Source organism: Calypte anna, chromosome 28 (genome assembly GCF_003957555.1).
Source record: "Calypte anna isolate BGI_N300 chromosome 28, bCalAnn1_v1.p, whole genome shotgun sequence".
NCBI lineage: Eukaryota > Metazoa > Chordata > Aves > Apodiformes > Trochilidae > Calypte > Calypte anna.
This window is the reverse complement of record NC_044273.1, coordinates 1,530,498-1,671,217: the sequence shown is the minus strand read 5'-3', so window position 1 is coordinate 1,671,217 and position 140,720 is coordinate 1,530,498. Positions and strand designations below refer to the sequence as shown.

General features: G+C 50.4%; 3 protein-coding genes across 11 annotated transcripts; 1 reads left to right on the top strand and 2 right to left on the bottom strand.

The window, feature by feature from the left end:
* Positions 1-23,308: 23,308 nt before the first annotated feature.
* On the top strand, positions 23,309-32,145 carry DUS3L (dihydrouridine synthase 3 like). Of its 3 annotated transcripts, none has more exons than XM_030466577.1 (13): positions 23,309-23,381; positions 23,779-24,130; positions 25,418-26,002; positions 26,597-26,638; positions 26,732-26,884; positions 26,964-27,080; positions 27,455-27,520; positions 27,598-27,708; positions 28,307-28,403; positions 28,917-28,992; positions 29,299-29,487; positions 29,575-29,703; positions 31,318-32,145. In XM_030466577.1, exons 1-13 carry the CDS (start codon positions 23,335-23,337, stop codon positions 31,388-31,390), a joined length of 2,037 nt encoding a protein of 678 aa, XP_030322437.1. In that variant the 5' UTR covers positions 23,309-23,334; the 3' UTR covers positions 31,391-32,145. The 3 variants fall into 3 exon arrangements, with proteins under 3 accessions (XP_030322437.1, XP_030322439.1, XP_030322438.1); XM_030466579.1 differs by having other exon boundaries at positions 23,374-23,451; XM_030466578.1 differs by lacking the exon at positions 23,309-23,381 and adding an exon at positions 23,390-23,481.
* Positions 32,146-35,095: 2,950 nt separating this feature from the next.
* On the bottom strand, positions 35,096-37,526 carry LOC103528277 (la-related protein 6). Its single transcript, XM_030466582.1, has 3 exons — positions 37,360-37,526; positions 36,918-37,128; positions 35,096-36,386 (listed from the first exon to the last, which is right to left on the bottom strand). The coding sequence occupies exons 1-3, from the start codon at positions 37,524-37,526 to the stop codon at positions 35,418-35,420; spliced, it is 1,347 nt and encodes a 448-aa protein (XP_030322442.1). The 3' UTR covers positions 35,096-35,417.
* Positions 37,527-39,190: 1,664 nt separating this feature from the next.
* On the bottom strand, positions 39,191-106,529 carry RFX2 (regulatory factor X2). Of its 7 annotated transcripts, none has more exons than XM_030466576.1 (18): positions 106,426-106,505; positions 70,834-70,946; positions 68,104-68,193; positions 66,716-66,795; positions 65,050-65,314; positions 60,853-60,927; positions 55,818-55,999; positions 51,166-51,285; positions 50,052-50,167; positions 48,973-49,091; positions 48,560-48,672; positions 46,181-46,332; positions 45,154-45,251; positions 43,956-44,105; positions 43,365-43,573; positions 42,912-43,065; positions 41,384-41,426; positions 39,191-41,226 (listed from the first exon to the last, which is right to left on the bottom strand). In XM_030466576.1, the coding sequence occupies exons 2-18, from the start codon at positions 70,936-70,938 to the stop codon at positions 41,117-41,119; spliced, it is 2,181 nt and encodes a 726-aa protein (XP_030322436.1). In that variant the 5' UTR covers positions 70,939-70,946; positions 106,426-106,505; the 3' UTR covers positions 39,191-41,116. The 7 variants fall into 7 exon arrangements, with proteins under 7 accessions (XP_030322436.1, XP_030322433.1, XP_030322430.1 ...); XM_030466573.1 differs by having other exon boundaries at positions 65,224-65,314; positions 106,426-106,497; XM_030466570.1 differs by lacking the exon at positions 106,426-106,505 and adding an exon at positions 75,744-75,754.
* Between the last annotated feature and the right edge of the window lie 34,191 nt (positions 106,530-140,720).

The window sequence follows — 140,720 nt, the reverse complement described above, 5'->3', positions numbered from 1 at the left end:
CCCATTAGTGATAGATTTCTCTTGGGTTTTATTTCCTTTACAAAAAGCCTGTTTGGACAATGCATGGCAACATCCTTGCTTCATGCAGACAGGGATTAGAGGGAGCAGATGCCTGTTTGCTCACACTAACAGGGGAATCAGTCAGACCTAAAACATTCCACATAGTGAGTTTGTCTTTTCCCAGCTGGAGACTTCCCTTTATGTGTTTTGAAGCTGGGCTCTGTGTTATCCATAGCCCAGGTCCCCAGCACAAAGAATCACAGAATTGTTCTGGTTAGGAAAGCCCTTTCAGTCCAGTCCAACCACAAACCCAACTCTGCCAAGTCCAGCACTAACCCATGTCCCTCAGCACCACTCCCAGGAACCCACCCAGACTGTGCTGGCTGGCACCCACCTGCTCTTGTTTCCTGAAGCCAGAGAAGGGAGGGAAACCTGCCTGGGAGATTTCCCTCCCTCTAATCTTGTGGTGTTAACAGGACAGCCCAGGATGGCTGCAGAAATCTGTTAAAGAAGATAAAGCAGAAATAAGTAATGAAAAGAAACTGTAACGGATGGACTCTAATTGAGGTTCTCAGAGGAGCCTTTCTTGTTTCTGGGATTATTCCCCCTCCTCTGCTAAAAGGAGACAACCAGAGGAGCTGAACACCTCAGCACTGCTCTCAAGGTGACAGCAGATTATCCGGCTTTCCTGCTCATCACAAGCTCTCACTCAAAGGATTGACAGAGCTGTTGCTCTCTCAGACCAGCACTAAAAGACACAGCCTTGCAGGATGCCTGCCAGCAAGCACACAGAAACCAGCCTCTTCCCTGGGACTTTTAATGCAGATCTTGGGTGCAGAGCAAAGCCCCCCAGACCTCCAGAACTGCCCCAAGTCTTTCTTGGCCAAAGGCTGGGAACACTCTTAGCTGCAGACCCTGCTCACACCTACACTTCCCAGCCAGGGCAGTGTAAATAAACCTTGGCATGCCTGGGAATCAAGGAAGAGGGAAAAATATTAATGCCTCAATGGGGAAAACCAACATCCATCACCAAGCAGAGCCCAGCAGAGCATGTGAAGGTCTGCTGGAGGCTGCAAGGGGTTTGGACTCCCCTCCCCATCCCAGCTCCCTGACACTGATGAGCTGAACGAGCCCTTAGAGGACCCCTGAGAGCCTCACAAATCCCTGCAGGTGATGGGGACCCTATTGCAGCCCTACAGACCTCCCCCATCCCACTCACTGGTTTCCAGTAGCTGAGACTCCTCTCCTGCATGGGGCCAAGGTGGGAAGAGGGACAGGCACAGCCTGTGACACACCAGGTGACAGAATCACAGAACTGTCTCATTTGGGGTAGGACCTCTAAGATCAGCGTGTCCAGCTGGACACTGTCACCCGTTTCCCAAAGACAAGGCAGGGATTTGGCATTCCCACCCAAAGCACAGCTGGCTCCAGGACAGAGCAGAGGGACTTGTGGCCATCCTGGTGCCAGGCCAGCCCTGACACTGCAGCTTTGAGGAGCTGTGCTGGTTGTGCCTGACCCGTGTGGTCCAGTGTCCTCCGGCTGAGCCTCCCTTGCAGGAAGCTCTGAGGGACTGAGGGTTGTGTCTGAACGTATTAACCAAATTACTTGCTGTGCTTTGTGTTTTCCTAGAGCCCCAGCCAGACCCCAAGACTATTTATCTTGGCTTTGAACCCTCTACCCCTCACTGCTCAGCAGGAGCCACAACCACAGAGATTTGTTAATAGAAACCACAGCAGAAAGCAGAAAGCAGAAAGCAGAAAGCATCGCCGAGGCTGCAGGCAAGGAGCCTGCCCAGCTACACCAGCTCAGAGCTTTGCTCATCAGTGTCACAAATGCCACATGCCAGGGTTTTTGGACCTGCTGCTGCTCAGAGGAATCAGGCAAGGGTGGCAGGCTCCCAGACCTCTGTCACCTCCAGACCTGTGGCCACTTGTCTGCTCCTGCCTTGCAGCCAGGGACCTCCTCACCAGTGCCCAGTGCTGCCCCACACTCTCTCATTTCACAGCAGGATGGTTCCCACTGAGCTCAAAGCCACAGTGGGTGCTACACACCCAGCCAGTGAAAGGCATGTCCACCTTCTCATCTTCTCAGGAAAGATAAGGATGGAGAGGGCACAAACCCACTGGTGGGTTTGTCAAAGTCAGGAGTGAGCATCAGCTCTCCTGGACCTTCCTGGGGAGTGACTGCAGAGCAGACAGCAAACCCCAGAGCCACAGTAGCAGGGTTTGGCTCTGCAAGTTCCCCAAAAGCTGGTCCAGTCTCATTTTGAGCCGCTCAAGCACTGATGTTCCCTGGCTCCCTTTAAGGGACTGTAAGGTCATGCCTACAGGATGGATTGTAGACTGCTTTTCCTCAGCCTCTTGGACTTCAACCCAGCTGAGAGCATCTGGTGTCAGTGGCTGTGCAGAGGTTTCTGTTTCAGTTGAAACAAGATCTGAGGCTTGCTCAGCCACCACCACACATCGAGGCTGCAGCAGTTTCAACAGCAAACCAAGGTCAGGATTAGGTTTGCACACTGAGCCCTGAGTCCAAGCCCTTATCCACGACAACCATTTCACATCGGTCATGTAGACCCTGAGGACAGGAAGGGACTTGGTGGTGGTTCCCCCTGTTGAGAGCTAGACCATCACCTTGCCAAAATCAGAGGCTACTTGCACAAGGGACAAACCTCTCCTTACCATCAGTCTTTTGTGCTTCTCTATTGACTCCAATGTCAACATCTCAGCAGGTTTCTGGAGCACTCAGCCACCCAGCCAAGGGACAGAGCTGTTATCTGAGCAGCCCAAGAGCAGCCAGGTGACCTGGGTCAGGGCCTCTGTGCAGATCTGTTCAGCCAGGGCTTATTTCCTAGCTGGGAAGCAGGGATCTAACATTCATTTCCCCACCAGTGAATGAAATCTGCCTTGAATTTAAATGCAATAATCTCAGCCCAGGCCTACAAACCACAACTGAAACTTCACAGTGAAAGCCAGAGGGTTTTGAATAACCCATCACTAAAGGTTTCCCAGTCCACAACAGCCCCAAGCCAGTGCAAAATGCAGAGATCTGTGAAAGGCAGGGGAAGTGGGAGTGCTGGGGAGGCTGTTTCTTATTTACAGCCAGACTGCAATCACTGCAGAGCAGGGCTGGAAGGGTCTGCATCACTTCTGTCACCTCCCAGGACACCAGCAGAGATCCTCTGCAGGTGTAAATTACCAGAGCTTAGTTCTGGGGGTGATTTACCCTGCCCTGAGAATCCAGTTTTGTTGGAAGGACAGAAATGTCAGCTTGAGAGCTACCTGGACAGCTACAAATGCCCATCCCAAGCAGGCAACACAGTGCAGTGGTGACCTGGGTGTTACTGCAGGACTAACACCACCTCCAGAGGGGTCCCTCTAGGTTCCAGTCATTCCTACCTATTCCCAGATCAGGATCATGGGACTGGCACTTGAGGGGAAAGGGTTTTTGCCCAGTACACGACACAATCTCCAGCAGCTTGGTGATGGTGCTGTGCCTCTCAGCCAGGCTCTGAAGTGCTGGGGAAATCTGGGACTGGGAAACTTCCTCCCACTTGCAAAGCAGCGAGGATAAATCTTCCCTCAAACCTCTTTCCATCCTGAAAGGTTGTGCCTAGGCAGAACCAAAGGAAGAATGTTACATTTTAAGCAACAAGCAAGGAGAATGCAGGAGAGGGAAGCAGCCAGCTCTGCAAACAGGCAAGAGTTGCACAGCTCATGAGAATCTGCAGTGCCCATAAACAGCCCAGGACCTGGGCAAATGCCTCTGAGCTGGCTGGAAACACAAGAGATCTCTTCCTCTGTCAGCTGCTTTATGGTTCAGATGACTCCAGCCATCAAAAAGCTCTCACTGCTGCACTGAGCCTTGGGTAGGAGATGCTTTTCTCCCCAAAACTGAACCACCAAGCCCAAGGTCAAAGTCTCCCAGGGCACTGGAGGTGTCTGCACAGCCCCGTGCTGGTCAGTACCTGGTCCAGGGCATCCCTCTGCTTTCCACCATGGAGAGTTCAGGAGCTTTGGAGCTACCTCTTCCTGGCAAAGCCAACCAAACCTTCTTCTCCATCAGAAATGCCATCTTCTTCCACATATTCCTCCCTAGCCAGCAGGGATGGAAGCTGGTTTCCTTCACCCTGCAACTCTCACAAATGAGGTCATTTTATTTCCTAAGACAATGCTCAAAGCCCCCCCAGCAGCTCACAAACACCAATTTAATTAAATTCTTTATTCAAAATATAAGTCATAGCTAATATCTGGCATGAAATACTCAAAGGAGAATGTGCAGATCCCAGCCCTGTGCAACAGAATAGGAGCTGATTTCCTTTTAGTCTATACCCACACATGCACATATATATAAAATAGAAATCTATACATATGTATATACATACATACACATACAGAGAGCAAGAGAGGGTCCCTAGATGTCCAAAAGTCACAAAGCAGCAGGTCTTCATTGTAAAATATCACTTCAGGTATTTTCAGAACCCAAGGGCTGCATGGAGGTTAAAAAATTAAAAGAAAAAAAGGGGAAGACCCCAGCACTTGCTGGCAGCACCAGCAAGGACAGGCAGGGACATCAATCTTGATTCCCATCAGTGCTGGAAGGAATGTCTGACTGCATTTATGATGGAGAGCAGCATCTCACAAGTTATGGGCTGTTTCCTTGCTAATAAATCTAACATCACACCCTAAGCTCTCCTGGAGGTTTTGCTTTGCTGAGCCCACACTTAACTGGTGTTTTCCTAAGCCCAGGTTTGGTTAATCCAGAGGAGCCTCCACTGGAAGCAGATTGCAGGACCATAAACCAGGGAGAAACGAGTAAAACAACCCAGGGTGGGTAAGAGGGTGCAAAGGAGAGGAGGATGAGCTCTGTAACAGGGATGGACTCAGACAAAGGAAGAGCAATCACTCACTCTCAGGGTGCTGAACTGCTCTTTCTTCAGTGAAATTACTTCTGAGGGGGTGATAAAGCAAAATATGCTGGAGCCAGGTCCTGGTAGCAGCTCCTGGGGACACAGCAGTGCCACTGTCACTCTGCACTCCAGGTCCTGGCTCTGCAGCTCCTCTCCCACACCAGCCTGGGGCTGCTTCACACATTGCAGGGAGCTGTGCTGGGGCAGCTTTGCTTCCAGCTGCTTGCATGCTGTGCCCCTCAGCTCATTAAACATAGGAAATTTCTGGCTTTAAAAATAAAGAAATAAAAACTAGCAGTAGTCAGGCTTGTTTCTAACCTTGGGTGGCTTCGCTTTCTGCTTTTGCCATTCTCTCTCTAATGACTCCCTTGGCTGAGATGCCAAGAGAAGGATTGATATTCAGACTTCATTCAGGGATATTGGGCTGATTTTTTTTTTAATTTTTTTTTATTGGAGTCAAGAGTAGAGTATGCTGTTTTTTCCAAGCCCAGGGAAAGCATGTTCAGGCTGATAAATACCTGCCAGCAAAACCCATTAGCTGATTAAGTGAACTACAAGGAGAAAATAAAAGACAAAAAAAGCCCTGTCACTCCCAGGGGAACTGTTCAATGGCCTTTTCCTCCTTGCAGGATTTCTAATAGATTTCTTGGAGCATTTTCTGCAGGTCTGCACATGTGCTGGATCATTAGAACTTGTCTAGAATAAATCTAATTCTCAAAAATTACAATTAATTAGCTGCCCAGCATCAGCTTTTGGCTCTTCCTAGCACAGGTACAAGCTCACCTTTGTTACAAACCCATCAGAAACCATGAGTATCCTCTCCAGGATCCACACTGGTCAGGGTAGAAAGACCCTATGGGCCAAACAGCACATGAAGCCCCAGGAATCCTTGCTTCTAGCAGAAAGGAGTATAGAATGATTGAATGCTTTGGGTTGGAAGGGACCTTAAGGATCATCAAGATCCAAACCCCCTGCATGGGCAGGGACACCTCCCATAGATGAGGCTGCACAAGGTTTCATCCAACCTGGCCCTAAACACTAAGAAATCTATTAGAAATCCTGCAAGGAAGAAAAGATCACTGAACATCACTCTTCTGTGCCCCAGTTTCTCCCTGTGTAAAATCAAAATAATGGCAACTTTGTCTGAAGTAATCATTCAAGCCCCAGAATGGAGGGGTCCCCTCTAGCTTGTCCCTGCTGGGGATGGAAGCCCTCACAAACTTTCTGGAGGTCTCCTGGATTTTAGTGCCAGTCCCAGAGCCTCAGCTCCTCAGGGATCTGCTCCCAGAGATCACTCAGCTGCCAGAGTCAGCACACACCTCCTGGGGAAGCTTTTACACTCTTGGGGTCACGGAGAAAAACCCCAAAACATCACCCCAGAACTGAAAACCAAAAGAATGTTCATTATTTTCTCTTTAATCTGCTTGGTTTTCAGCACCATGTAGTAGTTTATGATAGGCCAGGGACAGGTGGAGGGTTTTATCACTTGGAAATAATTGGGGTCAGCACCGCTGTCAGGGGAACCCCTGCTCTGCACTGTCTCTCCTCTCTGCATTGTTGGCAGTGCTTTGAAACCATGATTTACTGCAGCAGCAAAGGTTTATAACTAATCCTCTCTGTAATCTCTTACACCAGGGAACTTCAGGCTCCTGCTGGCAGGAGGGAAGTGTGCTCAGCCTTCAGCTCAGGATTTGCACGACAGCAACAGGGCAGAGCAGGACCCCTCCTGCATCTCCAGCAGAGCTTGGGTGGGATTGTGCCTGGAGCTGCACTCTGCAGGCACAGGGCAGCAATGGGCACCAGGAAAGAGAAGGATGGATGCAAAGCTTGACTCAGCATCTCCTGCCCTCCCTCCCTTCTTCCCAGATGTGGCCAGAGAGCCAGCATAGCCCCCACCGTGCCACGTGCAATGAGAAAAGCCAGGCACATCATAAACCAGGGAACTGATTGTCCCCAGATGTCTCATTAAGGCCACAAGAAAACCCGACAGGGTCAGGAAAGCACTTGTGGAAAGCACCAGGAGGTCACACTGCCAAACCTTCCCTGGGGCTGCAAACAAGTCAACAGCTTGGTGACACCTGAGCACAGCCCCTGGTTCACACAGGAGGAGCCTGGAAAACAGGATCAACCCCCCCATCAAGCTAAGCAGCAGCTCTGCCTGCTTCCTAGCAGGAATGTACTTATTTTTGCAGAGAAGGAATCAAAGAATGGCTATGGTTGGGAGACACCTGGGAGATCATCCAATATTCCAACCCCCTGCCATGGTCAGGGACACCTCCCACCAACCCAGGCTGCTCCAAGCCCCATCCAACCTGGGGCCTTCAACACTGCCAGGGATGGGGCAGCCACAGCTTCTCTGGGCAGCCTGGGCCAGGGGCTCAGCACCCTCACACCAAAGAATTTTTTCAGGAGGATCATAGCCCTTAGGGCTGCTGGGACTGCCCCAGAGAGCAGGAGAGGTACAAGGCCACCCTCTGACTGCTGGCACCTTTGGAACAGCTCACCCAGTCTGAACACTGCCCCTGTACTCAGTCCTGGTGAGGCCACAGCTTGAGTCTTGTGTCCAGTTCTGGGCCCCTCAGCTCAGGAAGGAGATTGAGGTGCTGGAGCAGGTCCAGAGAAGAGCAAGGAGGCTGTGAAGGGATCCAGCAGAATTCTTGTGAGGAAGGGCTGAGGGAGCTGGGGGTGTTGAGGCTGGAGAAGAGGAGGCTCAGGGGAGACCTCATCACTCTCTGCAACTCCCTGAAAGGAGGTTGGAGCCAGGGGGGGTTGGGCTCTTTTCCCAGGCAACTCTCAGCAAGACAAGAGGGCAGGGTCTCAAGTTGTGCCAGGGGAGGTTTAGGTTGGAGATTAGAAAGAATTTCTTTCTGGAGAGGGTGATCAGGCATTGGAATGGGCTGCCCAGGGAAGTAGTGGATTCTCCGTGTCTGGAGATCTTTCCAAAGAGCCTGGATGTGGCACTGAGTGCCATGGGCTGGGAACTGCAGCAGCAGTGGACCAAGGGTTGGAGTTGCTGATCTCAGAGGTCCTTTCCAACCCAGCCAATTCTATGATTCTATGAACACCCAACCTCTGCCAAAAGCTGCTCCCACCACAACCAGGCTTCCCCATATCCCCCATCCCAGGTTTCTCTTGCACACAGTCAGTCCTGCAAAGCCAGAGGCCACTGTGCACCCTGCAGCAGACATTACCCTACAGGACAATGGCCTCGTGTCCCTCCCGGGCAGCAGGAAGCCCCGGGGTGACCGAGGTAAAGCTGCTGCTGGAGGCTGCTCCATCTGCAACTCCTCCTGTGCCAGAACAGCAGCAGGGAGATAAGGAGTCTCCAAGGTCTCATGGAAAACTCTGACAAGCAGGCTATTTTCAGCTGGCCTGGCTCACTTTTCCTGCTGCTGCTGTCCCCACTCCTCGTGTGCAGGCATGGGACAAGCCAGACCTTGTCTCTGGAGGACAGGACAAGGGACCAAGCTGTCCCCTCTGATGGGAGGTGAGCAGAGGCAGCAGCACTGGGCTCTGATGTGCATGAGAACATTTCCACCATGGAAAAGCACCCAGAGTGGCCGTGGCCTTCACTGCACTGCACTTTGAGTGACCCAAGACGTGGCTCTGTGTCCCTGGCACCAGGCTCCTTGATTTGCTCTGACAGCCTCAGACCCACATCCTTGTCCCACTTGTCCTCTGCTCTCTGTACACTCACTCTCCAATCTCTTCAGTCCCCACTGGCACACAAATACTGGCTTCACTTTCCTTGCTTGGATAGAATATCTGTCTTGAAGATCCAGTTAGCTAAAAAAAGAAAAAAAAACCAACCAAATAATGCCCAGTCCAGGTTCTGGAGGACACCAGAGCTGGGATGTGGCCACCTCACCCTGGCAAAGATGGGAACCAGGCATTTGTGCTCTAGAGCAGAGAGGAATATTTGGGGAAGAAACAAAGGGAAACCATGACAAAAGCTGACAGAAAAAAAAGGGGGCATAAGCCACTTTTCATCCATCCAAATGTCACCTGCAAGCTGATGACATTTACTTGGTGCCAGGGGGACAAGCCCAGTGCCAGCACATACCAGGAGCTTCCAAAGCAAGTGGGGGATGCTCAGATGAGCATCAAGTGGAGGGGGGAGGAAGGACACAAATTTACTCTGTTCATCCAGTCCTGGGCATTGTGCAGATGACAAAGATCTTGCTCAGAACTACACCTGAGAGATGCAAAGACACCTGGGTGCTGCCTCCAGAGAAAGAAAATTTGAAGGGATGAGAAAGAGGGAGGAGGACTTTGTGAGTGAACTGTGGCAGTGTCTGGGAACTGAGTTCCTGGGATCTGGGAACTATGCAGCAGACAGCTGGGGACAGGGACTGTAATTCATCCTGGATGCTCTGAAAGGGCACAGGGAGCCAAGGCAGCTAAGTAGGAGAATAAGCAATGGTCCCAAGGCTTTGCAAACTATAAACACTGTGATGGAGGAGCTTTGTATTCAAAATAAGCAAAGGCAAATTAAAGAAGGGACAGCAGGGAGGAGAAAGAGACTGAGCAAAGTCTGTGACCAATGCCAGGTGAAGAGAAAGCTCCTCTCAGGTCCTTGCTGGAGACACGTGGGAAGCAGAAGCCTGAAGGAATGAGTGAGGGACAGCAGAGCTGGCATCAGAAAGGGTTCCCTGGAGGGTCCTGGGATACTTTTCATAGCATCCAAGCTGTGAATGAAATGAAAGAAGAAATGAAAGAGTTGGTTTAAAGGAAGACAGTGACAAGGGCTGTGCCCCAGGAGCCAGTGGGAGAAGCTGGATCTCAGCTCTTGGTTTGGTTTGTGTCAAAGCTCAGCTAGAACACAGAAACACCACAGGAAATTACTGTGTCCACATCCACCACAAGGTCCCCATCACCCTGATCCCAGCAGGCATGGAGGAAAGACACAACTCTCCCCATTCCTACAGGCTAGGAGCCTCAGGAACCCAGGCAAAGAAAGCCAGAGAGCAGCCCTGTAAGGAAGGACCCTACAGCCCTCTCCTGCCTGGAGAAGACAACCTTGGTTTTGTGCCAGGGCCATGCTAGAACCAGGCTGCTGAAGTAAAATTCTCCAGACCATAAGATGTGCTGGACAGGCAGACTTGCTCCCTGCTTCCAGAAAAACAACACCAAGGCTACCTGGAACCTTCCCACACTGCCCTTCAGCCTATGAGAATAAGAAAAAAAGAAGGATGCATAAGGAGACACCAAGCTGTCCAGCCTTCAGGAGAAAGGTCACTCTCATGCCATGACTCTAGACACAGAGAAACCTCCTCCCACAAAACCTCTTTTCCACTCCTTCAGCAACCACAGTTGTGTTAGATGGCTTGGAGAAGTTTCCAGGCTTTGCATCCTCATTCCCATCCCAAAGAGCAGTAGTTTGTTTGCCTCTTTCCTCAGCTCCACCCAGAGCTCTCTGCAGTGACTGCCACACTCCACACATCCCTGTTCAGCTCTGGGGGAATCACAAGTGGCTTCTTTAAATGCAGGAGGCACCAGCAACCCTCTGCAGTGCTGTGAAGCCTGGAAAGTTTCCTTCAGCCAAGCTGCTCATCAGTGCTCCATCAAACTGCAGAGTCAGAGAGAGAGGAGCACAGGATTGATCTGCAGGAAGCCAAGTGCCAGATGCCTTCACATGTGCTCCACTTTCACCCAGCCCAACAGGTTTCATGATGGCTCTGACACATTCCTCCTGAGTCCCTGAGCCCACCACCATCCCATGGCAGCTGGGGGGCCATTAGTCAGCCCTGCAAGCTCTCCACAAGGCTTCATGATGGGCCAGGACTGATCTGCCCCAGCTCCCAGGTTTCTATCTCCATTTATCAGGCCTTTGCCTTCGGTTAATCCCATCGAAGTCCTCCCCAAAGTAATGAGATAAGAGGCAGGCTGGAAAAGCTGATAAAAGGGAACTGAACAAATCCATTAATGCTGTTTCTGTGCCAGGAATTACAAACCCCAGCCCTTGTTCCTTATGCTTGCCAGCCAGAGTCCCAGACAGCAAAGCCAAAGAAGAAAGTCAGGCTCACTAATATGTTGTCCTGAGAATAAAAAAAAAAAGACAACCCAACACCTGGAGGACCAGGACCCCTTGGTCCTGAAGCCATGCATGGCACAGGCTCCTTTGGGTCAAATCAGGTTGCTCCAAGCAGCTACATCCCTTCCATGGAAGCTTGAAGCAGGGGAGCTGCTGGCTGTCCCAGCCCTGCTCTCTTGGCTGGGCACCCATCACACCCTCTGCCAACCCATTTGAGCAAGCTAAGCTGGCCAAAAACAATTCAATTCAGCTTCCATGCTGAAAAATTATTCCAAAAAGGGTGGATTGAACACAGCCTGCAGGGACCTGCTCAATGGTAGCAGGGTTTGTGTGTTAGGGTAAGAGTCTTCGTTGAGAGGTGATGAACAAGAACTGAAAAACATGAGATCTGAGGCACACGTGGAGAATGTGCAGAGACCCCAACAGTCCTGAGCTGCCAACTCCTGAAGTGACAGAATCATCACCCTGCAAAATGTTTCAACATCTCTAACAAACAAAGCCAAACCAGCTCCCCAAACCTCAAATCACAAGAAAAGTCAAATTCAGGACACTTTTGCCTAAGTACTAAATCAGAGAGTGAAGGACAACTTACCAGGTCAACTGGAACATGCTGTAATTGCAATCTTTGGGAAAAAAAAAAAAAAAGTCCTTGTATAAATGGACATTTCAAATGACAGAGCTGCTTTAGTCTAACCCCTCCCCAGCTTCCTTGGTATGTGGCCTAATGGATGCATCAACAATGTGAAAACCAACAAAAACTAATAAAATAAATGAAACAAAAGATTCATCCAACCAACACCCTCTCCAGAACAGTTTCAGATTCAGTTTTAACTGATATCTTCTAAAAACCAAATCCTTTCTCAGGAAAAACAAACCATAGACACTTCAGGGAAAAACATTTAAGATTTGCCTGGGATGTCCCAGTTTGTAGGGGCCATGGATCCAGTCACTTGTCAGGACCACACTGGTACAGAAGAGCACAAAGCCTCAGTGAGTACCTGGTTTCATCTTGAACCCCTTAAAGTTTTCATCACTTGGGGCTTTTCTCCTTTTTGAGCAGAAATCTGTGCTCCTGGTGTTTGTGCATCCAGGAACTGAGATCCCACCCTGGGGCCAGCCCCAGCTTGCTGCAAGTTCATGGCTCATGGTTCTTCTCTTTCTTGGAAGGCTCCAGGGTGCTCCATCTTCCTCTCAGCTCCCACTTGAGCAGTCGAAGGGCTCGTTAGGAAATGGACCTAATTATGTTTGATGGATGGGGACTGGGGACTGTTATTCATGTCTCTGCAGCAGACAGGCCACAGAGGAGCCTTCACAGAATTCAACTGCAAATGCTGCAATGGCACAGCATGGACCCAGCCTGACTGCACAGCCCCAGAGCCTCTCCCCTTCCCAAAGATTCAAATCCTGAGGAAAATGCCACGAGTGGGGAGGGTAAATGTCACATTAGTGACATCCCAGATGAGACCAGGACCCTGCTGCAGCAAGAACTGCAGGGCCAGGGACATTGTTGGGTGGCAACCTGGGTTCTGGAGCATGAGGAAACCAAATTAACACAGGAGCCAAAAGAACACAGAGGCTGCAGCACAGAGAAGGGGCAAACCAGAGCTTTGACTAAAACTAGAATTGGGAGACTAAATGGGAACATTTGGAGAATGAGAGGCTCGTGGGCTAGGCTGGCTTTTGATCCCACTGAAGCCCAAACCCAGGTGGTTTGGTGGCTGAAAAGATCTTTGGGCTCACAAAGGCAGAGAGAAGGCATTATGTATACCAAAGGAAACTGCAAAAGGGAGTCCAAAATCTGAAGTCCACAAATTAAGGAAAATTAAGTTAAAGAAAGTTAAAGAAAGTTAAAGAAAGTTAAAGAAAGTTAAAGAAAGAAGAGGGTTCTTCTTCTCTCAAAGAAAGAAGAGGGTTTCCTAATGAGTGTCCTTTTCTCTGTTCTTTATCTCACCTCAACAGGAAGATATTCAAACACCCAAGCCCTGGCTCAAGCCTTCAAGTCTTTGCATGTGGGAATGAAGGCTGCAGAATAGTGGGGAAAAAGCAACAGAGAAAACACATAAAACAGGAAAAAAAAACCAAACAACAACCCAAGCTTCTCAATTCCCACTCTGTACTGGAGCTGAAACCAAACAACTTCTCTCCACTCTTTGAACATGTATCCACTTCAATGACTTGGAGCTCACCTGGCAGAAGAAATTAGGGTTTAACAGCAGAGAAAGGTACAAGAGAATTCACTAGGAGAATTTAGTTTCAGTTCTACTGACTGCAGGTACATGAGCTCAGCCTCCAGAACACAGCATGCTTGAGCAATGCCTGCAAAGGGAATATTCCTGCCGTGGGAAAGTGAAGGGAAAAAAAAAAATCAATATTATCAGGCAGATCAGTTCCTCAAACTGATGTGATGCAACAGAAACAGTTGCATCAGTGCAAAGGATGGTACAGGGCAGTGGAGGCAGCTCCTGGGAAAATATATTAGGAGGAAAGTGAAGCTTGACCAGCCCAGAGGAGGAGGGAGGGTATGTGAAGCATTTCTTACCAGATTGCAGTCAGGAAAACCACCTTCTGCTTCAGCTCTCCCACATCTGGGAGCAAAACCTTGTGGGCAAACAAAGACTGAGCTCCTCTCTGCCAAACCTGCTTCTGTCTCACCCTTTGCCTTGCAGCAGGTGCCCCAACCCCTGCTAAACACCTTCCCATTTCCCCACCCATCAGCAGCACTTCCCAGGCCTTATCACATCTTAATCCCTCCTTCACAGAAAAATGGGATGAAGCTGCAGCAAAGTCTGCAGAGGGAGATAAAGGCACCTTCTGCAGCCCAGTCCCAGGGCAAAGCTGCAGGCAGGGTGAGCCCAGCAAGCACCCAAAGCTGCTGCTGGGTGCAGCTGGTGACCATCCCAACCAGGACCAGTCAGGGCACCCAGCACCCCCCACAGCACCCACTCCTCCAGGGCTCTCGCAGGCTCATAACCCCCTCTCGTGGCAAACACAAAGCCCGCTGCTCCCTCACCCCAAACAGGAAAGATTTTCCAGCTTTGGATCCCGCTCCGGATTTCCAGAGCCCTTCAGAGGCTCTGCCGATGAAGCACATGAATATTGATGACTTGCAGAGATGCAGCAGAAAAAGCAGCTGCAGAGTCTCCAGGAAATGCTGCCTGGTGCAGAACACCTCGAGGAGCTGGAGAATGGAGGGGGAAAACCCAGAGCTTTGTGGGGAGAAACAGATGGAAGGAGCTTTTCAGTCCTGCTTGTAGGACTATGATCCTACCTTAAGGAGGAAAGGGAATCCCATGCCTTAAACTATGGAAAAGGCTTCACCTGCTCTTAAATTGGAATGGATGGATGGAAGAACAACTTCATGGCTGGGCAGACTTGCACTGCTGGAGGGCTGGCATCAGCAATCCTGGGTCAGAGACAGCAGGAATGGGCTCTGGTGACCCAGTCCTGACTCACTTTAGGGGAATTGTTTAAAGTCAGGTTATATCCCTGCATGTTTTAACACTGAGCCTGCCCTCTGCTGCTTTGTTGTGCAGGGGCTGGTTTGAGATGTCCAGGGTCATTTTCAGTGACCAAAAGCAGATACCATGAGATAAATGTATGTGGGGATTTTTTAGTTTTTACATTTTTCTCCTTTTATGTTTAAATTTTTTGCTCTGAGGCTGGCCCAGGTTGCCCAGAGAAGCTGTGGCTGCCCCATCCCTGGCAGTGTCTCAGCCCAGGTTGGATGGGGTTTGGAGCAGCCTGGGCTGGTGGGAGGTGTTCCCTGATGTGCACTGGATGAGCTTTAAGGTCCCTTGCCACTCAAACCAGTCAGGGATTAGAAGACTCTGCTGTGCTGGGGGTAGAAAAAGCCCTTATCATAGAATCATCTGGGTTGGAAGGGACCTCTGAGATCAGCAACTCCAACCCTTGGTCCACTACTCCTGCAGTTCCCAGCCCATGGCACTCAGTGCCACATCCAGGCTCTTTGGAAAGATCTCCAGACACGGAGAATCCACTACTTCCCTGGGCAGCCCATTCCAATGCCTGATCACCCTCTCCAGAAAGAAATTCTTTCTCATCTCCAACCTAAACCTCCCCTGGCACAACTTGAGACCCTGCCCTCTTGTCTTGCTGAGAGTTGCCTGGGAAAAGAGCCCAACCCCCCCCTGGCTCCAACCTCCTTTCAGGGAGTTGCAGAGAGTGATGAGGTCTCCCCTGAGCCTCCTCTTCTCCAGCCTCAACACCCCCAGCTCCCTCAGCCCTTCCTCACAGGAATTCTGCTGGATCCCTTCACAGCCTCCTTGCTCTTCTCTGGACCTGCTCCAGCACCTCAAGCTCCTTCCTGAGCTGAGGGGCCCAGAACTGGACACAGGACTCAAGCTGTGGCCTCACCAGGGCTGAGCACAGGGGCAGAATCCCTTCCCTGGACCTGCTGGCCACGCTGTTCCTGAGCCAGCCCAGGATGCCATTGGCCTTCTTGGCCACCTGGGCACACTGCTGGCTCCTGTTCAGCTTCCTGGCAATCCAGAACCAACATCCTACAGGTCCCCTCACACACCAATAATCCCAGCTCTGTCCCTTACCCAGCACAGCCCCAGTGCTGCAGTAATTCCAGATCTCACACGTCCACACAGCTCCCCAACACAAATACTCCCCACAGGTACCTCCTGCATCTCCCCCCTCACCCTATATCTGCCTCTCACCTTGCCCCACAGATCCTGGGGGATGCTTCAGGTGGTTTTGGAGCTGTATGTGCCCACTGAGCTCCCACTCTTCAGTCAGCAGCCACCCCCAAACCTCCCTTAGAGGGGACACAAATTTGGGTGCTAAACCAAACCACCCCCCTCTATGAAACTGGCAAGGATTCAGTGCCCTGGAGATATTCCTCTCTGCCAAAAGCTGCTGAAATTAGCAAGAGGATTCAGCTGTGGTTAGCAGAGGGGGGAACACACATGCAGATGTATGCAGATGCAATCCCATGTCATAGAAAGCAAATGTCCCTGCTGAGAAAGGAGGTGGGGGCAGAGGAGGGGGACAAACAAATGGGCAGGAAGTTTTCCAGTTCAGGAAGAGGAGTGTCAGCTCTCATTGCAAACATTTCAGCCACCTCACTTCCCTCCCAGTACACTGAGTTCTGGTGGTGCAGCTCACGTTCAGGCTCCAAGACCCCAGCCAAAGCCCATTTGCTCTCTTCTGGACTTTTCACACCACAAGGATTGCCAAGGTCTACTTGGAAAAAAAAATAAAAATCAAAATCTAATGGCTGCTCTCACTCCTGCTATTCCTTCACCCTCCAACACCAAGAGCAGAGCTGCCAGCAGCTGCTCAAGTGCAGCAAAAGGCCAGAAGGGATGGTTTGTCCTGTGTAAGCACCCTAAAGCTCACATGTGATATTTATTAGGGCTGCTAAACCAAAGCTGGGCCATGCTCTCTCCTTTGTGCTGGGGGAAGGAAAAGTGAAGTGATGCTTTCCATCTCAGAAGCCATAAAACTTTCTGGGGACAACACTGCCTGTTCCTTTGTCACTTTTCCCACCCATTTGCACGGGACAGCTGTTGCTTTTTCACAAAAAGCTTGAGCTGGCCTTGAAGTTCCAGTGGTATCAGCCAAGCACGTGCTCTGCAGCTGAGCTGTGAGAGACCAACATGGGGACACTGCAGTCCTTGGGTCACTGTCACCTTTCCAAGACACTTCTGAGCAGCCTGGAGCAGCACAGGTACATTGGGCACAGAAATGAAACCATCTGGCTACAAATCCCTCAAAGAGGACTCCCAGCAGCTGGGCCAGGCCCTGGACACACTCAGGAGTATTTTTCACTCGAGGCAGGCAAGGCCAACTGCCTCCAATTCTTGTTTTTTAAAGGCATATAATGAGTTTTACAGAACAAAGAGAGGATGAAAAACTGGCACCACCATCACTGAGAGGCAGGGGAAAACTGGGGATGGTCCTAACTTTGCAAAACTTCCCTAACTGCTCCAAGTTTAGATGGTATTGCATCAAGTCCTCACTCCCTTTTAGTCAGGAAGAAAAAGAAGAAAAAAAAAAATACCTCTACCCTAATTTGCAAAAAATCAGTTTGTTTTTTTTTTCAAAGCCTTTCCTTGTGTCTGAGATTTTATTTTTCAAAAAATAAATGAAATTGCAGGTGGTTTTTTTCTGTAAATCCATATTTCAAGTAGGATGCTGATGAGGACTTAGTGCGTGAAGGAAATCAGTGCCCCTCCCTGCTCACATTTAGCAGTACCTGCATGTCCTGAAGTTACAGCTCAACAACCAACTCATGGGTAGAAGGATCAGGAGAGAGGCAATTCAAAGCAGCTCCTTCCTTCAGGTTCCTTAGGGAGAAAAAAAGGTGTGCAAAAGGACACAAAAAGGATGCTAAGAAACAACTGGCCCCAAAATGTACCACAAGGGAGCTCTGAAAAGCTGCAGAGCCTTCCTCCTGAGGAGCAGGGCTCTAACACCTCTTCACAAGCCCTGGAGCCACTGAACAGAGAGAACCATGGCTGAGGGGGTCCAAAACTGACCAAGAGAAGCCCCTGCTTTAGTCTCTTCCTCCTGAGCCTCAGTACCCATCAGAGAATGCAGCCCTGTGTCACTCACAGGCCATGCTATCACAATTACCAAGCTAAACAAAGCCATCTGTGACCCTAAAAATCAACAGATGCTGTTCCTCTGAGTCATGCAGGCAGAGCAGGCGTGAGGACAAACAGAGGCAGCAGTGAAGATTGTAGAGAGTGATGAGGTCTCCCCTGAGCCTCCTCTTCTCCAGCCTCAACACCCCCAGCTCCCTCAGCCCTTCCTCACAGGAATTCTGCTGGATCCCTTCACAGCCTCCTTGCTCTTCTCTGGACCTGCTCCAGCACCTCAATCTCCTTCCTGAGCTGAGGGGCCCAGAACTGGACACAGGACTCAAGCTGTGGCCTCACCAGGGCTGAGCACAGGGGCAGAATCCCTTCCCTGGACCTGCTGGCCACGCTGTTCCTGAGCCAGCCCAGGATGCCATTGGCCTTCTTGGCCACCTGGGCACACTGCTGGCTCCTGTTCAGCTTCCTGGCAATCCATAGGAGCCAGATCCTGGCTCCTTTGCTGTTCCTTGGGTTGCAAGCTCCCCAGCATCCCTCCAGAGCCAACCTGCTGGGAGCAGCCAGGTTTTGGGGGAGAAAAACAATTGCTCACCTGGAATCCAACAAACATGGTGTGTGTGTGCCAGCAACTGGGAGGAACTGGGCATGGAAGATCAGGCCAGGTATGACACTGGGAGCAAAGATTAGCACGGGATCAGCCTTCCCAAAAATCTCCTGTGGGGCACCAAGGCTCCATCTGTAGGGAAAAGAGATGCAGGTGAGCAAGAGGCTCGTGGCCTGAGCACATCACAAAGTCCAACACGTGCATTTGGACATAAACCCAGCATGGGAAAGGGGAGAGGCAGCCCCAGCCTGGGTTTTGGGGTGCCAGAACAGGTCCCAGCAGCAAAACTGAGGAAAGCATCCAGAGGGCCATGGGAAGAGGCCCCACGCTGGCCAGCAGGGCAGAGATCGAACTGTTCTTCATCAATGACAGGAAAAGTCACCAAAATAGAAGTTTTGGAAGGTTCCAAAACTATTTGTGAAGCGAGGCCAAAATTTGACTTAATAGCTCAGCCAAAGTGGAGAAAATAATTAGAAAAACATTGAAACACGTAGGGTTTTTGGTTGTTCTTGTATTTTATTTTTTTTTCTAACCGCAACACTTCGCTTCGGAAATGATGAAACATTTGAGTTGCTGCAGGATCTTGGAGCCTTTGTCTCAGCTGAACAGGAATGTTTATTCGTTTTGTCACTTACTGACTGACTTAAATGTCAGGAGGAAAACTTGGTGTTGCTTTTTCATGTTAAAAAAAAAAAAAATAAAATAAAAAAAGCATACAAAAGACTTTACCCAGTGGCACAGGGCATCAGAGGATGCTGAAGAACCTTTCCTGCCCAGATCCTCAGCTTCCCTGAGGTCCCTACAGAGGATAAACCCAGGGGGTGTCAGGCAGCCTGTGTGGAAAAGTGACCTCAGGTGACAGGGGAAGGGTCCCTCTCAGGAAAATGTCCCCTCCCCAGCCAAGGAGCTGCTCCAGAATGGCTCAGGTAAGAGCAGGATTAGGGGTGATGGAGGCTGGAGAGCCATGGGTTGATGGCTGATGTGAAAAGTCCCCAGGAACTCCCAAAATGGGAGAACTGGGACCTTCCACCATCCCCGTGCCCAGGGGTGCTGGGGAAAGCCACATCCTTCCTCTTCTTTCATGTAGAGAAACCTCTGCCAAGAAATCAGCCTCTCCCATGACTGGTGCTTTGGCTTCATCTTAATTTAGGGTCTGATGAAAAGACCTGGGGTCTCCTCCAAGCTCTCCTAACAAAAGGCTGAGTGGCTCAGCCAAGAGACTCAGGATCCTGCAGTGTTCCCACCACTCCCAGACATCCTGCACGTTGCCTTCCCTCGCTCCCACCCTCCTTGGAAGTCCCTGCCCACCCCCCAGGTTGGCTCTGCAGATCCCAGGGATGGCCACCACGGGTTGGTATGGCAGTTTCAGGAACACTCACCCCTCCCATAAGTGCTACAACACCCAAAACAGACCCTAAACTTCCAGTTTGTCCCAAAACCACACAAGCCTTGCCCAGATAATGACCTTAAACTACTCCATCCACAGGCCAAACACTAAGTCAGAGCTCAGAGCAGCTCAAACTAACCAGAGATATGGCAAGAGCTATTTTTTTTCTAAACACCATTACCCAGCTGCCTGCCCAAAGCCTGGCTCAGCCTTTTACAAGCTCTTGAGGAGCAAATCTCATTTCCAAAGTGTTCCAGCCCAGCTCTTCTCGGGGCAGATGTGGCACAGTGGCTTGCAGAGTCTTGGTGTGGGGTATGGAGATCCCATTGTGTCTCCACATGAAGAGTCAGCTGCTGGGAGGAGGCTGAGATGTGGTGATTATGGCAGGGAGGGAATTGGGAGCTGGGGCATGAAACCAGAGAGGGGAAACATTTAAGCTTTCATCTTGGAAACAGCTTCCTGATAGGAGATTTATGAGCAGTGGGAATAGTCTCCTTTGCAGAAGGTTGGAAGCACGTTTGCATGGGGCTTGAAAAACAAGACTGGAGAAAAAAAAAAAAGCAGAAAATGGCCATGAGGAATGGATTTTGCTTTACCCAGAAGATGGATAGGACCTGATGGTTCACTTCCAGTTCCAGCTACCCTGCCCGCACAGCAGTGGCAAATCTCACACCTGCCTTCTCACCTTTGCCCATGAAGGCAATTAACCAGCAAAGGTTGTCAGAACATTCCTGCACTGCTCTGAAATGCATCCAAGCAGATGTGACCAGCCCAAATTTCTATCCCCACTCTCACCCCACTGCAGCTGTGGATGTGACCTCTCAGGGCTGCTACAGAGCCTCATTTCTCAGCTAATGCCTGGGTGCAGTAGCCAGAACCAGGGGCTTGACACATCCAACTTTTGTGTAGGAGCCCATGGAAGGGTTGGTTTCATGAACACACACATCTTGTTTAACTTGGATGTGGAAGGAGCTGAACTTTTTCTGACTTCATATATACATATCACTCTTTCCTGTAATCAACCTTTCCTTCTTTCCTGACTTGGCCTTTTCCAGGGAGTTCTGGGGTACTGATTTTCTCCAAAGCTCCTTTAGTGCTGCTGAGGGATGTTGAAGTGACAGCTCTGGCCCTCCAAGCACTGTCCTCACCCCCAAAACCCCATCCAGCTCAGGGAGCTGCAACGTGGGGTTCACCACTCCTCTGGCCCCACTTCCAACCTTAGTCTGACCCAATAACAGCAAGAAGTGAAAAGCTAAGGCAGCTCAGAAGAGCAGCACCTCCCCATACCTACCAGACATTCCCTTGACTGCTCTCAACCTCCAGCAACCAGGAGTGGACATGGAGCTGCTCAGCTGAGCCCTCATCCCTCCTCCTCCTCCTCATCCCCTTGGGCAGGAGGAGCTGATGCACCACACACACTGCAGCTCCTCCCAGTTGGTGCCCACCAGGCTGGGGCAGAGCTGGCAGCCCCAGGGGTTTCATCAAGCTTCTCTCTCAGCCCCTTTGCCAGGGTCTGTTGGGAAGTTTGCCTGAGGCTCAGGCTCATAAAACTGCCAAGCCAATGGCCTGAGAAAGGATTAGATGCAAAAGTCTGTGACCTCAGCTGAATACAGAGTCAAAAGCACTCTGACTTCAGGCTTACTGCCCCATAAAAGCATCAGTGAAATCATTTCATTAATCCCCAGGGCCTCATTTCCTTCCTTCCTTCCCTCAAGCCAAGCCGAAGCTTAAAAATAGTTATTTTGCATTCCTCGTATTTCTCTCCAGAACTAATTAATACCCAATCAGCCAAAAGTTCTTCTGACATCAGTCTGGCTTCATCATCCAACCTGCCCACCCTTGGCAGCAGCACCAGCACCCTACCAGGCTCCCAGCTCCCCCAGAAGGACGTTCCTGATGGAGCATCTGGAGAGAACTGCTCTGAGGCAGGAAAACACCAAAATTAAAGCCCCACGTGCAAGCTTACCTCTGTCCCATGTGTACACACAGCTCTTGTGTGTCTGCAAACAATCTCAGTGCTGGGGTAATTCCCCAGCCCCTAAAGGCAAAAAAAAACCTCACAAGTTACCCTCTGACTCCTCTTGTTGGTACCTGTGCTACAAGGCAGGGCTGAACCTGCACTCCAGCCTGCTCCCCTGGGCTCCTGGAAACAAAGAAGTGGGGTTTTTATTTGCATCAAAGGGCCTGGAAAATCCCTTGGATTCAGCACAGGAAGGAGGGCAGGAAAGATGGAGCACAGGGCTGTCTTTCTTTGGACTTCACAGCCAGTTCTCACCCTCTTGATAGCCCAGGCGAAGCATGAGTCAAACAAGAGGGCTGTGCAAAGCCCCACTGCACAGGAAGGATTGTGAGCCCATCCAGGAGGGCTCCAAACACATCACCCCATGAGACATGAAGCCCCTCACCCAAAGACCTCTCTTTCTTGAGGCCCACACCCACCAGGCACAGACTCAGAGGATCACAGATGAGGTGCTCACCATTTCTGGTGTGCAGGGAGGGGGCTGTAAGGGATGTCCCAAACACACGAGGAAGATGTGAGGGTCAGTGTGTGCCAGCTCACACTCAACATCCATCAGTTGACATCTCAGTTTGTTTTTCAGCCTGAACTCCCACCCACAGACCAAATGCCAAGGCCAGGTTTGTGCTCCAGCCCCCACCCTCTGCATTACCCAGGCAGCCAACAGGAATGTGTGGCAGCCCCTCAGATCTGGAGTTGGCTACAGCCCATGTTGGTTGGAGTTGGTTTTGAGCCATGTTGGCTGGAGCTTTTGACTCCAGCCCTCAGAGTTGGAGTTGGTTTTGTGTTGGCTACAGCCCATGTCAGGACAACCCCAGGGACAAGGTGGCCTTGCCTGCCAGCCCCCCCCTCCATCCTGCAGCCTGCCCAGGAGGCACAGCCTGACACGAGGAGTCTGGACCAGTTCTTCCCCTGGGTCAGAGGCTGTGGAAAGACAAAGCCCTCCCACACCTAAGCTGGGTTGAGCTTGAAAATATTTCTAAAGGGTAAGATGGAAAATCCTACTGCTGGAGCAGCAACAAAATCCTGCCCGTGGGACAGGTCCAAGGCAGATTTACAGCAACTGGAGCTGGTTCATCCCTCAGTTCAGGCTGAGCACCTGGCAACTGGGCTTCCAGTTACTGCTTCAAAAAAAAAAAAAAAAAAACAAAACCACAACAAACTCATTCAAAAAACACATCCCAACTGCTCTCCATCTCTGCATCTTCTCCACCTGACAAAGAGGCAAAACGGCCAAACCTTCTCCCCAAAACCCCAGAACCCCTCTGAAGTCATGAGATGAAGGCCCAGAGGTTTTTTTTTTCCTCTCAAGCCATGACCCCCCCTGCTCCTGCTGGAGAGCCTGGCACAGCAGCTGGGGTTAATCCATAACCATCCAGATCCCCTCACAGGACACCAACCTGGAGGTGTCCCAGAACAGCCCTCAGTCCTGAGGAGCCTCTCCCAGGTGCAGGAAAGCCACAGAGCAGCCTCTGCTCCCCACTCAGGCAGCCCCAACACGGGGGGGGCTGCCCACAGACCCTCACCCAGCCCTGAGCTCGGGCACCTTCTGGGGGAGGGGGACTGCCTGCTGCCACGGTCAGAACCCTCCTGGGGGTACCCCCCAGCAAACAGACTCGAGATGCAGGGACCTCCTGCAGCCGGCCGGGCACATGGATAAAGCCCCAGCAGCACGAAGTCCCCCGTCCCGCACCCGACCCTCCCGCCGCACTGAGGCGCTCAGCCCTCACCCGGGCTTTTTATACCCGCCCTGCCAGGCTCGTGCTGCGCGTCACGTGGCCCCGCCCCGCCTTGCGTCATCACCGCGTGCGGCAGCATGGCGGCGGCAGCGGCAGCGGCGGGGGTGGCACCGGTCAGTGCCCGGTGAGTGCGGGCCCAGGGCCGGACCTCCCGGACCCGGGACGTGCCCGGCCCTGCCACCACAGCCCATCCCGTACGTGTCCGGCCTCTCCATACCCCCCTGGTTCATGCCCAGACCCCCCATAACCCTCCCCGGTACATGCCCAGACCCCCCATAACCTCCCCGGTACGTGTCCGGACCCCTATAGTCCCCTCAGTTGTTGCCCAGACCCCCTATAGCCCCCCCCGGTCTATGCCCAGACTCCCCATAACGCCCCCGGTACGTGTCCGGACGCCTCATAGACCCCCCGGGCCCATGCCCAGACCCCTCCATTACCACCCCCACCAACCCCCGGTACATGCCCGGTGCTGTCACCCCTCGGCATCCCGGGCTGGGCTCACCCGATCCGGATCTCCGCAGGTTCCTGGTCTCCAAGGAGCAGTTCCACGCCTACCTGCGGGCCCGGAGTCAGCCCGGTGGGCAAGAGGGTGCTGGGGGCGAGCAGGAGGAGAACGGGGCCGAGGAGAAGAAGGAGGAGGAGGAGGAGAAGGAGGAGGAGAAGGAGAAGGTCGGCAGCTGCTGGGGCGAACCTCCCGCCAAACGGGTGAAGTCAGAAGCCCTCGGTGAGGACGGGGAAGGCCGAGAGGATGGCAGGGCAGAGGAGAAGGAGGAGGTGGTGGAGCAGAAACGGGCCCGGGGGCAGAACAAGAGCAGGCCCTGTATGAAACCCAACCACTACGAGCAGATCAGGCTGTGCCCCTCGGTGACACAGGTACAGTGTGGGGGGTCCTGCTCTGGGGTGGGGGCTTTGGGACCCCTCTGGGCTGCTCTCATTCAGGGGCTGCAGTTATAGAATTTTATAGAATTACTGATTTTTCACAGTTGGAAGGAGTTTTTAAGATCACCCAGTTCCAACCCCCCTGCCATGTGCAGGGACACCTCCCACAGATCAGGTGTCTCAGAGCCCCATCCAGCTTGGCCTTAAAAACTTCCAGGGATGGGGCTCCCACCCCCTCTCTAGGCAACCTGTGCCAGTGTCTCACCACCCTCATGGGGAAGAACTTCTTCTAACATCTAATCTAAATCTCCCTTCCTCTAGTTTGAATCCATTTTCCTTGTCCTGTCACTGCCTGGCATCCTAAAAAGTCCCTTCCCAGCTTTCCTGTCATTTTAAGTCTGGGAAAAGCTCGTTGAAGCTGGACTCATGCTGGGACAAACCCTCTGTGAGGTGGGCATAGAGGGGGTGTGCAGGCCCACCCAGCTCTGTTGGGTGGCTGGGAGAGGGTGGACATGGGCTGAGCTGAGCAGGATGTGTGCAGTGTGTGTGGTGTTCCTGAGACAGCCCTAAAATGTCCCCTCACGTGGGAACCTCACTGCCCTTATCATAGAATCATAGAATTGGCTGGGTTGGAAGGGACCTCAGAGATCATCAAGTCCAACCCTTGATCCACTCCCCCCGTGGTTCCCAGCCCATGGCACTCAGTGCCACATCCAGGCTCTTTGGAAAGATCTCCAGACACGGAGAATCCACTACTTCCCTGGGCAGCCCATTCCAATGCCTGATCACCCTCTCCAGAAAGAAATTCTTTCTCATCTCCAACCTAAACCTCCCCTGGCACAACTTGAGACCCTGCCCTCTTGTCTTGCTGAGAGTTGCCTGGGAAAAGAGCCCAACCCCCCCCGGCTCCAACCTCCTTTCAGGGAGTTGGAGAGAGTGATGAGGTCTCCCCTGAGCCTCCTCTTCTCCAGCCTCAACACCCCCAGCTCCCTCAGCCTCTCCTCACAGGAATTCTGCTGGATCCCTTCACAGCCTCCTTGCTCTTCTCTGGACCTGCTCCAGCACCTCAATCTCCTTCCTGAGCTGAGGGGCCCAGAACTGGACACAGGACTCAAGCTGTGGCCTCACCAGGGCTGAGTACAGGGGCACATCCCAGCAGCCACCTTCCTGGGGCACCCAGTGACACCCAAGGAGTTTCAGGTGCTCAGAGCAGCCCTGTGCTCTCTGGGCCACCTTCACCCAGGCAGGCAGAGGTTTTAATTTTCTCTTTCTTGTTGCAAGGGCTGTGCAGAGAAATGCTACTTCGGCTCACGGTGCCGTTTCCTTCACGACATCAGGGAGTACATGGCCACCAAGCCAGCTGACCTGGGCCACAGCTGTGTGCTCTTTGAGACCTTTGGCAAGTGCATCTATGGTGTCACTTGCCGCTTTGCCCAGGCCCACCTTGGGGATGGCTACCAGAACATTGTCAACGTGGAGCTGGCCAAACAGTGGGAAGGGAAGGCCCTGGTGAGGAACAACCTCCCCAAGGACCTCCAGCACCAGCTGCGCAAGAGGAAATTCAGCTTCAGGAAGGCTGATGAGTACCTGAGGGCTCTGACCAAGCCCCGTGGTGATGGTGGGAAGGGAGGCAAAGCCACGGGGTGCTCTGTGGAGAAGGAGGAGATGTCCAACTGCACAACTCCCCGGGAGGGCCTCGGAGACAGCCCCGAATGTCCTGTGCTACCAGAGCAGGGAGAGGATCCCAAAGCAGACACCTTGCTGAGTCCTGGCCCCACAAGTGGTGAGGAGGCTTCCTCCATCCAAACAGTGGGGCCAGTGACAGATGAAGATGTGATAAAGCTGCGGTCATGTGAGAAGAAGAAGGTGAGAGTTTGGTCAGAGGGTCTCTTGTGTACCTTGTCAAGTGGTTGAGATTGTGCTTGGGAAGACAGAGGAGTCCTCTTAGCTGGGGGAGGGAGAGGCAGGCAGAGGACAGAGCTGCCTGGGCACTGTCATGAGGGGAAGGATGCAGGAAGGTGAGCTCCTGGGGCCATGGTGGTGTCCCTGGAGGGGTGAGAACCAAGAGAAGCTGCAGCCCCTTGCATGTGAAGGAGGGAAGGGGCTGGGAATGATCTGCAAGGACAGACCAGGCTGGGGCTGGTTGGTTTGTGTGTGCTGCTGCCCTGGTGTGAGGGCATCACCCCCCATCCTTGCACCCCTCAGCCAGGCTTGCATCCCTCTGTATCTGTAACTGCTTTGAGTTTTCTCCAAGCTGAGCAGTGAGAACAAAGAGAGCAGTTCAAGTTTCTGGTTCTCTTACCCAAAACAGTACCTTCTCTTAGAGGATTGGAGGTTCTCAGACAAACCCAGTGATGAGTTTAAGTTATAAGTGATAAAATTGTTAACTGGAATATCCTCCTGTTCAACCACTGCTGGCTCAGCTCACTGACACACTCCTCTGTCCTTGTTGTTTTCCAGCTGGAAATCCAAGGCAAGCTGTACTTGGCTCCTCTGACCACGGTAAGGGAGATAGTTCTTTCCTTTTGTCAAAAGTTGCTGTTGCCACCTTTGGAACAGAGCAACTCTCTTGACAAACCATCTCTCTGCTGACAGTGTGGAAACCTCCCCTTCAGAAGGGTCTGCAAACGCTTTGGGGCAGATGTCACCTGTGGGGAGATGGCTGTGTGCACAAACCTGCTCCAGGGACAGTCCTCTGAGTGGGCTCTCCTCAAACGGCACCATACTGAGGATATTTTTGGGGTGCAGGTGAGTTCTGTCATCTTGGTGTCCAAACTCACTTCTCAGCAGTGATGCTGAACTGCTGCAACCTGTCCTTCTTTGGTAGCTGGAGGGAGCATTTCCAGACACCATGACCAAATGTGCAGAGCTCCTCAACCAGACAATTGAAGTGGATTTTGTGGACATCAATGTTGGGTGTCCCATTGACTTGGTCTACAAGAAGGTGAGAAGATGTTCTGCAGTGGGTTTTGTTTTCTCCAAAAGATGCTTGTTCATTACCTCATCTCCTGTTACCTGATCTGCTCCCGGTCTGAACCAAAGCTCCCAATTTATTTATGGACACTAAACTTCAGTGAGAAGGCAAATAAGCTGCTCAGAGAGCTGGGGCGGGGGGAGGTTTGGCTGTCTCTGCCTGGCAGCAAGCAGAACCTGGGAGGGAAAAGGGTTGGGTTTTTATTTTGTTGGAGTCTCCTCTCTCCAAATCTTGAGGTGCCCCAAGTCTTATCTGGATCCTCTGAGGAGAGTGCTGCAGTTGAGCAGCTCCAGGGAGACTCTTCAAGGCAGAAAATCTTCACTGTGCCACTTCTTGTCCCCCAGGGAGGAGGTTGTGCTCTGATGACCCGGTCCAACAAGTTCGAACAAATCGTCCGAGGGATGAATTCAGTGAGTCCAAGTGGAGTGGAATGAGCTGATGGAGCCAACTCCTGCCTCAGCCTGGCCTCACTCCCCCATTTTTGCAGGTCCTGGATATCCCACTGACTGTGAAGATACGGACAGGGGTGCAAGAAAAGCTCAACGTGGCTCACAAAATCATCCCCAAGATCCGGGAGTGGGGAGCAGCCATGGTCACGGTACAGGGATACTTGCTGTGCTGTGGGATTGTTGGTTGGTGTCTGGGAACTCCACTTGACCAAGTCTGATGGTCACCTCACACTTCCCTGCAGCTGAGCAGCTCTTTCAGACACCTTTGACCAATTGCATGCTACCTTTTAGTGTTTTCTGCTAGTAACAGAGAGAAAGTCAGGTGCAGAGAGCATTTTTCTCAGTGCTTCTGAGCTTCGTGTCTGTTACAAAGAGATGCTGGAGTGCTCTGGAACAGAGAGTTCAGCCAAATCAGTGTTGTTAAAGGATGTCTGGGGAGGTGATGGAACCACCTCATTTGCTTGAGGATGAGCAGTTCCTGCCCACAGTAAATATTCCCTCTCAGTGTGAACAGTCACTTCTTGCTCTGGTTTCCAAATCACTGAAACATTCCTCAGGAGTCACCCAGCCCTTCCTCACCTCTGCTAAACACTTCCACAGCACCAGTCTCTTATCAACCAGCTGGGCTGTAGATCCAGAGAGATCCTTTACCCCTGGCCTGGTGTCAGTGCCTTTGCTGCAGCACATTCCTCCAGCATTCCTGTTCTGCCTTTTCCAGAACATTCTCACTGTGATTTTCTCCCCCAGCTTCACGGCCGATCCAGGGAGCAGAGGTACACGAGGGGTGCTGACTGGGACTACATAGCAGAATGTGCTAAAATAGCAAGCCCCATGCCTCTTTTTGGTAGGTGTTTTGATTGGTTTTGTCATGTGGACTGAGTGAGCCTCATGTTTGGTTTAAAATAGGTTTAAAAAAACGGGATCCCAAAGACATTAAGCCTAGGGGAAAAGTTGGAGTCTCCCTGCTGCTGCTGCTGTTATCAACAGCTCTTGTGCAGCCCAAGTCTAGCCCTGTGCTTGGGGCCAGGCTTGAGAAGCACTGAGCAGAGTAGGAAAAGGGACAGGACAGAAAACATTTGGGTATTTTTCCCTTCAGCACCGTGGCACAAACAGTCTGAGTTAAACCTTCAGGGTAGGGGTTGGGAATGGAAAAGGAGAGATGAGAAGGTTGTCCTTGTAAGGGAAACATCAATCAGAAATATCCCTGGGAGTCTCCAAACAGGAGCCCCAGAGCCTCTTTGGACAATCTGGTTCTTGGAGCCTGTGTCCATTTTGAATTTTATCCCATGCCTGGATTATCTCATTTTGACTTGCCCTCATGTATCACTTTGACCTCTGGCTTCTCCCTTCCTGACAGGAAATGGGGATATTTTGTCTTATGAAGATGCTAATCGAGCCATGCAGATGGGAGTTTCAGGAGTTATGATTGCAAGGCAAGTGCCTGGATATCCCCTTTTCTTCTGAGCTCTATTGGTGCAAGAGTGAAAAAGGAATTAAAAAAAAAACCCAACCAAAACAAACTCACAAGATGAGAAGTTTCCTCTTGACGAAACTCCTCTTTGAAAAGTGGTAAGATCAGTTTGCATCTGCAGGAACTTAGAGCAGCTTCCTGTTGAAATTGAAAAAAAAAATTAATTTAAAGGAGCAAGTAAGTGCTGGAAAGTCTCTTCAATTGGTTGACTGCTTCAGAAGCATCAGTCATGGGACTAACAATGCACGGGGGGTTTTTTTGGCTGCAGGGGGGCACTCATCAAACCATGGCTTTTCACTGAGATTAAGGAACAGAGACACTGGGATATCTCCTCCAGTGAGAGGTTTGATATCCTCAAAGACTTCAGCAACTATGGCCTTGAGCACTGGGGCTCAGACACTCAGGGAGTGGAGAAGACCAGAAAGTTCCTGCTGGAATGGCTCTCGTTCCTGTGCAGGTAATTCTCCCTAGGAGAGAGGAGCTGGAACACAGCAAGCCTGTCCCCTTTGAACAGCAGCACACATTTCCATTCATTTCCTTGCAGGTATATTCCAGTTGGTTTATTAGAACACCTACCTCAGAAAATAAACGAGCGGCCACCTTACTACATGGGGAGAGATTACCTGGAGACACTGATGGCAAGCCAAAACGTGGATGATTGGATTAAAATCAGGTAATAAAGCACTGAATTCATTGAAGTTGCTAAAAAGGGACATTTCAGAGCCCCCCCAAAGTCACCGTGCCTGTGTGCAGCCTCTGTAGAGGGGGTGAGGACTCCTTCCCATCAGTTTAAGAGTTTGTAGGAAAGCAGCAAGGGTTAACCAGCACTTCAAGGTCTTAACTGAGCTTGGAGTTGTTTGAAGAGCTCTCTCAGTCCCTGTAGCTGTTTCAGCAGGTCAGCCAGTACCCACTGCAGATGGGGAATAGCTGACCTCTCTCATGACATGTTCTCCATCCCAGGACAGTTGTAGGATCCAACAGAGGAGAGCACAACAGTACTCAGTACTGTTCTGAGGCAGTAAGCAAGGCAGCAAGTTCTCAGGCAGTAAGCATTGGATTCCTCTGTGCTCTGCCTGGACATTTCCCATCCCCAAAACTGAGAGAGCTGAGCCATTTCCCCCATTTTTCATTATCTAATTTCTGACTTCATGCAGAAAGGTGCAAGAAACTTGTTCCCCCACATCTACAAGTCCTCAGACACTGGCTTGAATTGACTTTGCAAGCTCAAAGCCACTGGCAGTGAGAGCTGGAGCAGCCAGCTGCTATTCCCCACCTCATGGAAACAGAGATTAGCAAAACCAGCACAGCTACAACCTTCTCTGGTTTGGTTAATCCTCATCCATTTTGTCAGAAGTGGGAACAGCTGCCTAAAACCACATTACAAGTACTTCAAGTTGTGATCAGGATTTTAGAATGCCATTTTTCAAGCAGAACCTGCCCACATTAGACTGCACAAAGACCTCTGGTCTTTGCAGTGCTGTGTAACAGACATTTCCAGCCATAAGAACTCAAATTTTAAAACCAATTTAGGATCATTTATTAAAGCTCATTTTAAGAAGCAGCTGACCAGAAGCAGGGATCTCTTGAGCACACTCAATTTCTGGTTTTGTGCTGTAGATTCAGACTCCTGCTATGCAGTTCTGTGCCCTGCTGGGATACTCACATGCTGACATGTCTTAGGAAAGTTTTAGTGATATTGTATTGAACCAGCATCCAGGAAACAAGTTAAGCCTCCTTGATTATAAAGAAAATTGCTCTGCACTGAAAATACAATGTGTGTTCCAAAGTGTGAAATAGTTGAAGCCTTAAGCTGGGATAAATCTGATTGCAGTCAAACTTACATCATTTTAGGATCAGACTTTAATACTTTTTGGCACTAAGAGGGTTTTGGCTCTGCACAAGCTCAGCAAGAGGCAGGGAGGAGCTTTGCAGAGGCTCATGTTGATTTTAGGTGTCACTGCCAGTGGTGAGGCTGGTGTTCAGGTCACCAAACTTGGGAAACCATTTTGCCCTGGACTCTCAGTGACTGCCCAGCAAGGAGGGCATTGCCCTTACCTGAGAGCTGGGTCCCTCCAGTGCTTAGTGTGGGGTTAAAGCTCAGCACCAGAGGTGATTCTGTGCAGCAGCCCTGAATCTTCAGGAGGGTAAGGGCTTGGTTTGTTTCATCTGACTGCAGGCACCAGCAGTGCAGAGCCACATGGCCACACAGCAGCTGGGTACTGGTGGTTCTGTTGTACTGAGCACAAACCTCTCCTGGGTTGTGATTTTATCATTTTCTTTCTTCCAGTGAGCTGCTTCTGGGACCTGTGCCTGCCAACTTCACCTTCCTGCCTAAACACAAGGCAAATTCCTACAGATAGGGCTGAAGAGGCCCTTTCCTACAGCAGAGTCAAGAGGAGGCATTAGGTATGTGCCTGGTGAGGATCTCAAGTGTGCTCCAAACTGAAATAAAGTTTTATGTTTTTAGAAATGTGGTTGCCTTTACACCCCCAGCATTGGTCCCTGTCACAAGTTCTGCAGCAGATGGTCTTGCACAATCCTGCAGCCAGAGGTGCCTTGCTAACCAAGAGCAATCTGTTTAATTAACAGGATAAAGGCCAGGAGATATCTTTGGCCTCCAGTTCCCAGCAGTTGTCCTGACTCCCCCACAGCACACCCTGCTCACATAGCAAGAGGCCTCAGTTCCTACCATGATGTCCTTGGTGGTGCCAAATCCTCCACACATACAAGGAGGGGATGAACTAACCCAGTCCCTGGGGTCCTGTAGAGCACAAACAGCCCCAGCATCTCCTCATCAGATGTTGAGCAGAATCCAGTCCTTTTTTGGGAGCACACAGCAGTGGGTACCATCTCCTGGGTGTCATACAGGCAGGGAAAGTGCAGCCCCCTCCGAGGGGATCCAGAGCAGCTTGTTTCTCCCATCAGGGAACTAAAAGTCCTGACAGCATTACTTGTCACAGCACACATCACCAAGTGACAATGCATGTTCTTCCATCGTGTTCTTCAGTTCCTTTTATTCCAATCTGTCACTCCAGAAAAAAAAAAAAAGAAAGGCAACAGTTGCAAAAGCATTTGCTGTGTGGCACTCACAGCACAGCTGAATCAACTTGTTTTTTCTCCCCCTGAAAAACACTTCTTAAAGAAAAAAAATACTTGCACTCACAGCCCCCAAAAGCAACCTGCAGGGCCTGAGGCTTAGATTTTTCTTTTTTGTTGGCTTGGGTTTTTTTTGTTTGTTTTTGTTTGATTTTTGTTTGGTTTTTTTTGTTTGTTTGGGGTTTTTTTTTGTTTTTTGTTTGTTTTTGTTTTTGTTTTTGTTTTTTTGGGTGGGGTTTTTGGTGTTTTTGTTCAATAAAAGCTGCTTCTTCAGAAAGGCTCTGTGCCTGTCCTCCAGCCCAGGACTCAAGGCCTGGGGCTCCTTCCACCCATTCCCACTGCCCCCCCAAGGATGTCCCAGCTCTGGGAAGGGACCAAGGCCCCCAGCCAAAGGCCCTGGCACCATCAGACCCTGAGAGCTGCCCATAGGGGCTGGGGGTACCCCAGAACCCCCATCACCCTTTCCCTCCGCAGCAGGGGCTGGGGAGGGGATGGAACACTGGCAGCCCCCACATTCTCCTGGGAGCCACCAGAGAGTCCTTAGCAGCCAACAAACAGAAGGAGCCCTGGTGCAGGCACCACTGCAGCACCCCAGCACCCCAGATCCTTCAGCCCTTTGGGCTCCCAGAACCCTTCTACCCCCATGGCAGGAACTGACCCTGACCCCCACACCCCAGGGACAGACCTGGGACAGGAGTGGAGGTGACCACTGGCTCCTGTCACTCGTTCAGGCTCAGCCAACATCCATCCCCAGCCCTTCCCTGCAGCCTGAGCACCCCCAGTGTGGGGGGTACCCCAGGGCCCCCCCAGCAGGTATGGACCCCTCTCTGCTCTGCTACCTCTGGCACCTTCCCCAGCCCCCGGGTGCTCCCACATCCCCACCACATCCAGACACTGCCAGGGGGCTCAGCAAGCCTGGGCTGGGGTCCCTGCCCTCCCCTGGGTGCTGTATGCCCAGAAAATCCCATTTCCAGAGCATTTCCCACAGCCTTGGGGCCATCTCTGCCCTCTCACCCCCTGTAAGCCACTCTGCTCCCCGAGCTGCTCCCCCATCCCTCTGGCACAGCATTTCACCCCTGGGACCACCCTGGCCCCCACCTCCCCCCTGCCTGGCACAGACCCAGAGGACATTTGGCCATCGGGGCCACCTGGGTGGGTGCCCCTGGAGGGTCCCCCCAGCCCAGCACGGCTCCACCTCACCCACCCAGGGCTGCAGAGGGCTCCGTGTGGCTCCTTCCACCCCCCTGGGTCTCCTGTGAGGTGAGGGGCACCAATTCACCTCCAGCAGACACCACGGCCCCGCTGCTCTGCCAGGGGCTGCCCTGGGGGCTGGGGGACCCTCCTGGCCGGGGCAGCCCCCAGACCCCCCAGGGCCCACCCCAGCAGTTCCACTGCCATCAGGGCAGAGCGCTGGCCCCAGCCCCCCTGCTGCTGCTCAGCACCAGCACTGAGCACACCGGGGAGCAGGATGAAGAGGTCACCTCAGACAGCTCCCGGGGACACTGCCACCTCAGACACCACCTCCTCAGGGCCAAGCTCGGGCAGTGTCATCTTCCTGGGCAGAGATGTCCCCCCGACCATCGACCTCACCTGGGACAGTGATGAGGACCCCCCCAACCAGCAACCTCCTCCCCAGCCCCTGAGCACCTGGCACTGCCCCTCGAAGACCCCCTCTGGGTCTCTGAGTGCTCCCTGGTGGCAGTGGGGGGGACACCACGAGGGGCCCAGCAGCAGCCCCGGGTCCGGGGACCCCAATGACAACGGCGCAGCCCCCCCTCTCCTCCCCGCCACTTCACCTTCCTCTGTGTGCCCGAGGAGCTCCTCATGGCCGGTCACCGCGTCCTGCGGCCCTAAGGCGCCATCGCAGCCTCTGAGGAGCTGTCACGGGGCTGGAGGGGCCAGAGCCGTGGGGCGATGAGGGCAGGGACTGGCACCGACCCAGCCTGTGCTGGGGAACGGGGGCAGAAGCGGGGGACAAGCCCCGGGGTGATGGAACCCAGGAAACGCAGGGCTCTGGCAGGCAGCCTGGGGGGGCAGGGAGGGATGGGACCCAGCACAGGGGTGAGGGGGGAGAGGAGGGGTCGGGGAGGGGGAGAGGAGAGTTGGGGTGTTTGGGTGCTGTAACTTCGGAGGGATGGGAGGAGAAGGGATGGGGGCTGTTAGAGTACCTTTGTTGAACTCTTTTCCCTTCTTTTGGGCCATTAAAAGCCGTTTCCCTCTAGAGCTCTGTGCCTGTGTGAGAGGGGAAGGGAGCACAGGGGCCATAGGGAAATGGCACCCAAGAGGTGCCAAAGCCCCCCCTGAGCCCCAAATCAGAGCCCTGAGGGGCACCCGGCTGTCCCCAGGGCCCAGTCCCTGCCATCAGGACAGGCAATGGCAGGGGAGGGGGACACTGCCCCAGGCAGCCAGGACAGACAGGTCCCTGCAGGACTGGGGGACACAGCCCCACGCAGGAAGCGGCACAGAGCCCCTGGGCCAAGGACAGAGCTTGAGGGGCTGTGGGGACACCAAGGACAACAAGGGCTGCATGGCCTTGGCCATCCCCAGTGTCCCATCCCGCAGGCACAGGGCTCACTGCAAAGCCCTTCAAAGCCTCCAGACAATCCTGCACTGCCTCAGGTGCCACCATGCTCAGCTCAGGAGCCCAGCTTTGCCTCACTACCTCGGCAGAAGAGCTGCCCAAATCACCCCAAAATGGTAAAGGAGGGAGCAGCAGGTGCGGAAGGGACCATCCACCCCTTGTCCATCTGCCCCCTGGGGAGCTGCAAGGCCAGCACCAGAGAAACAATAATAATAAAATAAAAATTATTGAATAAAAATCATTGCACTGGCCAGAAAGTGCCTGGAAACTTCATGTCTCTTTATTGCTAATTTCTCATCCCAGCTCCAATAGCCTGGGAGCAACACAGCCCCCAACACCCTGGGGAAGCAGCGAAAACCGTTCCAGGTCTGGCTGCCAGAAGGTGCAGGTGAGGTCCCTGTCAGGACAGTCCCCAGCACGGGGGCTCAGGGGGGCTCAGCCCCTTCCCTGGGGTGGTGGGAGCTGCTCCCCCTCCTCCCCCCCCTGCAGGCTCAGTCCCCTCTGCTCCAGGGCTCAGCATCTCCTCTTGCACACTCACCCCCAGCATCAGCCTGGCCCCAAAACTCCTCTGCCCTGGAGCAGCTTTACCACCACTTGCAGCACTCAGGGGCCACAGGGAGTTCTTCTGCTCCAGAGAAGGGGAGAAATAGCAAAACAAAACAAAAAAACCCACCAAAAAAAAACCCCTCAGAGCCAAAGGTCAAGGAGCCTCAGTACCGGAGGACGAGCTCTCCTCTCCTGAAGCTGCTGCAGAATCCCCGGGTGCCGTGGGGTAGCACCTCATCCCGTGGGCCCAGGGACTGGGGTTCTCGTGTCACCCCCGGGGCATTGCCAGGAGCGGGGTCGGCATCAGGACAGGGGCTGCTGCGCCAGGGCGCCCAGACCCCCAGCCCATTCCCCCAGCCCCCGCGGGGGCTCTCGGGGCTGCAGCAGCCACCGGAGCAGCTCCCGGGGGCCTCCAGCGGGGGGAAGATGCTGCTGGTGAGGAGCGATCTGGTGAGGGCATTGCTGAAGTCACCGGGCTTGAAGCTGCTGCGGGGCCAGGGGGTTGACGGGGGGTCCCTGTGCAGGAGGAGGGGTGGTGACCCCGGGGTACGGCCCTTTCCCAAGGAGTCCCCGAGGCTGTAGGGGAACGTCGAGGTTGTCGCTTGCACCTTCCAACTCCGCTGATCCTCCAGCTCCTCCTCTGCCACCTCCCTCTCAGCCCCGGGTTTCTTCTTGGAGCCCTTTCCGCAGAGCCGGACCACCCTGATGCTCTCTCTGCCCAGGCAGCTCTGGTGACCGAGGTCCTCAAAGGCCTTTCGGGCACTCTCCAGGCTCTCGTACTCCACCAGGGCACAGCACTTGCTGAGCAGCTCGGGGAAACGCGGGGTGTATTTCCTCACATCCGAGGGCAGCTTCCGACCCGGCCGCAGGATGCGGATGGAGGCGATGGCCCCGAAGGGACTGAACATCCTGGTGATGGTCTCCAGGAAATTCTTCTGGAGAGGCAGGAGCACATCCTGCTCCTGGGGCAGCAGCTCCCAGGCCAGCAGCAGTTTGCTGGGAGGGACGCTCAGCAGGGACTCGGGGACGGGGATTCGCCGCCTGACTTTGGTGCCCTCCTCGTTCACCTCCAGCAGCTCTGAGAACCTCAGGGCGTAGAGGGTCAGCCTCCAGTCCCGGGTCAGGTATTTCACCTGTGGGAGAGAGGGGGACACAGTGTCCCCAGGAGCCTCCCCACCCTCAACCCACCACCTTGGTGGGCAGGCTGCACACATCAACCTGAAGCTATAGCAAGGCAATAGTCTCCTTTCACGTCAGAATTTTCAGGTCTGCAGAAGGTCCCTGGTGCCCTCGGGGACTGTAGTAACAATCTAGAGCTCCCACACACATCACACCACCAGCCCTTCCCTGGAGTTTTTTAGTTAAGGGAAGATCTCTTCCCAAGGGATGATCTCTCCCAGGGCAGCCTGGGGAGCCACGGGCAGAAGAGGTGAATCCATCCCCAGGTAGATTGAGGACTGTCCACTCCTTCCCCTGGGTGGAGAATTGCTGCAGCACATCCAAAGCAGAGCAGAGCCCAAGTCTTCACCACCAGCACTTTGCCAGAACACATCTTGGACTTCCCCATACAACCCACTGGAGACAGCCAGAGCCCACCCAGACACCTTCCACCTGAAAGTACCTTCCACCTCCCTACCCTGTGCCCAGTGCCATTGCCTGCCTACCTTCTTGAAGGATGTCAGCAGCTTGATGCTGACAAAGCCCATCTTGTTCTTCTGGACATGTTTCAGGAGGAAAGCATCCTTGGCCAGGTTCTCATCAGAGAGGTAGAACTCCACCTGGGCAATGATCCTCCGGACCAGCTGAGGGTCAGGGATGGAGTAGTTGCTACCCAATAGATCAGCCTCCAAACTATCACTCACATCACAGAAGCTCCTGGAAGAGCACCAAGGAACACAGGCATGAGCTGGTGTTTTTTGGGATGTGCAGCCACCACAGTGGGAATGGCAGAGACAGCAGGAGGCCCAGGGCCATCAGCTTTGCCCAGGCTTATGGGGAGCAACACCAGCCTGGGCATTGCCAGGAGCACCAGACCACAAACCTAAACCCATCCCAGACAAGGGGCACATTCCCTTGGGGACAAACCCAAGGCTCAGCCCCACGTACCCACTGAAGCTCACCAAGAAATCCTCCTGGCTGAGCAGGGTGAGTGAGTGGCTCCGTGGTGGATGGAGGTGCAGGGCAGAGCAGGAATTCCTTTGTACCAAGAGATGGGAGCTACAGCTGGGCTGGAAACTGAGCCCCAGGGCCACCCCAGAGCTACATGAAGACATTGTCCTTCATCTAGGACATTACACAGGAGAAGGACAGTGCTGGGACCCTTCCTGGCTGCAGGCAGCCCCAGGGCAGAGCTCTTGGCTGTGTCCTTACCTGCTCCAAAGTGCTGGGGAGGGCAGAGAATCCCAACTCGACATCCCCGAGCCCTGCAGGCAGCAGACCCCAACCCTCCCCAATACCACCAAACCAAGGCTGTAATCTAAGACAAGACAAAGCAAAGACAAAAAAAAAAAAACCAAACCCCAACAAAACAAAAAATTAAAAAAAAACAAATAAAACCAAGCCCAAGTACCTAGGACACCCAAGCTGCTGCTTTATATGAGCAGCCACCCAGAAACAACCCAGGGGGGTGGAGTGGTTATGGACCTGCCCCCACCCACCCACCCAGCTCCACCCAGCTCCAGGTGAAGCCACTCTGCAGGTCAAACAGCCCCAGCTGATCCAGGGGCAGCTGGGATCCTCCTGCCAGCCCCCAGGGACAGAGGCACTGTCAGGTGAACTGCTGCCATGGGGCACCTCAACCTGTGCCTCAGTTTCTCTGTCTTGCACAAGCACCTGGAGGTGGATGGAGGGTTCAGTTCAGGCCATTCTGTGGGATTCTGTTGCTACCAGAGTGACAGGCAAAGGTTTTTCTCCCTGAAGTTCCCTCCACCCCAATGAGAAGCAGCAGAAGAGGCCCAAGATCAGGGACAGGCTGAGGGAAGGGCACAGGGGGATGGTTTAGGTCAGGAGAACTCCCAGCTGCAGTACAAGATGGGGAGAGATCCAGGGGAAAACTCATCCCATGCTCAAGCCCCACGTTGGGCAGCAGTGGGAGGGACGCAGGGAGCCAGGGACAGAGCAGAGGGGACCAGGGCAGAGCCAGGACCTGGGGGGCTGAGATCCAGATCTTCCATCCAGGGGAGGTGATTCCAGGAACCTGACCCTCAGCCCAGCTGTCCAGGCATGGGATTTGCCTGATGTTGCCCTGTCCTGTGGCCACAAGGACAAACCAAGGGCTTGTTAGGCATCCACTGAGCTCTTAAAACAGTCCCCAGACTGGCAGCATCTCCCCCAGGGGCAGGATGGGCCCAGCAGCAGCTCTGCTCTACCTTGCCCCAGCCATGCCAGGCTGTGAATCCCTGGGCTGTGCCACTGTCCAGCTCTGACTTCATCCTTCTGGGACAAGCCATGGGGAGCAGGAATGTCAAATGAGTGAAGTGAGCATGGAGGATGCAGAAGGAAAGAAGCTGAGGCTGAGGCTAAGGCTTCCCTTTCCTGAGGGCTCAGATCATTCAGCACCCCCCTGTCTCACTGCTCCCACCCTCCACAACTGCTCTGGGTGGGTAATTAGAAATCACTTGTTACATCCCTGTGCTTAGCAGCAGCCTGAGCTCGCTGCCTCTTCTTCCCTCCATGAACTCTGGTGTAACTCCCCTCCAAACCAGCTCCTGTTTGGGGTGGATCTGCCTCCCTGCAAACAGCAGAGCCCTGGCCAAAATGACATTAATCAGACTGCACCAGGCACATCCTGCATCTCCCCTCGATGCTGCAAGGCTGCAGCACCTGCCTGACATCTCCTTTTGGTGATCAAAGAAGAAATGGGACCACAAGAATTGTTGTACAGGCCTGAGCATTTGATATATGTTTATTGCTATTAGGTTTAGCTGGGGATTTTGTGCAGATGGGGTTTTGGTGGTTCTCCAGCCTCCTTGCACAGTGCTGCACAGCTCCAGAGCATCTCATTTGCAGGTCCATGGTAAGCAGAAGGTTGGGCTGGGCTGGGTTGGGTCAGTGGCAGCTGCAAAAAGGAGCCAATGCACCAGCTGAAGTTAGGATCATACTTGGTGGGAGCAGGGAAGTTTATACCCTGGTTGCTCATTTGGTTGTGGTTTTTTTTTTTAAAGCATCTCCTCAGCAGTATCTGAAGTGTGGACTCTGACTCAGGGAGTGTTCATTGTTGTTATTTACAGGGAACTCCAGCTTTCCTACTTATCTCCTGCACCTATGAGACAGTTACAGACAAACATCACCCTGACAGACAACAGCACGGGACAGTAAGAGGGAAAGAGGTGCCTCTATACACACTCTCTTGTTACTTTTCATTAGCAATGTTGTTTTTTTAAAGTGTCACAGCTCCCTAAGTACCATTTGGGATGAGTAAATAATAGATTTGTATAGAACATACTCGATGTGAATGTACAGGAGGCCCCTGGAAAAGCACACATCCAATATTGTATCATTAGAAATAATAATAATCATAATAAAAGCTATTTATGACACCACCTTTATTCACAGAAAGGTTTGCCTCAGGGGTTTGTTTTTGCAGTTTGGCTTGATGACAGATTCCAACCCCCTCCTCTGCCCTGTACTCCACATCAGCCCAGACCCCACAGGACCCAGAAAGGGAGAACAAAACCCCACTGGGGCAGGAGCTCCCCTGGCTCAGCTCCACAGCAGCCACCACAGCAATGCCACAACAAGAGAAGACAAAGCCACCCAACCAGGGGAAATGTCCCCGTGGTATGAGCACAGCTGGGGGCTGGGGCAGCCCCTGCCTGCTGCAGGGAACTGCTGCTTTCTCCCAGTTGGAGCAGGGGGACAGGGGCAGCCAGCCCACCCTAAGGCACTGCAGTCACATCCCCTCTGCCCCGTGGGCAGCTGCACCCAACCTGCAGCATTGTAATGGGACATCAAGCAAGAATTTCACAAAACCCAGGACATGGGACCAGTTCCCCTCTACCTGGGGACCACGGGGAGGATGGGGAGTGCCTGGGCAATGGGATTGCCCACAGGTATCAGAGGGCAGGGGGCAATGAACAAGCTTTGCAACCAGCTGCTGCTTCCTCAGAGTCCTTTGGTATCTTGAGTTGGCCTGACAGTGTCCCAAGGAGCATTTGTGGATCAGTGGTGAAATGGCAAGCTGCAGAGACATGGGAGGAGGTGGGAATGTGTGTCCTGTTGTCCCAGAGTGAGCACGTGTCAGTCCCAGAGCACAGGAGTCAGTTCCAGAGCACACACGTGCACCACTCCACCAGGACCAGAGGGACGTGCAGCCTGGAGCCCTCTCCCCAGGTGGGTGCAAGGCAGACACACTGTCCTGTCTTCCCAGACAAATGATTTGGCAAGTCAGAGCCAGGCCAGTTTGTCTTGAAAGGCTGGAGAAGGGTCAGGTATTTGTCCTTCTTCTTGGGCACTGATGGGTTCAAGTTTGTATCACAGTGAAGTCTGAGAAGTGGGGAAGAAACCCAAATCACCTTTCCTGAAAGGGAAAGCCTCATTTGCCCACCTTGCTGAGGCCAGAGAGGAGAGCCCCTCCCAGCCACACACATCTGAGCCACTGCTGACCACGGAGGCTTCCAGCTCTTGGTAGAAAACTTTGGACCTTCACTCCCCAGCCAGCAGCAGGCAGGAGGAGCAGGGGGACAAACCAGCCCCATCCCACTGCCCACACAGGCTCAGCCTGGAGCCCATCCTCAAACACAAGTAAACATAAAGAGAAACTACGAGGCACTAATAACACAGGGAAGGGGAGGCTCAGGCTTGCGACCCCCAAACCGGGCTCCCGATGTCTTCATCCAGCTGGAGAAAAATCCCAATCCCTGTTTCAGATCTCCTGGAGTGAGTGCCCGGGGTCGCTGCGTTCGCGTTTCACCAGCGGCTCCCCCACGCTCCGGGGGTCGGTGTCCACCTCACTGCCCAGGTCACTGATGTCATCTGCAAAGGAAAGGTCTCATCAGCATGAGAGTGAGGAACTGGAGGGGAAAGGGTTCTTCTTCCCAAGGGAAAGGGGTGGAAAGTCAGGGTGAGGTTCCCCCTCCCCCCATGATTCAAGCCTGACCCATCGGGACTTCCCTTGTGGGGGAGGAGGTACCTTTGTCCAGCAGTGTTGGAGACAGGGATGTGAGGTCACCAAACTGAAAGAAAAAGAGTTAGAAGGTAAGTAATGCTTATGGAGACCTCTCACCAGTCCTGAGAGTTGGTGTCTGTTCCCAAGCAATTCTAAGCAGCAGCTTAAGCTCTCAGGAGAACCCAAAAGGATCAGCAGTGCTGGTGGTGAGGAGCAGTGAGCAAACCCAACCACTTTTCTGAGGAAAAGTCTGAAGTTGCCATTGAAACCTCTGCAAAGACCACACACAGGACAGGGCTGAGGTCTGGAACAAAGGGAGAAATGTTCCCATCTCTCAAGTCATCACCAAGAGCTGTCCCAGCCCAAAGGATGGGGCCTTTTCTTCAGCCCTCTGCAGCTCTCATGCCAGCTCTTCACCCCTCCTGGGACTCCACCATCCCTCCACCTCTGCAACTCTCTGCAAAGTCTTTGTGCTTTACAAGTGCTTTGGCTTGCAAGGCCAGGGTGTCAGCAGGGAGCTGGGGCTATTTTGGGTTCTGGAGATGTGTTGTGTGAGAGATCTGAAACACTCAATTGCTGTAACCAGAATGCTGAAGAGAATTATTGCAAAGTTGGGCAGCAGGAGGAGATGCAGGAGTTACAAAGCCAGCAATGGAAGGACAGGATTCATCCTCTTTTGCTGGGAAGAATCAGCCTCCTCCTGGACAACAGGAATATTGCAAGGGTTTCAAGAAGGAAAAGCAAAAGCTGGAAGCCTCCCACAGGTCGGTGTGGCTGGAACCTGCTCTCTGCAGCTCATGTTCCTTTCATCCCAGTGCAGACAGAAGTTTTGCAGGGAACAGTGGGAACTCACAGAGCTGCTGACCGGGACAACACATGAGTCAAACGAGAGGGGAAGGGAAAGCAAAAGGCAAGCAAAGGATTTGTCTGACTCCCCTCCAGGAGCTCCAGGGAAGGAAGAAAACAGCTATGAGCTTTAAGGAGCAAATGAGATCAATTTGAACATAGCAGTAGTTTCTGTGTTGCTGGGACAGGTTGATTGGGGCTTTTTAAATAATTTCAGAGTGAAAAATTGGAAGTGGCTTCAGCCTGGCAGGACAGGACCTGCCTGCAAGCCTGGCATCAGATTTACTGTTGGATTTATTTAAAAAACCAAAGCCCAAACCATCCCCCCATCAGAACCAACCCATCATCTCTCTTCTTCAAGTCAAAACCAGAGAGTGGCTGACTGTGCATGTTCCTCTGGAGCTTGCAGAGGCCTTCAGGAGTTCACTGAACAGAAGTGAACTTCAAGAAAAGGAACTTTTGGACCTTTTTTTGTCTTGGTTTAGTTTTTGTGTTTGATGGGGCTTTGCCCTGCTGGGACCCCCCAAAGCCAGGGCTGCTCCAGGAGATGGTTCCTTGTACCAGGTACTCCAAAAATTCAGTAAATCCTTTGGGCAAAGCTGGTTATAAAAAAACCATTCAGGACCCAGGGCAGGTTGGGAACCACTCGTGTCTCCTGAAGTGCTGTGTGGCTTGGGTTGGTTTCTGGAGAATAAACAACTCTCACCTCTCCCATGACTGCAATTGGAGTCTCCCCCGTTGCCTGGGCAACACGATGCTCCACCAGGTAGAACATGTACTCATCATAGAGCAGGCGGATCAGGTGGAAGGACCCAAAGCTGGCAGCACTGCGTAGGGTGAGGTCCCTGATCACCATGGAGCTGGCAAATGGAGGGGAAGCAAAATATTTGGGCAGTGCTTTACACTTGTGTCATGGCTGATGTGAATTCTTGACCTTTCAGGACACGGTGCTCTCCTTCTACCTCTAACCCGAGAGTGAGAAATTAGTTGATGGAGTAATCCACCCCCATCCCAAAAGGAGACAGGTAACAGAAGACTCCCATCTGTACCAGGGAGTTACCCAGAGTTGCATGAGAGTGAAGAACTTGGTCTTGGCTTTTCAAGGAACTATGTACATGCCCTGAGCAGAAATACCTCCAAAATGAGAAGGAAAATTTACCTATAGAAAGACCACTTCAACAGGAACTGCCTGGCTGCCTTGGGGAAGCTGGGACTGCCCTCATGATGCTTCAGGACTTGGGTAACAACATTATCCAGCCAACTAGCCCACTGGTCCAGAGAGCTCTGCTGCTGCAGGGTGAGCTTGAAATCCTGCTCCAGCTTCTGGACCATTCCTTCCTCACACTGGCACACCCACGAGGCTTGTTCCTGCTCAGGAAGAAGGGTTCACAGTTACTCATGCCAAGCCTGCATGGTTGATGCATCTCAACTGAGGAATTCAAGTTCATTTCTAGCAGACAAGGACTCCAAAGCAGGTCTGAACCATGTCTCTTCTAACCCCTCCAGACCTCAGTACAATATTATTATTAAAACTAAATGACTGGAGGTAGCACTGCTTCTTTCAGCAGCTCCTTGGGACCTTCTCTGCTATTTGCAGGAAGATGGCAGCTGGAAAAGTAACACCCAAACCATGAAGTTATTCATTGAATTGCTTTTTAGTGCTGGAAATAAGACGCAGCAGAAAAAAAAAACCTCATTCCAGAGCCCCAGCTCCAGACAACACGACAGAAGAAAAGGTGCCAGAAGTTACCTGCACGTTGGCAAAGTCAACCCTGTTGAGATCACTGAGCATCTGGTTGATCTGGGAAGTGTTCTGCAGCACTGCACGGGCAGCCTGAGCCAGGTGGTTGAGGGATGTGTACCTCCTCAGGGTCTGGGCAAAGGCACTCACCACCCCCACCTGCAAGAGAGCAGGAGGCCACGGGCTGCAGGGCCAACACCTTCCACTGCCCAGCTCCAGCACATCAGCCAGAGTCCCCCCCAGCACACACCAAAGCTCCAGAATAGCATTTCTGCAGCATCTACTGCATCTTCCAACCCAGCTTCTGCATTTCTTTTCTTTAAAGGTTTTCACACTCAGAATCACAGAATCATTCAGCTTGGAAAAAACCTTTCAGATCACCCAGTCCAACCATTAACCCAACTCTACCAAGTCCAGTGGTAACCCCTGTCCCTCAGCATCACACCTACATGGCTTTGAAACCCCTCCAGGGATGGGGAGTCAACCACTGCCCTGGGCCAGTGCTTAATGACCCTTCCAGGGAAGAAGTTTCTTCTAATCTTGAACCTCCTTGTGCCTCCCCTGGCACAATTTGGGGCTGTTTCCTCTTGTCCCATCCCTTGTTCCTTGGGAGCAGAGCCCAACCCCCCCTGGCTCCAACCTCCTCTCAGGGGGTTGCAGAGAGCCACAAGGTCTCCCCTCAGCCTCCTCTGCTCCAGGATCAACACCCCCAGGGCCCTCAGCTGCTCCTGGGCAGACTTCTGCTCCAGACCCTTCCCCAGCTCCATTCCCCCCTCTGGACACTCTCCAGCCCCTCAATGTCCTTCTTGTAGAGGAGGGCCCAGCAGAGAGCAGCAAGGTGAGGAGAAGCTGCCAAAATCCATGGCTTTAGGACACAGGGAGCAGAAGCCTCAGGGTCAATCTCTGCAATGCCATTCAGCCCCTGCCATTCAGCCTTGTGCTTTCTAGCAGGACAGATTCATCCCAGTGCAGATATTTTCTTCCAGAAAGCTTTATCTGCCATTTCAGGACATGGGAATGACTCAATGGATGGAGCTCCTGGTATAGAGGAACTGCCCTCCCCTTCCTTCTGCTCCTTGCTGATTTTGGTTTATAATTATTCATTAACCTGGAGCACACTCAGCCAAAACCCTGCCACAGTTTCCAGTCCCTATGGAAAACCTGCAGCACAGACATAGACACACAGAGGGGTCATCCCCTTGCTTACCTTGGTCTGGACAATCTGGGGGGGGAATTCACTCATTGCATTCATCAGCCACCCTTCCAGACTCTTGGCAAAATTCCGGATTGCCTGGGTAAGTGTGCCTGCAAAGAAGCCAGCAGAGTTAGAAAGGTTGCTCCCTACCACCTTTGGATACCACTTCCTAGCCTGGGACTGCTGGGGAAAGCACAGCCTCTGATCTGCTGTAGCTGTCACCTCCATCTGGCAGCAAGGAAATCAGCTGGGTCTGGAGATGCACTCAAACTTTTCTTATTCTCTGATGTTAATTAATTTTTTCTTATTCTTACCCCTATTATTTTCTTTCCCCATTCTTACTTTCTTTTCTTCCCTGTAATACTTCTTATTTTTTAATTCTTTCTTACCCTTTTCTTACTCCTGGTCTTTCTGAGCATTTTCCAGCTGTTCAAATATGCTCTTTAAAGGCCCCCACGTGGCATGGCACACAGACTGACAACAGCAGCTCAGCAGGCCCAGGCTTTTCAGTCCATGGCTGAGTTGAGTGCCCGGGGACACTGACACACATGTGTCACTGAGGAGCCAGATCAGAGAGAAAATCCTCAATATCCCATCACTAATCTCCCAAATGAAAGTTGACCTCAAATTTCCAGGAGGTGCAATAAGGGCCAGGATGGTCCTGTGTAAACACACTGTCCCCAAGGAGACATCTCAGCAGGATTAAGCTGTGCATTAAGCTTAGGCTTTTACCTTCCCTCCCAGCCAAAGGCATGAGATGTGATATGCAAGAAACTCAGTTTTTCAAGGCATGGGAATTTTCAGGGGCCACAAAGTCCCCTGGACAGAGAGCAGGAGGAATATTGCTGCTGCCATAATGTTTGGACTTGTATTCAAAACAAAACCCTCTAAATCAGCTTTAACAAGGGAAATCTTTGGGGCAAGTGGTAGCCAGACTGAGTGAGTCACAGATCCCTCAGACTCATCCTGTGAGTCAGCCCAGCAAGGAGCAGGAACTGGGATCACCCCAGTCCCCCAGCCCAGGCTGTGGGATACTCACTGGGCACCGGTCTGAGCACGTCTGGGATGAGAATCTCCACCAGGGCCTGGTACAAGATGTGATCACAGCTTCTCATCCACTTGAGGACGGGTTCATACTTGCAGAGAGCAATCAGCTTGTCCTTTGGGAGGGTCCCCTCATGCTCCTCTTCACTGTGGGAGGAGGAAGAGGAGGAGGGAGGCAGAGTTAGCAGCAGGTTTGCATTCGGTGCATTCACCCTTTGTCTTGATTTCTAACCCCAGTTTGCAGCAGAAAGAAAAAAAATATTCCTATTTCTTTCAAAAGGGAATGACTGATCATTTGTACAAGCCTTGTCTGACCCTGCAAGTCCATGGGGTCCCTCAAATCCACCTCTCTGGGTGCTTGCCTACCCACCTGACTCCACTTCTGCAGCCTCAGCTGCCTTTCCCACACTCCTGCTCAGGCTGTATGTGGGAATTGTACTTCAGAACAGCCATTCCAGCAAGGAAAGGTGTAGCTGGTCCCTCCCTACAGACCTGGTTGTTTCCAAAACCTTCAAACCTCTCCTCTCTGCTCTGAACCTCCTCAGCTGTAGCAGCTGGGACAAAACATTTGCAGCACAGGTTGGTGAAGCAGATTCCCTGGTATTGATAGATCCTACAAATAGCTTGAGGTGTTTAACACCTTCAGATGCTGGATGTTTTCAGAAGGAAAAAGATTTGCTGTTTTGAGAACAGAGGACATGGTCTCTAACTGCATGAGGTCAGTTATTGCATTATTTTCATTTTATAGACACATGGAAACTTCTTCTGCATGATTAAGGCATGAGGTATTTGGTTATACAGCAATTAGAGAAACCTCAAGCCTAAAAGTAACACCAGAGCATCAAAGCAGAGCCACAAAGATGCTGCACTGGGAATTTGCAGGGGATTTTCCCAGTGCATGACACCAAAACCATTAAAGCCAAGCCTCAGTCCTGCATTAAAGGTGTTCTTGTAGCCTCTGCCTGAGCAGTTTTAGTAAAAGAACTCCACAGGCCCATTCCTAGAATAGTCACATGGAGATAACTGGCCATCAGGTACCTAAAGTTTTTGGTTTATTCTGCATTTTATCATGCTTTCAAAGAGTTTGCCACTTTGATAATACTTTGGGGTTCTATTTGCATATATAAAAAGCAGGGGGAAGGAGTGCTTCAGTTCCCTTCTGGTTTATCAGCTGTGGTTTATCAGACAGAGCTCCCCAGAAACCTTGCCTCCAGGATCCAGTGAGCCCAGTTGAACCCAGCACAGCTCTGGGAATGCTGCAATATGTGTTGGAGATAGAGTTTTAAGTAAAAGAGGTTTTGAAACGATCACACAAAACTACAGGAGTTCTTTGCAGGAAAATACCCAGTGGGTGACATCTACTGAGGACACCAGGGCCATATTCTGCAGATTACTATGGGGTATTTGCTTATTAAGCTAATTTTTACCAATTTTCCTCCAAATATAAAATGTCAGTCTCAGAAGTTGTGACCCAATCAGCAGAAGTGGACAACACAGAGTTTTATGACAAATTTTAATGAGAATCTTTCACCTTTTCAATTTCCTCTGTTTTCACTTATTTCCATTCCCCTGTCTCTTGGCAGCAGACTGCCAGTGCACAAAGGATTAAAAAAAAAATAAAATTAAAGGCAATAACAAGGAGGCAGGCAGGAGTACAGAGATCAGAGCAGCTTCATTTGCCATGATCTGCCTCAAATCATGAGGCACTTCAAGATTTGAATAGCCACAAGATTTGGTGAGCAACCCAAATGAGTCTGTCCAGATGTCACTAAAAGCTCAGAGGCTGAGATGTCACTCAGGACTGACACTTAATGACATGGAATTGTAGAGAAACAAGAGAAACCAGGTGTCTCGAGTTGCCAAAGAGTGGGTGTGAGTCCACCTGTGCCTGGTTAGGGCAGGACCCCTATTACCAGGGGGCCAATAAAGGTGGGACACACACCCACAGAGAGAAGCTCACTCTGGTGCAAGGCAATGGAGAGGTCAGCAGCTCGTTGAGCCTCAGGAGCAAGAAAGGCTCCTCCTGCTACATGGAATCATTAGGCTGCTCCTGCTGACCATCCACAAAAGCATCATTCCCTTCTCATCCATCCAAATGATCCCTGCATTCTGGATTAGCACTCATCACAAAGCACACAGATGGAGGGAATCTCAGCAGATGTTTTCCTCTGAGGTCCAAACTTTGGGTGCTCACCACGCCATTAACCACTTCTGAGACTCTCTGTAAAGGATTCTGCAGGGAAGTAAATACTTCCAAGTCCTACAAAGCCTTCAAAATGCCTAATGAAGCTGAAAACTTTGCATGCAATTTTAAAAGAGAAGATCCCACTGAAAAGCCAGAGCATTTAGGATGATTTCAAGCCCTGCACCATACCTGGATGGCAGGGCAGCTGAGCCATCACCAGGTGGGGTTTTAGGATTCCAGAAGGATTGCCAGAGTTTCTCAATATAATGAAACTGAAGATTCATTACAACATCCAAAGTTGCCTGACAACAAAGAAGACAACTCATTAGCTGCTCTGCAAGCATCTCCTCCCACAGTGTAAGCATCAAATTCATGTTAGATTAAATAATTCATGAGAAAAACAATGGAAAGGGCAGAGTTTTAATGATCAGCATAACAGAGGTCCCACAATGAAAAAACAGCACAAAGTGCAATAGTTGAGCTGTAATACTTGGCAGACCAGACATTCTAGTTTTTCCTAAAAGCAGGATAAGAGATCAGCATATGAATTACATCCCACATCAATTAATAACTCAATTAAAAAAAATCTTGAAAGCAGTCACCTCGCAGTGTCGCCTGTAGAGAAGCTGCAGAGTTTTCACATCATTCATGGTGACCCCTTCTTGTAAAAGGACATTGCCCAGATCAGGGGCTGGAAACTCAGGAAAGACGTGGGTTACATCTAGGGAAAAAAATTGAGGAAGCTGGTGAATGAGGAGCTGGTGGCTTGGTCATGTTTCAAATGGGTTGAAACAGGAGCCAAGAGAGCAGTAATCTAGAATATTCTCCATTTTTGCTCCTACACTGGGCAAAAAGTGAAAACTGCAGCCCGTTTGATTTAGTGTGGAAAAGAAAATGTTTTCTTTCTCTCTGAAATAAAAGCAACAAGAAAACACTGGCCTTGCCTACCACGTTTCCCATTAGATTTCCTCCAAAGCCTGAAAAAAGTCTCTTGGGTATTTTGAGGCTCCAGTGGAAGATATTATTGGGTAACAGAGAGCTCGGGAGCAATTGCATTTCAGAGAAGGTTCTGAGCTGGTAAAATGATGGAGATCCCCAACCAGCCAAGCCAGAGAGTCTGTCTCCCAAGGAGGAAATCAGGCAGACACATTTTCCATACTTGCCAAGGAAGACAATCTCTGCCTCTGGCTGCCTGTCTTAGCAGGAGCCCAAATCCTTCCCAACAGACCTGATGGCACAAGGAAAAAAGCTTCCTGGAGGAATGGGAGTTAGCAAATAAACTCTGAAAGTGTGATGTTACATGAGCTTATTAGAAGATATACTAATAGTATAGATAAATAAATACAGAGTATATTTAAAAATATGTATGCTATCATTTAAATACATGAATATAAACTATAGATCATGTACAAGAGCTATTAGAATATATATTACTTATAGTAACTACCATGGAATCACAGAATAATTTGGGTTGGAAGGGACTTCTAAAGCTCATCCAGTCCAAACCCCTGCAGGAAGCAGGAACCCCCTCAACTACATCAGGTTCCTCAGAGCCTCCTCACCTGGAATATCACCAGATGAGGCCCCAACCACCTCCCTGGGCACCCTGTGCCATTTTTCCACTGCCCAAGGCATCTTCTCACAGCTCAAAGATCCCAACCCCCTAGAGCAGTCTCCTCACCTATGAATTGCTGATGGTGTTGACTTTGAGCAGCAACTGATTGCTCTGGGGTGGTGTGCAGGTTGCTGTTGGACCCACTCTCTGCCATGCCATCCATCTTCTGCACTGGTCTGTACCTAAATTGGGATTTACACAGGCATAAGCAAAGCTGGAGATGTTAGGGCAGATTTTGGGGTGTGTGTCACACGTGAGGTTAGACCCCAGGTCAGTGTTTGGAGGGCTGACCATTTACATCACTTACTCATGGGGAAAGTGAAAACCTCCTCTTGAAAAGTGCTGCCCAAGAATTAAAGGGGTCAAGGAGTTTGCCCAAGGTGACACCAAAAAAAAAAAACCCAAAATGAGAAGTGGAGGTGGAGCAGGTGCCCAGGCAGACTCTGTCTTGGGAGCTGACTTTTGCTTTTATTTTGTGTGGGAGCTGAAAAATTAAGTTCTTTTACTCCTTCCAGCAAGAACCAGGAGTGTCTGCTTCCAGGAGACAGTTGTTTGATGCTCAAAATCACTCAGACACATAACTCAAGCACTATTTAACTTGTACTCTTGAACACAAACACACACACACCAAAAAACCCCCAAACAAAACCCCAAACACACCTAAGCACAACACAAACCCTCCCCCCCAGTTCTTTACACTGATTTGGCACAAACAACTCCTAAAACAGTTTGGTCCCAGGGATGCTCTGGGAAGGAGGACAGAGGGTGGCAGTCTTGGGAGCAGCATTGAGCTCTGGGCAAAGAGAAGAGCACAAACATTGCTTCATGGATTGCCTGTGTTTGAGGTGGGAAGAGACCTTTAAAGGTCACCTAATCCACCCTCTCCTCCAATGACAAGGGATATCTTGCTCAGAACCCCATCCAACCTGACCTTGAATGGTTTCAGGGATGGAGCACCTACCAGGAATGGGTTTGGACCCTTCCACTCCACTGACTCGCAGCTCCCTCCTCCCCAGCTCCAGCAGCACTTGGGTTGTCCCCAGGCATTGTCCCCACCAGCTCCCTTTGCTCCCAAGCAAAGCCAAGTCCCAAGGTGAGGTCTGGAGGGTTTTTTTGGGAAAGACCCCTCGCCCAGAGCAGCAGCAGGGACACCAGCAGCAAGCTCCAGGAACACACCTACCTCTGCTTCTGGTGGATGGGCTGCTGCCTCATGGCCATGTACTGGGTGTCCTCCTGCAGACGGTTCAGTGGAGACTCTGGCTTGAGTCGGATGCCATAATAATGATACTTGGAGTTCCCCCTGGAATTATCAGTGTTGAAATCCCTCAGTGTAAGACACTCAACGGAAGGGACATCACAGCCCTGCAATTTCCTCCTAGGCTTGGTCAGACCCTACACCCTGCTCCTCAAGGCACAGGTCCCTTTGTTGCCAAGAGCTGTTTGGCTGAACTAATGGCATCATCCCTGTGGAACTGTAAAACCATGTGTCACCAAGTTCAGTGACATCCCCATTGAAAAACCCACAAAGGTTTGGTCCAAGTAACTCATGGTAACTGGAGAAGAAGAGACAAGTGTTAGGATACAAAGTGGTTTTAAACAGAATGACAGCAAGACATCAGGGGACACTTTGCTAGCTGATTAGGGTTTAAGGATTTGGTTTTTCTACTAAAAAAAACAAACTTCCATCTTTATCCAGACTTGGATAAAACAAGCCTGGCTGAATAGGCAACTATGATAAGAAAAATGTCTTTCTGTGGCCAGCACTTTCACAGCAACAACTTTGATGTGGCTTTGTTCTTGGAGTTGCTCATTTTTGTAGTTTTTGTAAAAACTGAGAGCTTTCTGCAAGCAAAAGAGGCTGCAGTTAATTTTCCTTTACTGGTCAGTTAAGCTGCTGTGCTGCTCCTTAGAAGAATGTCTTTCCATCACGTTAGACAGATGTGTCAGCTGAAGTTTTTCCACCAAACTGGCATTTTTCAATCCCCAAGTGTCTGTTTTGGAAGTGAGAAGGACAATTCTGCAGCCATGGACACAGGAGGACAGCAGCTCCAACTTGGCATTAGCTGAGTCCTCAGTGGGAGAGGAGACAGAGCCCAGGGAGCTGCACTGGGTCTCCAGAGCTCTCCTCTTACTGGAGGTGCTTCAGGTTCATAGAATCAGAATGGTTTGGGTTGGAAGGGACCTCAAAACCCATCCAGTTCCAACCCCCTGCATGGGCAGGGACACCTCCTACCAACCCAACCAACCTGGGCTGAGACACTGCCAGGGATGGGGCAGCAATGGGCAACCTGTTCCAGTGTCACACCAGCCTCAAATTAAAGAATTTCTTCCTAATGTCCAACCTAAATCTCCCCTCTTCAAGTTCAAAATGATTTCCCCTTGTCCTCTCACTACACACCGTGCCAAAAGCCCTTCCCCAGCTTTCTTGTAGGTGACCAAATTCACTTGGTCTGAAGGCACCTGAAATCCCGTGGTGCTTCCCACAGGAAAATTACATAGAGAAATCTAAGAGAGGAATATTTGTCAAAGCATTAATCCTTTGTTCCCTGCTGGGGGAGTTTTCTCTTTGCAAGGGGATGGTGGAATCATTCCCTGTGTCCTTGTGCCACAGGGCTTCACACCCCCTGAGTGCTCATGTCTCCTTAGCCATATCCCAAGGGATTTGAAATGCCTGCAAATTAAATAATAGCTGCATCTATAATCAAAGGAATGGATATGAAAACAATGGTGGACAGCTATATCCATATTTATTGAGGTTTACTTTATCCTTCCCACATTTGGAGTTAAGTGGGGGGTTTTGGGTTTTTTTTTTCCCCCATTAGTCCTTCCTGAGATTCAAGAATTTCCCCTCTCTAAAGAAATTATTTCTGAGCTCTTGCATAGGAACCATTGTACAGAAATACAAACTCTCCTCTGCTCTTCCTGTGACTGTAGCCTTCACATTCCAGCTATGAAATACCCTGGACATATCTGGTTTTGTTCTTGTTTCAAAGTCTAAATATCTAAGCTTCAATTTTATTCAACTGTTTTGCTGCTGCATTAGCTGATTTTTCTTTTTTTTCCTTTTTTTTTTTTTTTTTTTTAATTAGAAGCTGGGATAAAATGCAAACTCAGCTGTGCAAACTGTGTGCATGCTTTGGATGCCCCCTTGAAGGATCTAATGTAATTACAGCAAGTCTACTTCCTTTTGTTGGAACATGATGAGGATTTTTGATGTTTTAAAAGAAAAAAAATTCTGTCACAAGGCTCAGCCTGCTGCTTGGGGAATGTGGAATTAAGGCATTTACATCTGTACAGCTTGTTTGCATCAGACATGGGTGCAGGTTCTGCTCTTATCTGTGCTGGAGGAATTCTACTGGACCCAAAGGGAGAAACCGTTTCACTGCCTCAGAATTTTGGACTCTGCAGCAGACAGCAGCAATTGTGAAGACAAGTTACTTCATCTCATTTTTTTTTTAGATGCTAATGGAATGAGAAGGAGCCTAAATTCAAAGAAAATATTCTTAAACTCTTTAGGAAATGGACTGAGACCAAATTTTGCCATGTAACTGGACAAGGTGCTGTCACCAGAGACCAGGAGTCTGGAACTGGCTGCACTCTCAAGCCTCTCACTCCACTGATTCATGGGGAGAACACAGTTTTGCCTGACAGCTCATGGAAATTACTCCTGTGCCTCAGAACAGCAAATTTGTTTTCCCCACCAGACCATGGTTTCTGCAGATCTCAGAAGGAAGTCTTGTACCTGCTAAGCAATGCTCAGTGGGTTCTCAGCACGTGTGAGAGAAGTTTTATCATAGAACCATAGAGTGGGGTGGGTTGGAAGGGACCCTAAAGGTCACCCCATCCAGTTTTAATCCCCTGCCATGTTCAGGGGCACCTCCTACCAGCCCAGGGTGCTCCAAGCCCCATCCAACCTGGGGCCTTCAACGCTGCCAGGGATGGGGCAGCCACAGCTTCTCTGGGCAACCTGGGCCAGGGGATCAGCACCCTCACACCAAAGAACTTCTTTCCAATATTTCATCTCAATCTCCCCTCTTCCAGTTTGAAACCATTCTCCTTCATCCCATCTCTCCAGGCCCTTATCCAAAGCCCTTCCCTGTAGTGAGACAGGACCAGGTGCCCTGAGTTATTGATGAGTGGGTGTGGGTTCACCTGTGTCTGGCCTCCCTCCTGAGCATGTGCAGGAGCAGGGGGCCAATAAGAGAGCAGCTGACACCCACGGAGAGAGCTCTCACTCTTCAGTGAGCATGGAGAAGCCCACAGCTCGAGGAGCCCCAGGAGCAGGCAAGAAGGGGTAGATCCCGAGGCCACAGGAACAGCCCTAGGACATCGTCCAGGAATGGGCTAAACCCCGAGGCCTCAGGATCAGCCCTAGGAGCAAGAAGGGCTCCTCCCGCTTCATCTGGTGGAGAATGCGGGCAGCCTGCAGAAAACCTAGCTGGCACAGAAACTGCAAGAACATTCTCCTTGTAGGGTATGATCAACAAGCTCTCTGGACAGGAAACCCCAGAGCAGAGGGGAAAATCCCATGAGGAAGGGTTAAATCCCGAGGCCCATGAGGAAAGAAACCCCGGAACAGAGGGAAACCAAGCCAGAGGAGCAGATACAGGAGGGAGAATAATAACTAGAAGAACAACTTGCAGAGACTCTGTGAAAAGTGCCTGGTGCAACTTGCAGAGACTTTGTGAAATATGCCTAGGCTAAGCCCTTGAGCAGAGGGAAATCCCATGAGGAAGGGTTAAATCCCGAGGCCCATGAGGAAAGAAACCCCGAAACAGAGGGCAAGTGCCTGGGACAATTTGCAGAGACTTTGTGAAGAGTGCTCAGACAACTTGCAGAGACTTTGCCAGAAAGGGGCTGACATCGAGCGAATATATGGGTATGCTTAATTCCCCTTAAAGAAAGAAGGTTGAAAGAAAGAAGGTTGAGAATTCTCCCCAAAATACGTGTAAGGGTTGAGAATTCTCCCTAAAAATATATGTAAAATAAGTTATATGTTATATGTAAGTTATATGTTTAAATCTTGTAAGTTATATTTTTGTGTAAAAATCCTCTAACCTCTCGGCGCCTCCTCGATGCTCTTAGTTGAGTGTCCCGCGGGGCCCGAAGAAAAATCCTGTAAAAATCCTGTATGTCTATGTCTAAATCCTGTATAAGTGTGTTTTGTACTGCCCCTCGGCGCCCCCTTGATGCTCTTAGCTGAGTGTCCTGCGGGGCCCGAAGAAAAATCCTGTAAGTGTATTCTTGTGTATAAAAATCGTGTAAATGTCTATGTAAATGTCTGTGTAAAAAAAAAAAAAAAAAAAGGGGGAAATGTAGTGAGACAGGACCAGGTGCCCTGAGTTATTGATGAGTGGGTGTGGGTTCACCTGTGTCTGGCCTCCCTCCTGAGCATGTGCAGGAGCAGGGGGCCAATAAGAGAGCAGCTGACACCCATGGAGAGAGCTCTCACTCTTCAGTGAGCATGGAGAAGCCCACAGCTCAAGGAGCCCCAGGAGCAGGCAAGAAGGGGTAGATCCCGAGGCCACAGGAACAGCCCTAGGACATCGTCCAGGAATGGGCTAAACCCCGAGGCCTCAGGATCAGCCCTAGGAGCAAGAAGGGCTCCTCCCGCAACACTTCCCCATCTTTCCTGGAGCCCCTTTAGGAATTGGAATGTTCTCTAAGGTCTCCCTGCTGCTTCCTCTTCTCTAGGCTGAACTTTCTCAACCTATCTTCACAGGAGAGCTGCTCCAGCCCTCAGATCCTCTTCATGACCTCCTCTGGACTGCAGGACACCTTCCTCTGGACTTGTAGAAGGGTTTGGTTTTAAAAAAGTAGCTTCATACCCACCTGGTTCCCAGACGACGAGTCCTCAGCCCCATGAACACCGAGCGGATCAGCTTCCCGAAGGAGGCGGCGTTCACCGGGTCCAGTTTGTGCTCCTGGCAGTGCCTCAGGTAATGGTTGTAGAGGGAGCTCCTGGGGAGGCTGACACCTTCTGCTGTCTCATAGTTGTCCAACAACCACTGGAGCTTTATGTAGGGAAAACACAAAGAAGTGAAAAACCCATGAAAGTCCAAAGAGGGCTGGAACGGGCTGCGTCAAACAATGCTGATGCTTAAATGTCAGGAGAGCTCATCTGACATGAGACTGCGAGAGAACTTAGTGCTGGGGAGTTAATTTCTTTAAGTTATTTTATATAACTTAAGGCAGTTACATTATTATAAAAAGTGAAAGAACACCCAGCCCAAAGCTAAGAACCCAACGAAAATGCTGTCAGATTTTGCAAGTATTAAATCATCATCTGAGTGCCATCTCAGTGTCCACTCTTGATTCAGATTAACTCCTGCAGAGCCAAAATTAAGCTGTAAAAACTTGTGTTTTCCAAGAATAAGTTATTAAGATACTGCTCTAAAGGAGTAAGGATGCTGCAAAATCTTGTGTTATTTGAAACTTGGCATCTCACTTAACAATAAAACTCATGGTTACCAAAGCAACCTTAAAAAGCTGAGGGGTTCCATCTACTTTTCAAAATTTCCTGCCTGAAGTTCTGACATTTCTGTTGATTAAAGTTTGTAATTAGGTATCAATTATGTATACCTGGTCAGACTGAAAGGGCAAGCCTGTCATACAGGACTTGAAATGCAAAAAGACAAAATCTCCAGCCTCCTTTAACCAGCTAAATGACTTCAGCATCAATAAAAGAAGTTCTGTTAAATGTCTTTTCATAGGAATTATAAGTACAACTGGACTAAAATCAATAGCTTTGGAAAGGCCTCTTTCATTGTCAATAGAGACATTTGGGATTCCCATTTTCAAGACTCCTCTCTCCATCCAGACCTCCATCCCTCGTGCATCAGGGGCACCATCAGCTCCACCAGAAGCAGCTGCATTCACAACAGAGCAACTCAAACCAGACTCAGGTTATGGATGTCATAATATCACCCACATCAGTTTCTTCCAACACAGAGTCCTAGCACATGTTGTCACCAAGCCCAAACTTGGTCTAGAAATCACTGAGATTTTCCCTGAAATCACTGAGATTTTGTGCACATGGATGCACAAGTTGGCCCATGCTTAAGTCCTCTCCATCCATACTCCAGGATCTGGCTCTTTCCTACTGTTTTCTCTTGAGGAATCTTTGGGCTCCCAATTTACCACTAGATCACTTGAGGTTTTATATCAAAACCAAATAAAATACAACCTGAAACATGCAGTGACATCCCTGACACCTCACTTCATTGAGGTCTGTTTAATTTTTCTTCTGGGCACTTCTGTGAAAAAGAAAATGGTTCGTGGTTCATATTTCAGGTGTTTTTACCTGGCACCAAAGGAGCAGGTTCCCTGGGGATCACCCAAGTGCCTGCTGAGCATAAAGAGTTCCCTGCTCAACCCCAAATTTCATCAAAACCTATGAATTTTCTTGAAAAGTCTCTTTTCTAGAAGTGCCTCTCAGCTCTGGTCAAAGTTAAGCCTGGAGCCATTCATACAGGTGGGCACAAGCTCCAGAATCTCCCTCCTTGCCCCAGGAGATTCACTCCTCATGAGCTCCCCTCCCCTGGTCAAAAATCCTTCTCTTTAGCAGGTTTCTTATTTCTCTGTTCAGCCTCATTTTAGGTGTTTCCACCTCAACACAAGCTGGGGGAAGAGCTTTTCCTCACAGCAAAAACTCCTTCAGCACCTACCTAAGAGCCACTCACCCACAGTGGGTTTTGGGGGGATTATATTGGGGTTTTTTTGTTTGTTTGGGGGTTTTCTATCTGTTTTCTTTTCTTTTCTTTTACAGGCAGTGAGGAAAAACTAAATTTTACCCTTTCTCCTATGAGAGCCATGGAGAAGCAGCAGGACTTCAGGCAAGTCCTAGCAGCCAACTCCTTCCTAACATACTTCAGGCTCTTGGGTAAAAAACTGGAGTGACTTTTCTCCCATTTCTTTGCATCATCTGCAAGCTCATAATTGGCAAAGAAGTAATCCTCTGACCCAGAGGCTCTGGAGTGCACTTGTGAGCAGCTTTCTCAGTAACAGCCAGAGATTGACATGATTTCATTAGAAACATCATGTGTCACTGGGGCATTAACATTAGCTTAGGCTCCCAGATTTGATCTTTCAAGTGCACTTAAATAACCTCTTGGAGAGTTTTTGATGCTAAATTAAGTTATCAAGCATGGCTCCATTTCACATTCACTTTGTTTAAACAGCATTAGGTAAAAACCTTTAGGGTTTTTTTTTAAAAAAAAAACAAACCAACAACCAACCAAAGACTCCTGGCATGAAACACCTGCTGACAGAACAAACCCAAACCATTATCCTGAGGATTTACAGATTTGCAAATGTGAAAGTTAAAATGAGGGACAGAACACTTAATGAAAAACTCAGCAACCATTAAAAGAAAAGCAATTAAGTCACAACTAAGAGTGCTTGCTTTAGTTTTCCCCCCAGCTTCCTTGGCTACCTGTGCTTGTATTTTACTTTCAGCCTTGAGAAATCACACCCAATATTGTGCAGAGAGGCTCAGTGCTGGCCAGGCTGCCCCACACCCTGTGGTTGGGAACAACCTCTGGAAGTCTCCTGTCCCCAGGGGGTGGATTCCCCACCTTTGGAACCATCTGAGGACAGGGCTCTGAGCACTCTGATCTCACTGAAGATGTCCCTGCCCATGTGTCCTGGTTTGGGCCAGGATAAAGGTGATTTTCTGTCTTGTACTTTTGCTTTTAGCTCAGTCTCTTGTCAGTAGTTGCACTTGCTGAAATTAACAGCAAGTTTCTCAGACAGTGTGTGCTTCTAGGATTGATAACACTTGATGTTTATAGTTACTGCTAGAGACTGGTGTGCAGAGCCAAGGACACTGCTCAGCTCTGATGAGAACATTTTACTGTCCAGGAGGATAAAGAGGTCCCACCTGCAGCCTCCTTTGGGGAGGAGCAGACAAGATAGATGCCAGAATTGACCAAACAGAGGATTCCATCCCATATACATCATACTCAGTATAAATTTGAGGGCTCTGAGCACTCTGATCTCACTGAAGATGTCCCTGCCCATGGCAGAGGGTTGGACTAGATGGCTTCTAAAGGTCCCTTCCCACCTGAACTATTCTGTGATGAAATCCAGCCCAGCCTCCTGCTCAGAGCAGGGCTCACTCCCAGGGGTGGTCAGGTCCCTCTCTGCAGTTAAACAGCTGAGAGCTGAAAACTCTGGGCAACAGCATCAACCTTCCCCCAGCTTTGGGAAGAGCTTGTCTGATCTGTTTGTGCCCCATGCTGTGCTTCCTGCTCATCCCACCACCTCCTCATTATTCCCACTTGTCCACAAACATCACTCGGTGCCCCAGGAAGGCAGAGCAAGGACATGGAAGGTCCATGAGGCAAAAAAGGCCCCAGAGGTTTCCTTGGCTGATGCTCTGCACCTTGGCAAAGGGAATTACTCCTCCAGGTGGAGCTGACAGTTTCAGCAGGGACAGGCCGAGAGCTGCTGTGTACACACATGCTCAGGAAGGAGCTTATTTGCTTTAGAATTTTTAAGAGAACTTAAACTTTTTGTCAACCATGAGCATGAGAAGAGAGACATCAAGTTCTTCATTTCTGTCCTGAGGGGAAGATCTGATCAGAGGCTGGATCAGGCCCCAGCTCCATCCTGTGCAGCTTGCTGACATCTCTCTTATCTTTTGCTTTCTTTCGTCTGCCCTTTTCCTGCCATTTTTTTTTCCCAAATGGTCCTTTAATACCACCCCATGACCACCCCATTCTGCTCTTCCCTGTCCCTCTCTGCTCTGAGACACAGAATAAAAACTCTGAAGAGCAACTTTGCCCTTGGACAAAGCCCTGCAGCACCCAGGGCTCAGCAGGGCTGTGTGACCATGGCCACAGCCTGGGGCAGGCAGAATGCTCACAACAGGAACTTCCAGCCTGAGCTTTGTGTTTCCCAAACTACAACAAAGGAACCTTCATTTTCTAGAAACTGAAATAAGGACTGAGCTTGTCCAAGAGGACTGGCTTGGAGTTTGACATCAACTTAAGGGAATCAGAGCCTTAGGTTTAAAGCTCCTCTCATTTTTTCAGGCTGTTTCTCTTGAGTGAAGAAAGCAAAGATCATTTTTGCAGGACCTAAGGATGCCAACAACAGACCTGCCCCCAAACACCAAGCAAAAGGAAATCTGTTAGAATAAAGAAATACCACTTTGTGCACTGGGATTTGGCAGTGCAGAACATGCTTCAGCCTAATCCATAACACACCCAAGTCAAGGCAAGTCCAAGAACTTCAACAAGACTTGAATCAGACCCTCCAAGCCTCACACAAGCGTGTGCTCACCTTCAAGCATCACTGCATGGGAGCCACAAACCACGATGCAGAAGGCCCAGTAGAAGAGAGGGAACGTCACACAAAGCAGGGAAATTGTTGGCACAGTGAGAAGAGAGAGGTCTAGCAAATGGATTTAGCATAGCTTGGTACCAGTTATGGTCTTCCTGAGGCCCAGAAAGAGGAATAAAGGCACTGACAGGAGCAGGGTTTTGGGATGTGCTATGGGATACCTGTCAGGATTCCTGCCCAGTGTGTGCTGGAGAATTGCAAATTATTTTCCAGTTCCAGTGAAAGGAGTGAACTCCTTCAAATGTATTTATCTATTTGCCAGCAATTTCCATTGCAGGGCAGATGAAATACATAAAACACAGGGTAGAGGCAGTTAACAGAATCCAGAGCATCTCATAAACAAACATGAACATCCTGGTGCTTTTTGCAGATTCTTGTTTCTTGGGAAATGGGTTGCTTTGGGCAGCAGAGTTGGCTCACGGGCTGCTTGGAGTGAGTGGTGCTGTGAGATCCACCAAAGGGCTACAAATAATGCTCCAGAAAAGAGGGAAAGAGGTTGTAAATTCTGATTGTAACTTACATGGCTGTTGAGCAAACTGCTTTTGTGTGATGTAATCCCTTCATTTTTTTGTAGGTTTTCAATCGCCATTTCAAGCTAAAGGAAGTGTGCACAGGGAAAAAAAAAAAAAAAAGGAAAAAGAAAGGAAATCAGATAGTTAGCAACAGCCAGGATTATTATTTCTTTATTAATATTTGAATGATTAATGCTTTATATCAACAAGCTGGTGAAAAAGAGGCAAACAGATGAGGCACAGTTCTTATGGGATGAAGCTGCAGAGGCATTACTGTATTGCATGCAAGCAACCAACACAGCCAGAATCCCTGTTGGGGTGAAAGAACAAGACCAGGGGACTTCTGATCTTCCACTAAATGCACTGTCCATTTAGAAAAGAAAAGCCATTTTCCTTCTCCTTTCTCCTTCATGCCTACACCAAAACACCCCGGACAGATACTCTGCAGCAGGTCAGAGATTTGCTCCAGAAAAGGTGCATTTTTACCCAGGTCTTTCAAGAAACACTGAAATAATGACTTTGGTTATTGGTACTTCTTACCATTTTCATAGAAACCTAAAAGCAACTAAATACAACAGGGGCACACAGTGGGCTGACAAGCAGAATGCTGAACTGGTAACAGCTCTTTGCTACCAAAGAGCATGGCAAAAGGACTCAGAAGGAAGAAGACAGGTTGTAGTTATGTCAGCTTCTTCCCATGAGACAGCCCAGCACATCTTGGTCCTTGTTACCTGTACTCGTGCCACTGAGGTCTGAGCTCCTGCAAACAAGTCCTGGTGCAGCATTCTGGCCCCTGCAGAGCCCCTGTGCTTCCCTCCAAAGAGCTACCTTGTGCCCAGACCTTCTCCTGGACCCTTCTTGTCCTCTCCTTTCTGCTGCTGGGGCTCCCTTGGCAATCTCTGGCACTGCTGGACCCAGGGCTCTGGTGCTCCTGAGCACAAACTTTTTGCAAGTGAGGAAGCAAATAAAAAAACCAAACCCCAAAACCCAAGGCACAAAAAACCCCACATTAAGGGCCTGGCAGGAGCTGAACCTGCTGGTTGTCTCCAGTAGATGTTCTCAAACCCCTGTTATCTCTGAGCTGTTAGTGCAGGCAGGACAATGCAACACACATCAGCCAGGAGAACTTGGAGCCAGCAGCTATCTCCAGAATCTGTCCTCATTTCATGTGCATGTTGTGTGCTCATCTGTAAGCACCTGCTCAAAGCATCACATCTGCAATGCCATGGCCATGGCCCCCTTCTCCCACGAGCTCCCAACTGGGCTCCAGTTGGACTTGACCCATAGCATGGTGGAGATAGAGGTTGAGATAGAAGCAACCCTTTACAAACCCAGCTCTGTCAGAAAGGTGGAAGAACAGAACAAACCCCATCTGATTTGCAAAGACCCAATCTGTGCCAGGTTCAGGGCTGATTAAGACACTCTGTCCAAGCACATCCAGCACCTCCCCTGGGTTTCCACCCAAAAAGTGCCATCTCTGCAGCACTTCTCGAGGAGTTATCACCCAATTCACAAAAGGGTCAGCCTCAGACTTTATGTCAGTGGGTTTTGAGAAAACTGCTCAGCACACCATGATGTACCATGAGGAACCAAGGACTGAGTGCTGATGCAGCCTTCAGGAAATGAGTCAGAGCTGGAGGGAGACACCATTTCCTTCCTCTGCTCAAGGAGTTCTGTGGTGCAAGTTGAGCAACTCCTCTTACACAAGCGTGGAAACACTCCCAGAGTCCTGACGTGTTGGGAAGTGTCCCACACAAATGGACACTTGACATCTGCAGAAATAAATATTACAGGGGAAAGACTAAAAGCTCTTTACCAACCCTGTGTGAAGGGCCTGAGGACCCAGTTATGGGAGGTCTCAAGGATTTCCTTTCTTGGGGGAGCTTAGTTTATATGAAAACTAATTCTGCTCTGGGTAGAGGTGTTGAGCAGGACAGTTTCATGTGCTGCTTCAGCCCATCTGATGGAGCTGCTCATTATTCCAGCAGATCCAGAGGATGGGTTTCTTTAAATATTTGAAGATTTTATTTTACTGTACATATGGGCTTTACCAAACATCCCTCAACCTCCAGTGGCAGCTTTTACACTATTACCTGAAGCTCTACTTCTTTTCCAGGCTCCTGAAGACACTCTCCTTGCTTTCCCTTCTGAGATCTCAGTCCCAGCTTAAGCACCTGACCCCTTCCAGGCCCTTTCCCTTCTCTGCTCCCTGCAGCTGCAGCTCAGTAGCCAAGCCCCCCTCATTGCTGGCCACTTTGCCATCCATCCCCCTTGCACTACCCCTCCAAAGGGTCTTCTTTGTCTCCACCTGCATGAACTGCACTTCTCTTCCTCTCCACAAAGCTCTTAATCCTGCCCCAAATACATTTTGCCAGGACTACTCCAGCCACCACCTTTGCCTCTGCTTAAGCAAGACATTGCAATGAAAAATAATGTTCCTACCATTGGTTTGACTTAGTCATTGCTCCTTGAACATTCCTCTATCTGCCCACCTATTATTCTCTGAAATTCAAAGCTGTTGTGGTTCTGCTCTGTCCCCCTCTGATTCTGTTCTGTGCTGAAAGATCTGAAAGCCACACACAGACATCCCTGTGATATCTTCAATCCATTCCTTCACCCTCTTGAGTCCCTTCAAAAGAGCCACAACATTTTGTGTTAAAATCCCTTCTGAAAGTTCATTCCTACATGAAACAGATTGAATTTACTTCACTTGCAGTTTCATAAAGGTCACTTCCTAAATTATTTTTTCTTTCCAGAACAGCTTTATCTCATGTGATAGACAGCAACAAACTCAATCTGTTCACGGGACACTTCTACTAACACATATTCTGCCCAGGCTTTTTACACTCTGTGCCTATCACCATGGAAATTTAAACACCAAAACAAACACAAGTCATGTTGGGCTTTGCAAGACACAGTCCCGTGCAGCAACTACTTTCTTCAAAATAACAAACTTGAGCAAAAATCAGAGGATGGTCCAAAGCTGTTTTTTAACTATGAGCAGTGAAAATACACATTGACACTTCTCACACAAGAAATGAACCCCAGATGCCCCTGTCATTTTCCACCCAAAGCTAAGGACATTTACCTCTACCTAAGGTAGAGCACTTTTATCATGACCAGAAGCAACCTTTCAAGGCACAAAGATTCAAAAAAGATGAAGTCTGTATTCTAAAACTCAGTAGGAAAAGAAAAGTACAACCCAACTGGCCAGATTTTCAAGAGTACTCAGTAGCAAATAGTTCCTGGTTTTCTCCCTGGGTGCTGCTGTTCACACTTGAAAATCTGACCACATACTCTGAATTACACCTACATTTTATAATTATGTTTACATCCAAATGTATAAACACAGCTAAGTCAGTCTGGAAAGGAAGGTGAACAGAGCTCCAACGCACTGCTGGCTGCAGCTGCTCCCAGGGGCTGGGAGATTCCCAGAGAAAAGCCCTGGTAGCTCCCAGCTGCAGAGTTCTGGGTTAGGAGGTGCATCCCCCAAGGTCCACACAGCTGTACAGCTGTGATTCCAGCAACCTAGCACCCGAACTGACACTTGGAAAGACATAATAAAAAAAAAATAAAAAAAATTACAGCTTTAAAACATTTCTCTTTGATCAGTATTACCCCTAAAATGCATTTTCTGTAACATATGGCATGGACAGAATACACAATGGTGTAGGAGATATGCAAAGGCTTTTCAATCACTGTGCATGGGGTACAATCAGCTTGACATCCTCTATGTGCTAATTATTCACTGTGTTAATAACGAATTTTTCAGGTCTCTTCATGGCAAAAAAAACCCTCTTTCTATATTTCTTTGTTTTGAGTAAGCAAAGCCCCATGGTCAGATGTTATACTTGTTAGAAAACATAAATATAGACAATACTTTTGAACTGAAAAGCCAAAACATTTTGCTCAGGGGAAAAAAACCAAACCAAACCAACAAAGACTTTTCTTTCCAGGCTGCAGAATTTCATTGATCTGCTCAGAAATTTTGAGAAGCCTCTGCCCCATCAGCAAGAGACACATCCCAACCCCCTGCTGAAAGATTTCTGCAGTACACCAGTGTCTATTCTCTCCCTCGCCTTGGCATGTGTTACACACACATCTACACAGTGCTAAGGCCAGGAAGTTTGATTTTTCTGAAGGCTTTTCAGTTCCCTTGGAATAATTCCTGGCCCCCGAGCTGCAACATCTGCAGGGCTACATACCGTTGCTGGAGAGGAGCGTGAAGTATGTGACAGAGAATGTCTAGTGTTTTCCATCCCCCCATGAATGAGATAGGCTCCCGAGCCGGAGAGGATCGGACTTCCCCCAATGTCCATGGTGATGCCCACCATGTTGTGAGAGGGAATGGCTGTAGGAGAAGATGTCGCTGTAGTCACCTGAGCTCCACCTCCCTGGGGTTCGAAATAGGACGCGGCGCTGCTGGGGGCGTAAATCTGAGCTTCGGTGTTGTAGGAGTAGGTGGCTCGTCTGTCAAAGGAATAAAAGGGTCAGGAGGTGGAGAGGAGCTTGGGAGATTTCCTCTCCTGGGCAATCGTTTTCTGAAATCTTGGGATCGCCTTTTGGGGAAAAAAAAACCAAAATAAAACTGGACTCCCCTGTCGGGATTCACTCCGCTGGAAGTGAGCCCTGGAAAAGTCGGTGCTGACAATGTTCATAGAATCACAAAGCATGAAATGGTTTGGGTTGGAAGGGACCTTAAAGACCACCCAGTCCCAACCCTAGCCTTAGGCAGGGACACCTCCCACCGGCCCAAGGTGCTCAATCCCCATCCAACCTGGGGCCTTCAACACTGCCAGGGATGGGGCAGCCACAGCTTCTCAAGTTGTTCATCAACCCCAAGCCTGCAGCAAAGCCTCTCAGCCCAGCACTGGCCCCACAGCTGCTGGGGGCAACCCTGGTGGGGAGGCTGACATCTCAGAGGGGAGGCAGGGAAGCACATGGAGGGCAGGGGCACAGCAGAGAGGAGGAAATCTTACAAGCCCCATGTCCTCGTCTAACCAGCTGTTCCATCACCCAGAGTCCCTTCCCCACTCGAGAAGGGGAATTGGGAAAAGGAAAGGAGATCTGTGGGTTGAAGTGGGAACAGATTTAACAAAACAAGATTAAAAACCTAATATTAATGCTAATATAAAGTTCACAAAGTTACACCCAGTCCATATAGAGGTTGTGAGCTGTGCACTCACACTGGATGCCAGATGTCAAACACTGCAAGCACCACAGTTCCAGTGAAAGCATTGGCCACCCCCAATGGGAGAGCTCTGAGGGGCAGAAGGACAAGCCAGACCCTCGAGGGATGATGACCATTGATTAAAGGGAGCCATCCCAAACAAATTGTTCAATTTATAGTGACACTTCTGGTATGGAACACTTCTAAGCTGCCCTGGCCTTCACTCCTCCCAGCTCTGGCACCTGCCTGACTCCAAAGTGCTGAAGACCTTGGTCACTATGGAATCCACATGCCATGGCTGGCCACTGACTAAAACAAAGTGTCTTATCAACTTTGTTCCCACTGACTTGGGTGTTCCAGTCCTCACAAATGCATCTTTCCTGAGTGGAAAATTGATTCTGTGATTCTACCTCAGTGAAACTGGGACAACCCCCTTCTTCCTTTAGCAGTTATGCTCTGGTGACTGAAGTGGCCCCATCTCCCAGGTGCTGGGCAGAAGAAAACACCAGACCCTTTAACCTAGAAGGATTCCCAGGAGAACAGTCCCTCCAGCTGAAGCCTGGCTGAAACTACCCACACACACACAGTGTGAAAAGGTTGTCCCTCCTCTTCCTCCTTTTAAGGGTGGCAGTGCCAACAGTGTTGCTGGGTGGAAGGAGAGAGGGGAACAGGGCTCTGTGCATCCAACAAGAGATTCTTACATGGTTCCATTGGTATAAACAGCTTCTCCTCCTTCCACATACTGGACCTGGGATGGATACACATGCTGCACAGCTTGCACCTGAAACAAGGATCATAAACTCAAGTTACAGATGTTACTGCCTAGGAACAGCGGGTTAAAGTCCATATTACAGCCTTAAACAACTTGCAACCTTACCTTGACATTTAGGCTTTCTTTTGAAAAGAAAACCAAAATAAATAGAACACTCCTCATGCCCAGGAATCCCAAAGGAGGTATTTACTTTAAAAGGTCAAATAAAAATAAATAAATAAGCAGTTGCTCCATGAGCAGCAGAAACAATGGAGCTGGGTTTCCTCTGCACACACATCTCAGGGCTGGTTCTCCTCTTATAAGGGTGAGATCATGCTACAGCCTTTCCTTCAGAGAGGAGGTTGGCAGTGGCCACCTGCACCTCAGTCCCCTTTTTCATTGGTCTGGGAGGGGCAGAGTTGCCCTCAGTGAAGTTTTTTTCCTGACACTGAGCAATGGAATAAAAAATGGCTGGAGCAAAAAGTCAAGAGAGTCAGACTCACTGTCCACATGAAGCAGCACCACTTGGCTGGTTCCTTAGGAAACAAGGACTGCAAAAAGCAAAGTTCACAGAACTGTCAGGATTGGAAGGGACCTTTAAGATCATCTAGATCCAACCCCCTGCCATGGGCAGGGACACCTCCCAGCAGATCAGGATGCTCAAAGCTCTGTCCAGCCTGGCCTTAAAAACTTCCAGGGATGGGGCTTCCACCACCTTTCTGGGCAATCTGTGCCAGTGTTGTCAGTTCTCATGGTGAAGAACTTCTTCCTAACATCCAATCTGACTTTACTCTCCTCTCATTTGAATCCATTCCCCCATGTTCCAGCACTGTTTGACTTCCTAAAAAGCTCCTCAACAGCTTTATTGTAGATACTGGAAGGTCTCCACGGAGCCTTCTCCTCTCCAGACTGAAAGTTCAGGTAAATAAAACCACTTGCATGGCTCTCTGCCACCTAACCTTTCTATGAAACCACATGCAGTCAATACATTTCTTTGGGTAATTAAAAAAAGAATCCCAAGTACTTTGTGTCTACAAAAATCTTTACAGAGGAGGATTCCTTTTAAATGGCAATTAAAAACATGTTTGAAAGAACTGCTACAGTAAAGGTTCTAAACTTCAGCTACCTTGAGAGTTTCTTGCACCATCAACCTAAGAAAGGAAGAAAGAGATGGAGAAAGCTGCTCTCAGTCATCTCCAGATCTCTAATTGCACACAACTCTTTAATTAAGAGCATGGAATTTCCTAAGCAGCTCTCTGGCTGTTTCAAAGGTTGCTTGGGCAGTGGTGTCCTGCTGACCCGGGGGTCCCTGCATGGGTCTCACCCTGGAGATATTACCTGTTGTGGAACCTGCTGAACTCTGGGAACAGAGATTTGCTGCATCTGTGCCCCTTTGGGAGTGGAGCCTGCTGCTTGGACCAGAACCCTCTGGAAGAAGAAGATACAGCAACAAACACTTACTTGCAGTCTGTAGCACAGGTGAGTTACCTATTTTCTATCAAACCTTCGTGGAGTGCTTGTTGCCTGCTCCAGGGGCAGCAGTATCCCTCACTTAGCAGCCCCCATCCTTCCAACACAACCTGCACTGGACACCAGCCTGAACTCAGTGCCCCCAGCTCAGGAAAAGCTGGATCCACATTTTCAGACACAGATCAGCCTTAAGTCTCCATGCATGGAAATAACAGCAGAGAGCTGCCAAGCAGCTCCACGGGAGACTCAGTCCCAGCTAAACAAGAACCACTCTTCCCACATTCACATTTTCCTCCTAGGGCTGCAAAGTGTCCTCTCTTACAGCTGTGACACCAAACCATGCTCCACCTCCTGCCACATGAAATCACACCCTGCAACATGCCACAGCCCTCATGGTTCTACCAGCACCAAAGCTGAGCTGGTTCTGTCTCTCCCTTCAGTGCCACCAAGGGCACAGGAAAGCTTTGTGTTGCCTTGCAGTGGTCACTCTGGGCTGTACTCCTCCCCTGTCATTTCCATCCTCTCCCAGCTCCTTGTGTTCAGCTTGGCATTCAGTCTGAGGGTGCACATGCATCTCAGCACCTGGTAGATCCAGCAAAAGAAGCATAGGGATGTGGTGGATGGAAAGAAATGTTTTAGTGAGGCCCACGGGGACAGTGTGTGGGATATTGGCAACAGAGAAAGTTCAAGCCAGGTGTGGCCTTTTAAACTGATAAAGACTTCTGCAAGGACACAGCCACCCTCTGCAGCCTGAGACTTTAAAAATATCCAACAGATTGGGGCCAATCAAACAAAAAGCTGCAAAACTGTCCCACATGAATTCTAGGAGAGCTCTTGACAATTACTGGCTACCTTAAACCTACCTGATTGTGCTTTCCAACCCTCCCAACATGCTCTTTGGAACCAGCCAACAATTCTATTGGAGCAGAGTTACAAGAATATGGTAATGGCCAAGCTACATCACCAGTCCCTTCACAGTAAGTCTGGACACACTGGAGATCCTGCAGCTGTGCTAGTGGTAAGGACAGGGACACTTGTGTCAGACAGCACTGTGTCCATTTTCACTCCAAAAGAGGCTGCAACCAGCAACACATGGGAACATTAAAAGCCCTTTTTCAAGTCAGGCTTTGACAATGCCACCTACACTGAGAACTCAGCAAGATCTATTTTCTCCTACATTTTGCCCATTTTCTGCCACCACTTTTACCAAAGGACACATTTCCTCTGGCACAGCTGCCCAGCTCAGCTCCTTGTGTAACTTGTCACCAAGGGTCTGGTTGCTCCTATTACCTTCCAAACAAAAAAATTAATCATCCCCAACCTGTAAGATGAAGCCATCCTGTTCACACAGCCTCCTCTCACACTGAAAGGTAGACCAGTGATCAACACCACCAAAGGCTTCAGCCTCACACCAGTCATGCTGCCAGTAGTTCATTCTCAGTATGGTCTTTGTCCTGCTGGTGAGAAGGGAAGGCTCTGGCTGCTCCTCCTCTTCAGCAGTCTTCCACAGTCCTCTGGGTTTTCTCCTGATCCAGAGTTCCACTCAAAGCAATGTGTAATGGCAACAGTGCTGGCAAAGGCTGGATGAGTAACTTCATAGTCCAAAGCTGATGGTTTTTCTAAACTTCGTTAACATGTTGACACAGCCAAACTCACACTAATGAGTGATGATCCCGAAGATACTTGACACTGCTGATCAGGGGTATCCACAGCAGTACAACACCCAGAGAAACTGAAGATGGGAAGACCTAAAGATGACCAGGAGCTGGCCAAACATGCACCCGCTCACACCATGTCCACGTCTCCTGGTGAATGGAATGCTCCTGCCACAATTTTTAATTGTGCCTTTTCATCAGCATCCAATGGCAGCTACTTCTGCTCACTTGGGAATCAGAGAGAAGGGTGTAGCTAAGTTACACCCACCCATCCTCTTTATCCTTCCAGCTTCCTGCGACAGAAACTCTTTTGATAGTTCCCCAAAAGGCATAAAAAGGAAATGGCTGTACTTAACCCTTCCTGTTTTACATGAAGGAGGTTTCATTCATCAGTTGAAGCTATCATTTCTCTCCTACCAGGAGACATCCCAAATGCATCCTATTCATGTACATGGACCATGAACCCCCCTCCTCAGTTTAAAATGTCAGGATCCACCTACCAAAGGAAGAGCCCAGCATGTGGCTCCTCCAGCCTCTCCCTGCACTCGTGCTCCTTCCACCTCTCCTCTGCTGAGCTCAGATACGTTATTGGCAGAGGTAATGTTAAACAGGTTCATTTTCTCCCACTTTTATTGACATGCCAATTAAGAACAGGAGGATATGGCCCTGAAGCAAACACCAAACTGGCACCAAGTGACTTCCTTGGGTAGCTGAGTTAAACCCAAAATGCCACGTTTTAAAGCTCGCGTTATCCAAAGGCTCAGACGTGAAACCTCCACGGCCTTTGCCAACACAAAGTCCAGCAACAGGTTCTCACCTCAACAAACTGATTAACAATCCTCTGCCTCATAGAAAAAAAAAACAAAACTGGATTAAAATCTATCTGCCAGCAAACCAGGTCTCTTCTCCATGGAAACAGCATTCCCAGCTGTGCATACGTTACCTGCTGAGAGGCTGGCACTGGCTGCACCACCGGAGCTTGGGCTGATGCAGAAGGGTGAAGAGCAACAGAAGCTGCTGAGTCGGATCCACCCTCTGAACTCTGCATGCTCACTGCTGGAGAGAGCAGAGGGGAGAGCAGTCAGGGAGGGAGAGCAAAAGCCCCGGGAACCCGGGTCTGACAGGAAAAAAATCCCAGTGGAGGATCCAGGGGAAGTGCTAGGTAGGAAGGTAGCTACCTTCCTACACAGAAGACTCTTTTTAGTCTTGGAGCTAATTTTAATACAGTATTATATTAAGAAAAGAAGAAAGTTGCACAATTGTTCCACAGAAAGGAGAGGGAAGGAACAGAAAATGCATTTCTAAATATAACCGAAAAGTAACGTTGGAAAATGATTGTGTCATAGTAAGGATAACTTCAGATTTGGAGGAGTAAGAGCATATTTAAAAATCACTTCTTCTCCCCCTCTGCCTTATCATTTTTAAGGAGTGCAAAAAAAAAAAAAAAAATTAACCAAATCTGAAGCCCATGCCTGGAGCTTAGCTAATGCTTTCCTTTGGAAAGTGGGGTGGTCAGTCTGGGTTCATTCTTGGCACCAATGATCAAACCTAAACAGCAGAACAGTGACTGACCATCCCTTTAAAATCTGCAAACCACCCCCCCAAAACACCACCTCCACTCTCCCATCTCTGTCCAAGCCCAGGTCCCCAAACAGGGCCATGCCATCCCCCCCTGGTCCTACTCCCACCCTCCAGGGCTGATGTCCTCAGCATCTTCAAGTCCCCCGGGTCCCTGCACTCACCCAGCATCACTCAGTCACCATGGGAAGCATCCCAAGGGCCACAGAGGAATGTCCTGAGGACAGGGAGGGGACAGGAGAGCAGGGCTGAGTGCCAGCCCTACACAGGTTCTCCATCCCTGGAGCTCCTCACTCCCCCAGGGTGCTGCCCCCACACCCATGTCCATCCCCGGGACCCAGCAAAGCCCAGCACCCAAGGGACACCCCAGGTTACTGTGATGCTGCTTCCCCAGAGCAGACAATGTCATTTGGGGTTTTTTGATGTAATAAGGGGGGTGGGGGAGCCTTTTTTTCTCAGATTCTTATGATTGTGTTTACAAGACTATTTTAAGAGAATTTCTCCTGTCACTTCCAACCCAAAAGATTCAGAAACATCCAGATTTTGAGCAGTGTCATTTCTTCTCTATCAGCCTCACTGCTGAGGGTCAAGTAGCCTCCAAATAATGGCATGAAACCTTTCCTGCTTCATTTCCCTTCTCCACCCAATACTTAAACTTTTTCCTCAACTTTGGGCCAGGTAAGAGGCAAAATGGGAATCCAAGGGAGGACACTGGGCTCTGCTCTTTGGGGTAAAAAGAAACACAAGGAAGAGGTGAAGTTACAAAAGGTTCATTCTCCTCCAGCTATTGAAAACAAACCCAAAATATTTAGATTCAATTTTTTTCTGGCCAGCACTGACCCCAGATTCCTGTGCTACCCATTACCAAATTACACCAATTACTTTCCCAACTGCCCCAAAACCCCACAGCTTATAGGAAATTTTTCTCTTTGCCCTCATCTTTCTAGCATCCAGGAGAAAGAGCAGATACAGAACCTAAGCAGTCACTGCTCCAAACACCAATACCAGGTAATTTTAACAAGCCAGAAACAAGATCAAGAAATTTATTTGCTATTTATTGCCATTTGTGCCCCTTTATAGCCCTCAGCTGCCCCTAGCAGACGTGCCCAACCCCATTCCCTCCAGTTCCCCTGTATTCAGACTTTTCCCCACCATGGGCTTTGCAGGATTTTTAGCCAAAACCCTCTGTCAGCAGATATGAAAACAATAATTCTTGCCAATGCATAAAATTAATTAATTAACATTAAATTAATGACATAACCTCCCACCTGCTCCAGCCCCAAATTATTTGCAACTAAATATTTGGCTGATGTTGCTGGCAAAGGAGGGAGGTTTATAAAGCTCAGGTGAAGATGCTCAGGGGGCATTTTTAGCAGACATATTCCCCTAATTCTTGCCAGGAAGTTTTATTGTCAATCATTTGTGCCTCAGGCTCCAGTTCACAGCTTTCTAGGGTTTTGTGAGTGGAAAAAATATAGCATGGTGAGGTTACAGGGGAGAGGTGGGTAAGTTGCCAGCTGTATTTTAATGATCTATTAGAGAATGGGTCTGGCAGGGTCAGAACTCTGCATTTCAGGTCTACAGAGAGGTCTCTTGTGTGTAGTTATAATAAGAAAAGGACACTCGGAAGCAATGCCAATGAAAAATGAACACCTACTTATCTCTGCTGACAAATTTTGTCTTCTGGTTTCCCAAAAGGGGCCAGAGAGAGGCAGGCAGGATGGAAGATGAATCATTTGCTTTCGGCGAATCACTTATTATTGCAAAATAAATCATCAACATTATTTTCAGGTTGGTTACAAAACACAGGCTCCATTAATGATGACAACCAGGCCAGAGACAAAGATCCCAATGAAACCTGCAGCTGGTACTCCTGCCAGACAAGGCAGACAGACACAGAAGTACTGGACACTAAGGCACATGTACAAGACAATTTATTATTTTGTTTATCAGTGAAACATCCTGGATAAAGAATAATTAATTTCCCATTAAAGCCATCCTGAGCTTCCTGAGAACCAGAGCGACAGATACGTGGGTGCCATCTGCTAATCTTGATTTGTGCCTGATGAAAAGCTGACCCAGGAAAGAGAATTCCTACACTGAGATACATTGTGAGGTGCCCCAAAGATCCCAGGGTGTCACCACCAAGCACAGGAGCCAAGGTCCAGAGGGTGAATAAAGCACTGGCTGCCCAGGTGGAGGGGAAAGGTGACATCTGAAGCCTTGCTCTTGCCTCTCCTCAGGATCTGTGTGTGCAAAAGGAGGAACTTGCAGCTCCCTAATGAACATCAGCTGCTGGAGCTCAGCCTCCTGCTCCTGCAGCTCCTTGGCAATTCTGCCACAGCCCTGAAGCAAATGCCCATGAAAGGACTCGCTGCTCTCCTTCAAGCTCATTTTTCACCTCCCACAGAGGAGGAAGTTTTCCAGTGTTCTTGATCATCCTCCCCTACAAGAAATTTGGTGGCTCACCAGCTCCTCTTACCCAGAGATCTAAGATTTGCTGCCTGCCTCTTCCATCAGGGCTAAGCAAGAAAAGTTCCAACCCAGTGACGCTTTGCTTCCCAACCTTGGCTGGGGAGCAGAAATTTCTTAAAAAAATAAATAAATAAAATAAATAAGCTGTAGCAGAAGTGACTGACAGAAGCTATTAAAAGGCATCTCCTGGCTTCTGGCAGCTTAGCAACCCCCCCTGGTACCAGAGAGTTTGTACAAACTGAGAATCTAATTAATAATCAACAAAGCTGCTGGTGGGTCACAGACAGGATCAGCATCCACAGTGGATTTTCCCAGCTCCAAGGCCCCTCACAGGGTTAGGAAGAGCAAAAAGATTTATTTTTGCCAGTGGAACAAGCAGGTGGGGCTTGACCACACAGAAAGAATAAAGCCATGGTGAGAAGGGCCTTACTCAGCCATTAGTGGCTTCAGGTAGAGACAAGTTTAAAATTCTGGTGGCCCAAGGTGGCCACTGATGTCTTGTGCAGCATCAGGAGCATGGAAGGCAAGGAAGAAATCTGGATTCCAGGTTGCATCATCACTGAATGAATCAGGCAGATAAGAAGGCTGCTGGGCTCTGGAAACAGTCTGTTTACACACAGCTATCTCAGTATCCAAGCAAACAGCAGTGACAGGAAAGGAAATACAGAAAAAACCTAATAACTTCTGGGTGCTATTTCTGGTTCTGCCACCAGCTTGCTCTGTGACCTTGACCAGGATGCTTCCTCTTCTCTGCAATTTAATTTTCCCACTCCTAAAAGAGCCAAAATACTCCCCTAGGTACTCCCCTCACCTAATACCTAGGTGAGGTATTTATTGAGCCCTGGTCTCAGAGGGCAGTCAGAGTGTGAATGTATGGGAGAAAGACAAGTAGTAATATTACCAGCCTTGAGGGTTGATAAAAACTCCAGGTTCATTCATAAGCCACGTTGCTCCCATGCAAATAGCCCTTGCCTTTGTTAATCTCTTCTGCCTAAAGCAGCTCCAAAAGGCTGGAAAAACAGAGATAAGAGCAGCTTTTCAAAATATTTTTTTTTTTTTTTGCATTCAAGTTTGCAGCGAGAGGGGGGAGGAAAGAGGGGGAAGCAGAGGGATATCACACAGCTTCTCCTGCCTGTGCTGAGGAGGGAAAGCAGCAGCAGCCCCTGCACTGGTTCCCAAACTTCAAAAAAAGAGCTTGGAAAAGAAGATGGATGATGCCAGAGCCCCCAGGAGTGAGCAGGGTGCCTGAGGGGGTTCAGCCCCTGCCCAGGGTCTCTTTGGTCAGAACCATGGGCTGAGCTACTCAGTGATTTTTATATTAAAAGAAAATGTCACCATTGAAGTGAATATAACTCTTCTCCCCCTTGTTTTTATTATTTTAAGGTGCTGCACCCCCTGAGTGACTCCATCCAAGAGATGAGGAGGAGCTGCAAGTACTTCTCCACAGTAGGTTTGAATATAAACCATCAACTGCTGAACACACAAACAAAACCATTTCAGAGTTAAACTCCCAGACCTCAAATGCTTACTAACTGATTAGAGCCAGAGCAGGGAATCTGCCCCCAGGAACTATTTGGTTTATTTTGCTCTGGTCCTTGCTCCACAGGAGCACAAGGTTGGGCACCAGCACCCACCTGGGGGAACTGCAGATCCCAGAGGGTTCAGCCCCTGCCCAGGGTCTCTTTGGTCAGAATTACAGGCTGAGCTACTCAGTGATTTTTATATTAAAAGAAAATGTCACCATGGAAGTGAATCTAACTCTTCTCCCCCTTGTTTTTATTATTTTAAGAGCAGCCTTACATAAACCAGGGGTGGGGCTGGCGCAGCCTGGGCTCTCACGGGGTGTTCAGGTCTTGTATTTTCATTGCTTTAATTTCTGAAGGTGAAAACATAAAAAGACATTAGGAACCCTACACCATCAACCAGTGAAAGCCTTTGTTTAATCCAGACTAATCGTGCAATCATAGGAGTGTTGCTTTCAAAATACTTAAATTGTTACTGAGTGAATGACTTGCTCATTCGAAGACAAATCATTTTATTTAATTTGCTTTTCAAAGCTGACTTGCTTTGATCCTTTGATCTTATTTAAACTTTTGGTAATTCCTTTATTACATCCTCTTGTTTTCTGGCAGAATTTTTTGGAACAGAATATAATATTGAGACATAAATGAAGGAATGGAAAATGTCTTCAGTGTGGGTTTTGGTGTTGTTCTTAAGAAGAACAGACAATTATTCTACCTCTGGGACAAAGTTTCTCACAGCTACTTATATTTAAGCTTCCCAGGAAACCATGGTGGGTGTTATCACCTCCACTGGGTAAGTAATTCCCCTGTCCCCCTCCCCCATTTTCCATTTCTAAAACAATTTCTTCTCCAAGGGGATCTAAATGTGGAAAATGTCCAGGAAAATGACTGCTTTGAAGTACAGGAATCAATGGAAAATCAGATTGTTGATGACTGAAGGATGTACTTCAAGGCTTTCATTTTGAATTTAGATATAAAGGCAGAAATAGATTATTTTTCCTGGTGAACCTGCTATAATTATGCTTGACTTTTTATTAAAGAGGTTTAGTACACCCAAGAGCTCAGTGGTACAGTTTGTGCTCCAAGTTTTCTTTCTGTTCAATGGATTTCAGGCTGACCAGGGGATAAAATAAACAGAGAATCACATGAGGTCACACTTCCATTTACAAGTTCCTGATACTGCTAAGAATTTTTTTAATAGAAATCTCCTGATATCTGTTTTTTTACTGAAAATAAAGTAATTTAATTTTGAAAAATGAATTCTTTCCTCAGCCATAACCTTGGCCTGCTAGGATCAAAATTCAAACCCCAGTTTTTGCTTTTTTTTCATTTGGTTTTGTGCAGATTTTGCATACTTGGAAAGGAAAGCTGACATAGAAATGAAGTTCTTTGGTTTCTGGAGCTTTTATTCAGGTTGAGTTAACTTGGAGCTCAGATAAATAGGAAAACCAGAAGAGTAGTAACTGCATTCAGAAGAAATAAAAATGCTATTTAACCATCACATTCTAGATGGCCCCTGAGTGGTATTTTCTCCCCTGGCTCCAGGAAAAGGAACTGTGGTTTTTACATTGAATACATTCATTACTGAGAACCCTCAGTGCTCTCAATGGTGACAGAAAATAATAAAAGGAATGCAGGGGATAGCAGATTTTTACTATCCATCAGCTTCATCCACCACACCCTGCACCACGTTTATTTACTAAAGAAAACCTTTTTTAAATAGTTTCCATATAATTTAACTTTTTTGGCTTCATTTGTATTTAATAATTTGCCCTGAAAAGGCATTAGCTGTGTTTTAACCACAGCCTAGAAAGGAAGTGGTTTGTTCTTTGGAAGAATAAACTTGTTTTATTTCATGTGAATGAAAATGAAGTTGAGTGAATTACTCAGAGCAGAACTAGGGTGAACCCTTGTATCAAACCCAGCTTGCCTCCTGCCTCCACAGGCATCCTTTATCCCTCTGCATGCCTCCAAAGCAGGAGATCTCCAAGAAACAACAGGCGTTCCCCTGAAATTCCAATCAGGAAAATATTAATATTTTTTTCCATTGCCCATAAAAGTCAGAGCAGGCACTTGCAGACAGCCAGCACGTGGCTCTGAACTGAGACCAGGATGATTCCAGCTCTGTGAAACCAAAATAAACTCTTTCCTTTCAGATGGCTGAGTCAAAGAGAACCTGTTCTACCAGCACTCATGTTTAGGAGTTATCTTTGCCTTCAGACCATGGAAGGAGATGAGGATTGGAGAACAGAGCTCCCAACAAGGGGTGCAGCTCAAAGCATCTGGAGGTCTGGCTGCTGAGCACCTGAACTTCATCCTTGTCCCAAATGTTGTACAACTGGCAACCACGCTTGGTCCAGGAGGGCTTCAGTATTTCCTGGTTTAGTAACTGCTCTAAAAGCCTGGGAAGGAGAGCCAGTTCCTCTGGCTTTCAGAGGGAGGCAGGAAATGCTGGAGTAGGTTAATGGGTTTGGCTCATCAAAACCTCAGTCTCTGCCCCAAAACCCCCATCCCACACCAAGGACAGTCTGGGATGCACAGCCACACAACACCAACCCACCCCACACAGCCTGGGATCCTGTGGGATGGAGCCTGGGATCACAGAATCACCTTGAATGGAAAAGACCTTGAAGATCATTGAGTCCAACCATGAACCTAACACTGACAAGCCCTTAACTACCCCATAGCCCTCAGTTCTATAGGACTCTTAAATCCCTCCAGGGATGGTGGTTCCACCACTGCAGCAGCCTCTTTCAATGTGTGATAACCCTTCCAGTGAAAAAATCCTTCCTAAATCCAACCTAAACTCCACTGACACAACTTAAAGCCATTACTTCTTATCCTATCACTTGTAACTTCATTGAACAGACTGATCCCCAGCTCTTTACAACCTCCTATCAGATGGAGAATAAGATCTCCCCTCAGCCTCCTCTTTTTCAGGCTAAACAACCCCAGCTCCTTCAGCCCCTCCTCATAAGACTTCTCCTCCAAGGGGATCCTGGAGGATGGATCCGCATCCCCCCAAGCAGCAACAACCTCTGGTTTACCCTTCACATCCAGCATTCATTCTCCTTTTTTGCTGCCAGCCCCCAGGAGAGGTTTGGGCATCCCTGTCCTTTCAGCACTGTGAACTGATGTGCCCTCATCCCATCCCAGCTGGAAATGAGCTCTTCCAGACCAACAGGAGCTGGCACTCAAGCTGGCACATCCAGAGTGTCCTGAACTCCACCTGGTGCCCTTCAGCTTTTTAATAAGTGGTGGTAAGGGGAGGGGATGAAAGAGAGGAGCAAGCAGGACAAGGAACATGCTAATGGAGAGGCTGCTTCTGGAGAGGCTGCTTCTTGTATTGCTTCAAAATGTTATAACCAGAGAAGGCAACAGAGCTTTCTACTGATTAGGTTAAATTAATTTAAACCAGAAGCAAATGCTGCTTGTCTGAGAGCTGCAGTTACCTGGAAACACAGATAAACCCAAAACACATGTTCCAAGGGCAGTGGGCAGTAAACCTGGTCCTCATGGAAAAAGACAAATTTGGAAGTGGATTTTATTAGCAATAGTTAATAATATACTGGAATACAAATATACCATCAGTCTTTAACTAGATTTCATGGAATCAAGTCAACTAATAGATATATACACACACCCATCACTGTGGTGTAACAGGAGGTCACTGATCTTTGCTCTTTCTTTAAAAGTAACTTTCAGAGAGGCTGAAAAGAGTGAGGAATGTATCTGTGCTGGCCACATCATTTGGAGTTTCCTTAAGAGCCAGCTGAGACTGCACAGCAGAAGCTGGGCTGGTTTAACAGTGCTGGCAGCAGCCTGGGGAGAAATCCCAAGTACACAGAGATCAGAGCTGAACATGGCCACAGTGACATTGCCCCTGTACACCATGTGTAACACAACCTAATCTCCTGATTTATCATGATAATGGTAGTGAATCTTAAACTGCTGCTACCCCAAAGACAGACAAGAGCCCTAATCACACACTGAATCTGAAACTCCTGCACCCCATCCCTTTAGACAGAAACTGTTGACCAAGTCTGGGACTAGGAGTGGATCCTGTTGCTCTTGGACTGCTGAGAAGAGTTTAGAGAGCAAGGGGGTCACCCCTGAACCTGGGACTCATAGAATCCTAGAATTGGCTGGGTTGGAAGGGACCTCAGAGATCATCAAGTCCAACCCTTGATCCACTCCCCCGTGGTTCCCAGCCCATGGCACTCAGTGCCACATCCAGGCTCTTTGGAAAGATCTCCAGACACGGAGAATCCACTACTTCCCTGGGCAGCCCATTCCAATGCCTGATCACCCTCTCCAGAAAGAAATTCTTTCTCATCTCCAACCTAAACCTCCCCTGGCACAACTTGAGACCCTGCCCTCTTGTCTTGCTGAGAGTTGCCTGGGAAAAGAGCCCAACCCCCCCCTGGCTCCAACCTCCTTTCAGGGAGTTGCAGAGAGTGATGAGGTCTCCCCTGAGCCTCCTCTTCTCCAGCCTCAACACCCCCAGCTCCCTCAGCCCTTCCTCACAGGAATTCTGCTGGATCCCTTCACAGCCTCCTTGCTCTTCTCTGGACCTGCTCCAGCACCTCAATCTCCTTCCTGAGGGGCTGAGGGGCCCAGAACTGGACACAGGACTCAAGCTGTGGCCTCCCCAGAGCTGAGCACAGGAGCAGAATCCCTTCCCTGGACCTGCTGGCCACGCTGTTCCTGAGCCAGCCCAGGATGCCCTTGGCCTTCTTGGCCACCTGGGCACACTGCTGGCTCATGTTCAGCTTCCTGGCAATCCAGACTCCCAGGTCCCTTTCTGCCTGGGTAAATCCCAACCCTGACTCAATTTCTCCTGATCTCTGTATAAATCATTCCTCCTAACCCCTGTGCAAATCATTCTAGCATGATTCCAACCTTTATATATTCCTTCCATGTAGTAAGCAACAGCGTAAGTCTTGCCATCAAACTCTGTTAAGTTGTGCTTTCACCAATTGCTACTAAAATATGGGGGTTTTTTATGTTATGATGATTCTTCAAGTGACCTGAAGTCCTTCTCTCCTCCATGACAAACTGGCATGGTCAGTGGGATGCTGTAAAATCTCAGTTTCCAACAAACTGCCTTCCAGTCTCCTCCTTGACAGGAATAGCTGGTTGAAAGCAAGCACAAGTTCTGGGCTCACATTAATAATTTCCCCACATTTTTAACATGTGAACTGTTGGGGTTTCCCAGGGCTGTGATTCAACAGGGGAAAGACAGGGTGTCGAGCAAAAATCTGGCACAAAAACATTTCAAAGGCTCCTTTCTAGGACAAGTCTTCAAGTTTCCACTGCCAACCCAAGCAGCCCATCTGGTTATTTTATTCCTGCAGTCTGTAGCTCTGCTTCTGCAGCCTCCCAGGACAATCCCAGGTACCCAGGTACAGCTAATCCTTCCCTCCCCTACTGAACTGGGCTCCTTCTGGAACACAGAACTGCAAACCTCAGCTGCATTTTTGCAAGACCTGCTTTTACAGCTTGTCATACAGCAGAAAACTATGGGCTAGGTCACTTATTTTAAATTAATTCCAGGAGATCAGCTTAATTTAAACCTCTACGTTCATCAGCCACCACTTTGTACTTGTTTAAACTTGAAGATCCTTTCAATGGTCTGTAGGCTAGGCAGCCTTTTGACAATTTTAAGGGTGAAGCAGGAGATTTGCTGCAGTATTTCATTTAGATGTGGGGTGGCAGCAGCTGTTTCCATCACGCCTGTCCAGTGAACAGCAAATACAGAAGTAACCCCTGCCAATACAGTCCAGAATTATTGTTATTTATTTATATAGCACCATTTACCAACTTTGTGGTGCTTAACAAAGTTAAACTGAACAAGCCACAAACATAAAATGTGGCTGTTCAGAGAAGAGATGTCTTCATCTCAGATTATACAGCAGCAGCTGCTCCAGAGGTCTCCAGGAGGAGTTGTAGCATGGGGTGGGTTGAAACATGGCACCAGGGGATGAAAAAGTGGTCACGGGGGTTAGTGTTGGTGTGGGTTTGTACTGGGTAGTTGGGAAAGGAGAGATGGAGCAAGGAGGGAAACAAGAAGTGGTCACTTTTCCCTCAAAAAGGCAGGGGGTGCCTGTGCAGGCAAGAAGAGGGAGAAGGAGAGGGAGAGGGAGAAGGAGGAGGAGGAGGAGGAGGAGGAGGAGGAGGAGGAGGAGGAGGAGGAGGAGGAGGAGGAGGAGGAGGAGGAGGAGGAGGAGGAGGAGGAGGAGGAGGAGGAGGAGGAGGAGGAGGAGAAGGAGAAGGAGAAGGAGAAGGAGAAGGAGAAGGAGAAGGAGAAGGAGAAGGAGAAGGAGAAGGAGAAGGAGAAGGAGAAGGAGAAGGAGAAGGAGAAGGAGAAGGAGAAGGAGAAGGAGAAGGAGAAGGAGAAGGAGAAGGAGAAGGAGAAGGAGAAGGAGAAGGAGAAGGAGAAGGAGAAGGAGAAGGAGAAGGAGAAGGAGAAGGAGAAGGAGAAGGAGAAGGAGAAGGAGAAGGAGAAGGAGAAGGAGAAGGAGAAGGAAAGGAGAAGGAGAAGGAGAAGGAGAAGGAGAAGGAGAAGGAGAAGGAGAAGGAGAAGGAGAAGGAGAAGGAGAAGGAGAAGGAGAAGGAGAAGGAGAAGGAGAAGGAGAAGGAGGGTTTGTTTGCTTTCTCCTGACACTAAGTTTTCTTTGTCTCTCTCATCTCTTCACAAGCTTTGACTCCACCATCCTTCCAGAGATGCTCTTCCAGGCTGTGCTGTCAGCAGATTCTGGGCAGCCCTGCCCCAACCATGACTGGTGTGACTGGGCAGGAACCACCACAGAGGTCTGGGCTCTGCTCCTGCACTCCACAGAAAATGGGCTCTTCCTTTTTATGGGACAGTACCACACCAAAACATCCTCATGGGGATGTGTAAACTTTTCTCTCGAGGGCTTAGGATTTGCTTGTTGATGATTCTGCTTCTTCATGTGCAGTAAAACTGCCCCCAGTTCAAACTCAACACTGCCTAAGTGCTCCTCAGAGCCCCAGGCTAGCATGGGAGTCCAAAAACCAACCTGACAGTTGTTAGACAACAAGGTATTCATCAAGGTCCATCAAGGTATTCAGCAAGTCCTAAAGGACAGAAGCAATTGATTTCCAGCCCAGTGAGCTAAGGAATAACCCATGGAAATTCCAACTATTGGTGACTGGTACTGCAGCCTCTGGGACTCAACAAGACCCCAAACAGGAGACACACACTAACTTTGAGACATGCAATTCTTCCTAGAAAGGTAATAAAACCAGAAGGCTGCTTTAGATGCCTTAGACAGACAGTTTGGGAACAAGTATTTGAATATTGTGCACTAGGAGACTGGCTCTGCTGTATTTTGGTGAGGACAGTAATAGGACAGCCTATATTCTAGATGAATGAGAGAAGATAAAGGCTTGCACCAACTAGACACCACTCTAATAGTTTGCACTCTCTCAAAGAGAGAGAATTGGCTGTTACTGAACCAGAATTAACTGAGTTGCAGCTTTTATTCAGGCAACAGATTCCTGTAGGCAGAGCTTTTGGCCCAGAGACAGGAGGGGGTGGCTTCCCCTTCCTGACAGACACCTCAGCCCACAGAACCTCCCGGCTGTCATCTGGCCAGAGAGGGGCTCAGATGACACCCAGTGCTTTCTCCATTCAAGAAATGGGCCAGGCAAAGGTGCTGGTTCAACAGCTCCTCCTCCAGCACCGTGCTGAGGGATCAGGATTGTGCTCAGGGTCTCAGAGTCTGGATTGCCAGGAAGCTGAACAGGAGCCAGCAGTGTGCCCAGGTGGCCAAGAAGGCCAATGGCATCCTGGGCTGGCTCAGGAACAGCGTGGCCAGCAGGTCCAGGGAAGGGATTCTGCCCCTGTGCTCAGCCCTGGTGAGGCCACAGCTTGAGTCCTGTGTCCAGTTCTGGGCCCCTCAGCCCCTCAGGAAGGAGATTGAGGTGCTGGAGCAGGTCCAGAGAAGAGCAAGGAGGCTGTGAAGGGATCCAGCAGAATTCCTGTGAGGAAGGGCTGAGGGAGCTGGGGGTGTTGAGGCTGGAGAAGAGGAGGCTCAGGGGAGACCTCATCACTCTCTGCAACTCCCTGAAAGGAGGCTGGAGCCAGGGGGGGGTTGGGCTCTTTTCCCAGGCAACTCTCAGCAAGACAAGAGGGCAGGGTCTCAAGTTGTGCCAGGGGAGGTTTAGGTTGGAGATGAGAAAGAATTTCTTTACGGAGAGGGTGATCAGGCATTGGAATGGGCTGCCCAGGGAAGTAGTGGATTCTCCATGTCTGGAGATCTTTCCAAAGAGCCTGGATGTGGCACTGAGTGCCATGGGCTGGGAACCACGGGGGGAGTGGATCAAGGGTTGGACTTGATGATCTCTGAGGTCCCTTCCAACCCAGCCAGTTCTATGACTCTATGGAGCCAAGCGGGAAGACTGAAATCCCTTTGACTCCTCCACTAAAAGGGGGTGGGGGTGCTATCGAGGGGTTACCCCACACACCCCATGAACCCAAAGCCAGCCCAAGAGGAGGAGGAGGAGGAGGAGGCGGCTGAGGGTGGGGAGGGGGGAGGATGCGGGGCTGTTTGGGGAGCAACAGCGGTTGCCAGGAGCGACGCGGAGCGGGGCCCAGGGCGCGTTGCGCGGCAACGCCGGGAGCGCTTCCCAAACCAAACAGCCCCATCCCAGCCCGCCCCGAACCCGCACTAAATATGTCAGAGGGTATTTTCAGAAGCCCGGGAGGACTGACAAATAATTTCTTTGCTATAGTAACCGAGGAGGGGAGGAGAAAGAGAGGGGCGGGAGAGTCGGGGGGGGGAGGGAAGAGGGGAAAGGATTGTGGTGTTTGGGGCTTTTGTTTTGGTTTTATTTTCTTTTATTGAATTGTTAGTTCAGAATAAACGGATTAAGAGGCTGGACAGTGCCCATCAAAGCAGATGGCCAGGAAAGGAATCTTTTTGTTTTGTTTTGTTTTGTTTTAAATCTGTATATTTATTTTTTTTCAAAACACAATTAAGGAGTGAGCCCCTTTTGGAGGCTTTAGGAACAAACCAGGACACAAAGCCCCATGGCCCCACATCCCGGCCCAGGGAAGCACTGCAGAGGTTCCCCCCTAAAATTCCTAGAAGTTTCCCAACAGAATTTAGATCCCTTTAAAGCAGCATTACTTAAAACAAGTTTGCTTTTGTATCTAGGAATCCAGATGAAGGTAATCTGGATGGGAAGGGAGGGTTCAGGAAAGGGCTCGTTGGGATTCTGAGTGTACCCTGAGCTGATGAAGAGGAGACCCTCCCCAGGAAGATGTTTTCCTGAAGACAGGAAACTAATTTAAATTCTTTACATTGCATTTTTTTTTTAAATGAAGATTTGAGGCAACTAATCATAGGCAAAAAATGATAAAAGCTCAGAGGATTTTAAGGCAGATCTTGCTCTCTGTGGAATTAAAGCAGTGAGATAGGGCTTTGTTGGGCTGGTGGAAAGGGATCATTGTCCTGGGCCCAGCAGTAGGATCTAAAACATAAAAGTTCTGCTGTGCTTGCTAATGATCATTAAGGCCACATGCTGCTGTCACAGGCTCCCAAATTCAATAGCAACAGAATTTGGGCAGAATTAGTCCCTGCAACTTTGAAATATAGGCTTAGGCATTGGCATCACATCAGTTCACCTTCTAAAGCTCATCCCTGAAGTTGCTGATTTCCAGAGGTGCTTTTAGGGCTTCCTTTGGCTTTTTGGTGGTTTGTTAGGTTTTTTTATTTTGGTTTGGGTTGGTTTTTTTTGGTTTCTCTACCAAACTTCCAGTCCTCCAGCACTGAAGCAAGGGATTCACTTCTCTGAGGCTGATGTCATGAGAAGCAGAAATCAACTCCTCAACTGGATAAAAAACCAAAAAGCTCCAGTACTGGGCACTTTGTAAACAAAGCCTTTCAAAAATTCTGATTTCTTTTTTTTTTCCAAGCTGTTGCTGACCTCCACCCCTAAACTACTCCTAGGTCTTCTAGCATTTAATTGCATTTATCTGACTTCCATGAGGATGGTAGGCCCAGGACCATTTTGAAGGGGGCAGCTGATCTTTTTCTTGTGATGTTCACAGCAGCATTCAACAGAAAGCAGACACTCATGCAAGACAGCCAAGAGCTCAGCATAGTTTGGCAACTTAAAAATGACAACTGAAATCAAGAAATGTCATAACTTGAAGAATCTGTCCAGCGAAGGGATAAAAGATGCACCATTGGCAGCTGTTTGAGGTGATCTGATAGCATTTGCTCTCATTACACACAAAGATAAACTCAATATAAACTTGAGAGCATCCTTCCATGTCCCACTGATTGCCTTACAGTAGACTTCAGCACTGAAATCTCCAGGCTGCATGAAATATGCTTAGAAAACTGCAACATTTGGGCAAGCAAAGGGCTTCAAACAGTAATTCCAGCTCAGAACATCTCTGCCATGACAGCAGAAGAAGCACAGATGAAGGTGATCAACCTCTTGATAGCTCTGGTTGCACCCAAATGCCAACCTGCAAAGCAAACCAAATCTCACAGCCTAGACCCTCTTGCTCCTTCCACCAAAACTACCAGAGTGGCATCTTTGCTGGCATTCACCCAGGACCTACCAACTCATTTCCCAGTGTAAAAGAGCTGGCTGCCCTGAAAGAGCCACTCTTCTTATTCCTTATTAAAATAGGCAAATTAAGTCCAAGATACTTCTCATTCCTTTCCTTTCTGCTGGGTGCCCTCATTCCTGCTTTAATATGCTAAAAAGTTACTGCTGGGGGGAGGAAAACACATTAAAATGGAGAGCTGACACCTCTCATCTCAAGTGAGGATGCTGGTGGAGAGTTTCAGGGTTTCAGTTGCTGGAGTCCTGTTACACCCACACAGCTCTGCCTGGCAAGAAGAGGGGTTTCCAGCTTTCCAGCTTCTACTGAAAAACTAAAAAGAATGTCACTATTTCACAAAGTTGCTCTTTAACCAGTCAGCTTTCCTTATTTTTATCTCCTAGTGGTTTTTAATTCAGGGAATTGCTGGCCTCACGGGAGAAGGGGCAGTTTCCTTGCAATCATACAGCAGCTGAAGCCCCACATTTTTTTCTTAAGTATCTTTCTACTTTTGTCTTCTAGAAAATGAAATTCACATCCTCTTCTTGCCATGTTTAAAGTGTTGAGTGTGATGCAGGAGCTGTTTCCAATCTACAAAGCATTCATGTCGTGTACTGAGCAGTCCTGAAGAGCCCATGAAATGCTGATGAGCTCCAGACTGCTCCAGATACAGCTCTAAAGAGAAGGAAAAAGTCACTCTGAGAGATTTTTTTTTTGCCTATTCCATCTCCAGAAACCACACAAAACTTTAACACCTCCCTTTGGCTACAGCTTTCCAAGTTACTCTTGAAAAACTGAGAAAGAAAACCAGATGGGGGTGGGGGAGCAGGCAGAGATGATCCCACAGAGCTAAAATATCCATTAGTGGTAAATTCCACCATCTCCTCCCTCCACCAAAAAAAAAAAAAAAAAAATTAAAAAACCGGGCTGCATGGGTCAGATTCCACCCGCAAACTGAGCAACCAGCTCCAACCACATTCACTCTGACAGCCCTTTTTATTCTCTTACTTGTCTTGCTGGCTGCTAGGCAACCCGAGCAGCATTGCTGCTCATATGCATTAAGTATTAACTATTATTTCATTCCTTCCCCCCTCTCTACAAAAAGGCAGCAAGCTCCATTCAGAGCAGACAGATCTTTTCCCAAAAGCTGCCTAAAGTAAACTGGGAACAAGAGCTGAAGCTGTGGAAGGGCTGAATACACCCAGTGTACCTCTAGGATGCTCTGGAAGCAGCTGCTATGGGATTTGCAGCACCCAGCATGAGGCACCAACCCCAAGCACCCTCATTAGGGGCTGAAGCCCTTAATTTTGGTGTAGAAGGAGATGAAGTTAACTCTGAGCCAAGCTCTGGAGGTAACTTTGCTCACAGAGCCTCCAAGATGAGGAAGGGAGTGGAAAATCTCCCTTAAGAGGAAAGGCTGAGAGAGCTGGGGCTCTTCAGTTTAGAGACTGAGGGACAATCTCATTTGTATCTCAGATACAAAATGGGTGAGTGCCAGGAGGATGGTGCCAGGCTCTTCCCAGTGATGTCCAGGGATAGGACAAGGGGCAACAGGTACAAGATTGAGCATAGGAGGCTCCACATAAATATGAGGAAAAACTTCAGTGTGAAGGTGACAGAGCCCTGGCCCAGACATTCAAACCCCACCTGGATGTGTTCTGTGGGACTGCTCTGGCAGGGGGTTGGACTCCAGGATCTTTCAAGGTCCCTCCCAACCCCTCACTTTTTGTGATTTCTGCACTGCCTGTACAGGGTGTCAAAAATCTGACTTGAAGTTTAGTGCCCAGAGGGAAGTAACACAAACATCCCCACTGCTCCTGCTGCATCCAGCCCTGGAACAGGGCCAGGCCACCTCCTCCCAAGGGTGTAAACATTCCTGTGACAAGAAAGCCTTGGTATTGGTCTGGACAAGTCAGAAAGGTGTAAAGCAGGGGAGCTGGACAGCAGGAAGGATGCCCCTGCCCTGCCCAAGGCCAAGCTAAGGTAGAAATTTGAGAGACTGCACAGTGTGTGAGGCTGTGTCCATCCCAGCCCCTCAAGGAACATCCTCATCTTTGCTAGAAACATCTCTTCCAGCAATTTTAGTGGATGTTTTGCCTGAAGAAATAGAAGTCAAAACTGGGACAGGAAAAGGAAAGAGGCAGCAGCTATCAGGGTTTAGAAATGGCCAGGAGACTTCAGGTCAGCACAGAAATTCAGTGACACATCCCAGTCCCCTTGAGAGTCTGGTCCCAAATGCTGGTGACACTGCTGTACCCAAACTCATTACCAAAACAACCCTGGAAAAGAGGAGGATGGTCCTGCCAAGCACAATAAGGCCTTAGGACAACAAATTTTTCCCCTCTAAGAAGACTCCAAAGGCAAGAGAAGGAAGTGGCTGCACCCACTGCCCTGGGAGGAAAGGCTGCTGCCAGGCTGAGCCCAGGCTTTTCCAGCCCAGTGACAGTTTTGAGTAATTACAAAACCTTCAGATCCATTATCATGTTAATTTGCTGGCTAGCTGTTGTGCAGAAGTGTAATTAGAGGTTGTGTAGCTAAGGTGCAGATTGGAAGGAATGTTAAGAATGCCTCCACTTGCCAGCTAAGCAAGAGCAGGGAGAGCAGGAGCTGGAGCAGAGAGGAGCAGCCACACACCTCCAGAGCCTGGGAAGGAGTCCAGCTACAGAGCAGGTCCTGGTGTCAAAAGGTCCTGGAATCAGCTCCTCTCTGCAGATGGAAAACCATAGAATTCCAGACTGGGATGGGTTGGAAGGGACCTTTAAAAATCATTCAGTTCCACCCCCTGCCATGGTCAGGGACACCTCCCACCAGCCCAGGCTGCTCCAAGCCCCATCCAACCTGGGGCCTTCAACACTGCCAGGGATGGGGCAGCCACAGCTTCTCTGGGCAACCTGGGCCAGGGGCTCAGCACCCTCACACCAAAGAATTTCTTCCTCATGTCCAACCTCCATCTTCCTCTTTCAAGTTTAAAGCCATCCCTCTTTGTCCCACCCCTTCAGGCCCTTTTCCAAAATCCCTCCCCAGCTTTCCTGAAGCCTCTTCAGGTCCTAGAAGATGGTTCAAGATCTCCTTGGAGCCTTAGAAAGACAAGAGGGCAGGGTCTCAAGTTGTGCCAGGGGAGGTTTAGGTTGGAGCTGAGAAAGAATTTCTTTCTGGAGAGGGTGATCAGGCATTGGAATGGGCTGCCCAGGGAAGTAGTGGATTCTCCGTGTCTGGAGATCTTTCCAAAGAGCCTGGATGTGGCACTGAGTGCCATGGGCTGGGAACCACGGGGGGAGTGGATCAAGGGTTGGACTTGATGATCTCTGAGGTCCCTTCCAACCCAGCCCATTCTATGATTCTATGATTTCCCTTCTCCAGGCTGAAGAACCCCAGCACTCAGCCTTTCTTCACTTTGTGGCTGCTTTGTGTCTCCTGCTCTCCCATCCCAAGCTCCCCCCATCTCATGTGCTGTGCAATTCCCCCCTTGGGCACCCTGGGCAGCCCCTGCTCTGGCTGGGGTGCAGGATTCCCAGGTTGTTATGAACTCAGGAGCTGCCAAGCAAGGGTGACATCAGGCCAGGTAGTGAGCAAGGAGAAGATGAGGGATGCTTCACTTCACTCACTTCTCCCCAGCACAGCCCCAACCCAAGGGTACTGCAGAGCATCACCTTGGCATTGCCCTGCTCCAAACAAATGAGGATTTCCCTCAACTCACAGCATCCTACTGATTTCTGCCACCATTTTAATTCAAGTTTTTCAGGCTAAATATTTTCTGTAAGACAGGCCAGCCAGAAAATATTTAGTTTCCAAATTATGAGACATTTCCTGGGTTGGGGCTGTGCTCGTAAGCAACAACAGCATGCTACAGCTGAGGATGACAAAACCTCTTAAAATTAAAATAAATCTATTTATACACAAGAACTCTGCTCATTTCAGAATTAAGAGGAAGCAATAATTGTGGGTTTGTTTGTTTTATATTTGTTTGTTTAAAATAATTTTGTTTGTTGTGGGTTTTTTTAACACTAATCTCAGAGCACATTTGGACCCAGAATCAGACATTATTTCATTTCTGAAACATACCTATTAAAAGGACTGACAGATTGGATATAAATCTTCTTCCACAAAATAAATTGATTAAATGAAAACTAAATTGGAGTCCCCAAAGCTCTGTAGCAGTAAGCTTCACACAGCAGTTCTGTAATTTGCTGGTGGAAATAAAGAATTCATTTGCAGTCTAACTCAAGTACCCAGTTACTTTGCAAAATAATATTTTTAAGCTATCAATAGCATCGAAATTATTCAGGGGTAGAAGAAACAAATCCATGTTTTCTGGAACAGAAAGCCATCAGCTGTTGAGAACAAGATAACCCTCCTGAGGCCAAATAATCAGCAAAGCAAATACTACCAGGAAAGCACAGCACCTTTAGCAAAGGGAAAAGTTTTCTAGGAATACTCTTGCAGTCAAAAAGTGCTTTGTAAGGGAACACATGGGACAGGATCCAGCATCTTACAGAGGAGCAGGGAAGGCAGAGTGAGAAGCAGTGTCCTGATTCCCATCACCAGCTGGGGACAGTGAGCCCAGGGCTCAGGGGGTGGGACACCTCCTCATCCTTTTGTCACAGATATTTTCTGCCCCTGTACTCAGCCCTGGTGAGGCCACACCTCGAGTCCTGTGTCCAGTTCTGGGCTCCCCAGTTCAGGAAGGATATCGAGGTCCTGGAGCAGGTCCAAAGGAGGGCAACCAGGATGGTGAAGGGACTCGAGCACAGACCCTATGAGGAGAGGCTGAGAGAGCTGGGGCTGTTCAGCCTGGAGAAGAGGAGGCTCAGGGGAGACCTCATCACTCTCTCCAACTCCCTGAAAGGAGGTTGTAACCGGGTGGACGTTGGTCTCTTTTGCCAGACGACTTTCAACAAGACAAGAGGGCAGGGTCTCAAGTTGTGCCAGGGGAAATTTAGGTTAGATATTAGAAAGAATTTCTTTACGGAGAGAGTGATCAAGCATTGGAATGGGCTGCCCAGGGAAGTAGTGGATTCTCCGTCCCTGGAGATATTTCAAAAGAGCCTGGATGTGGCACTCAGTGCCATAGTCCAGCAACCGTAACGGTGGTTCAAGGGTTGGACTCGATGATCTCTGAGGTCCCTTCCAACCCAGCCAATTCTATGATTCTATGATTTTAGGTGACAACAACCTGTCCCCCTCTTTGAACAGCAAGAGACAACCCAGGCTGGGTGGGGGGGGTCTCTCCTGGGCTCCTCCATCCCCAGACCAGCAGACCCCAGGCTCAGCATCCCTTCTCTGACTGAGCTGCACAGATTTCATTTCTCAGCTACCTGAATGAGACAGGGATGGGATCAGCCCTCTCCTGCCTGCTTCCCAGAGGAAGCTGGAACTCCCTTGGCCACCCAGAGGTTTGCACCTTCACACAAAGAGCCTCATTAGCAGTGGGAGGATTAACAAGGCTTGTTAGTCTTACAAGCAAGGTCAGCCTCCCCTGGGAGTCACGCCACAACCCAGGTTGTGTGAGATTCCTGTACCAAAGCTGCAAGAACCAGGAGCAAGATGCCTTCCTTCTGGAACAAATCCAGAGGTGTGAGGATGCCTGCAGCACCTCAGGACCACCAGTTGAATACTCTGGGTTTAAGAACCTTTCAGAATTGTCCAAAGCATTGACCCATTCTATTTTTTTTTTTTTTTTTTCAAAAAGCACACCACAAGAAACACTGAATTGCTCTGAACCAGCAGCAGCATCGACTTTTCCCCTGATTCCACTGCAAAGCACAACGAAGGTTTGTCATGATGTGAAGCAGAGGGAGATCACTCTGAGACATTCAGAGCCAAACCAAGCCCCTGCTCTTCTCTGTGGGCTGTGAAGCTTCCCCAGGATTTTTTTTCCTGAGAGATTGCACGGGTGGCTTGATTAAATCACCTCAGCTGATTCTCCTGCCTGAGCTGAGCAGCTTCAAAAGCATCAGAGGAATCACTCAGCATTCACATCTTCCCCTGGTATCTGGGATTCGCTGTTTATTCTGAATTATGAATTGTTTAGCTATCAACCCCATTACTGCTCTCTGTTAATTTCCCTTTCATTGACTGAGTTGCATAAATCTGTCTTTAAAGAGAAAGCCAGAACTAACACTAATCTCTCTATTCCATAGGGTAAAAATCTCCTATTCTTCCCAAAAAGAAAAAGGAAAAAAAGACAGTCATGAAGGGGAGTGAGGATGCATTAATTATGGATGGGTTTGGGCACTGTCAAGTGAAACATCAGAGTTTTTTCTGTTACTTGAAATATTGGACTGGGGTTTCTACAACATCCACACTCAACTCTTCCCTGACTCACAGGTCTCTTATGGGCCATGAGCTGTAGGTATTTGTGAGCCAAACTTGCATCACCCAACTTGAAGATTTTTAAAAAAGCTTCCAGTACCCCCAGAGATCCCCAGTCCAGCAGGCAGCCAGTAAAGACCAGTGCAGTGCCAGTGTGAAAACAGAATGATTTGTTTTCTTCAAAACCTTTGCAGCAGCACTGAGAAGAGGTTTGGGTGGGGGACAGAGGGAAGAATTTCCTCACTGCAGGCAGATGGAATTCCAAATCCAGCCAGTTTAGTCGGGGAGCTATGGGGGAGATGGCAAAAAATGCTTTGCATTAATGTAATAGTGAAACCACAACTGATTTAAAACACTGCATACAAACAACTACTGCTCTGTTAAGAGTCCCTTTGCCAATAGCAGTGTTATTATAACCATAGTTAGTTTAACCCAACAGCAACAGAGCTATAAGTCAGCAACAGCATATTTTATTCTTAAATCTTTGCCTGGGATGCTACTTGACAGCAGCCTTCAGTCAAAATAAATTTTAGCAAATGATTTCTTCAGTGATCCCATCTGCCTGTTTTGAAGACAACCAAGTAGATTTTGTTAATCCTGAATTTCCAGTTCAGGCTTCCAAAACAGAAGGGTTGGTTGCTCTTCTTGGTTAGTGTGTTGGAAATTGAAAGTGACTGCATTTAGTTCAGTGGTGTGGAGGTCTGAGGAGTCCACACAACTGAGACATCAGTGGTGGTTTCCAGAAATCAAGTACAATTTTAATATTCACAGTGGAGAAGTTCTGCTTTCTGTAGATGGAGGGGGGGAAAAAAGAAACCACAATTGTCTTCCCTGCATCTGCACTTCGGCTGCTCAGGCAAAAAGCACTCAGCAGAAATAACACACATTGTTCAGCTGAGCATTCACAGCAGATTTTTTTATTTTTTCACCCCTCCCACAAGGACTTTATGTCAAAAAAAGTCAGGTAGCTCTGGACTCACCATGATCACAAAGTTACAGAGGGATCTGCCCAAGATACAATTCCAGAAATGGACTCAAAGGAATACTACAAGAAGTTTAATTAAGTTCACAAGAGACTTGTGAGGTATATATAAAATATACTATATACTAAATATGACATATTATATAATCTATACCATATATGTAATATGTAATATGTCATATATAGTACAACATATAACATCTGTACCATGTAACATTTAACATGTAATATATAATATAAAGAGGCAGTTACAGCAATGATGCCAGAAGGCATCTGGAAAGAGAGGGCAGGGAGGGGAAAAAAACTAAAAAAATATGTGTTTGGTTCTGCAAGTGTGTGTGTGTGTGAGTGTCCAAGGGGAAAACTCTCACTGCTGTCATAAACTCATCAAATGGCATCAGTACAGTTGACTCTACCTTCCAAACTAGGTTCTCAACACACCACTGTCGTGATTCTGCCCCTGTGCTCAGCCTCTGGTGAGGCCACAGCTTGAGTCCTGTGTCCAGTTCTGGGCCCCTCAGCTCAGGAAGGAGATTGAGGTGCTGGAGCAGGTCCAAAGAAGAGCAAGGAGGCTGTGAAGGGATCCAGCAGAATTCCTGTGAGGAAGGGCTGAGGGAGCTGGGGGTGTTGAGGCTGGAGAAGAGGAGGCTCAGGGGAGACCTCATCACTCTCTCCAACTCCCTGAAAGGAGGTTGGAGCCAGGGGGGGGTTGGGCTCTTTTCCCAGGCAACTCTCAGCAAGACAAGAGGGCAGGGTCTCAAGTTGTGCCAGGGGAGGTTTAGGTTGGAGATGAGAAAGAATTTCTTTCTGGAGAGGGTGATCAGGCATTGGAATGGGCTGCCCAGGGAAGTAGTGGATTCTCCGTGTCTGGAGATCTTTCCAAAGAGCCTGGATGTGGCACTGAGTGCCATGGGCTGGGAACTGCAGCAGGAGTGGATCAAGGGTTGGACTTGATGATCTCTGAGGTCCCTTCCAACCCAGCCATGATTCTATGAAAGGAATAAGGCAGCCAAGTGGCTGTACCCAGCTGAGCAAGATCTCCTGGGGGTGGTGGGGAGGGCAGACTGCTCCAGGTAAAATCCTTTGGTATGAGATCACAGGACCACATTATTGCACACCCCCTCTAACTGATCAGCATATGCTGCTGCTAATTTGGAGGAAAAATCACACTTCCAGGGAACAGGCAGTAGAGCTCAAACCTTATCTTAGCTTTCTGATGCAAGAAAAGTCAAATTTTTATAAACCTGATAGGAAAAAATGGTTTAAAAAGTATTGCAGAGAGGGCAGAAGCTAATAGTTCTTCCCAGCTTCCAGCTCACTACTAGGGTGGTTATAAGCCCAAAGTGTAAATTAGAAATTCATCCATAGACAATATTTCTTTTCTCCAGCAGAAATACTGCCTGATGCTCTGGCTGCTCATGTAACTCAATCTGCAGAGATGAAGAAAGCAGTGAGAAACCAGAAGATCCATTCAGGATGTTTACAGTGGAACATTTTGTTGTCTGACATCGTAATAGAAATTCAACCAAGTGGCTGCCAAAATGAAAGCTATCACAATTCCTTAATGTAACACTAATAAAAGACTCATCACTAAAGTATTAAGCAATTCTTCAGGGAACATGAATAAGAATTGCAATGTATGATGTGTTAATTTAGCTATTTGTTGGCATTAAAAAAAAAAAAAAAAGCAAGCTTGAGTTTTGAGTTTTAAGGACATGAGGTTAGAATACAGCTGGAAAAATTCAATCTAGAACATAAATTAGCTCTTGAAATGTGCAAAGAAAGGGAGTGTCACTGAAATGATCCTGTGTTTTACATTGGGTACTACAAACAACCTGGGACATAAGTTTAGCTCATCTACAGTTCCTCTTACCAACTAGTTTTGTTCTGAATTTGACTAGAAGAGAGAACTCTACATGTGTTAAAACAACCTGAAGAATGATACTGGAGTCACAACAAGAATTTCCACATTCCCTCATTTCCCCAAAAGTATTTCTCCAATTAAATAATTTATCTGGGGGTTGGTTCCTTGGTTTCTCTCTCTCTGTTTTTTTTCCAGGACCAAAGCAGAGCTCTGAGCATGGCCCCAGAATCTTGGCCAAGTGGCACCCTGGGAGCTTGGCAGCTCTTTGCAGAAGGGAGAGCAAACTGGGGGAGAAAACTCCTCCTCGAGTAGGTGCTTGTCCTGGAGAGGAGCTCCTGTGTCTGCACAGGGAAAAGGCAGCAATAGCAGCAAAAAGTTTCTCTTCTGAGGACCCACAGGGTGCAGCACCAGAAGGGAAAATCCAGAAGGGAAAAGGCAAGAGCCTCTGCAAAAGTATTCTGAGAGGGCACGAATGGTGACACCATTCCAAAAATGCCAAGCATTTTGAGCAGTGAGTAAAGCAGCCATCGGGTGAGGATTTCAGATTTGAATCCTTACAAGCCTACCCAGCTCAACTTCCTGGCTCCTGGAAAGAGACAAACTTGATTTTTTTCCCAAATGGAAATAAAAGGAGAAAGCAACTGAAAGCAGGGCTTCCTGGGCTCAGAGGTACCAAGAGATGTGGCAGATCAGATTTCTGCAGATCAGAAAAGGAAGGGACCTGCCAGCTCAGAGATCAGTTTGTGCCTTAGGGCACAGGTCTAGAGGCAGAAGGTGCATCAGAAAGGTAGAATAAACATTCTTCAGCATGATGTGCTCTTGAAGCTACACTCCATCATAATGTATACAAATATGTATGCACACGGATTTTTATATATGTCTGTGTGTATATATATATATATTACATACAAAAATATACACAAGTGTCTCCACACACACAGCTACAGATACAGCCCCAGGGCCTGCATAAAAACACAGATTTTATTGTGGCTGAAACCCCCCCAGATGTACTGGTATTAGAATGTCTCCCTTCAGTCCCCATCAGGGAGAGATGAGCAGTGCTTTTCACAAATGAGAGATGGAGACAGAGCTTGCCCAGTACCTGTGGGGCTAAAGACAAAGCCCATGGCAACAGCACGGGACTTAAAAAATCCTGAGTGTGCTAAAAAGGCAGCTCATGTTTTCATAGTGATTGCATCCATGAAAGAGATGCAGAAAAATCTCTAGGCCACAGTTTGTATTTAGAAGAGACTGATCCTGCAGTCCACTGACCCAGCTCAGCTGTAATCCACCAGGACAATAGAGCAGAAGGAAGGGATCAGCACTGCCTGTTCACAGCCACAACGTGGACATTCACAAACCAACTCTATAAATTAGGAGTTTGTAGTTTATTAAGAACCAACATAGAATGCCAGACTGGGATGGGTTGGAAAGGACCTTAAAAGCCACCCCTGCCATGGTCAGGGAACCTCCCACCAGCCCAGGGTGCTCCAAGCCCCATCCAACCTTCAACCTTTCCAGGGATGGGGCAGCCACAGCTTCTCTGGGCAACCTGGGCCAGGGGCTCAGCACCCTCACACCAAAGAATTTCTTCCCAGGATCTCATCTAAATGTCCTCTCTTATCAGTTTGCAACCTGATAGCTTCCTCCATGGAGGCACAGGAGGAAGTGAAGTTGACCTCTAGAAAGATTATGGATCTCAAAGATCCTGAAGATCCTTTACTGGAAGGCACCACAGGTTCTTCCCCAGTAAGAGGAGGCTGGGACAATGGCCCTTCCCATCCCTTCCCAGGACACAGAGATGATGCAGCAGCAGCTGCTGAGGCACCACACTGGAATGTCTTGGATGGGGACAGAAAGGGAGGGTTCTGTGACAGAGTAAACCCACTGCCAGGACAACACAATGAACCCCATCTCTGTCCTAAGGCAATCTTGGCTCTGCCATGAAACCACTGTGAGCATCTCAGGGCAGAGACTGGAGCCTGCTCTGCTGCACCCACAGGAAGGGATGATCAGGGGAGTCTGGGGCTTCCAGGCACTGACACAGCTCAAACATCCATGGGTTTTAACTGATATTGGATAACGAGTCTAAAATAAGTTATTCTACCTAGTGCCTCTACCTCAGGAAAGATTAAATAATGAACTGACAGAGATCCTTAGGTAAACCTTCAGGAACACAAAGTTTATGACATTATAGAAAGGTTGACTGTGCTTTTTATCTAAAAACAAGTTGGTTTTGTGCTTGTCTTTTGTTTGGCTTGGGATTGTTTGGTTTGTTTGGGTGTTGGGTTTCTTTAGTTGGTTGGCTTGGGTTTTTTGTTTTGTTTATGAAAGATTTTCAAGTTCAGATCACCACCTAGATTGGGAAGAATGAAAACGTGTAGAACAGCAGCGCTAAGAATCTTTTGCTGCTCCAGTATTAATTTGAAACACAAATTATTTGGTTTGCAACTCCTCACCTTACACAATTATCTCTAATGGTTGCAGCATACAGGATGATACTCTGCAATTTAAATAAGTCCATTTATTAGCACAGCAAGTAGCAATTCTAACCATCTCAGTGTTTCCTGCCTGCCAGTGGCTCCTATCTGATCATGGTGTTGGGAGCAATCTTTGAGGAAACAAACAAAAGAAAAAATGGGATTCCTAAAGGAAACCACTGGCACCAACACATCTCCCCCCTGAGTCATGAGTAGGGATAACCTTGCTTTTGCAGTGCCCAGCTCAGGGCAGGGTGCTGTAGGTTGTCAGCCTCTGCAGGTAAATGTAACAGAGCTGGTGCCATGGAGGGTGAATTTTGTATTGATGGTTTGCAGTAAGATAATCAAATCCCCAAAAATCTGCATTCTGAGTTTCAAGAGCTGTGGAGGAAAGGCAGCCTGCAGGCAAGTTTCTTCAAGGGTTTAGGACCTGGGTGAGGGATATTTCACTTTCCTGGCAGGTGCAAGTCTTCTGAACTATTGTGTGCAACTGTCATATTAAGAAGAATAAATATTTGCTAGGAAGAAGAAAGTTCTGAAGATTGCTTGGTGACCAGAAGCCATTATTTCTCTGTACCTATTAAAGAAAAATTTCCTCCCATGATTGGTCATTTAAGGTCATGAATATTTGAAAAGATTTGCATTTCATCTTCCTTTGGGGAGACTGGGTTGGGATTTAAACAGCACATAAAATATTTTGTTAAAATACAAGGACTGAAGTTAAGTTAGACAGAATTATTCCGTGTGCACTTACTCAGCTCTACCCCAGTGTTTCACAGCCACAGATGGATTTCAAGTTGGTTTGTTTGATTTGTATTTTCCAAGAAAGCCTGGGGGAGGCCAAAGGAGGAGAAAGAGATCCTTGCCCAGACCAGTGAGGTGACAGCAATGATGAACAGTGTACCCACAGCACACAGAGAGCTTGCTCTTATCACAGAACCTGCTTCCTCTCAGCTCTCTGCAAGCTTTGTCTTATCAAAAGCTCCACACAGATTCTCCTTACTGACACAGGCTGGGTAAGAGAAAAAAACACCTGGCTGAAGCAAGTGGGTTATCCAGCTCTGTGCAGAATCCACCCCTCAGCATCCCCTCACTGCACAGAGTTTGTGCACCCACTCACCCATCTTGAGAGCCTCCTTTTGCTTCCCTTTTCCAGCTGTAGCTTGGGTGGCAGCAGATGGGAAAGGTCTGGCCAAAGAGTGAAGAAGAAGCTGCCTTCTCCACCTTTCTCAGCAAAGCCTGGCTCTGACTTCAGACACTGGTAAAACCCTCTGCCACCCACAAGGGGATGGGGACAGGAATGCCACTTGCCTGGTGACCATTCCCACAGCCTCCTGTGCACACTGAGCAGATGATACTCGACTTATGAAATTGTCCAACACCAGCCAGTAATCTCATCCTAGCCACAAGAAGCACTGACCCGACCCACTCATCATCTGAGTTCAGCTCAGGATCAGGTCTTGGAGAAAGCCAAGTAGGGAGAAGAAAGAAAAAGAGCTTTTCATGTTTCACAGAACTCCACTATGTCAGCACCAAGTCCTGGCAGCAACAAAACGTGGGAAATCCTCACTGCCAAAGCGATCATCAGATGCCACACGATCAGATCACCTGGGCTGCTTCTGCCTGTGAACACTGCCTTCCAAAAGGTCTCATTCTAGAAGGCATAACCACCACAAATAACTTTTCCAAATCAAGTCAAAAGAGCAATTTCAACCAGTGCTGGATTCAGGCCCTTGCTGTACTCAGTGTAGGACTGCTGGATGTCTGTACATGCTACAAATTCAATCTGGTTTTTCTAGGTAGCACAGACCTAGGAAGAGAAAAAAAATGATCTTGTAAAGTGTCCTGCTGTCTACCTGCTCAGCTACACAAAGCCAGGCCAGCCTGACCCTGAGCCTCATAAAACAGTGGATTTGCTCCTCGAGCCAGAGCAGCAGAACAGGATCTGTACAGGAGGTGCTTTGTGGTGTCACACTGGGGTCAGGCAGCTCCTCAGCCTGGTACCATTCACACCCTGGGAATAAAAAAAGTGTACAAAGTAGGTGACCCCTCTGCCAGCTGGCTACCAGTTACATGTTGCTTCAGAATTTTCTCAGCACTCCCAATTATTCTCTTAAAGATGAAGATTTAGGTTTCTCCTAAAACGTTGCCTGATCTCACACACGTTGGGGTATTCCCTGTCAGCATGTGATGCCTTTTTCCAAAGCTTGCTGAACTCCCACCAGCCCAGATATCCTCCACCAGAGATTAGAAGAAACAATTACTAATCTAATTCCCCACAGAAGGTGAATGTTTGATCAGCTGTGTGTTAAGCCAGAAATTATCCAGAACAGTTCCAGGGTTGTCATGGTGGCAATGGGATCTTCAGCTGATACTAAAGAACAATCTCACAATGACTAACCAGGCAGCAGCCAAGGAAATTGCTTATTATGCCTGGGCTGTTTGCTTATCATCATTCCACCCCCACCTCTTCCTCTCTCTCTCTTCTTCCCTTTGTGTTTCTTGTCACTTTTAGTGAGTGACATCTCCAAAAGAAGGTGCATCCTCAATTAAGGGCTCAGTTCAGTGGTCCCACTGCCTTGCTTTAGCCTGGAAGAACCACTGAGCACACAATCCTAAACTCAGCAGTCCCTGGGGTGTCACCACCTGGGTTCAGCATTGATTCCATCCTCCTGCTTCCACATGAGCTGGGCACTTACAAACCAGGGGTTCAGCTCCCAATGGGAAAGGCAGGATCCATGGGAGAAAAGTCAATCCACCCGTGAACCACTTCCCTGGAAGAGCTGGGGAAAATCTTATTCCATGAGCCAACATCTCTACCTCTGTACAACACCAGGAGCCAACTGGTGGCCAAGAGAGGAGGCAGCAGCGCTGAAGGCCCTGATCTCTTCCTGCTTCTGCCCCAAAACCTGAAGTCTGTGGCCATGTGTGCACAGTACAACCCAAATCCTCTCTATGGGAACAGCTGAGCAGGCAACGTTTTGGAAACTCTGAGCCACACTGGGAATTTCTCACAGCAGAACAGTGTCAGCTGGCAAGGACACAGAAAGGAAACCCATCCCTGCAGCACTACGGACGGCAGCAAAATTCATGGCATGGATGCAGCAAGCAACCCAAAAATGCTTATGACAGCTCAGCTTGAGCTGCCCCTGATGTGCTGATTTCCATAAAGAGAGGCTGCTCCGTGCATTTTGGACACATTGGTATCCACAGAATCCTTCTTGCCTCCTGCTTTCACTTGGTTTCAGGTCATGTTCTACATTTTCTTTGTAAGGACTGGAGCCTGTAAAACTAGAGAGGCCCTGGAGAAGTCTGAACGTGAATTCACTCTGCCATGGAAGACAGGGACATGTCTCAAACTGCTGCTCTTCATCATTCTCTACATGCAGGTACCTGCTGTTGTTTGTCCTCATCCACATTCAGACATTCCCACACAGAAAGCCAGAGCAGAACCATCTCAAACTGGAAAAACAAAACCATTTGTGGAGGCTGCACAGTCAAATATTCATCCAGGAACTGCCTGATGCAGCAGTGGAGATATTGCTGCACTCTGAAATTATTTCTTGTCCAGCTCCTTACCACAGACACTGAGGATTTCTTTCAGCAAAGGACTGATTTGTGACAAGAAAAAAAAGATTACAGTTGGGTTGGGGTTTTTTGGTTTGTTTTTTTTTTTTTTGCATGTGCTTTATAAAAAAAATATCATTCTGTGACCTCTGGTTCTTCAAAAGCAAATGCAAGGTCCAGTTGTTAATCTCTGAAATTCAGTTTCATTGCTGCAACACGTTTGGACTATGCTGAGACTTCTTTGGCCTCTATTAAACTCAGAAAAAGGCATTCTTCATTTCTTAAAAAATTATAACTTAGGGGAAAAAAGCAAGCTTATCAGTTGCCTTTAATTACTTCTCAAATGCCTTAATTTGGCATTTCTATAGCTTTTAACTCCTGTGTAATCACATATCAACTAAACAAAACAGTTTATAAAGTTGTGGTTGAGAAGCCTCCTGCTTCTCTTGCAATTTCAAATACTCCTTATAAATTTAATGATGGATAGGTACAGCTTAGGACACTTTCCAGTGTCCTAAAACAGAATATCATCAGAAGAGGAAGATTCTCACATTCACTGACATGAAATCACATGTCTGCACACCACTAAAAATTGTTTTAACAAGTCAGCTGAATTACACAAAATTAAACTTTTCTAGTCCTTCTGGTTTACCTAGATGAAATGCAAACAGAACCAGAATTCTGAAAAATATGACCCAGAGCTGAAAGTGCTGGGTTTTGTTTTTCATTTCCCTGTTGCCCTGAACTGGAAATCACTTTGTATACTGATGGGCACTGTAATAATTGCCTCTGTGTGTTAATAAAAGTGATTTTCTGTAAGAAGCAACCTGTACAAAAGGACTTCTCTTTGTTCAGTGTATTAATGGGTACATAATTTGCTCTGAAGAAATGTTTTGTTGTCTATTTATGTATTTCTGGCATAACTAGCTCATACACTACTCAGACTGGAAACATCCTAACGTGAGAAAGCCAAGCACGTTCTTAGACAATCAGGTGGATTTGTCAATCCTGGAGCCCAGGAATCAAGAGCCTTAAAGAGCAAATAACAGAAGGAAAACCTTGCACGTGTTTCAAATATCCAGAAGGATAATCCCAGAGCACCCAGCTGCACCCGGGGAGGTTGGGTGCTCCTCTCCACACTGGCACTCTCTGCTCCAGCTGGCAGAGGGCCAGGCACTCACTGTGCTGGCATTTGTTGGTCGGGAGGGAAAGGGGGGAAAACTTGGTTTAAATATAACCCAGCAGCCTCCAGCAGAAAGTTTGGCTGAGAAGCAGAGTGGGACGATCAGCCTGTTGAATCAGCACTGCCCTTCCCTCTGACTCCGCACGCCGCGGGACGCTTTTAGCTCCCGAGTGCTAAAACTGAAGTAGGAAAATCCGCCAGGATCCGTTAAAGCAGCTCTGTTTACAGGCATGTATTAAAAGGGAAAACATGTTGTGATTAAACACAACAGCTGTCAGTGCTCTGAGGTGTTACAAGCATGAGACTATTTAAAGACAATGCCTGGCGCCGTCTGTTTTACTGCCACGGAGCCAGGAAAAGCTTCGGTTCTGAAGCACTGACTGCAGCTTTATGTTCATGGCAGCCCTGGAGATGTTTTGTGACAGGGAGGGTAAGAGAGGTGACTTTTGGTGGCAATGAATACTCTCAGATGGAGAATGTGGAAACAGCCAGGATGTGCAGCATCAGCTGATGTCATTGGCTGCTCATGGCTTTAATGATCACGGCCTTAAATTAATTACCAGTTCAGGTTTAGGCAGGCAAAAGTACACAGAAAGTGCATTTCTGATGTACCTTCATGTATGGTCAGCGCTGGTGAGGCCACAGCTTGAGTCCTGTGTCCAGTTCTGGGCCCCTCAGTTTAGGAAAGATATTGAGGTCCTGGAGCAGGTCCAAAGGAGGCAACTGGGCCGGTGAAAGGACTCAAGCACAGATCCTATGAGGAGAGGCTGAGGGAGCTGGGGGTGTTGAGGCTGGAGGAGGCTCAGGGGAGACCTCATCACTCTCTCCAACTCCCTGAAAGGAGGTTGGAGCCAGGGGGGGGTTGGGCTCTTTTCCCAGGCAACTCTCAGCAAGACAAGAGGGCAGGGTCTCAAGTTGTGCCAGGGGAGGTTTAGGTTGGAGATGAGAGAATTTCTTTCTGGAGAGGGTGATCAGGCATTGGAATGGGCTGCCCAGGGAAGTAGTGGATTCTCCGTGTCTGGAGATCTTTCCAAAGAGCCTGGATGTGGCACTGAGTGCCATGGGCTGGGAACTGCAGCAGGAGTGGATCAAGGGTTGGACTTGATGACCTCTGAGGTCCCTTCCAACCCAGCCAATTCTATGATTCTATGATTCTATGTAACAGAGGATTTACAAGCCTTAAGTCTTGAGATGGGAGACCCCATCCCTCCCTCCCAGCCCTGAGCTGCGAGAGATTCAAGGGGACCCGAGGGACCAAGTCACAGAATCCTTCCTGGTGGACAAGACATCAAAGCTCATCAAGTCCAACCAGCACCACAGCCCCACCAGCCCACATCCTGCAGTGCCACATCTCCAGGTTATCTAAACACCTCCAGGGATGGGGAGTTCACCACTTCTCTGGATGTGGATGTCCCTTGTTGATGATGGGCCTCCATTTACATGCCACGCCTACACATTTCTATGCCAAACCTACACATTTATTTGCCAAACCTCCACATTTATTTGCCAAACCTCCCCAGCTAAATATTCTCAGCCTACATATTTATATTCCAAGCCTATAAAATGTTCTTTGAGAGGGCAGATGGGATGCTAAAGGAGAATTTGCTGCCCTGGGCTGTGGCCCATCTTGCCCCTTCTCCTGTTGCTGGAGCAGTGTTGGGATTTCACACTCACCCAGACCCTTCCCCAGCAAACAGAGCTGGCACAGAGGGCCCCAGGACAGGGACACGGTGCTATGAGAAGAATTCATGAGATGCAAATGACACAGCAGGGAAATGCAAAGCAGGGACTGTCTGTGGAAGCTCCATGTGAAGTCTGATGGACCTGGCTCTCTCCTAGCTCTGCAGCAGCAGATGCTCTTAGCACCATCCACAAAGGCACTGGGATCATTCCTGTTTGGCAGAAAGCAAGTGGGGACAAAGAAATTCCAGCTGTCAAGCCCTCTCTTGCTTTTGTGCCTGCTTTCATCACCCTTAAGGCCAAGAACCTGCAGTTACCTGAGAAGCCAGGTTCTGTTTGAAAAGGGTGGGTATTTCCAAACCTCCCCTTCACAGGAACAGCTTTGAGAACATGAACTCTAAAGGCTCAAAAAAAAAAAAAAAAAAAGGAAAAAAACGTGGAGCATGCCCACATCTGTATCCACCAAAAGGCAAAAAAGCAAAGCATCCCACACGATTCAAATTGATATCACATCTCCCAGGACAGCAACACTGAGAGGTAGAGAACCAGGGAGGGGGTTTAAAAAGATGAACTCAGACTTTCAAAAATGAAACCACATCCCAGCCCCCGTGTCAAACACCCAACACCCCCAGGCTGGTCCTACAAGTGTTTTTTTTTTAGTTTCCTCAGCTGACTTCAGCTTTCTAGCAAACATCCAGCTTGGCTCATCCTAGACTCCCTCAGCAGAGACCTTCAGAGACTGATTCAACCCCCCCCGAAACAGTTAACCACGAGAAGACCTTCTGAGATGCCTCCCCATCCTCCTGACTGCCTCCCACTAGATGGGGAACTTTAAAACAAAACCTGAGATGAGACAGAATTAATCTTAAACTGACCAAAAAGCAAACTCACACAGAAAGTCAAACAGCAGAGGCAAAGAAAGAACCTCTCACTTTGAGAATTTAAGGTTTATATTTTGAAACAGATTTTTTCTTCCTTTTTCTTTTTTTTTTTAAATTTTATTTTATTACTCTTTTATTCTCAAATGATTTGTAATCAAGACAAAGAGTTGAAAAGTCTGGGCTGAAGCAGATGAAAAATGCTGTCAGTAACAAGTGAATTCGAGTCTGAGCATGGTCAGTTTAAGGAGATTCCAAGCCCAAAAGCATAAAGTACATTTTAAAAAAATAAATTATTTATTCCACTTTGCTCTTTAATTGGTAAGATTTGCTTCTTTCAATAGCAAAACCAAAAAAAGACTCTAGAGTAGTATCTAAGTCAAAGAATGGAAAGATTTAATCAGACTGCAGGAACTCACGCTTGAAATAGGCACATACACAAAATCCTGCTTTAACAGGAGATGAGTCTTGTTTCACAACATACTTTATTCAAAACAAACAGGAGAAACCAAGTCAACAATAGACGGCAGACGCTTAAAAATAGGTCTCATTGCAATTTTCGCTCGTTTCTAAGACCAACAAGCAAGCAAATGCTGAGATTTCAAAGCCCTGGCAAACTAAAGGGATGACCTGGAGTTGAAATCAAACCCTCATCCCCCCAGTAAGACCAAGAGAAGTGCCTGGGAGGGGAAGGGAGGCAGCACAAGAGGTTTCCAAGCTGCTTAAGGAGAAGGCGGAGGGGCCGGCCGGCCCGTGGCCCCTCTTCCCAACTCTCACCGGGCAACTTGGGAGCTCCCCCCGCTGCGGGAGGGGGTGGGGACGGAACCCGCCGGGCTCTGGAGCAGCGTTTGGTTTGTTCCGAACCAAACCTGATGCTCGGAGCCGGGAGTTAAAGGAAGAAAACAACCCGGGGAGAAGTTGGTTACGGCGGGAGGGACTCGCGGTCCCTCCGGAACCCAGAGGGCGGTTCGGGTTCCCGTTCCCCGAGCCGGCCGCGCTCCGGGCGGGGCCCACGGGCAGAGGCACCGGACGCGGTGAGGGGGGGTGGGAGGGAGGGTGGTGCCACCTCCCCCGCTCCGCCCGGCCGCGACGCCGCTCCCAACTTTCCGGGGAAGGCGCGGGGGAGCCCTCTCAGCCCCGGGAGGCACCCGGGAGGGCAGCGGAGCTCAGGGAAAACCTTCCGAGGCACGAAGCCCGCGGCCGGGACGGGGGGGCAGGGCCGGGCCGGGGCGAGGGGCCACGTCCTCTACCGACCCCGACGGGGGCCGCGAAGGCCTCGCTTCCCCTTTCCCCCCCCCTCTCTCCCCATCCGCCCCATTGCGGGCCCCCTCAGCGGGCGGGACCCCCGCGGCAACCCCCACCCCCCCCCCCCCCCCCTCTTCTCCCCCTCCTCCCCCCTCTGCGGGGCGCCGTGCCCCCGCTCACCTGCCCTCCCCGCCGGGCGCCGCGGGCTGCGCTGGGCTCCGGCCGCCGGGGCCGCGCGTTGCTCCCGTTGGCAAGTAACAGTCTCCAGGGCTACGGTCACTATGGCGCCTGGCGCCGGGTCTCGAGGCAACTGTTGCTACCCTCTCCCGTCACGTCACCGCCAGGCCCCGCCCACCCCTCCGCCGAGAGACGCCGCTGATTGGAGGAGACGCTGTCAATCTGAAAGAAAGGCGGGACCGGGCGGGGCTGGGCCAATGGCGGCGGGGAAGGGGCGGGGCGGAGAGTTGGCGCGCGCTTTGGCGCTTCAGAGCGGGGCGGGCCCGGCAGTGAGGGGAGGGAGGGAGGGGTGAGGGGGCGGGGGGGGAGAACGGGACCGGGATCGGGACGTGGAGGGGCGGGGGGGGGACGGGACGGGGATGGGTTGGGTCCTGAGCGGGCATCCTGGGAGCTCAGCGCTTCGGTATGGAAACACACCCACGGAGTTAAAAAAGTTTCTTTTTTTTGCCTCTGTGAAATGTTAGGATTTGAGGGGAAATCTGTCAAAGTGTTCCCGTGGGCTCCTGGGGGGCGGCACAAACCCGGGCCACGCACACGGGAGGGCTCCGGGGTTCCTCCGAGTCGCCGCTACCTGAGCTGCCACTTCCCCATGACATCAAACCGTTTCCATAGCGACCGGCTGTGAAGTCACAACCAACAAAGGGGGAAGGGAGGGAGGGGGAGGGATGGGAGCTGAGGGAGAAACAGCGGCCGGGGGGTCCCGGAAAAGGCAAATTTTAGGATTATTTTAGTGAATCGCTGCACAGAATCCTTCCGGACGGGTACAGCCTCCTCCTGCCCACCCTGGTGCCGGTGGAACGGGGCACGGGCAGCGCTGGGAGTGGGTTTGGGGCGTGCGGTGGCTTTAGGGACAGAAGCGGCAAGAGCATCCCAAATGTTCCCTGTAAGAGCAGCTCCTTCCCCCAGGAGCATCCGCTGCGGGTTTTAAAGAATGAGCCAGGTCTGCAAAGTGCTGGGCTGCAGGAGGAAGGGGGGCTTCTGGTGAGCTGGGGGTATGGAGTGAGTCCGGGGGGTTGTCTGCCAGCTGGGAGGGTGGGAAGGTGGAACTGGGAGTGGGAAGGTGGAACTGGGGGTGTTTTTGTCTCGGTGGGGCAGAGAAAATGAAGCCTAAACAGTAGTGTCTGGAGTCAGAGCTTTGCAAAGCAGCAGAACACTTTCCCCCCTTCAATGAACACCCCACAACACCTGCAGTGAGGATCGGTGCCTTCAGCCCAGGCATCTCTGCCCTCCTGGCACTGGTTCAGGCTGGAAATTCCCCAGATTTCAGATGGAGTTTCCTTGAAATCCCTTCCCTGAGTGACCAGAAGAGACTCAAAAGCTCGAGTGAGATGAAGAAGGGGATTTGAAGCCTTAGGCCTCACATTTCCAGGCTGGACCCAGCCTCACCAGTGCCAGGTTTAGCACCCACAGGCTAAAATCTATCCATAAGGGATGGCCTTCACTCCTTTGGTTTTTGGGGAAAACCAAGCTTGCTGTAGTGGGCTGGGCATCACAAATTCTGCCCCTGGGATGTTCTTTTGGATAGATTCCTATAATAACAAATCAGCATACATAAAACTTTCCGGGTAATTAAAGCAACTCCCTTGGGAATTAATATTAAGCAGCTGCAAAAGCCACCTCATCCCTGTCTTTTTGTGAAGAATGGTCAAATTCTCTGGTTTTCTGGCATTTCATGCAGGCTCAGCTTTGTGTCTGTCCCAGTGAGAGAGTGAAGGAAACTCTGGCACTGCAATTAATGGGATTTTTCTCTTTTTCAAATCACATTTTTTTAAATGTGAAAAATTAAAAAGCATTTGAAAGTAAAGGTGGTTCCACTGTTCACCTTCTAAGAGGTTTCTCTTAGCTGGTGATAAGTAGCCTGGTTATGCCTTGCTGGTTAACTACAGCTTTGCTCCTAAAGAAGAAATTATGGATGGAGGGATGTGTCCTGCCTTTTATTGTGGGTCCCATCAACACATCAACCTCCTTGCTTTGAAGCTGGTCTGACCCACCTAATCACAGAATCATAGTTGGCTGGGTTGGAAGGGACCTCAGAGACCATCGAGTCCAACCCTTAAACCACCATTGCGGTTGCTAGACCATGGCACTGAGTGCCACATCCAGTCAGGCAACCGCTGTTGCTCCCCAAACAGCCCCGCATCCTCCCCCCTCCCCACCCTCAGCCTCCTCCTCCTCCTCCTCTTGGGCAGGCTTTGGGTTCATGGGGTGTGTGGGGTAACCCCTCGATAGCACCCCCACCCCCTTTTAGTCGAGGAGTCAAAGGGATTTCAGTCTTCCCGCTTGGCTCCATAGAGTCATAGAACTGGCTGGGTTGGAAGGGACCTCAGAGATCATCAAGTCCAACCCTTGATCCACTCCCCCCGTGGTTCCCAGCCCATGGCACTCAGTGCCACATCCAGGCTCTTTGGAAAGATCTCCAGACACGGAGAATCCACTACTTCCCTGGGCAGCCCATTCCAATGCCTGATCACCCTCTCCAGAAAGAAATTCTTTCTCATCTCCAACCTAAACCTCCCCTGGCACAACTTGAGACCCTGCCCTCTTGTCTTGCTGAGAGTTGCCTGGGAAAAGAGCCCAACCCCCCCCTGGCTCCAACCTCCTTTCAGGGAGTTGCAGAGAGTGATGAGGTCTCCCCTGAGCCTCCTCTTCTCCAGCCTCAACACCCCCAGCTCCCTCAGCCCTTCCTCACAGGAATTCTGCTGGATCCCTTCACAGCCTCCTTGCTCTTCTCTGGACCTGCTCCAGCACCTCAATCTCCTTCCTGAGCTGAGGGGCCCAGAACTGGACACAGGACTCAAGCTGTGGCCTCCCCAGGGCTGAGCACAGGGGTAAGGTTAACCCAATCCTATATCCCAGGCATTTCTCTTCAGTTAAAGGTGATGATAGAACTGAGGTGACCATGACACTCGAATTCATCACAGAAGGAGGTGCTCTGCTCCCCACTTCTCTCCTGTTTATAATTTTGGCAATCCATCAGGAAAACCAATACATGCTCTAGGTCAGTCCCAGTTCTTCTCTCTGCTTTTTGAAGGCAGGTGATGCCAAGGAAAGCAACATTTTTATATAAAGCTTTGCAGAATGCTTGTGTTTGTGGGCTTTTGTTTGGCATCCCCCTCCCCCTCCCAGTTAAACCCAGTAGAATCACCACGTGCTGGACAGGTTCCTGCAAAAAAATCCCCATCAGACACCTCAAGATTTCAAGGCTCACCTCACAGACACACGATCAAAAAGCTTTTATGATGTATTTTTTCTGTAACGTTTTCTGAAAAGTATGTCCCAGCCTAAGCCAAGGAAGTGTGTGGAATTTGTACCCATGGAGACTCCAATAACAGAGCCAGCTCTAAACACTGCAGGATTATTCTTTTTTCTTACCTAACATCTCGGGCAAGGAGTTACAGGAAAAGGGAGAGAAGGAGAAAGTGACTGAGTGAGGCAACATGAACTGGAGAGACTGGACTTGCTGGTTGGCTTTTGGTCTGTCTGCAGATTTGGGGTTGATCTTCCTGCACTGGATATGTTACTGCAAGAGTTATACTGGAAAACTCCAAGGTCTGGGCACCAAGAACATGTCGAGTGAGATTTTTAAGAAGCTCTAGAGAAAAATAAGTCGCTTTCTAAACGTGTTGTAGCCAAGGATGTTTTAAAAAAATCAGATTTTACATGAGTGTGTCATTGCTTAATAAAAACACAGAAGAGAGCTGGGATAGTTTTGGAGAAGTCATCTAATGCACATAAACAATGTGGAGGACAGTTTAATAATTATTTTTTATTTTAATAGCTCCTTCTGATGTGTTTAAAGGTTGTTCTCATTTCTTCCCTCAGTCCCTTGTTTTCAAAATTAAACAACCCTCTGGTTTTTCCTGTTAGAAAAACCCAGGCCTTTCCTACAGAAATAGTTCTTTTTGATCTTGCAGTGCTGTGGTTTCTTGCTCCTGCTTCAGCACCCTGCTTTGCATTTGCCCACACTGAATTGCATCATTTTGATTTTGAGTTGTCACTCAAATTTACTTAAAAGCTTAATGAAATCCTCCAGAAGTGCCTGCTTAGCATCACCTGCAGTGTGGTGTTGCAGATCTGTTATCACTTGCTTTTTTAGGGCACTATTTTCCACTGCATGACAGCTGCACCTCTGCAGAATTAATGCAAACCAGATTTGGATGAAACCCAAAGCAGAGGTTCCTTGTCTTGCAATGTCCTGAAATTCTTGTTAATGCCAAGCATTTAACCTTTGATAAAATCCTATAAATTTTGGCCCATTCCCTCCAGGAGTTGGCACAGGGCTGTTCTTTTAATTAGGGACCTGTTGGTCACCTCTTGGCTTTATTTTGTCCTTGTTTCTTTTCAAGGCTCATCCCTCTCATCCTGTTCAGTATCAGTGGTCAGGAGGAATGAGCCCTTTTTAAGAGAGGTGCTGTTAAAGAAAGAGAAAAAACAAATCCTGCTAGAAAAGAAGTTTTGCTGCAGCTGTAACAGATACCCACAGGAGGGCACATTCCTCAAACAAACTGGAATTCAGAAAAAACCCAATCCTGCTCATTGGATCGGCTTGACTTGATCTTTAGAGGGAAATTTTAACATAAACTGGACTTTGGATGGAAGCAAATTCCCTGCAGGGGTAGTGGGAGCCTGATAAATTTCATGTTTATCTGTGAAAAAGTACTGTAGTTTCAGTTGCTGAGAATGAATCCTTAAATGAAGCTATTCCCTTGAATTACTTTACTGAAAAAAGGAAAAAATTCTCAGATGATTCAAACCAAACCAAAAAACCTGCTTTGGGGGTGATTTTTTTCCTTTAAAAAAAAAGAAAAAAAAGAAAAAAAACCCACGTTTGCTTGTGTTCAGCCAGTTTTAACCAGGGAAATCCCTCTTTACACAGCTACCAACCACACAGCTCCTTCCTACTTGTGCCAAGCTCCTCCCTGGCCATGCTGCTGAGTTTTACTGCTGAGTGGTCCCAGTACCCCTGTTTTAAAGCATAAGGAGCCTCACCTGGGGTTCTCTGTACCCACTCTCCCTCAGCATCATCCTCTGCACACCAAGAAGCCTGTCTAGGGTGGGATAATGGAGTTGCTGTTAATATACCAGCAATAAAATTTAATTTCACAATGATGTCAAATTGTGCTGCAGATGGGGCAGGTTCTGGTGTTGCTGGCAGGAGCTGCTCCAGGGAAGCACTTGAGAACAGGATAAATCTCCACCCTCCCTACTCCTAAGGAAACTTCTTCAGAGAGCAAACTGAAGGGATGACTCTGCCCTGCATCGAGCTGTGATGTTCCTCGAGCCCTACAGAGCATCAATAATGCTGGGTGAAAGCCTACTCCAACCACAGCCCCAGGAGTGCTTCCTTTGGCATCAAACATTTCTGACTGTGCTGCTGGCCAGACAACATCCCTCTTCTGTGCTTTTGGCTGGGCTTAAGCAGATAAATCTGTTGAGTGTGGTTGCGTCAGGGCTGTGCTGGAATTTCCCACTACATGTCCTCCTCTGTCCATGGGGCTCCTCAGCAGGACAATGAAATCCAGGGTCTGGCTGCTCCAGTGGTACAGGGTCCTCTGCTCCAGCCTGAAAGCAAACAGGTGAGTTCTGAAGATGAGAAAAGGAGGAAAACGCCTTCAGCCCTTCCCTTGCCCTTTCTTCTTCATTCCTTGGGTGGCAGAAAGTATTGCAACAGTCCTGGCACGGGTAGATTCAAGGTAAAACACAAACCCGTAGGACAATTGTTGGTGGTGCTGTGGGTAGGGTTCCATGGGAGGGTTAAGGCCAGCCCAAGTTTTCAGTGGTCACTCTTTGCATTTGTTTGCCAGTCCCCACCGTTTGGACTTTTGGGACCCCATTCAGCAATAGGGGAAAATGGCCTTTTAGGGCTGGTAGATTCAAGGTTTATGGTAAAACACAAACCCGTAGGCTGATTGTTGGTGGTGCTGTGGGTAGGGTTCCATGTGAGGGTTAGGGCCAGCCAAAGTTTTCAGTGGTCACTCTTTGCATTTGTTTGCCAGCCCCGACTGTTTGGACTTCTGAGACCGGATTCAGCGATACGAGAAAATGGCCACGTTTTACCACAAACCTTGAATCTACCAGCCCGAAGCGGCCATTTTCCCCTATGGCTGAATGGGGTCCTAAGAGTCCAAACGGTCAGGACTGGCAAACAAATGCAAAGAGTGACCACTGAAAACTTTGGCTGGCCTTAACCCCCACATGGAACCCTACCCACAGCACCACCAACAATCGGCCTACGGGTTTCCGTTTGACCACCAACCTTGAATATACAAGCCCTAAGCGGCCATTTGCCCGTATTGCTGAATAGGGTCCCGAAGTCCGAATACCGGGGACTGGAAAACAAATGCAAAGAGTGAGCACTGAAAACTTGGGCTGGCCTTAACCCTCACATGGAACCCTACCCACAGCACCACCAACAATCGGCCTACGGGTTTCCGTTTGACCACCAACCTTGAATCTACCAGCCCGAAGAGCCCATTTTCCCCTATGGCTGAATGGGGTCCCAAAAGTCCAAAACGGTCGGGACTGGCAAACAAATGCAAAGAGTGACCACTGAAAACTTTGGCTGGTGACAATGTAAACCTAGGCTATAAAATGCGGTGTAACCTAAATAATAAATGCCATTTGGCGTCCATCACATTGATGTCTGTGAGCTGATGGCCCGGGCAACCTGGGGTTGGTTGCCGTGCCGTTCTTGAACCAGGTCGCCACGCCTCGCTGGAGGCAACAAATTGGTGCCGAAACCCGGGAACCGGAAAAAATTGAGGTCGGAATCGGATTCGGGTTCGGGAAATTCGCCTGGATTCGGGTAAACGGCGGCCGGAGCGGCAGGATCCAGCCCGGCGGGGAGGACGCTCCCGGACCGACAAGGAGGATGGAAGCCCTTGTAAAGGTCGTATCTGAGATGCATAGACAGTGGGGGATTGATTGTAAGCCTAAAGATTTTACCCTCGCAGTTTCGAGGTTGTGGAGTAAATGCACTAATGCGTTAGCCGAGGAGATCATGTCCTCGGGCACGGGAAAAACCCCTTAAGGCATGGGGGAAGGTCGTGGGCGCCTTAAAAAAAGCCCTAGAGGAGTAGGAGACATGGAGGAAGGCAAGGGACTGTTTATTAATCGTCCCCAAAATCGGGGTCGGTGCAGCCACGCAGACCGCACCCCCAACCGATGACGGTCCCCAGGCGGACCTGCACAAGGGGGACACCCCCCCCAGCCTCCAAACCCTGTTCCGCTGGCGGAAGAGCAAAACCAAACAGAATCCATCTGGGGCGGGCTAGCTGAGGAAGCCAGGGCTGCCGCGGAAAAATCAAAACCCGATGACGTTTGGCCGAGACCGCCTCCCTATGCGCCTCAAGATGGTGCTGATCCAACAGAGGGAGGGCGGGGCGAAAACGCCCCTGGCGGAAACGAGGGGGGAGCAGCGGGACTGATGGGCGTGCGCGGACGGGAAGGCGGGGAGAGCGAAAAGGAGGTGGGAGGTGGCCCGGACCTGCTCAGCCTCAGCCCGCTCTGCTCCGCTCCCTGCGCCGCGCCGAGCGAAAAGGAGAAGGAGGGTGGTGCGGGTAATCAAGAAGGGGGTGGAACCGCGAGCCGGGCAGCGGGAAACGCGAACCGGGCAGCGGGAAACGCGAACCAGGCAGCAGGAACCAATCAGAGCATCTATCCGGTTCTATGCCCTGATAAGGAGAGTAAGGAGGAGAAGGGCGGTTGGGTCCGCCCACAGATCTGTCACTGCAGGGCAAACCCCTCCCCAGGCAGCCATTGGGCGAGAAGGGGAGGGAACTGCCCGCCCGCAAAGGAGGTGGGAGGGGTCGGAGCCCCAAATAGGAAAATGGGCGGGACCGGAGCTGGAACAAAGAACATCGGAGCCCGGAAGGAGCCAGTCAGTCGAGTTCCGATACCGGGTCGGACAGGTCCCGGGACGAGTGGCCCCGGGCAGACTCAGACTCAAATGATAGTAAGGTAGGGATCGGGACCCGACACACCCTCGGTCGTAGCAAACGGGGATGGCAGGAGGATATTCCCGTTACGGACTGGAGGAAAATAAACAATGCATGCGCAGATTGGGCCCCTTCGGCAGCATTAGCATTCCCGGTCAGGGTGACAGGAGAAGGTGATGAGACACGAAGAGCGTACACCCCTGTAAATCATAAGAATATACAGGCGATTGTTAAAGCAATTGCGGATAAGGGACTTAATTCTGCCATGGTTAACACCCTCATAGATGGGCTTTTTGGGGGAGATGATATGATGCCATTTGATATAAGACAAGTTAGCAGACTAATTTTTGATGGGGCAGGCAGGATCGTTTTCAGGCAAGAATGGGAAGATAACTGTGCAAAGCAACTAGCCCGAGCAGTCAGGGCAGATCCCCCACTGCATGGCTCCAACCTGCAGCGACTGATGGGTACAGACCCAGCAATGGTTACCCCCCAAGCACAAGCCCAAGGTATGCGGGCCCATGAAGTTATGACAACCACCCGTGCAGCTAGAGAGGCCATTCGTGCTATCTGTAGGGTTGTAGACAAGCCATCACCATGGACCACAATAAAACAGAATGAAAGTGAGAGCTTTACACAGTTTGTGGACCGTCTGCAGGCGGCCGTGGACTCTTCGTCCCTGCCTGCGGATGCAAGAGGCCCGGTCCTTGCAGACTGCTTACGTCAGCAGTGTAACTCAAAAACCAAGGAAATCCTTCGATCACTGCCAGCGGGGTCAAGTATTGCTGACATGATTAAACATGTCATGAATGAAGAGCATCTAGCCCTGATTCAGGCAGCTGTTCACACTGCAATAGCTGATGTGATGGCATGTTATAAATGTGGCCAAGCGGGCCATGTGGTGGCAAACTGCCCCCAACTGGTGAACCAGCCACCAGCATCTAATGCACGCCAGAAGCAATGTAGGGGACCGTGCTGGGCCTGTGGAAAGAAAGGGCATTTCGCTAAGGACTGCAAATTTAAAAAGCAGGGAAACGGGATGGGGAGGGGGCGCCCGGGCCACACACAGCCCTCTCCCACTTGGGATATGAGGCAGCCCAACTACGTCAACCCTGGATGGGACAAGGCACTCTGGAACCTGCCGCCCCCCCCGAGCAACAACCAACTATATGGCCCAACCAGCGGTCCAACCGAATCTGCCCACGCTTCAGGGACAGCCGGAACCACCCCTTGGGGACAAAACCCCAGGGTGGCCCTGGCAGTAAGGTGCGATAACCCACCGGTGGTGTACGGGATCTGCTCCCTCTATAATACCTCAAATAACACCACCATTAGCGTCCCCTTTTTAATTGACACAGGAGCAGATGTTACAGTTATTCCTGAGGCAATTTGGCCCCCATGCTGGAAACTGGAAGACGCACCTATGGTGGGTGGAGTCGGGGGAGTAACCCGAGCTCGGAAGAGTGCTCAATTGGTAGCGATCACGCTTCACACTGAAAAGGGACCAGAGAAAACCATCACCCTCTTCTCATATGTCATGTCAGGAGTTCAGATTAATGATAATAGCAATAGTAATAATAATAACAATTATAGTAGTGGAGTTAAACTAACAAAAACTGTAAGTTTGTCTTCACAGGACCAGCTCGTCAGGCACCCTCCTAACCTACATACCCCGGTGGGCAGCAAGGGCGATGGAACAGCGAACGTCCTGACAGAACCAGAGAACCCCGCATCAACAGAACCCAGACACCAGCAGAACAACCCGTGCAGAAGAGATCTACTATATCTTTCTGTGATCCTGATTTTAGGGTTTGTTACTACAGGAGAGGCAAATTGTAATCACAGCTAAGTCTTTAGCATACGAGACCGAAGCTCGTACTGTAATTCCCACCAGCACCACAACTACTGCCAGACACGTGACCCCCACTGGTGCCGAAATAGCCTCACTGACTGAGCAAAATCAAAAGTTTCATTCCCTCAAAATAACAGTGGATGAGGATCTAGCTCGAATTGAGAAATCAATCAGCACCTTAGAACAACCCCTGAGTTCATTGTCTGAAGTTGTCCTCCAAACTCGTAGGGGACTAGATCTCTTGTTTTTACAACAAAGAGGACATTGAGCTGCGCTAGGAGAAGAGTATTGTGTATATGCAGACAACACTGGCATTGTCCACGATACCATGGCCAAGCTCAGAGAAGGTTTGGAAAAAAGAAAAAGAGACAGTGAAGTCCAGCAAGGATGGTTTGAGTCATGGTTTAACCACACACCATGGCTAACCACCCTCATTTCCACACTAATGGGACTGTTTATACTGCTCATCATAGCGCTGGTCTTCGGACCCGGTATATTGAGTAAGCTTGTGTTGTTTCATAGAATCATAGAATCATAGAATTGGCTGGGTTGGAAGGGACCTCAGAGATCATCAAGTCCAACCCTTGATCCACTCCCCCCGTGGTTCCCAGCCCATGGCACTCAGTGCCACATCCAGGCTCTTTGGAAAGATCTCCAGACACGGAGAATCCACTACTTCCCTGGGCAGCCCATTCCAATGCCTGATCACCCTCTCCAGAAAGAAATTCTTTCTCATCTCCAACCTAAACCTCCCCTGGCACAACTTAAGACCCTGCCCTCTTGTCTTGTTGAAAGTCGTCTGGCAAAAGAGCCCAACCCCCCCCTGGCTCCAACCTCCTTTCAGGGAGTTGCAGAGAGTGATGAGGTCTCCCCTGAGCCTCCTCTTCTCCAGCCTCAACACCCCCAGCTCCCTCAGCCTCTCCTCATAGGATCTGTGGTCCAGTCCTTTCACCAGCCCAGTTGCCTCCTTTGGACCTGCTCCAGCACCTCAATCTCCTTCCTGAGCTGAGGGGCCCAGAACTGGACACAGGACTCAAGCTGTGGCCTCACCAGAGCTGAGCACAGGGGCAGAATCCCTTCCGTGGACCTGCTGGCCACGCTGTTCCTGAGCCAGCCCAGGATGCCATTGGCCTTCTTGGCCACCTGGGCACATTGCTGGCTCATGTTCAGCTTCCTGGCAATTTGTTAAAGACCAGTTAGAAAAAGATAATATAATGTTAGTAGAACGCAGAAGCTGCTTTAAGAACACAGTTTTAGTTATATAATCCTAGCCTTAGCTAACTCCCTTATGGATAGGTATGCCCCATGATTAACGGTTACCCTCTACTAACACACTTGTTTGATGTGCCTTATGTTTTATACAAGCCTTTTATACAAGCCTTCACTATTGTAACACCTTAAGTTTGTCATATTTTTACTAATTTAGTTGCATGTACTGAGGAATTATTAGTTACCCCAGGTACTATGGACCTTTAGATGTGCCTTATACCCCGATGTGCCTTATACTTTTAATATTTTTAATGTTTTAAGTTTTCTATACTTCTGCTCATTTAGTTAAGCATAGGGAGGGGGGGAAATGTGGTAGTTAAGGTTTGGCGGCCGGAAGATATCGTGCTGTACGGAAAGATAAGATAGGGCCTCCCTCCTGACAACCAATAGGTACGGGTCCCTGACGCAAGCAGGCGGAAGTGACGATGTAAACCTAGGCTATAAAATGCGGTGTAACCTAAACAATAAATGCCATTTGCCATCCATCACATTGATGTCTGTGAGCTCATGGCCCGGGCAACCTGGGGTTGGTTGCCGTGCCGTTCTTGAACCAGGTCGCCACGCCTTGCTGGAGGCAACAGGCTGGCCCTAACCCTCCCATGGAACCCTACCCACAGCACCACCACCAGTCAGCCTACGGGTTTGTGTTTTACCACAAACCTTAAATCTACCAGCCCGAAGCGGACATTTTCCCGTTTGGTGAATGGGGTCCCAAAAGTCCGAACAGTTGAGACTGGCAAACAAATGCAAAGAGTGACCACTGAAAACTTTGGCTGGCCTTAACCCTCCCACGGAACCCTACCCACAGCACCACCAACAATCGGCCTACGGGTTTCCGTTTGACCACAAACCTTGAATCTACCAGCCTGAAGCAGTCATTTTCCCCTATGGCTGAATGGGGTCCCAAAAGTCCGAACGGTCAGGACTGGCAAACAAATGCAAAGAGTGACCACTGAAAACTTTGGCTGGCCCTAACCTAACTCACAGAAAACACACAAAGCTAGGCCAGGCTTTCAGCAGCCTGTGAGCAAGGCTGCCTTGTCATCCTGCCTTGTTTAGGTAGCCCTTGGATGGAGAGAGAGTGAGAAATGCTGCTGGTGGGATAGAGTCCTTTGTGCTGAGCCATCCTGCACAGCTCCAGTTGCTCTCTGTGCAGTGGTATCCTAAACCTGGGGCACCCCAGGATGCTCCCCAGGCAGTAACCTTGCAAAGCCCTGAGCATCTCAGTCCCCTCTGGGGCAGCAGGGGCCCTGATTATCCAGGGCTGGCTGGTGGCCCATGGCTGGGAGAAGCCATGAGTGCTCAGTGTGCACATGGAGAAGCAGCTGGTGGGAAGTGTTCCAGTCCTTTCCTGGCTTCCTGAGTCCAACTCCTTTTGTTCCAGCTCCACCGTGCCTGCCTGAGCCCAGGTTCCAGCTCCATTGCCCCAGTGACCAAGGTTGCCTGGCTGGGCACAGGTAAGGAATGGATGGGCCAAGGCTGGCCAGGCTTCACCTTGCCCAGGCCCCCTAGGAAAGCAGTGGGAATGCCTCTGGACTGCACAAAGAAAATAATTGAGCCCAGCAGCAGGATGTCCTTGTGTTCCACCCGCAGGTTTGGGAGCAGACGGGAAGCTTGTTTCCTCTTCTGGCCTCTCTGCTCAGATCCTTCCCACTGGGATGCTGCAGCAAAACAAATGCCTCGAGACTGGGACAGGAACAGGTTCCCCAGCTCCCCACTGGGGAAGGGTCCTCAAAGGGCTTCTGGATTCCTTCATTGGGCTCAGACTCAGCTGGGCTGGCCAGAAGAGATTGATGGCAGAGGGGGGAAGCTGTACCTCAACATCAGGATGGTCCCCCCAGAGGTCTCCTCCCACCACCCCAATACCCCCTGGGGACACCTTGAACCTGATTTAAGGTGTTACTGTGGCACTGCATCAAATACAGAACAGCTGAAATGTCACCTGCTCGCTGGGGACCTCCTGCTCTGTGCCACCTCCTCCTGGGTCCTCCTGGTGTGTGTGGCCTTGTGCACCCTCTCATCCCCAGCGTGGCCCTGCAAGTCCAGCCCTCACCCAGGTGCAGAGGTACAGGGGTACAGGGGCAAAGGGGTACAGGGTGTTCTTGTCCCTCATCCTCTCTGATCCAGCCTCCTGCAGGTGACACTCCATGCCCGTATGGCACAACGGGCACACACAGACTTTCATCTCAGGAAATAACTTCCCGCCCTTGGCACAGCACCCAACCAGCACAGGGAAGGACCAGACAGGTTTTGGGTGTTTTTTTGTTTGTTTGTTTGTTTGTTTTTTGTTTTTTTGTTTTTGTGGCTGCATTTGAAGTTCAGCCTTATCAGGGCTGAGGGCAGTGAGTGCTGTGTGGGGTTTTTGACAAGCCAGGATTTGCTTTGGCTGGTGGCCAGCCCCACCAACAGAGCCAGTGTGGGACCTGCCCCACCAGCCAGTGGCTTCTTCCCATTTCATGGCCAGAAAAACTCCCCGGTGGTCACTGGGAGCTCCAGCTGGACACTCCCGGGGCTGAGACTTTCCAGATACCCAAACCTACGGAGGGTTTGCAGCCTGGGGTGCTTAAAAAAGTTGTGACGTTGGCTTAAACTCAGCACTCCTTAAAAAAGGACATTTTTCTCTGGGGGTCTCTGGGTTGTATCCCCATATCCATCTGCAGCCAGTGGGCTGCAAAATATGTTTCGAAAACAAACGCCACGCTGATTGTCACCAAATGGGTCACTCCTTGCAGGGAGGACATCTGCTCCCGGGAGTTCATGCCACCTCGGGGTCGGTCCCGCAGAGGTACCGACTTCAGACTGCTGCCCCGTCCCGGTGGGAGATGCTGCGCAGAGCTGCGACATCCCCAGCTCTCAGCCAGAGGGAAGGAGGCTGCCTGGGGACACACACGTCCCCTGGGGACACACACGTTCCCACCACCTGGTGGGTGACATGGGCTCGTTGTCCTTTCACCCTGCAGAGCAGGATGGGGGGAACCAGGGGACAAACCAACCCCCAAATCCCCCAGACTCTGCTCCGGAGCACCCAGCAGAGCCGCTACGCGGTTCCTTAGGACACAGAGAGAATGTCCTGACCGCTGGGTGTCCCTCTCCCTTTCCACAGCCTCTGTTCCTCCGTGGGAAGCTATTTCCAGCCGTTTCCAGCTCTCCAGTCCCTCCTGCTTCAGCTCCTTTCCCCCTCTCCGCAGAGCCCTGGGGCTGCCGGCATCCGACTCTGCTGTGACATTCCCAGCGGAGCCGGGAAAAGCCGCGGTGTGTCCGGGCACACTGAGCCCTTCTCTGCCCGGAGCCCCGCAGCCGGCAGCTTCCCGGCCGCTGGGGATCTAGGAAGGGCCGGGCCGGTGCTGAGGAACCTTCCCAACGGGAACGGGAACATAGATCTGCCATTGAGAAGCAGCAGAAAAGCCTTCCTGTGCCTCTGCCCGAAGCGGTACATCTGGTCCCTGCCGTACAATCGAGCCATTGAGCCAGCGACAGCAGAGCAGGGCCAAGGAGATGAGCTTTGCCCTTCCTTCCCCATCCGTGGGCTAATTTGGAGCCAGAATCCTCCTTCTGCCAGCACCTCGCCCTTTGCTTCCTGCTCTTGAATATCCACTGGGAACTTCTCACTCCATCTGCTGGACAGGAGCAGATTCCCCGAGTTTTTTGCTCACCACCACCTCTCCCAGAGCTCTCTGCCCTCCAACCTCTGCCCAGGGAGCCCAAGGAGGGACACAGCCCCTGGTGCTGGCACCCAGCTGTGTTTTTCTTTGCTGGCAAGCAGAGAGGGGCTAGAAGGTGTCTGATCTACAGGGGCTTTCGGTGCACAGTGAAGTTTGGGCCTCCTAAATTGCTGGCCTGGGTCACCTTGCACTACAAGACAGGGACAGCAGGACAGGGGGCAGGGGAGCACCTGCAGCATCACTGGGACTGCCTGGGCTGAGCACTGGGGGTAGCAGGATGCTGCTCCAGCTGTCTTGGACCTGCTCTGGCCCTCCTGGCACTGCTGTGGGCTGGAGCAACACCCATGGGTGCCCTACCATGGGTACCCATGGTCCCTACCATGTCCTACCCACGGGCAGGACAAGGGTCCACCCAGTGTGAACCCCTGGTGCTGGGACCAGGGGGGGCTTTGGGGAAAGGCTGTGGCAGTCAGAGGGAACTGCCATGAGGTGGTGACAGAGTGTGGGGGGGGACAGGGTGACAGAGTGATGGGGTAGGGGCTAGGGGTGAGAGTGTGATGGGTGACAGAGTGAGGGGGGCACAGGCTGGCGGTGTCCCTGCACTCGCATTTTACAGACCCCCCCCCGTCTCCAGCCTTGTCCCCGTCTTCCCCTCCTGTCCCCCCCGTCGCCCTCGTCCCTTCCCCTCTGCCGGGAAGCGACTGCCGCGACCCCGCGGAGCTTTGGGTCTCCGTGCAGGCGGCAGCACCGGGCTGGGGCACCGGGAGGGGGCGGTACCGGACCGGGAACCGCAGCGGAGCCGCGGGCAGGGCGGGAGCTGCCGGGAGGGGAGCTGGGGAGGTGGGGGTGCCATGGGGATTTGCTGAGGGTTTGGGGGGGGGGGGGAGGGAGTCGGGAGCAGGTTCCTGAGGTGGGGGCGATGGGCTGGGTGGGAAGGCTGTGGGTGGTCTGGAGGGGTGCAGGTAGAGGGTGGGTGCTGGAGGGGTGGGCGAGGGGATTGTTGGGTCCTGCCGGAGGGTGAGGGCGAAGCCTCCTCACGGGGGGTGGGGACGGGAGGGAGAAAAGGTTTAACAGGGAAGGTTCGCTGCGCGACTGGTTCTGTGCAGCCCCTCAAGGGCAGCTCCCAAAGGGGCATCCACAGCACAAGGTCACACACAGAGATGGGGACACGGGGGGAGAGGGGAGCAGGAGCCCCTGTGACATCTCCTGAGCCTGAGCAGCACTGCTCAACACCCTCAGCTCTGCACACCTGGAGCCGTGAACAGCCCGGAATCTGCCAGGACCTGAGGGGGCTATAGGGATGCTGAGGAGGGACTTTGGGCAAGGGCAGGGAGGAATGGAATGGAGGGGGGGAATGGTTTAAAACTGGAAGAGAGGAGATTGAAATGGCCCTGTCCCAGGTTGCCCAGAGAAGCTGTGGCTGCCCCATCCCTGGCAGTGTTGAAGGCCCCAGGTTGGATGGGGCTTGGAGCAGCCTGGGCTGTGGGAGGTGTCCCTGACCATGGCAGGGAGGGTGGGACTGGGTGGCCTTTAAGGTCCCTTCACACCTAAACTAGTCTGGGATCCTGGGATCCCTGCAGGTGACTGCCAGCAGTGGGCTCATCCCAGGGCCCTCAGGATGCTTCACCACCAAAAATATCTCCAGCAGACCAACAGCAGCTCTGTACAGCTAACAGGTACTTCTGAGGGGGGTGATTACTGCCGTGCTGGGTTTCTCCCCCAGATGATGGCCAAAGCAGTGGAGGGAATGGCTGGGGACAAGGACACGTGCCAGCCCTCAGGGAAAGCAAAGCTGGAGTGATGTGAGCTCTGCCGCAGAGCCAGGGGTGCGAGGCCATCAATCATTTAGTGCTGTTAATTTTTAATGTGTAACAACCTCTATGAGTAAGAAGCCTGGCACAGGAGAGAGAGAGGCTGATGATTAATTCAGGGAGTGACGCACAGAGGCGAAAGCTGGGATCCTGGGGGGGTCTTGCTGCTGGGAACAGTCCCTGGAACAGGCAGGGGGGGGCTGGGAAGGAACAGGGCTGGTGTCATGGGGCTGCAGATCATCCAGGCTGCAGTGGCCCTTCCCAGGGGCTGTTGGATGGATATTCCTGCTGCAGCCCCAGAGGGGTCCCATGTGCCACTGTTGGAGCATTTTTAGGGGGGTTAATGAAGCTGGGAGCTGCTGGGAGCGTGGTCTCCCTGCCATGCTGGTGGTGTTGGAGGGTGAGGGCTCTGAAAGCCTCTTCAGCCTGGCATCCCCTCACAGCCTCCACCCCATGTCCAGCCAGCAGCTCTGTGCTTGTAAATAAAGGGATAAATAATAATAATATCATGAGTAATGTAGTGATGGTGGAGGTGGTCAGGCCACAGGGCACACACTGTGCCTTTCACTCCCTAGTCCCCCCACAGTGGGACAAGAAGTCCCCAGCCCTCTGATGGTGGCCTTGGACAGAATAAACCAAACCAAGAGACCACTAGCAGGGTATGAGTTAAGCAGAAAATAACCCATAAATTGCAGGAGGATGGGGAGAAATATCTTTGGCTGAGGGGGTTGTGCTCCAGTGAGTGGTCTCACAGGCCAGGGAAGGGCAGGGATGATGCTGCCAAGCCCTGGCTGATGAGCAGCCAGCAGGTTCAGATGTGACAGAAAATCAAAATGTGTCAGAGCTGGCTGAGTAACCCCCTCCCACAACTCCAACATCCCTCAAGCACCCCCAGAACCCCATGGAAATCCTCCCTTTCATCTGTGCACCCTCTGGAAGCAGAGGGGTCTCCCTTGAGATCTGTGCAATGATGGCTGTGGTGGGGCTCCAAGATAGCTGCCACCTTTCAGGAGTGGATGGAGAAGGTGTTATTATTTATCTGTTACTGAAAAGGGTGTTTCTCAACAGCTTTTTGAGTTCCCAGACTTGAACTTCAAGTATCTGGGGAGCTGTGCTTGGCATTCCTACCATCTAGTTAAAAGACAATTAATTGGGGATGTTTATTTGAGCAGCAGGGCTGGGATCTGCCCTGCAGGGAGCCCTCACAGGTATTTTTAGCTTTGAGGAGTGCTGGCAAGGGATTTTTCCAGTGTTTTATGGATCACTTGTGAACATCTTGGTACAAGCCAGTGCAGGTCTGTGTGTGTCTGTGAGGGGAAGCAGTGGTGAGAGGAGCAATGGTGAAAATCAAAACCATGTTGGGAAACCCATCCAGGACCCCAGGAAAAAATCCTGAGGCTCTGCTTCGACTGGGGTCAGGCTGGAGGGGAACCAGAGGGAACCTGACAGAGAGAAACCAAGTGGATTTGCAAGTCTGCAAATTCCATGTGAAGCACAGAGGAAGGAGTGCTAATGGAAGGGCCCAGCTTTTGGGAAGGCAAGTTTAAATAATTCAGAGGAATAGTGAGGTGGAAACGAATGTGCAAAAGGTTTGGGGCTTCATGGAAGGAAGAAGAGATCAAAGGAACAGCCTTGCTACAATATTCATAAAGCTCTGAAGGCAATGGCACGAGTGCCTGGCACAGGGTTCTTCCCTGAGCTCATCTCCTCAGGAGACCCCAGGGAGGCACCAAGACAGATGTGGGGGGACGTGGCAGCCCTGGGGTGCTCAGGGTGTTCAGGGGTTCTCAAGGCTCCTTACTAAGTGTGGGAGATGACTCGATCCAGCCCAGCCCCAGGTGAGTAGGGAAATTATGCCCCCTCCCAACCCCTCTCCCCCTGCTTTATGGATTTCTTACTCTTTTTCCTTCCCCACAGATGAGGAGCTGGGAAAATCTCTGCAGGAATGGCTCAGGTACTAAGCTATTTTTGTGGGCTGACAGCTGGGACACCAGTGCCTCGTGCAGTGGCACTTGGTTGGGGGGTTTGTCCTGAGGATGGTGCTGGACATCAGCACCTGGATGCTGGGGGTCACTGTTGGGCTGTGGTGCTGGTACTGGGGACTGGTACTGGGGACTGGGTGTTGATCCTACAAAGTCCAGGTCCTGAGATGGGGTCCAGCTTGGGGTGCTGGATGTGGCCTTGGTTTGCCAGGTCTGTAAATTCAACATTGCTGCAGTGCCCTGTGCTTGCAAACCCTCAGCACTGCTCTGCTCTGCCCCAAGCCAGCCATGGCTGTGCTGTGGGGGAACCCCAGCCCCCTGAACCCCAGCATCCTGCAGGGGCTGATGCAGCTTTGGGGCACTCAGGGCTCTTTCTTTTCCTCCTGTTTCATTTTAACCTTGTCCTCCTTGCTCTTCCCACGGGTGCATTTTCCATTTCCAGTGCAGTCCTTGGGTTCTGCTGAGAGCTGCTCATCCCAGCCCTGCCTCAGTGACCCCCTAAAGGAAGGGTCTCTCCCAAAGGAACTGCTCCCAGTCTGAGCTTTCTGCTGGGAGGCTTCCATACCAGTGGGGAAACACTGCAGAAACTCCAGTCCTTGGTCCAGGACTCAGGGAAGTGTCACCTCATGAGCTGGGAGGGGTTCACCAGCACTGGGATGGAGAATGAGCAGTGCTGAGCCAGTCCTGGGAGCTGGGGCAGGAGGTGGGTCTGGTCCCTGGAATATCTCAGGAAGCTCAAGAAGGCTTCTTTGAGCTCAGGCTGCTGCTTAGAGGGCTCTGGGAAGACCTTTGGGCACCTTCCAGTGCCTGAAGGAGCTCCAGGAAAGCTGGGGAGGGACTTTGGGCAAGGGCCTGGAGGGATGGGATGGGGGGGGGAAGGGTTTAAAACTGAAAGAGGGAAGATGGAGATGAGATCTGAGGAAGAAGTTCTCTGGTGTGAGGGTGCTGAGCCCCTGGCCCAGGTTGCCCAGAGAAGCTGTGACTTTGTGGAGAGGCCACATCTGGCAGTGGGATTGGGGTCCCAGAGGGGACAGGAGCCCCTGGTGTCCCTGGCAGGTTGAAGACAGAGGGGGTTTGCATGAGCCAGGGCCATCCTCCTCCTCCCTGCCCCTGGCAGGGGAGCTGACAGGGTCATAGCAATGGCACAGGGACCCTTGTCATGCCAGGGGACAGGGGGACAGCCCCTTGCCTCTCCCTGCACTTCACCTCTCACATCAGTGGGGCACCACTAAGGTGGATGCTCCTAAATTGACACTTTCCCCCCTCCCCAAATCTCCTGGCTGGGGAGAGGACCTGGCTGGGAGGATTCTGGAGGGGATCCCCAGCTGTCCAAGGTGCAGATCCCTGTCCTGGGGTGGGTGAGGGATGGTCCAGGGACCCTTCCCCAGGGAGCCTCCCCCATCCCCTGCCATGCCAAAGCCCTGGGGCCAAGAGTCCTGCCAGATTGAAGCCCTCCCTGCAGCCTTGGGGTGGAAGCATCCCTCCCAAAACCTTTCCCTCCATTCCAACCTTTCCTCTTGGCTTTCTTGCTCTTGAAGTTGGGCTCTGGAAGATTCTCCTTTGCCTCCCAGCAATCCCTGCTGATATTCAACCATAGAGAAGTGTGAAGTCAGAAGGAAAGCAACCTGAAATATGGGAGGAAACAGCACAGAAGTCCCCTGGTAATTAAGGAAATGGTGTCAGCATATTTCTAGGAGCTTCTTGCAGAGCTGTAGTTGTTCCTCAGCCCAGGGAGGAGTGTTTGATGCTGGAGGGAAGAGCCCCAGTGCTCCATTTCTGAGGGGCCTCATCCAGGCAGGGGATGAGCACTGAGGTTTAGGGGAGGGCAGAGCTGACCCCAAGCTATCTAAGGGGATTTCAAGGCTTTTACCAGAGCCCATGTTGGTTTTGGCTGGTAAAAGCCCTTTGTGCTGCCCAGCAAATGCTCTGTGCTGGGAGCAGGGACAGAACTGGGCAGTGAGAGCCTCTGCCAGGCTGGGCTCTTCCCTGGGCTCACAGCCAAGGCTCCATCACTCTCAGGGCAGGGGAGGTGGTGCTGGTGAGCTGGGGGATGCCATGGAAATGCCACGATGTCCAGGGTCCTGAGGGTTTGGCAGATGCTGGAGCAGGGCTGGCCAGGGGTCTCCAGAGCATGGGGAGCAAAAGATGGGGCTGCAAAAGCTGCTTAAGGGATTTGGTTCCTTAATCCCCATTAGAAATTAATGTCCAAATCCCTGAGGCAGTGGCAAATCCCACCCTAGAAGTTGATTTTTCTTCCAAGCAACACAAAAAAAATTAAACCCACCAGCTACAGCCTGCAGGACCAGCAGCCCAGGAATGGGGCTGGCCAGGGCCTCCCACAGCCCCAGGACACTTGCCACGGGGCACACATAGGTGGGCTTGGGGACAGCCACCCTCCTTTGACCCAGGACAGAGCCTCCCAAGCTGGCTGAGTATTCCAAAGCTCAGGGATGTGGCTCAGCATCTTCCCCATTAACTGCTCTGCCCTCCATGACCCAACCCCAGCTTCCTCCCCCCTATATTGGGGTGAAATATTTTCCTCTCCTGTAGAGCAGTGTGGAAAATGGTTGAATTCTTGGGAATCCAGGCAGATTGTGTTGCTTTGAAAGCAATTCCCATCTGACTTAGCAAAGGGCTAAGCTAATTTTACACACGACTTCCTCTCACACCTTTAACAGAAGCAGCTTCTTGCTCGGTGAGCAGTGCATGTGGCAGCTGAATTGATAATTCATTGAACAAGAACACACGGCACAGAAACTTAGTGGGTACTCAAGGCATTGGGAAAGAGCTGGAGAAGTAGACTGGAAGGTGGGATTTGTCCTGCTGCAGATAAGACCCAATCTATCAGCACCCTGAGGCAAGGATCATAAAGCCAGTGAAAAGGTCAGGGTGTAAATTAGTTTTTAAATCTGTCTCTAGGTGGCCTTTCCCTGGCATTCCTGCCCCTTGGGACCTTCTGCTGCACTGTCTCATCCCTCTACTGTGCTGCACCCACACAGGGACAGGAGCACCCTGGGTGAGCTGTGGGGTCAGCCCTGGGCAGGTCCCTCCTGTCCCCTCGGGTGGAACCCTCAGCATGGGGCAGGAGGACCCCCACTAAACCCCCTGGGGCTGCTCTTGGTGCTCATCACCTCCCTTGGTCTGAGAAAGATTTCTCTACATTTCCACCCACCCCTGGCAAGGTGATGAGGGGGGGAGGCTTTGTCCCTGACCCCATGGCCATGGGATGTCCCTGCCTGACCTCAGAGCAGCCCCAGCACCAGGCAGGGTTGTGCTGCCAGCTTTGGAACCTCCAGGCAGGGCTGGACACATCCCTGGCATCCCATCCCAGGAGTGAGTGTCCTCCAGGAAAAGGACTTTTTTGCTGGGTCCCACCCAAACCCCATGAAGAGCAGCAGCTACCCCAGAGTCCATCAGAGATGGGAGTTTGTCCCCAAAGTGACTGAACCCCCCCAGCCCTCTGCTCCCGGAGCCTTAGGGGGTTTTGCATCTGCAGGAAGCTGCCTGGGAATGGGTCCTTTGCCCCATCCCAGAGCTGTGGGTGCCACTCGTGGAGTATCCTCAGATCTTGGCAGTGCTGGAGCTTCCCTGCACTGGTGGGAAAGGGAAGGAATGTCCTTGCCACAAGGGAATGTGGAGGGAGCCAGACACTGTCAGCTTGAATGATGTTTTAATTCAGGTTGAAACCCTTTAAATTAAAGGGTTGAGGCAAGAAGAAACAAGCAGACAGTCTCCTCGCAGTGGGCAAGAGCAGATATCAACCCAAGGTGACAACAGCCCATGGGGACAACAGATCCCTGGGTGCTGAAGGGGGAAGGCTCTGCACAAACCCAGCTTCTCCTCTGTGGGTACCCTGAGCATCACCCAAGACCCCAAACCACCTCACTGCAGGGATGGAAAGGTCCCAGCTCAGCTCAGGACCTGATGGGTGCCCCAACCACTGAGCTAGGGAGGTCTTGCTGGGTTGTTCTCTGAGCTCTGGGTGCTGTGTGGGTGCTCTTCACCTTTCCTGCATCATGTCTGGAAGGGATGCTTGGGCTGAGCCCCACATTTTTATTGGGGTACGATGTGGATTTGCTCTGACAGATCAGTGGCTGGAGCTCAGAATCAGGGGAGTTTCCAGGCTGGGACAACCTCCACGTGCAGGGCTCCCTCATCCATCCCCACACAGCTGCCTCCAAAATATAGGAGATTTGTCCCCAAAGTGACTGAACCCCCCAGCTCTGCCCTCTGCTCCCGGAGCCTCAGGGGTTTTTGCATCTGCAGGAAGCTGCCTGGGAATGGGTCCTTTGCCCCATCCCAGAGCTGTGACCTTTAAGGCTTGTCCTAAATCTGGGGAGCAGGGAGGATCCAGCCCCTGAGTTGGGTTTCTTCTCGTGCAGCAGCTCAGGGTCTGGCTGGGCTGGAGGAGGCTGCTCAGGGCCATGCAGCAGCTGCGTGGGCTCTGTGCACAGAGTGTGACTGATTTCTTCTTTTAGCTGTAAAACTGAGGGGACACCTTCATGAAATATAAATGCCAGAGCTGCTTTCAGCAGAGATGAGGGGGGGGTCTGTGCAAGCAGCAGCACGAAGCCTTTCATTTCCCAGCTACAATGAATAATTGATGAATTTTCCTAACCCCAGCTCTGCTGTAGGAGCCCAATAGGTCCCTGGGGCTGCCAGGACCTCCCCACATCCCACTGCCACCAGTGCCACCAAAGGGCACTGAACTGGAGCTGAGCATCTCTGCTTGGAGCTGGGTCTGGTCCCCAGAGAGCAGGGATGGCTGATGGGTGCTGATGGGTGCTGAAGGGTTGGTGGTGGGTGCTGATGGTTTGTGATGGGTTGTTGTTGCATGATGATGGTTTGTGATGGGTTGGTGGTGGGTGGTGACCAATTAGTCACAGAATCATAGAACTGCTCAGGCTGGAAAAGACCTTCAAGATCATCAAGTCCAACCTAGTCCTAACCCTATTACCCTATTCCTGATACCCCAGCACTAAACCTTGTCCCCAAGCACCACATCCAGGAGATTTTTAAACACATTCAGGGCTGGGGATTTAAGCAGCTCCCTGGGGAGCCTGTTCCAGTGCTTAACAACCCTTCCTGTAAAGAAGTTTCTCCTGACATCCAACCTAAATCTCCCCTGACACAAGATAAAGCCATCTCCCCTTGTCCTGGCCTCTGTCACCAGTGAGAAGAGACCAACCCCACTCTCACTACAGCCTCTTTCAGGTGTTTTTAAAGAGTGATGAAGTCTCCCCAGACTCTACAGCCCCAACACGCTCAGTCACTCCTCTTAAGGGATCTTTTTCAACCCCTTCTCCACCTTTGTTGCCTTTCTTTGGACCTTCTCCAACACCTCAACCTCCTTTTTGTGTTGAGGTGCCCCACACTGAGCACAGTACATTTTAAGTCTCATGATATTTAGCCAGATGTGTGATTTTGGGGGAAAGAAGGGGAAAAACTGGTGAGTGGATGTTGGATTCTGAGAGTCTGACACTGAATATCCCTGATTTAACGTGGGAATACAATGCTGCATAGCTGCAGATGATGGCTGAGGCAATCTAGGACCAGAGAGAGGGGAACAGGGACTATGAGAAACCTGGGAAAAGTATCTCTGGTCACATTGTTTGGTGACTGAAGTCAGGAGAAAATAAAATAATGCTCCCAGAGATACCCTGGTGCTCTTCAAGTTCAGCTGAGACATAATTCTACAGAAGGATAATAAATTAATTCTCATCATGTGACACAAAGCTGAATGTAGAGATTCCCAGCATCTTCTCTGGGTTTTGGGAACTGCAAAGCTGTGTCCTGCCATGGGGCAGCTCTTTGAGTAACCACAGCATGGAGCAGACAGGGAGAAGATGCAGAGGATGCTTGTTCCCAAGGAGGGTCCTTTGGGGAGAAGAGAGGAGGATGAACACAGGTCCCTGTTGCACTAGAGAAAGGTGGTGATGTTAATTGGTGATGTTAATTAGCGCTGAGATCAAGGGGGAGTAAGTGTGTCTGTCTAATGAGGGGTGGGGATGAACTGGGTGGCAGATGGGTTGCAACTGGTAGTGAACTGGTGGGGATGGGTGGTGACCATACCATAAAACTGCAGATTTGGGGCAGAAGGGGTAAGAAGAGGCCTCACAGCCTGCTGGGTAAAGCCATCCTTGGGTGAAAAACTCAGTTTCTGCATCTTCTGCAGGGGAAAAGACCCAGAACAGTTAATTTGGAGTGAGCTGGTGCTCAGCTCATGCCCCAGAGTTGCCAGGTTCAGAGGTTCAGAGGGCTGGGGACCTGAGCTCAGTGTCCTACAGCTGGGACTGTCACACAGCAGTGGCACAAAGCCCCTTGCTGGAGGCCTGGGAAGGTGAGGGGCAGCTCCAGGCAGCTTTCCAAAGCAGCAGCCCCATTTTTTCCCTTCTGGAGCCTCCCCTCCTGGCTCAGCATCCTTTGCACCCTTGGGAGGGGGCAGTACCAGAGGACACTGCCCATGTCCCCAGGCAGGGGATGGCTCTGGGACAGGGAGAGGGTCCCAGTGGGTGCAAGGTAGCCCTGGGGCAAGGGGTTTTGGGTCCCACCTGCCCCTGGCTGGGCTGAACCTCTCCCTCCTGGCTTCTGCTCTGTTTGCAGCAGAGCAATAAACCAAAGCCTTTGGGGTTGCTGTTTTTTGCTTCCTTTCCTAATTTAGGCAGTCCCAAGGCCCCCCGGGCAGATAAAGGGGAGATTATTCCTTTCCCGTGTTTCTGGCAGTGCTGGAACACACTGCTCCAGCAAACATTCCAGCAAGGGAGGGTGGGGAAGGCTCAGCTCTCCCAGCACTGCTTAACCCTCACCCACATCTGTCCCTGCCTGCTCCCAGTGTCACCTCAGCTTCTCTGCCTGGCTCTGGAGGTGGCACTGGCCACACGGGTCCCTGTGTCACCATCCTGTCCTCGGCTCCTGCTCCCATCCCTGCCGGAGCCTCAGCTCATCCCAGGAGCTGGGACAGCCCCATGGAGCCCCTGGCTTCACTTCAGCCTCAGCCCCCATCCCCAAAGGAGCAAAAATGTCCCCAAGGAATCATCTCTGCTGGGGGGATGAGAGGAGGGGACAGGGCAGAGGGGGCACTGAACCCATCAGAGGTGCAGGCCCCCCCTGGGGACCCCTCTGGGTTTCTCATGGGGATGGGGACAGCTTGGGGTCCATGTCCCCCCCAACCTTGGGCTGCAGTGGGGGTGCTCAGCCCCCCTCTCACCTGGCTCAGGGCTGATCCCTGTGTCCCCAGGGGGTGTCTGGGTGGCTCTTACACCAACAGAGCTGTGGGACATGGGCCTGGACTGTCCCCACTGCCACTGCCGGGGCCACATGCTGCTCCCCAGGCTGTTGCAACCCAACACGAGGTCCTGAGCTGTGTTTGCTCAGAGGGGACAGCGTGTGACTGCCCGGGTTGCATCATGGCACTGGGGAGGGCAGAGCAGTGCCCAAGCTCTGTCACCTCCCCAGGACACAGCCACCACCGGGCTGGCAGGGGACAGGAGACAAAGGGGGGGGACGGGGACAGCTGTGGGGGTGCTGGCAGTGCAGGGTTTGTTGCCTGTGGGAAAGAATTTGGGAGAGAGGAGCAGCCCTGGGGCACTGGAGGGAAGGGCAGAGTGCTGGGGATGGAGGGGTTGGGGCTGCTCAGGATCCATCCTTATCCATCCTGATCCATCCTGAGTGAGCTGCAGAGCAATGCTGGGAGCAGATGAGACCTGCAGGACCTGGAAGAGTCAGCATCAGAGGTGTCTGCATCCCTCAGGGCAGAGGGGCCCAAACCCCACACCAGGAGCATCACCCCAGAGCTGCCCCAGGGGTCCTGCCAGGGCCCCTTCCCTGAGGCTGCACCCCCAATCCTGGGCTCAGTTCTGGGCCCCTCAGGACAAGAAGGACATTGAGGGGCTGGAGAGTGTCCAGAGAAGGGAATGGAGCTGGGGAAGGGTCTGGAGCAGAAGAAAGTCAGGGATTGCCAGGGGGGGTCGGGCTCTGCTCCCAAGGAACAAGGGATGGGACAAGAGGAACTTTTGGCACAACTCAAGTTGTGCCAGGGGAGGTTTAGGTTGGAGCTGGGGAAGAATTTCTGCCTGGAAAGGGTTGTCAGGGCCTGGCCCAGGCTGGCCAGGGCAGGGCTGGAGTCCCCATCATCCCTGGAGGGGTTTCAGAGCCCTGGAGATGTGGGGATGAGGGACATGGGGTGGGGGTGGCCTGGGCGGGGATGGGGGAAGGGTTGGACCCGATGATCTGAAAGGGCTTTTCCAACCCAAACCACTCAGTGTTTCTTCCCAGGGTCTGTCAGAAAAATGGCCTCAAACCCCCTTTGTGGAAAGGCTGAAATGCTGGAGTGTCCAGGGACAGGAACCACTCCCTCCTTCCCAGATCCTGAGAAGTGGAGACTGTGGTGTGAAACTGCCTCCCCCCCAATGCCAGGAACCCAACACCCATCCTCTTGCCACCACCTGCTTGCCCAACCTGGCTTTTCAGGGAGGTCCAAAACCCCAAGCTGGGTCAAGGACATGTCACCAGCCTGGTGCTGGGCCATGGTGACAATGCTGGGCACAGCACTAACCCTGTCCCCATCCATGGCTGTGGAGGTGCCCACTGGCAGGGGGAAGCAGTGCCAAGGGAATTTAGGGTTGTCCATCACCACGGGGGGGTGTAGGGAGGTCTAATCTCCCCCCATTGTGGTCCAGAAGAGCCATCACCATCCTCCCAAATCAAGCCAGAGGCTTGGGTGAGATTTGGTCCTTCCAGTGGGGTCAGGGATACCAGGAATAGGAGCTGGACCTTGGGGAGGGGTAGTGTGAAGAAAATCAGAGATAGGAGCAGGAAATAACAAAAGTGAATCAGTGGGGAAGCACGCAGGCAAGGACAGCTCTGGGGAGCTAATCTGCAGGAGATAAAGCTTCAGGATGGAGGAGCCTTGGAGACAAACTTGTGGAAGGGGAGAGCCAAGGCATGGAGGGGTTTGGAAGCCCAGGGCTGATCCAGTCCTTTCAGACACGTCACCCCTGGGCCCCAGCAGCACCGTGGGACTCAGCACCCAACCTTGGGTGCTTCGGACAGCACGTCCAGTTTGGGATGTGTTTTGTAGCCTCCAAAGGTTTCCCTGAAATCCCTGTTTATCCCCTGGCAGACAGGACGAGCTGCAGGGCAGGCTGTCTGCTTTTAGTCCAGTGGAGATTAAGGTCTCCAGGGCCTAATGGGGGTTCTTTTGGCAAGCATTCAGCAAGCCTTAATCCATCTTATCTCCTCTCTGAAAGAACAAATTAGGCACCTTTCCAAGTGCTCAATGGGGAGCAGAAGCAGCAGGAGCTCCGGGGAGGCACAAGCTGCTACGGGGATGCCCTACATATGGCAGAGAGATCCCGGATCCATGGGCTCCTGGGCAGGAGCTGAGGGATCCAGGGGCTGGGGAAAGGGCTGGATGGTTGATGTGCTTCCTTCCACACAGCAGGAGCCTCTTGCCTTCCTCCTCCTGAGCATCCAGAGGTTGGGATCATCTGGAGTCATGGCCTGAATAAGAATCACAGCATCACAGGAGCATCCAGGTTCGAAAGGAGCTCTGGGATCATCAATTCCAACCCCAATGTGGTTCCCAGACCATGGCACTGGGTGCCACATCCCTTGTTCCTTTGGGTTTGCCTGGCTATGAGCCCAGGGTGGCTTCTTGGCTCATGGGGACAATGTAACCCTGCTCATCCCCATGCTAAGGCTCTCATGGCAGCACCAGCCCAGCCCATCCAACACATTTGGTACCCAGGGATGTTCCTTGTGCCACAGCCAGGACTCCCCTGAGTGACACCCAGGGACATCTTGCCCCTGTGGGGTGCTCCCACTCTCCTACTTGTTCTCCCTGAACTTGCCTTTTGCCAACCTGTCCTGACATAGTTAATTATAACAACTGTGTTAATTAGGGAGCTTTTCCAGCTCTGCATGATTCGTTGGGTCAGTTCTGAGGGATATTGTCAGGGAAATGTAAATGAGGGCTGGCATTTGCCTCCAGAGCCATCGTCTGGAGCCACATCTGGTGGAACCACATCAGGGTAACCCCGAGCTGCAGGCTCAGCCCCACCTTGGTATTTGGCCAGAGGAATGAACTGCAGCACCCATCCCCACTCCCTGCACCCAAAGGGCTGCAGCCCAGACGAGATGGCAGCCCCCAGCCCGACAGCTGTCACTGCCTTTTACAGCAGTGCCCATCACCGAGGCATCCTGCCTTCTCCAGGCCCCTTCCCCTTGACCTCAGGGAGGATGCTGAAGCTGAGGCTGAAATTTCCCACTTTGCTGCAGCCAGACCTGGCTGCTGGTGGCTGCTTGGGGCTTTATTTCTTTTTGGCCACACAGAGTGTTCCCTGGTCTGGTGGGGTCAGGGTGGTGGCACTGGGACAGGGTCCCCACCTCTGCCAGCAGGGACCAGGTTGCCCTGGGATCAGCCAGGACCAGCACACAGGGTGGGGCCAGAGCCCCTGGGGTATTTTCCTGACCCCAACCTGAGTTGGGGGGGGAAACTCAGGGGGGGGGGAGTTCCCTTCTTTCCTGCCATGTGGCAAAGGTGCTGACAAGCTGGACTGCTGCCAGCTGGCACCCCTGGGTGCTACCAAGTGGCCCAATGCCACCAGAGCATCACTGCTGGCCCAGCTCCTCACCTCGGGTCTGTTTGCTCAGTCCCAAGCTGTGCCCTGTGCCTGACGTGGGACACAAGGGCCAGGCCAGGTCTCTGGGTGACATCCTGACCACTGCACTGGTCCCCAGCCCCCCCTCTGCTGTGTCACAGCTCTGCAGGGACCCAGCCATCCCTCCCAATGCCCTGGAGCTGATGGGTCTGGGGGGGTCTTTGGAGGAAGATTGAAGCTGTGTCTTTTTTCCTCCTTTTTTTTTTTTTTTCCCCCTCTGGAAGAGGAAAAAAAATGGAGAAAGAATTATTCAGGGAGCAGAAAACAAAGCTGCCAATTATTCAGGTAAGGTGGGAAGTGTTGCAGGACATCCCTGATGCCTCCTGCCTGGGTTTTGCTTCCAACCTGAGCTCCTCCTGACACCCCCACTGTCTCTTCTCTCTCTCCCTGGCCCCAGCAGCCCCATGCTGGCAAAAAGCCCCTCTCCAGGTTGCATCACCAGCTGAATTCCTCTGGATGTCATCTCCAAAGCAACAAGCAGCTAAATTTGGTAGAAAGTTTGATCTGAGCCTGAGCCAAGCTTAATTTTTAATTGCTTCTAATTTTGTGCTCTGGGCTGGGTTTGCCAAGCTGGGCAGAAAGGTGTGGGGGGGGCTGGGTTACCCCCGGGCAGTGCTCCAGCCCTGCCACACTCTGCCAGGACCCAACCCTGCCTCAGTGTCCCCTCTGTGGTAGGGGTCCCACCCTGCCTCAGTGTCCCCTCTTTGGTTTGGGGTCCCATCCTGGCTCAGGGTCCCCTCTGTGACCAGGGGTCCCACCCTGCCTCAGTGTCCCCTCTTTGGTTTGGGGTCCCATCCTGGCTCAGGATCCCCTCTGTGGTTTGGGGTCCCATCCTGGCTCAGTGTCCCCTCTTTGGTTTGGGGTCCCATCCTGGCTCAGGGTCCCCTCTGTGGTTTGGGGTCCCAGCTCTCTGTCCCTCAGCTCCTCCCATTTGTCCCCCTGTGGCAGGAGATCACAAGCACCACACTTGAGGCCTTGAAGCCCAGTTTTTCAGCTTTTTCATGCCTTCAGCATGCTCTGAAGATTTGCCCTTCTATCCCAAACACAAGGTGGCATTCCAGAGTCCATTCCTACTCCTGCAGCCTCCTCTTTCCCATCCCATCCCATCTCTGCAGCCTCCCCCATCCCTACAGCCTTCCCCTTCTCATCCCATCCCATCCCTCATCCTTCATGCCCTTCCCATAGTGGGACAACATTCCAAAGGGGAATGTTTCTGGCAAGGAAACACAGGAGGAAGCTGAGAAATCTCCCCTCCTGTCCCTGAAAGGCATCTCCTTAGGAGGCTGCATTCCCAGTGTGGTTCCTGGCTGCTCCCAGAGGGAGTTAAATTTGTCTGGCCCTGGCTCAGAGCCCCTGGAACCTTCCACAAAATCCCCAAACACTCTGTGCTTGTGCTGACAAAGCAAAGAGCTCTTCAAATGCCAAAGGTCACCTCTGCCCTCTTGGACAGCTATTTTTGCACCACGTTCCTCAAGTCCAAGGGGAAAAGGAGGTGCAGAGCCAGGCACGGCTCCAGCCCTTGAACCAGCTCAGGGGATTTGGGAGGAGGGAAGAAACCACAGCAGGGTAGGAGCTGGGATGACAGGGTTCCCCTCCCAACAGGTTTGCCAACTCTGGTGTCCCCCAGATCCAAGTGCAAGATCAGGGCAACCCCCAGGTGTCAAACAGAGCAGGGGGTGGGGGGATTGAGGAGGATTTGGGGGTGCTGGTGGATGAAATCTGGGAGCTGACAGCCCAGAAAGTCACCTGTGACCTGGACCTGTGACCTGGACTCAGATCCAGGGAGGCTGAGATGTCCCCTGAAGTGCTGGGATGTCCCCTGAAGTGCGGGGCCCAGCTTTGGAGCCCCCCAAAACAAGGAGGAGATGGAGCTGCTGGGACAAGTCCAGAGGAGCCCAGGAAGATGCTTGGAGGGTTGGAGGAGCTGGAGCTGTGCTGAGGGAGTTGGGGTTCAGCCTGGAGAAGAAAAGGCTCCAGGGAGACCTTAGAGAACCTTCAAGTGCCTGAAGGGAGCTTAAAAGAAAGGTAAGGCAGACATTTTAGTAGGGCTTGTGGTGACAGGACAGGGGTGAGGGCTTTAACTAAAAGAGGGGAGGCTCAGACTGGGTATAAGGTAGAATTTTTTTGCAAGGATGAAACACTGGAAGAGTTTTCCTGAGACTCAGCATTGTCAGCAAGTCAGAGAGGGTGACTGCCAGCCCTGTGTGTCACCAGCAGCTGCCAACCCCCCCGAGGTGTCCGGGGACTCCCTGGGTGCTGAGGGGCAGGAAACCACGGGGAGGGCTGAGCCTGGTGCTGGAGGTGCTGGTGACAGAGGTGTGAGAGGTGTCCCCATGTCCCAGGACAGTGTCCAACCCCACTGCAATCATTCCTGATGATTCTCAGATTTTTTTCAGGCCGTTGTCCCCAGGCACCCACACACCAGGAGGATGAATCTGCACCAGAGCTCCTGGTGGGCTTCCTCCTTCATAGATCCATAGAATCCCAAAGTGGTTTGGGTGGGAAGGGGCCTTAAAGCTCATCCAGTCCCATCCTTTGCCATGGGACAGGTTGGCCCCAGACCTCCCACCAGCCCAGGGTGCTCCAAGCCCCATCCAACCTGGGGCCTTCAACACTGCCAGGGATGGGGCAGCCACAGCTTCTGGGGGCAACCTGGGCCAGGGGTTCAGCACCCTCACAGCAGAAAATTTCTTCCTCAGATCTCATCTCCTTCCTTTAATTTTGAAACCATTTCCCTTCATCCCTTCACTCCCTGCCCTTGTCCCAAGTCCCTCCTCAGCTTTCCTGGAGCCCCTCCAGGCACTGGAAGATGCTCTGAGGTCTCCTCTCATCCTTCTCTCCTCCAAGCTGAACCACCCCAACTCTCTCAGCCTGTCCCAATATCCAGGTGACTTTTAAATAATTCCAGGGATGGAGACTGAGAAAATCCAGATGAGAGCACAGCTCCCAGTAAGGTTTGCAGGGGAGGGTTTCCCATCTGTGCCTCCTGCCATTCATTCTTGCAGTGTTAAATAAAAATCCTCCCAAATATCTGACCCATGGGAATTCCCCCAGAGCTGGTGACCCACTTGAGGCCACCCCCAGCTCATCCCTGATGCTGCTCAAGGCTGGATCCTCCCTGAGCTTTCCCTCCTGGGGGAGAGGAAGGTGCTGTCTGGCTGAGGGTGTTGCTTTGGGTGATTTGGGGAATGACCAGGGAGTGGAAGCCAAGCCCAAAGTCACCACTTTTAGCTGACACTGCCCAGCACAAAGCCCCTGACACTGGGTTGTGCTGCTTCATGGTCACCTCCAGGCACGATGGCCATGGCACCACCAGCCACTTGGATGCCAAATGGTCCATTTTGGATTCTTTTTTCTTGGAGTGAGGGAATTTTTCTTGGGTCATGCTCAGGATTTATTTTTTCTCTGCACTTTGCAATGGGGAAGCAATTCCCAGGCACCCTTGAGACATGTAGGTGGGTTCTGGGCATGGGGATTTTTCTCTCCAGGTGGGTTCTGGGCATGGTTTTTTTTCTCTCCAGGTATTTGACTTCCCTTGCAGGGAAAAGAGGATCAGATGCCAACCCAGGGCAGCTCCAGAGGCACAGGGGGGGTGTGCTGGTCCCATGTGGGCATCTGAGCTCAAAGCTCAGACACTTTGCTGAGCAAAGTCCTGCCAATCAAAGCACCCAGGTAAGAAAAAACAAAAAAACCCAAAAAACCACACCACAATATTTGTTTTTCTAAGAAATGCAAACCAAGCAGGGTTGGCTCTGCCCCAGCCCTGCCCGAGCAGAACCAGTGTGTGGCCACGTGCTCCTCCTCTGGCTCTGGAAGGGGACACGAGGCAGAGCAGGAGGGTCCAGGTGAGGGACCCATGGGTGCTGGGTGCTCATTTGACAGCTGTGGAAACCAAGAAGCAGCCCAGGCCACTGGGAGGGCTGGAAATAGGGAGAGTTCCCATCCCCAGGGGATCTGGGGCCCTCCAGTAACCCCATGGGCTCCCAGTTACCACTGCTACTTCACCAGCAAGGGGGCTGGGAAAGGGGATGCTGGAGCTTCTGGGGCTTTGGGGCATTTTCTTTGGGGCATTTCAGGTTTGCTCTGCAATAAGCAGCAAGCAGCAGGGGTTTTCCTCACTGAGTGCCTGAATATCCTGTGGAGGGGGCATAAAAATATGGAAAAATCCCCAATCCAGGTGTTAAAATCCAGAAGAATCCCAGCTAAAGATGAGGGTGTATCTACACACCCCATTGGAAAAAAAGCTCACAAGAGAGAAAGCCTTGGGTTGGTCACTTCTTGCTGACCCCCACCTACAGACTTTGGGCCCTTCCCTTCTGAACATGAAGCAGGGAATATCCTGACTTCCCAGAGGAATCCTGAGGCTGGACACCCCCTTACACTGCTCAGCCAGGTGGGATGAGGGACATCACCAGCACCCTCAGCTCTGGGTCTTGTGGCTGTGCCTGGGTCTCAGAGTAGGATGAGGAACCAGAGCATCATGTTGGCTGAGTCCTGGCCCAAACAGAAAGGGTCTGGGAGAAGTTTCATTCCCAGGTGGGGTTTTTAGGCTCATGCTTTGCCTCAAAGCTTTCCCCTGTCCAGAGCTCTGCAGCCCTGTCCTACAAGTGCTGGGAGCCTGCAGGTGCCTTCCCAGGGCCCCATGGGGATGCAGGGATGGGCAGGGACCCAAAAGAGTCCTTGAGGGATGTGGGTGCTGCTGGCTGTGGGTGCAGCAGAGCTGAACACAATGGGATTGTCTTGAACCTGTGGGAATATCCTGATGGGACAGGGACCTGCTCTGGGGACACCAGGGCCAGTGGGAAGTAACCTGCTGAGCAAAGTGAGAGATGGACACAGCATGTGCAGAGCTCTGGAGGCCAAGCAGCACTTTCCCAGTGTCCTACAAGGTGCAGCCACCCATTCTCCATGTCCTGGGGTGGCTAAAAACCTTCCTGGGCAGCAGAAGTGACCCTGAGGTTTATCACACCCTGCAGCCAAAAATTCCATTGGTGATGCACCAGGGGATGCAGGCAGTGAGGGGCTGGGCTAGCAGGATGGGGGGGTCACAGCCACCAGCAGGAT

Coding starts and splice junctions, on each gene's coding strand:
- DUS3L (XM_030466577.1), top strand. CDS start 23,335: ATGGCGGCGGCAGCGGCAGCGGCGGGGGTGGCACCGGTCAGTGCCCG. Junction 27,521..27,597: donor TCGTCCGAGGGATGAATTCA/GTGAGTCCAAGT, acceptor CCATTTTTGCAG/GTCCTGGATATCCCACTGAC. Junction 29,704..31,317: donor GATGATTGGATTAAAATCAG/GTAATAAAGCAC, acceptor TCTTTCTTCCAG/TGAGCTGCTTCTGGGACCTG.
- LOC103528277 (XM_030466582.1), bottom strand. CDS start 37,526: ATGTCTTCATGTAGCTCTGGGGTGGCCCTGGGGCTCAGTTTCCAGCCC. Junction 37,129..37,359: donor TTCTTGGTGAGCTTCAGTGG/GTACGTGGGGCT, acceptor GTGCTCTTCCAG/GAGCTTCTGTGATGTGAGTG. Junction 36,387..36,917: donor TGCTGACATCCTTCAAGAAG/GTAGGCAGGCAA, acceptor TCTCTCCCACAG/GTGAAATACCTGACCCGGGA.
- RFX2 (XM_030466576.1), bottom strand. CDS start 70,938: ATGCAGAGTTCAGAGGGTGGATCCGACTCAGCAGCTTCTGTTGCTCTT. Junction 68,194..70,833: donor CAGTGCCAGCCTCTCAGCAG/GTAACGTATGCA, acceptor TTCTTCTTCCAG/AGGGTTCTGGTCCAAGCAGC. Junction 56,000..60,852: donor GCAGTTTGCTCAACAGCCAT/GTAAGTTACAAT, acceptor CCCTACATAAAG/CTCCAGTGGTTGTTGGACAA.